General features: G+C 33.5%; 1 protein-coding gene across 1 annotated transcript; it reads left to right on the forward strand.

Moving 5' to 3' along the window:
• Positions 1-11,127: 11,127 nt before the first annotated feature.
• LOC137928904 (nephrin-like) lies at positions 11,128-97,980 on the forward strand. The gene is made up of 16 exons (XM_068771908.1): positions 11,128-11,209; positions 51,763-51,928; positions 66,188-66,384; positions 70,305-70,415; positions 71,133-71,339; positions 74,345-74,499; positions 75,072-75,216; positions 77,300-77,430; positions 78,896-79,055; positions 85,186-85,337; positions 86,694-86,913; positions 88,165-88,380; positions 89,708-89,845; positions 95,114-95,218; positions 95,590-95,744; positions 97,861-97,980. Exons 1-16 carry the CDS (start codon positions 11,128-11,130, stop codon positions 97,978-97,980), a joined length of 2,460 nt encoding a protein of 819 aa, XP_068628009.1.
• The last annotated feature ends 46,199 nt before the right edge of the window (positions 97,981-144,179 follow it).

Consider the following 144,179-nt stretch of genomic DNA (forward strand, 5'->3'; position numbering starts at 1 on the left):
CACGTCTCAAACCTCTTCCACTTGGCTACCACTGCTCGATACCGATAGATTAATCTACTGGTAGAATGTCTTGAGCACTTTCCGATTTTATCTGCAAATTGTGCTAAATATCCTCCTATGCGTTTGTCCTGTTTTATTGAAGAAATTTTTTCAAACGAATTTACTTAATTTTGTTATACCAGAGAAGTCGATTGAACGATTCATTAGGTCTCAAGCTAGATTTTAATTCGTAAAAAACAATGCAGAATAATGTTCTAGACGCAATTTCATTTTTCTACGACGCACAATAATTACAAATTCCTAAAATAATTAAGAGCTAAATTTAAAATTGGAATTTTTTGTTCCAAATTTCTAAATTTAAATTTGGAACAAAAATGTTTTTGAAAAAAAAACATTTAACTTTCTTTAGTAATTATACCTTGCCAGTATTACATATATAATTTTTTTAGCAAAACATTGAGTGGAAGCGCTGATATTTGTTACAGCGAATAGCACTATCTAGACAGGTTGTAGTAAAAGACTATGTGAAACTACCATATGACAGATTTATTGTTATCTAAATACAAGGACGATATGCAACGTAATTCTGTATTATACGCAATAGAGGCAATTGTTCCTTCAGAGGATTTGTTAGAGAATCAAAGCAATTTTCGCTCGTCAACGAGCGTCGCTGTGACTGACGTACCTATTTGTCTGGAGACTAAGCAACCGAATATACGAAGCGATTTTGCCGAACGAGAGCGGGCCTAGATCGGTGGCTTTCTGATATTTTCGCTGCTAAAAGTAATAATAAAAAAAATCTTCGTATCATTGTGCAATTTAATCTACAAATGGAAACGGTTCGGGGCTAATGTATTGTATGAGTTGGATACAATATTCAATTATCTTGGATTATGTTTTGTCACAAATCTTTTAAATTTAGAATATTGTATTATCTAGCGAACGTTGTGATTTTTTTTGTTTTTATCTTATTGGAATAAACAGAGATATTATTATATTGATTGCCAGTAATTCTCTTGTAGCGTCTACCTACTATCCAATATGTTATTATGTGTCTATTAGACGACACCATTTCATAATTTAGCAAGAAATTACAGTTTAATGGAATCAGGCGTTACCTCGCGGGAGTCCATCCTAAGTAAGAAAAGGACCAATAGTTAGCCACTTCCATACATGCAGTGGCAGTCGTGCAATAAAGTGCACCGCCCGCCAGCCCGCTGATAAATGTGTATGCGGCAAACAATGCGAATCACACAACCGCCACCGCCAACACTCGCCACTCTGTGTTTGGCACTAATCGGTGTAACATGACTCCTGAAGATACCCCGTGGAGGGGTGAAACACGTGTTGAGTAATTTGGCTAAATATTGGTCCTTTTCTTACTTAGAAATTACAGTTTTTACGACCGTAAATAATACTATATTATTTTTGTGCGGATAAGAAGAATGCCAAATCGCCATCTATGGCTAAATCTCTTTTATGTACTTGGATAGCGAAGTAGTATGTAACTAGTCATTCATTTTTAAATACATTGCAGCTTGAAAAACTACTGAATTAATAGGACATTACATTTTGCATATTCTTTGAGAATTGAATATTACGGTACCGGGAGTAACTGCGTTTCTATAAGCAGGTTTAATAGTTTTTTTTTTTTATTGGTAAATATTGTATGTACTTTGGTTGTACTAACAATACGCAATTTCTGCAGAAGCCTTGTCTATAATTAAAGTTGTTAGCGCGATAGATAAGGTTTCAGATTGGATTTTAAGTCTTCGAAATAATTACGTGAAGTTTTACCAATGCAAATTTACTTGTTATTCAACGTCTAGTCTTTGGTTTTTACAGCTTATGTTTAAAACTTGGAAAGCAGCAAAATTTACACTTTATCTCAACCTTTGGGTTGTTTTATTACTCCAAGGTATAATTGTCTTACTACATCCCTCGATGTCGTTTAATGTAGGGGAGCAATTGTAAAAACTACTTACGTTACAAATTTTCTTCAAATCATCTTTAAATCTTTAGAGGTGAAACAGATGCAGAAAGAGGTGATTTCATTCCACTCGTAAATATGCTAACACTTTGCGTCTTCTCCCTTTAATCTTACAAATAAGAATAGGTTAAAATCCATTTTCAAATATACTTTTTTTTTCTGATTCAGCTGACTTAATGGTTTTATATTCACTGATAGGTTGAACGATATACATTTGGTACATAAAGTATATATATATTTATCTTGAAAGTAAAAGAATTTTGAAAAAAGTTAATAGGTTTTATTTATGTTGGAATGCGCAAATACATGTATGTACTGCAAGTACATTAATGTTGTAAATTCGTTGCCACTGGGTTATAACTCCTGAAAATATCGGACAACTGGGATCTAAGCCAACTGCACCTGCCCACTCAGCTGATTAACGGACGGGGCTAAACATCAACCAGAGTGCCTTGCCAACCGAAAATTGGCAACCAATATTTAGTGGTGTCCTCGCCGGTGTAGGCAATGGCTTGTACGATCTTACAAAATATTCAAGGCATGTTTCATCAGCACATATGTCGACGTGTTCCTATCCATATGGTGTTATTACAACATGAATATACTGTCATAGCAACCAAAATTTTTAAAATTTTTTCAGGAATTTTTTTTTTGTAAATTCATAGCTATTTTAAAAAAAAATTAAGAACATACTCGTTTATACATACATAGACACACACAATGTATAATTATATTATATATATATATATATATATATATATATATATATATATATATATATATATATATAAATATAATGTTCGTAAAGTCAGAAAAATTGATGATCTAGCTCACTTCGCTCGCAACCTTATGATAAAAAAACAGGAGTTCCAGTTGTACCATAAACGTTGACGCTCTTCACCGTTATTAAAACTACGGTAGTGTTCTAAAGCGTCCTCAAAAAAGACCTTTGGGTTTTAGGCGGTAAAACTCGAGTGTAACGTTGTTCTCGCACTTTTTCGGTTATCCACGGTCCATCGAGAATAAGTGTATTCTGTTCATTACTAATTCTTCATTTATTCACTCTATTGACTTGTTCTGTATTATTTATTGGTCTTAATTATTTAAAGATATTCCTTAATAGTTATTTATATATATAACTTATATTGACGTTTTTATATTTGAATTTCTCTACGTCGCTATGCATCAACTGTGTTTATAAGTATAGATTTTCAAGTACATAAGAATAAGTTCTCCAGTACATCAGTTTAACAAATTATTCAATGAAAATACTGCGTACAAAATCGTTACGTATTTTTCAACTGGCGAATGTAAGTGTATATTTATCATTATAAGAGAAACACGCGTAGCTCGTGCACCCTATCCTAAACAAATGGGGTTGTCAACCGCAGGTGCGTAACACTACGTGAGTTCGCTTCAAGCTTTTCATACTGAGTATTTTCACCTAACTTAGTTAACCAACATTTAATATACGGAGGCATATTTGTAATACACTTCAAGCATATAATGTGTCAGAGAGGTAGCTTTTGCAACATTTTTTTTAAATAAAGTAGTTAATTTTATCGAAATCAATAACATAATTTTGGAAATCGAAACATACTTCCAATACAACACTTTTTCGGAGTCTTTTTATATTCGACTAACAGTGTAATAATGTCTTATAAGATCCTATTGCTCCCCAGTTGCGTGACAACCATGTATGTGACTAAGTTAGATTTACAAATGTTTTTATACAATCAAGTGATTTTATAACATCATCACCTTGAAATATAAACATATGTCGTAGAAATAAACTCAGTGGTGCATTTTTAAAAGAGTGACATTAAACATATCATAGCTTATATGATAACGTAAAACTTCCAACACGGTTCTAGAGAATCTCCTCATATTTTTCTAACAATTAAGACTGTTAAAAGTTCGAACGCTATGTCTCGCCAGTTTATTGCCATTTACATAGCTGACAAAATTTACAAATATTCCTCAACAATCATTTTTTAACAATCACAAGCCTTTTTTAATATGACAGTGATAACTTTGTGTTAATATCTTTAACGAATAACTTGTTAAATATTTGAGAAATTTATTGAAAACGCTTTCATTGAATTTAAACAAAGAAGTGTGTATAAATAAAAGACTAAATATAAACAGAATTAAGCTCATGCTCGGACAAAATGGAAACCAGTCCCTAGCATGAGAAACTGTTAAAGAAATGCGAATGTCAGAAAACTTCGACCTCTTTACGAGCTGAATTTGAATGTACAGTACTTATTTGAAGCAAACACATCTCAATAATAAGGATATTACTGCTGAGGTTCTATTTGAGGATATATAACGGTTTATAGGACACCATTGGGTTCCATCGACACGAACCGAAAAATTTTCGAATGTTAATGGTTTTAACGTAAGAAAAATCTTTCGTAAATCTTCTAAATAATATGTATTATAATTCTTTTATAAGAAAGGGACTAACATTTAGCCACTTCCGCACATGCAGTGGTGGTCGTGCAACAAAGTGGACCGCCTGCCAGCCCGCTGATAAAGGCGTATGCGGCAAACAATGCGAATTACACAACTGCCACCATCAAATCACTCAACACGTGTTTCCAAGAAGCATCTTCAGGAGTTATGTTACACCGATTAGTGCCAAACACAGAGTGCCGTGATTAGTGCTGTGGACGACTACCACTGCATGTGCGGATGGGCTAAATATTGGTCCTTTTCTTACTTAAGATGAACTTCCGCAAGGTAACGCCTGATTTTATTAAATACAAATGTTATAGTTTTATTTATAAATCTATTAGTTTTTGTATAAGTTTAATTTTCGTGTGATTTACTTTATTGTTGTATTGTCGTTACAGCACATAGACGCCCACTGCAAGGCATAGGTCTCGCCTGAAGATGGGGGGATATAACATATTTGTCATTGGCACGTGGATTGACGATCGCAATGTAGAAATATTGCACGCAGTGAAAGCTGTTGCCAATCCTCTGGAAATTAATTTGTGAGCAGTGGTAATACTGTATAATTAACGCACAGAAGGTAATTCATACAGAGTTATCAGACAGTAATGTAAAATTGTAATTTAAAACACCCCGTCATTAGGGAGGCAAATAAATTTGTTTTCCTATGTAGATAGGACTATCTATATCATTTGCCAAGCGCCTGTTTGTCATAAGTTGGAATATCACTTGCCTTAGCCTAAACTATATTTTGAAGGATCTTTTTTGTCTTTCAAACTCAGCATGTCTCCATTGGTGCCGAAATTGTTCATTACTCAAAGTTTTATTGTTCCACAAACACCGTATTTGCCTGATTTGACTTCGTGCTAATTCTATAAATTCTGTTTTGACACAATTGAGAAGAATTGAAAAGCAAAAAACGAATTGAAGAAGGTTATGCCGGAAAAAGACTATATCGGCTGTAAATTGGTAAAGGCTTTGGGAAAAGTGCGTTTTAACGGACGGGTATTGCTTTGAAAGGGGTGTTTACCTTTCTTTGTGATCACAGTATTATAAGATAATATCCCGAGAAAAGAATCCGCTACGAATTATCAGTCCTCTGTCGCTGGGCTACCACTACTCAACTGTCTCGCTATATAGAGATATCATATGATGGGCATAGTGTTAAATATTTGGAGGCAACTTAATATCGAACATTCGTATTAAATCAATAAATTTAATAAAAACATAGCTGTGTTTTTGACAGAAGGGACTAATGCATTTCAGCTTGTCCGGTCCCACACAGAGACAAGCACATTACTTAAGCACGCCTTTCCGAACAAATCGCTCAATATGTTAACTTTGTCTCATAATATTTTAATTAGTGTGTATTTATTATCACCTTCTTTTAATTATCTATGATGAAATTAAATGTTATATTTGTGCATATTCAGTTTAGTGTAGTTATTAATTTAGTATTTTAGTACATCTTGTCATACTCTTAATTTTATTTTTAATTCGAATTCTGTAATCGTGTTGTATGTAATGTGCAATAAACATTTTATATTTATGATGAATGTTATCCTGTTTTGTTTTTCTTCGTGATCCCAAAGATTGTGATTTGAAAAATAAAAACATTTACAAACAAGCAAACCGTTGTTAACGTAAACATAAATGTAATAAATTGAAATAATAAAAGAAAAATAAGTCAAGGGATTCCAATTACACCGCCCTCCATTGAGTTTAATGAAATCTCCGCAACGGCGTCTGACGACTGCACAGGTGTATTTTCGTTTAATAAACGTTGAGATGAAAAGGTCACCCTGTTATCAGGGGCTCGCGGACAAAAGACAGAAACCTTTTCGACCTTTTTCCTTGTCTTAAGATAAAAACAGAAAGTGGATTAAATGCACAGATAGCCGGCACCCATAAAGAGATTGAACTTAAAGATAATCTACACAAAAAGAAACGAGCCTCGGTGTTTCCTATCTTAAAAGAGTTTTAGCCCCGGCATCCCTTTATGCAGGTGCTCTAATTTTATTTCGGGTCGTGAAAGGTTATTGTTCGTGCTAACAACGCACTAAATCTTATTCTTCTCTTTATTGCTAAATTTAACTGGAATTGCATTTCAAACATTTCGTAAATTATAAATATAAGTAGATATATACACAAAAATATTAATTAACCTGTACTATAGGCCATCCGCTTCCGGCTTTTCGCTTCACCATGCACTTTAAACTAATTAAAACGTCAAAACTACAATGACCAATTAAAGGCATACTTTCAAACTCTAAGGCTTCTAAGGAACGTTTTGATTGGCCGCCCCTTACGGGCGTGACTAGGCCGGCGAACAATGATTTTTTACAACAATCTTAACGCAAACGGACTACAAATACTTCGTTAATACATAAATACATGTTATCAATAGAGATTAATGAGTTTATCAGATTAATTTCTAACACACTGTTCCGTAAGGTTCTGTACATGTCATTTGAAAAGCAGTCTGAGTATATTGTAATAGATAGGGATATTAGGACATAAACATAAGGTTTTGCTGGTCTTACTATTAAAGCCTTAGAAATAATAAATATTAAGAATAAACATTTTATATTAATCTATTTATCATAGTTATATCAGCCGTAAAACTTTCACCGTTGGACAAAGGCTATACCACATATTTATAATAACACCGGTCGGCTATTTAAAACCTGTAAAAGTAATCAAAATACTTATTTAAAGTCTGTCTTCCGCTCCTTTTTCAGTAACTTTTGATAACGTTAATTTGTAATGTGTAGTTAACGTCTTAAATAAAACTAAAACTTTAAATTGCATAACATTTCTTAGTAAAAACTGTTTTTCACTTGAAAAAAGTGTCATGGATAAATTTTAATAGCGTTTTAAAAGTAAGCGAAGTCATTTTTGCGAAATGCGCACAAAATCTCTTATTCCCTCCTGCAATTCCAATTCAATTATTTGTCTTTGAAATTCAGTTTACCGCATAGAACTTGCGATGCACTTTGGCATTTGCACGACTCGGTAATACTGAAATGGTATTATTCGTAAAGATTGTCATAAGTTCGTTCGTGTTTTAGTTCATAAAGCGAATTTAATTCTTGTTACGCAGCAGTTTCTGAAGTACTGAGAAATCCTTTATGGTATATGAACAACTTACAAATACTAAAATTATTTATTTACACTCTGCTCAGGTATTTGAGAATAAAATAATGATAGGAAACTTCTCAGCTTTCCATAGTATCGCCTTGTTCGTAACTGGTACTGTGTTTGTGGCTGACAACATGTAGAAGCGATTTAAGGAATTCTTCTTTCAATGCCCTGATCACCTTCATCAACCAGACTCTTCGTTTGCAATAATCCCATTAATGCTTTGTAAGGTCATTCCAGAAATGAGCTGGTGTTTACTCTTGACTAATCTAAATCATTCAGCCGATTATGAGAAATTTCGGTAATATCATCTCTCTTGCTCTTACTTCGATGGCTTCAAAAAGTATTATGAACTTATTGTTAGTTATTTTATTAACTAACTTATTCATTTTAGTTCTATTAGCTTTTGGTTCATTTGTTTACCGCGGAATAACAAGATTTATATTTTAAATACAAGTATAGTACTAAACGGTTATAGAAGACGAGACCACAGATGTTTAATATTGTTTCTCTTACGTTTTCTCTAATGTTATTTACAATTCTACCATGAAGTGATTACCTCGTAATTAATACGAGTATATGTTTCGTACTTTTACAATTCAGTAAATTTTATTGACTATTTTTTTCCTATCTTTATGAATTACTGGCAAAATAAAAATAATAAGCAATCATAGTATAATATTAAAAAAAAATACATAATGCTGCATTAAATGTAGTGACAGAACAGAAGTAAGGACATAGACTTAGAATCGTAGGTATTGGGTTTGATTCCCAGAATATAATTTTATATATTTCACACTTTGTGCATTCTTATATACTCGTATACGATTGTCACAGCTAACAGACAATTTTCCAGTAGATGATCAGCAGTATTCCCTGCGTACTATAATATACCACACTGCGATCGCCAACCCGCCGGCGATTATGGCGATTATGGATATCCATAAATATCTTGATGAAACCTATGCCTTGATGTTGGCCTCCATGGGCTGAAATATCGACAACGACGTAATGCTAACAAGTTCAAGTGAATAATAGTACAAAGTAAAGCGTGCCACTTTTTAATGAATTTTTAACGTATTCTCAGTGAAGTAAAAGCGTTGAAAGTTTAGAACGTTTTCAGGAAGATATTACCAGAGTAAAAATGCTAATGACCAATAGAAATGTAAGTTAAATGGTGAAATTAAGCTAATTATACTTACTTAAAAGATAACGAATGTCTTATTTTTTAATGTACTTGGTTATAAGTACAATTCTTTAAAGGGATGTATGTATAGATAGTTTTGTATTAATTAATGTATGAAACATACACAAAGAAAAAATTTAATCAAAATTCAGATAACTACAAAATAAAATTAATAATTATTTTCTATCTGTCCCTGTTAAGTTTATACTGCCCCAAGTTAATAGTGTGTCGCGTTCCAATGAAAAAAAAATATTTTCAAAAATTATACTCTACTATGACCAAATACTTTCTCCATTATTTTTTTACTTAATTTACTAAAAATACACATTTGCGAATATAGACGAATAAATAATAGACATTATGAGTTCAGAAAACAAAGTAAAAGTAATCATGTCATACTTAATTTGAAAAGTAATGTGTAATATTGAGATGGAATATCAATTAAATCTATCTATAATATGGTAAAACTCGATGAATTTATTAAAAAAAAAAAAACTTTTACTACAGTTAATAGTAAGTGTAAAAAAAAATCACATATCTAAAATAACAAGTGCAATTGTGCTACTCTAATATAATAAACATACAAACAAACTTTTCTCTGAAGGTTTTTACAATGACATTCTTTTTTTGTTAGATACACGTACAAGTAGGATCTGATAAAGCTAACGTAAATAACGTAGGTGAAGTTTAAAAAGCTCATTCGTAACTTATTAATCAAAGCCACTTCATTAAAATTCGTGACTATAACTTAGTTTCCGGAGGTCGATAGAAGAGTATAATTCAGGCCTGTAATTCACGATAAGCTATCAGGTTTTTAAGGCTTTGTTACGCGTGTAATTATAACGACGATCAAGATACTATGATAATTACAGTGAATTTGGATGCTATTTATAGGCCTGCTATAAAACCTGCTATAATTCATGGCTTTTGATTACATGGAAGATAGAGAATTAATTAATATTTTACTGTTTCCTTGATTATACAGGTCCATTGGTTACAGCTCAAAAAGCTTTAAAGTTAAATATAGTTAACTGGTCAACAAAGAACTTTAAAGCTTTGACGCCTATTTCCAAACGTATTGTATATATTGTTCACTATGGCTGTCTTTTTGGAATGCGACTGCCTAATAATTTTGACAGTAAAAAACCATAGTATTCCGAATTTTAAAAGCCTTTTTTTTACTGCATTATTGAATAGGGCGAACCAAATACTCATTGAAGAGAGTGAATAGTTTAGGGGTTCAAACCTTTATGTAGATACAATTACTAATATAGGGCCCTTAAATAACAATTATAGACTAATGGGTGAAGTTGGTTTTTATACAAGAATTATGAGGATTGATTAATACTGTTCCTTTTTAGCTTATATGTAGATATTTTCACGGATTTCCATCTAATATTGTTGAAGTATTATAAGTTATTTTATATGTATTATAAGTATATATATATATATATATATATATATATATATATATATATATATATATATATATATATATATATATATATGTAAGACATTATATTATTTAAACCGGTTTATCTTTATTTATTTATAAGATATTTTTATTAAACATATTTTTTAAGCTTTTGTTATATTTAGAATTTTTTTTAAGTATTAAATTTTTATGAATTGAAGAAGGTTTTCAAACTCAATTTTCTTCTTGATATTTGACATAATCAATATTCATTGACTAGGTTTTAAAAGGTTTTATAAAATATCATTCTCATATAACCAGCTAACCACTTGAAGGTCACCACGACCGCTCTTGCGCTGCCTGTAACCAGCGACTTCCCGCGAACTTAACAAAGTAATCAGTCCACTTGGTGGGGAATAGGGTGAATAGACATTCATACTGTGTCCGTTGCCTATTAAATATATATAAATGTAATAAGTAAATATGAATATTTTAATTTTAGAATGTAAGTTTTGGTAGGTTACGGACATTTATTACATGATTGATTTTGCTAGTTAACTAAAGACTTATGTATATTTATAATTATTCTGCATAATTTTTCTTAATTATCAACGAGATATAACCGATGATATAAACATTACTACATATGTATTTGTTGTAGTCCATATATAGAGGGTATTAATAATTTAAATCTAAATTATAATAAGAATGATTTATCTTTGTTGCCCTAAAATAAGTAATTATTTTATAACATTCCCAAAGTTATAATATTTAACAACCTCCTAGGCTTACTGCTGAAATATTAATTGAATTAATCTGACCCTAATTTTCTGTTGTTTCAGTTAAGTGGATCGCGAGCGCAAACCGCCTATGCGAACAAATAACTATGAGAAATTCCTAAACATCTGACGCAACTATTTTGATTAATACGTAGACATGATGGAGTGTTCGTTGCGTCCCAGTCCAACTCGAATACTATCTCTTTGGACACTTTTAATTGGCAGCTTTAATATCGCAGGTGAGTTACAATACTGACTACTTATTTTATTCATTTATTATAAGATTATTCGAGCAGTTGTAACCTAGCGATAGAGGACATAATTGACATGAGGATATAATCTTATATAATCGAACGTTGTGCATTAATTATATAGAATTCCTACTGCTCACAGACAAGTTTCAAGAAGATGGAGTGCAGCTTCCTCTGTGTATAATAATACCACATTGTATTCGCCAACCTGACTGCCTTTTAAGGGGGCCTATTCCTAGCACTGGGTGTCTATGGGCTGAAATAATGTCATCAAGTTTTATTTTATATAATCAATCGCTGTAGTAATCAAATTTATAAAATTTATTTAACATACGATCGACAACATAATCTCTTATTGATCTCAAGTCTACGACCTATTCGGATCATAAATGCTTCAGACCTGAGAAGAACAAGAGAAACCAACTCAGCAGGACCATACATATTTGAAAAAAATATTGTTTTAGCCTGTTAGAGGTAAATACATAACTCTCTAAGTATACTTTCTTTTATGAAGTCGTTTACAGTGTAGTATACAATAGTTTTTCTATTATTTTAAAATAGACCTCAGGAAGTATATACGACATATGAGTATATATGACCGAAAAGATAGTACGCCCTATCAAAAAATCATTTATTTTTGGATAGGGCGTTTTCGTGTTTCAGGGTTTCATAAATATTAACTAATAAAATGATAATGCATTAAAAATGTCGGTTTAATATTTATAAAAATTAGTTTACGTTAACTATCTGTTCATACAGACTTTATGCTGCCTAATGTTATCGGTATGTCGAATTCAAATATTAATAAATTATTAATTTAGTGTGCTATGGACTGATCACTTTGTCGACAAATAAGCTATACATTCACTCCTTTAATACTTTTACCCCTATAATTATTCATCCTTTATAATAATTCGTAATATTCTATTACGATAGTAAACTTTGAAATCGAATCGCACACCAACATATTTCACAGGTATTAAATAGGACTTCAAAAGATAAGGATCGGAAGTTGAAATCTTTGGTTAACAACCGAAAAATAGCGCCGAGGGCGGAATCGTAACATTATGACCTTACTTACGTGGGATTTACCACGCGATCGGCGGTAAAGCGAGAAAAACTTTGTGTACGTATGGAATAAACGAAAAAATATATCGGCGAACTGACAACGCCGGATAGCTTAGAATATCGTAGTTGCGTCGGTAGCTATGTACCGAATTTTATCGGCCGAGAGGGAACTTATCTGTAAATACTGGATTGCCTTTGAATTTTTTTTTTAATCTCGTACCCCTGTTTTGTTTGGGACAGGGACTTTATTTACAAATAATTTTTATCTTTAGTCTACACTCACTTTCATTCTTCTCAATTTATTTTATCCTTTCCTTTTATCCTTCACAATATCTTGCAATTTTTTTTTTGTTCTTTCATTCCTTCTTGCTTTCATCGCCTTCCTTTCCTCATCTTTTTTACTCTTAGGTGGCTAGGTACAATTTTATTTCTAATCTTTATTTTATTCTTACATTTCTATCATTATCTTTTGATATTACAGATTTGTTTAAATTAGACTTTTTTCTTTTACATGTGTTTTATATGTGCATTTTGGTTAAAGTTTTCCTATTTGGTTTTATAATTATTGCATTGCTTACCACCCTGCGAGCAAACGATAGAAATGATGGGCGAAGTCCTTTGAATTTTTTCGTTGTGTATTTCGAACCGAATATGATTAGTCACACTACTCAAATGTTACTTGGACGTCTTTTTTTTACATCCTCACCTGCAGAAGTAAGGACAGGCTATTTTCTTCTTACTGAAACGTTACAAATATTTTACTTATCTATCTCTAATTGTTCTAAGAAAATATTTGTGAAAGTGATGAAAAAAGCGAGTAAGTTATTTTTATGGCCCCCGTATTGGGGTCCTCACGTTCCCTGTCTTATTTTTGCGACAGGAATATACTTTTTAATGATTTGTTCACAAACTTTCCTATCTTCTCTCTCTCTCACACATACACACTTTCTCTCATCATTTACAAATTTTTCTCTTTTTTCCTTCACAATTTTTAACATTCTCACAGCATTTATTTACTTTACATTCACGAATTTCCTCCCATACTCTGCCACATTTCTTGAAATTTACATTTATAATTGACTATCTTTATTTTAATCTACGTTATCTAATTTACGTCAGTCCAAGTATTTCGGATGAAGATGATAAAATAATGAGATTATTTTATCACCGCGCAATCATCTACATCATTTACAAAAAATCATCAAGTTAACCGATAGATCGACTACAAGGTGCAGGCCCCCGCAAAGATCGTCAAGATGACTGATACTGCGTTGCACGCATCTACCGACTTCCCGCGACCTTGACTATATCGTCGGTCTATCTAATGCGTGGTCTGCTTACGCTGTGTCAACCAGCTTGTAGTCGCTACACGAGATAATTTTTGGTGCACGAGTGATGCCTAGCCCACTGAAAGAAAGAAACAAAAATAATACTATAATAATATAATATAATAAATAATAGATTTTAATTTTACACTGACTTATTTAAATCTGCAATAATCCTGAAAACGTGATTCATAAATGGAAGTGAATAAATTAAAAAAATTACGAGTTTTATTATAAGACTTCGTGGACTCTTTATGAAATTAAAAACTAAGGTATAAACGTGAAGAAGTCGGCGGTGTTTAGATGACAAACTTTATAAAACTACGAAGCGCTCCAAGTTTATTACACTATCCCATATTTTTATAAAATCAGCTCGCATCTGAGGCTGTATGGCCGGGAACAAGTTTAAGAGCATTTTTAAAGGAAAAGACAGGTTTATTACCGGTACGTCTTTCTTAGTCTGGAAAATTACAAACAACATATTCCAAGTTTTTTCATACTTGCTATTTTTATGCTCGTAAATGCGACTCGTTATAACAGCTAACAGTTAAATTAATATCACACTATCATGTCACGCTGTTATGTTCGTAAGAATAAATAAAATAATCTCCTTTCCCCGCCACACACTCATGCCCATTCACACACACATACTCAAATAGTCACAGATACGCTCTGGCTAATAATGCAATTACTCGTTTCATTTGTTGAACAATATGAAGTAAAAATAAATATAAAGATTGTAAATACACTTTACTATATATAATCAACCGTTCTGCAATATATACCTACGAACCTAGATCAACAGTTATTTAATAATCTAAATTATTTGCAACAAGAATGACTTTCAGCGTTGACAACGATATTATGATAATGTACATAGACTTGCAATTACGTTTTGATTAATGTAATAATATTGATGTCAATAAAGTTATGTAATTTAAAAAAGGTATGAAGGACAAAGATTTATATTTAAATATTTAAATCTTGTTGGCTTTGGTGTTTTATTTAAATATTACTGAGTTATTCATTTTATCATTGATTTTTTTTTCATTTGTAAAAAATATTCACTCAAAAATTACAGATAGTCTAAAAACATTTTTTTTTTATTTTTATTTATTCTTATTTCACGTCCACGGCCCACTGCTGACGAGTTTTCATTTTACAGACCAATAAAATTCTGTAACTGCCAAGGAAATATATGGTAACAAAACACTTCGCTGTTTTTACGCTTGGAAATTTAAAATGATTTTGAAGACATATTCGATCTAGATACAGTAAAGAAAATTTGTTTTGTTCAAAAAACCTGTAACGTACATGAATATATTTTGGTCTCAAAATTTTAGGCTCACATCAATCGACGACATATTTTCTTATTTCTTGATTTATAATAACTATACTACTAGTTATATTTATCAATATAATTTGCACAATTTATAGCTCCATTAATATTTAAAATCAAAGAAAATTCATTAGCTTTTATTAAGTTCTAAGGATAAAAGTTCGGCTAGTACATTTTGAGCTGACATTATCAAATTAAATTTACGGGAATATTTTACGTTAAATTTAAAAATTAACATAAAAACCAAGGTTTTCGGACCTTATTAATAACGAAAAAATGATCCGAAGTAAATTGAAATTTCAAATCATCATATAATATAAACACTACCTTGTAGAAATTAAATATAGAGTTTCTAAAACTTGATATAAATACACAAATGGCCGCTGGTGCCTTAAGGTTATAAAGTGGATATGACCTCCAACCACAAGTTGAACAGACGACCGTGTCATCATTAGACGATGGAAGCAGGCTGCTTACAACTGTTCTTTTTTTAAATCTATAGACGAGGCCTATATCTAATAGTGTAAGTATAATTTTGTATATTTATGTAAAAATATAATTCTTTCGATTTTTTTTGTAGCTATTGTATATAGTAAAAAAATTAACTTACTATAAAAAATACTACTTATGCCAGTTGAACACGAATACAATTTAAGAAATGAAAAGGAAAAAAAAGCAGACACAAACAAACAAACAAAAAAAAAGAACTCCGTTAATGTCAGTGCATCGCAACGTTAAATTATGGCGTAGTTAAATCTCGGCAAGAATGTTGCCCCCTTCAGATTGTCGGGAATGTGAGCCTTTGAGACGGCGGGTATGTCGGAGCTTTGATTATGTGGAAACGGGGAGTGCGCTTTTCATATTGAAAACAAGTGTTGGCGCTGGTTAAAACATTATTTTGCTACTCTGCGAAAATGCTCTTTCAAATATTATGAAAAGAGACGTTAATTTAAACGTAGAAAAGTTTTTTTTACATTTTAAACGTGTAACATAAACCATTGCAACATTTAAAACTAGTTCATAGTAAAATAAATTATCATAGTAAGAAATGGAATAAAAAAACAGACACATTTAACTGCCTTACATAAGCATGCTCAAGTTCGCATTATCTTATAAGATTACAAAGTGTAACTTCATAGGAAAAAACAAAACCGCCGCAATCTTCATGAAATTTGTGAACAAAGATCATGCCGATTTCCAACACTAAAAACCGATGAAAATGATTCCCGTGTGGGAACCTACCGCAAGCTTTATGTCGACTTAGTAAACAATTAGAATTAGCCTTGAAATGTCGATATCGTCGTATTTATATTGTCCTTGAAGGACGTCGATGTCATGTCTCTTTGTTCGAAATAAAACAAATACTTATAACGTCTTATAATGTTTTGAACGTGTACAAAATCGTAAATCTCATTTATTTCAAATTTACATTTTTTATTTGTGAATAAAAAAATGTAAATTAGAAGTACAGAATAATATGACATTAATATTTAAATGACCAGGCGCATAAAACCTGGTAACTGTTTTCTGATATATAAACTTTCGTAACGAAAAATGATAAAATAATAAAGAATTGTCAAAAGAAAAAATGACACAACAATGAATTCGATCCCACCCTTCTCCAACACTTATTATCCGAAGGTCATTCTGGCCTTGTTCGCACGTACGGCGTTTTTTTATTATTTCGTATTGTTCCTTTGATAATAAATCGACGCGGAGGGGTTGCGTGCGATGTATATGTATTTTGCATGAGAAAGAGCTACTTCGCATGGTGCCGGCGAAAAAGAGGTGCGTGATTTTTATCGGATATACGAGCTGGATTTATGTGTAGCGTGTTATTAGTTTTATTAGATAAATGCTTTGAACACCGACTTCGCAGAGCTGTTACGGATCTCTTAAGAAAACTGCGATACCCTTTTTTAATACTAGAAATTTTCACAAACGCATTTTACATCTAGGAAGTACATTTGAGCCGCTCTTATATGTTGTGCTATTTTGAATTTTGTAACACAAAATATGTTCTAAATTGGGTCCGTGAAATTTAATATATTAAGTATAATTAACTAAAAATTTACAATGGCTACGTGTATAAGATTGGGATTGGCTTTAGTGGACTGTATTTAATTAAAAGGTCTTGGTCCAGAGAAAGAATTAATTTATTAAGACTTAATTTCACAAGGAAGCGGAGACACGTGTGCTCGGTGGCGGCAGGGAGCAGAGAGAGAGCAAGCAAAGATAAAAATATTTTACAAATTCGCCAAACCATAGACAAGATCTTACCTAAAACATTTTTGGTTGGTACTATTGTCAACACTACGGCAGCTTTTACTGAACGTTAGCCTCTTTCATTAGGACCGGATGAAAGTGTTTTGGATCCTGCGACTTTTGGCGACATAAACAAGGTTATGTGCTTGTTGTTGGTGGTCTTCACAGGCTGCGCTTGGTAGTCTGTGCTTTCCAACCCAGAATCTTAAAACGCTGGTGGCCATTAGTTCTATGTTGTGTGTATTTTGAGTAATATCAAATTTTTAGAAATTACAATCAAATTGAGCTTCTCAGTAATAAAATTCATCAACTTAAAATAAAACTAGAAATGTTCCAAACTGCTGATTTGGGAAAAGAACTCAATATGGTTCCTTATAACTTTGTCAAATTTCCTCACGACAGTAGTGAGAATAATGCATTCCAAATCTAAATATTAGTTAATATTCATTTACGCTGATCTTTAAACTAATCTGTATATAAAGAAAGAAATTGATGTATTTACATTCACCATGTACCAAACTTTGAAGAATAAATGCGTAGCTCATTGACAGTCATTTAATGTATGGTTAACCCCATCCAAAAATCAATGTTCTCAGAAATAATAAATAATATATTGATATTATAGTAAAACAATGGTTTTTAAAATTCAATGTTCCATATGTAAAGTTAAACTGTTTGTCCTTGCAGATTTTGTAAGCCAGAAAATACTGGCGTAATGGTATTCCTATAGAAAACATAAACTAATGTAATATATTTTAGAATGATCACTTAATACTTGGTGATTAAAAATAGGTGTAAAAGGTATAACTTTTGGCTGAGAAATGCTCTATACATTCGCCAATTTAAAGCTCAATTTTAATATGTTATATTTTTTAATATTAGTATACAAATATGTATACAGATTAGTTGATACAGACAGTGTTCATTAAAATATAATATTTGTTAGGAAAAATATTTCCCAAGTGCCAAATCAAATGCCGGGTACTTTAACATCTATACTCTTATGTAGCAAAAGGGCTTAACTGAGAATTTTATTAAAAGTTTAATATGGTAAAAATCGTTCACCGCATAACGCTTTGTAGAATGAAACTTCAATCACGGGAAACTCATCAAAGGTGTTTGCTTAATGTACAAACATTGTAGCCAATTACATTTTCAGTGGCTCCAGTGTCTGTTAAATCGGTCCTCACGGACAACCGATTTCCAATTGCTTTGTGCCATTAAAAGGTTCGTTTTATTACGAGTATCGCCGCAAAACGTATTATTTGGTAATCGTCGAAAATCCCGAAATTGCTTTCGTGAATAAGATTATTTGCACAATCGATTCAAACGAATCGAAATTAACTAAAGGAGACACTTAGAGCGATTTTGATGCTAATCACATGTAATTAACAATTTATTCCGGTTCTTGTTAGTGATACATTATCTTTAATGTTAAATAATTATATAATCAAATCATTTATAATTTTAATTTTATTACTTAAATAACTATTATTACTAATTTACTATTATAATTATTATAATAATAATTTACTAATAATAATTTACTATTATACTTAATTTAAGTACATTAGTTTTTACAGACTTCTTACAAATGATATTTTTGTCTTTATTTATATCACTTACTGATTGTTCTTTCGGACGTTATTGGCCTGCTGCGTTCTAATAGAGAAAAACGTAGCATACTTCAGAGTGATCTCTTTTTTATTGAATAAATGTAAAAAAATAATTTTGATGTCTGTAAATATTGCCCTATGTCAATTGTTAAACCAAGATATTTTCCATCGCGTGAACTATCAAACGCGCGATGTTCAAATCGAGCTGTCAAACGGGCGAAGTTCATAGCGAACTGTCAAATGCGCAATGTCAAAAGTCAATATATTTTCTATAAAATTTTAAGTTTCTTTGCAATTATGTTATTTTACTTCCATAAAAACGTTCTTCAAATATACTATAAACTCCTGAAAAAAGATCATCAACAACAACCAAGGGAAATTGGGTTATTTTTTTAGATCATTTTATGTGGTTTTTTTCTTTTACTATTTATTCTGGCCTATTCATTTTGTATGAAAGGTTATTTTTAGATTAAAGAACTTTCTAGAATGATTTGGTGTTAGCAGATCGACATCATACGATGAGATAAACCGAATTAAAAAAAAAAATATTCTACTCTTATATTTGATCTTTACATTTTACAGTCGTTAGTAAATACAAAAATCTACACTCTCCATCTATTGTTTCGCTAACAATGCGTCCCAGAGTTCACGCGTTCGTTAAAATTGTTGCTAACACTTGTGAGGCCTGGTGTTTTGTTAAGAGTAATCTGTATAGCGATTTTTGATATTTGCTCCCTGAAATCATAAAACGAATATGCTCTTTTTATGAAATTTATTTTATTACTCATTTTTGACAGACAAAGACGGTTTGGCGACTTCCTCGTCCTCTTGGATCACATGGATCACATGGATGAAAATAATAAGTCACAGACCGAGCGGAAGCTCCCCAGGCCTCGTGAACCCACGAGATTTTTTTAAATTGGCAACAAAAATATTACTTTTATCAAGGCTCCCATTAATGAATTTATTTTCAATACAATCGATATATAAGAACAGAAATACCGCTCACTTAGTACCTTTGCAACATTGAGCTAACGAATTTCTTATGAAAAAGTTTTGCAAAAATCCTTGTATATTATAATTAAAAACAAATCGTACTACCAACAACGATAGAAATTTTATTATTGTTTAATATATTCTTAGGATCATTAACTGCGCCCACAAATATTTTATGTCACGAAAATGTAAGAAGAGCCCAATATGATAAAAGCTAGATTAAAAATGGGTATATATAAAAACATATTTTAGCTTAAAGCTTGAAAGCTTCCGTAAAAAGCTCACAATAAATTCAGAACGGTTTTTGTGACCACTTTTACAATACTACACTAGTAGAGCAAATCATACAGATCCGAGACGTGGTTACTTACAACGGGTCTAATAAGGAGGCTCAAAGTGACCTAAAGTGCAACGGAGAGGGCTAAGCTCGGAGTATTGCTGCGAGATCGAATCAGAAATGGGCTGATCCACAGAATAACAAAGATCACCGACATAGCGCGATAGAGTTGCTCGTCTGAAGTGGTAGTAGATAATATCGCACATCGCACATCGCACATCGTACATCGCACATCGCACATCGCACATCGCACATAGCACATCGCACATCGCACATCGCATATAGCACATAACACATCGCACATCGCGCATCGCGCATCGCGCGTCGCACAGCGCACATCGCACAAGGTTCTTGAATGGCAACCACTACATTAAGGTTGTGGGAAGTTGCTAAATAAGGCCGCGTAGGACCGGTCATCGTAACGATATTTAAAAGAGGCCAAAGCCTTACAGGGGACATCCCTTGGCTGAAAACAAGATGAGGAGCAATTCATTCCCAAACTTTATTATAATTTATAACACCTTCACACTATAACATAGGTTTTTAAAAGTTTTTGGTTTATAAACACCTTCAATTTATTATACAATATTTTAGAGACATTACATGTGAGTGTATTGTAATACTTACTGCACGCGGTTTCACACAAAAGAGTCACTAATCTTATGAAGTCTAGAGACACGTATAGCGTTCTTATTTTTATTTTTATGTACATAGACTATGTTTTTGATAAGATTTGGAAATAGCTGCCTGGGTCTTTTTTTCCTGATAAGTTGAACTCAGGAGCCTTTAAGTGTAGAGTGAATAATTCTTTTGGATGGGCGTGTACCACTTTCGCTTTCATTTACACTTTCCAATAGGCGAGATGGAATATAAACGCCTACTCCATTATAACTATATTAAAAAAAATTATCATAAATATATATTGACGATGTATCGACATAATTTTATCTTTACAAACTTTGTTCGATATTTTAGCAAGGAGTCCGGTGGCAGATTGATGTTGTGAAACTTAAATAAAAGCATTGAACGAAAGAATGAAAATAAGGATTTGATTTTATAATGAGTACGTCATTCTCGTATCTTCCGTCGAGTTGCACACACTTTTATCAACAAAGCCTTGTATTCTGCGCCACACGCTGCCGTAAACTTGGTTCAATTGAGCTGATTTCTCTGTGAATATTTCCTTTTGAAATTCACAAGTTCAGAGATTGTTATTGTAAATTCTCTTTTTGAGAAAGTCCTATAAAAATCCACTGAATTTAAGACGCGTGGCATTGGTGGCCAAGGGATATCCACAAAGCGACTGATCAGTTTTAGGGGAAAACTTTCCGAAGTAAATTCATCGAAACTCTGGCCATGTGGTGCAGTCGCATACGTCGGATGGGCTCGCATGTTGATCATGCCTCGGTAATCGCTGTTACCACTTCTGACATCGTCGCCAGACTTTGAGCATTTTCGAAAAATAGCTTTAGGCAAATAAATGGATTTTGGTGTTTCAGTTCAGCCTTTTCACCATTAACGGCAGTTATGATTATTTGTTCCAAAACATGGGATTATCAAGGCGAATACGCTCCAATGTCGTTTGATAAAAAAATTGTGTGAAACTAAGTCACATTTTTCAAATCAAACCTCAGTTCATTATCAAAAATCTAGTAAATAATAGGGCATGAAAATTAACGTCTTTCAACGGGCTATACCAACGGAGTGTCCATACCGAAAACAGAAGTGCCGAATTCTTGCACCTAGCAATGAATTAAATTTACACTCAGTCCACTATTTATCTTTCGTATACCGAACTGTGAGAAAAATACCTCTAAGGTGAACGCGCGATGATCATTTGACCACTACAACAGCGTGACTCAGAAATCTGCATGGTCAGTGATGCAAACGGCACTTCCTACCTCTCACACTATTTATTACTTTTGAAAATAATCGTATTTGTAATCGAAAATCTACCACCAGACACCCTGTATTATCAACCAAATAGCCTCAAACCTCATATGCAGATGGGAGTATCTAATTAAATATTGTTGTTTAGTTTTCTATTACAATTGCAACTTGGAGCTTTTCTTAAAAAAGTACATGCCTGTTATCACAGTACAGCACTTTGTTATTATTACAGTTCCTGTATTGAATTGTATTGGTTTGTTCATTAACAAAATGGATATTCTGTTTTTCACTTTGGAGGATATCGCTGTAACTAGCCAAATATTTGCTTTTAGGGTTGTTGTGTAATATTTCACTGTCTCATATTTAAGATCTCCTAAAAGTAAAGAGACATTCCAGATATATTTATTTGATTAACAGAAAAACGAATACGTCCAAGTAATTTTATGCTTACACGTGTTATGGTATATATGTTCACAACGTTTATACAGTATGTACTTTTTCATGTATCTTTTGTACATCTTTTACATTTTATTACAGTTTGTAGCTAGTTAGTAGACCATAGATGGGTTATTAGATGATCACTGAAAATCATCGTTGTGATGTGAATTCGCGGGCGCATGCACAAAAGTTGTTTTATATTTTTTGGGCTGTTTAAGTAACCTGTAATGATTATATTGTACAGTGAATAATGAATAAACTGTTTAAATTTCTTTATTTACATTATCATCATCGTTTTAGATACAGAAAGTCTACTGCTGAACATAGGCATCACCCATAGATTTTCAATAGGACCAATTAGAAGCAGGCTGTACACAGCGTTAAAAAAAGTTGAATAATGAAATTAAAAAAGGTAACTGTGTGTTACTTTCATGTTAGGTACAAAAAGCAATTATTTTAAATTCACAAACAATTTTAGATGATTTATGTCATGTTATAAAAGTGTGATAAGAAATTTAAAAATTGAATATCATCAGGTTTAGCCTTCTTTCACTTAATATTCTTCTAAATTTTTTGGATAAAAAGTATTACACCTCTATAATTAATTATATAATTTTTTTATTCATATGCAATGGTTTAAAAAAATGAATACAATTTATCTTATTTTTTGATCCTTCTAAACAATTAATTATGTGTATGCCTCTTTTATTTCTCTTAATTTTTCATGTTTTAGGCAGTGAGACCAGTTGCTAATTGCCACCTTCATGGCGTCATTTCTTTATCGTATTTGTGGCCTCCCGTTGCTTTTTCTAGTACGACAGTCGTCATTTTAATACACGCATGTACCAGAAATCACCTCTAATATATCCTAATTCTAATCTTGACACGCAAAAGTCGATATCTGTGACTTCGTTCTGATCTCTGTTTGTCTTTTAGTCCATTAGATTCACTCCTATAAGCTTCTCCTTAATTAACTATATTTATAAAGACACTGAGGGTGATACTTTTTCATAACTCAAGTCTTTGATAACTCCGATAGGCCGATAAACAAAACCTTAGAGAAGTATTGTGATTTACAGATTCACCTTGGAATATAGTAGCGTAGCCTATAACTTAGAGAGCCGTGACGTTGTCACTTAAGATGGATCTTCAAGTGACCAGAAACCAACGGGGATGTCTATGCCTGGGGCTTTGCTGTCAGATCGAATGAAAAAAATAAAGAGATCCGAAGATGAACTACTTCCCTACGTAGGTCAAAGAAGGCAGAGGCAGATAACCTATGCGATGGCTGTTGGAGCCAAAAGGTTCTTTAATGGCGATTACGAGGCGGTAGATGCGACATGGGCAGGCTCCAACTAGGTGACCGACGACAAAATGAATGTGAAACGGGAAATTGTTGAATGCGGGCGTGCTTAGGTCATTGTGACGATCTTTTGGGGAAAGCAATGCCTGGTAGAAGGAGTCCGGCTGACATGAATTAATTAAAAGCGCAACGAAAGACGTGTACTCATAATGTTGGCAAATAATTTAGTCTTAAAAAAAGGCTGATTACAGGCTGTTTGCAGTCTTATTGGAAATATACTGAAAAGATCTATATCATGCAGTGAACAAACTTCGGATGAAATGATGACGATGATACAAAAAAAGCACTATTATACCTCAAAATTATTCCTTAAATAAATACAAGCTCTTTAAGAATATATTCGTATAATCAAAATCATAAAGATCGCAGGTTATTTCCGCAGGGATCTGTTCTTGTTAGCAGTACCTTAAGTACCTTACGTTATATTAGAGCATTGTTTATTTTGCCAACGCTGCCGGTTAATACGTCCACGAGGGGTTTAAGAAAATATTATTTTTCCTTGCCATGAACCAATGGGTAACTTAGAGAATAAAGAGGAAAAATAATACTACAGGGACCAGGTTGAGAGGTTTACGTGAAATGAACGGGGCAATGAGATGTGCTTTGTCCCTCGTGACTTGACATTATGCGGCGGTCTCTTTGGTAGATTAAAATGTTATTTTAATTTCCTTTATCATTCTTCTGAAGATGAATATATACATTTATCACTCGGGTTTTCTCGCGAAAAGCTAGAAATGCTTAATTTGATACCAACTAGAATTATATTGAGTTCCCTTATATAGGTTTATTTAGACATAAAATTAGTTTTAAAGATATCAAATGTAACGCTTAACTAAATAAAGTCCACGAAAAACTCAGTAGGTTTCATTTTAGTGATGTTTCATAAACGTACTTGTTACTTTGTAACATTTTATTCTTAACCTGTAGTACCATTTAAAAATTCTTTAAGCTCTGGTAGAATTCACTAATTCTTATTTTTAATAAAATTGTTAAATCAATTTAATGAAAATTCGAATGTAGAGTCTATCGAGTCTTACAAGAAGGAGTATTGGTCACTTCATTATGCAAGTCCGCCGTAAACGCTCATGGCTCATGCTCTTTTTTACTCGGTCCCCACCTCACCGCGCTTTCCTAAGGCACGGTACAGTGGTGCTGGTACTACTATCGTAATCTGTATTGTCTCATAATATCCATACTTATATAGTTAATTGCAGTTGGAGTTGAAATTTTTTCGGGGGCGATTACATGCCGATACACGCGACCTATATATATACGTCAGGGTCTATACCTTCCACTAGCTAGCACTTGTTCATGATCAAGGAGTCACTGGATGCCGGTAGTGTAAGACAGTTCATTACGACGATATTTAGGGGAGCCTTATGTCCTGCAGTGGCCGTCTATCGGCGACATGATGCAGATTTTGCATAACTCGATAATAGGTACTGCTTTCTCTCTCTCTCTCTCTTTAAAATATTCTTACCCCTTCTTTTTTTCGGGACACGGATATACACCCTCCCACTTTCACCTTCCCACTCTCATCCTTTACAATTTATTTATTTATTTCATTTAACATCCTTCATATTTTTATCATTCAGCATAAATTTAACATACAGCATTCACTCATATTAAATTTACGCATCGCCTCCCATACATCGCCACACTTCCTATTACACGGTGTTGTTATGCTTAATTACGTCACCCATCACCCTGCAATAAACCCTCAAGAAAGTGTGACGGCTCTTCTCCTCTTGCAGAAAAGCGATGCTGCTACAAGCAATGCTACTATCCGTTTCCATTTCGCAAGTTATTCTAATCCCTCCATATATGGGCCAGCAAGTAATTGCCTGCAGCACGGTCTGTTCCACCAGTTCCCAGATACATGATGGACTCTCTTTGAGCTTAGACCAATGCAGTTACTCAGAGAATCCCCTTCCTCTATATTGTGAAGGATAGAAGCTATTGAATGACTTAGCAAAGTCACGTACCATAGAAAATCTTAGAGTGGCAAAAGGATGCTAATTGTTTGTAAATTTTGAATGTAATTTGGCACTTGATGTGAAAACAAAACTGGCTAGACGTAAGAAAGCATTAAATACAATCGTCGGTAATTAAGCAAAGCCTTATTATTATGCCAGCGCTCTCATTCCTTGATTGTACTGTTCTTGAGATTGATATGCTAATCATACAGTAAGTTATTATTCTGTCAGTCTGTATATACGAGCCGCGGTAATCACTTAATAGCAGCTTTCTACGGTCGATGACGTGCATTTAACGAAAGGGATTCCATTCGTGTCACGAATAACCCCAACAAAGCACCTTCACCGCTACCCTAGTATGCATTGAACGCTATGAAATAAGAACTTTTGAATTGCTTACTTTTGTTTTGGTAATTAAGTATATTAATGGAACGAAATTTGATTACAAAAGTTCCTTAATTAATTAACGTTAAGTGATTTTGATTTAGAAAAAAAATTAACTGTTCCGTCTACATATATTCGGTGATCCAGGTGCAACTGACGGCACTTCACGTAATTGCGACACAAATAGATAACGATTTACAAAGCCAAACCAAAATAAATATCTCGCACTTGTTTTCAATAGAGGGTAAAATAAAGTGGCATTTATTATATGTCTACAATATCTACTTAAATTTCTATTATTTTATTGGTGACTTCGAGGAAGAAAGTTAATTTTAAAATTAAATGAAGTTATGTATGACCACACATATGGTCACTGATATACTTCGAAGAATTTCCCGTCAGAAGTGACAGTGGGCGAGGCACGATGGTGCAGCTGGTGACCATTGAGGACGCTGCGTAGGTAGACTCCTCCTTAGGTGGACCTACTATATGGTTGAAGTCGCGGGAAGTCGCGGGAAGTCACGGGAAGTCTCAGGAAGTCGCGGAAAGCCGCGGGAAGTCACGGAAGTCGTAGAAAGTCGCGGGAAGTCATGGAAAGTCACGGGAAGTCGCGGGAAGTCGTTGGATGTGGGCAAAGCAAGACCGGCAAACGTATCATAAAAAATAGCGACTAAATTTTGAAAATGAAACCTGATCTTTACAGTTATGTTTATATAATTTTATTCACACTATTATCAGTTTAAAAAAATGGGCGTTGATTGCATAATGTTAAATAAGATTGTTATTTTCGTTTTAATTTAGTTTTAATATATTAAATATTCATATTATCAACTTAGGTCATGTAAACCGACCATTTGTCATGACGTCATTAGAGGAATGCCAATTCCAAAGAAACTGGAATTAATTTGGACTAAACGCGCCTTGATCCGGGATCTCTTTTACAGTGTCCTCACAGTCTCTAAGCTATTTTTGATCAACTTTCACTCAATTAAATTAATAAAAATAAATTAATTAAGGAAGTAAGGCGTAATAATACGCATATTACCACCGTACCATAAAATTGATATATTAAATTTGTCAAAGTAAATTCAATCTGCGAGTGAAACCTAATGGAACAACTAATAAACTACAACACACCGAACTTTATCTCCGGCTTTGTCGCCGAATAAGTAATTGGCAACTCAAAGTAATGCGGAACCCACTAATTTGCGTATGTTTCAAATAGTTCACTAAATTGTTTTCTGTACTGTGTCTTTAAATGAAACACTAAAGTTTCGAAATTGTTTTGCAATTATACTCTGTTATCGAAAAGTAAGGTGAAATTGTCATTTAAATGTCCCAGGCATTAATAACGCATGACAAATGTCCAGCGTATGCTTATTAAAAATCATAATCACTCAATTTCTTGGAAAAAAGAAGCTTTAAAAACTCGGCCTATATTGTTCTGCAACCACTCACCGTATTCACATGAATTAGTTTCGTGTGACTTCTGAATATATAGCAAACTCAAAAGGCGAATGCAGAGACGCCGTTTTATCATACTTATCGCGAACTCCATACAATCTGTACACAGTAAGAAAAGGACCAATATTTAGCCACTTCCGCACATGCAGTGGTAGTCGTGCAATAAAATGCACCGCCACACAGAGTGTGTTTGGCACTAATCGGTGTAACATAACTCCTGAAGATGCCCCGTGGAGGGGTGAAACACGTTTTGAGTAATTTGGTGGTGGCGGTTGTGTGACTCATATGTTTGCCGCATACGCATTTATCAGCGGGCTGGCGGGCGGTGCACTTCATTGCACGACTACCACTGCATGTGCGGAAGTGACTAAATATTGGTCCTTTTCTTACTTAGGATGGACTTCCGCGAGGTAACGCCTGATTCCATTAAAAATCTGTACACAATCTAATGTAAATTAAAAATTTTAATTTTTTAATAAGACGAGACCAATTAGCGAATTTTCACAGCAAAATTTTACATATTGTTATAACTGATAGGTATTCTTATTTTTTTATACTTTGTTGCAGTCAAATGAGAATGTAAAATTTAAAATGTGTGCTGTAAATGTCTAAATGTGACTACTGTATGATTTACATTTGTACGTGCCTTATATAACAAAACGAAAGAAGAACGCAAAATTTATTTCTCGTTTGAGTAAACGAGAAATAAATTTTGCGTTCATTTTAACGTCCACTATATCAAAGAACACTCTGACTTAGAGTCAGGGTAATGTATAGAGAGATTACCAAATTAAGTACTCTGTAACTTTATTTAAATTTTAATTTTGCAGCGTCTATTTCATGGAAATTACTTTCGTGCGTTAAGAAAGCAGGGGTACTTTGTCTATTGGCGTTGCAACCTAGTATACTTGTGAATGCAATCGATATTTTGGAACGATGTATTTTGTCACCTAACGTAGCTAGGCCGACGGACAATAATGAAATAAATTATTAACGCAAATGGACTAATCGAAAATATGGGCTATAATTTTAGTAGGAGACCAAGAATTAGAAAAAAAATTGGTTAAACTTAAACATAAATATATGATTGCTAACGACGATCTTTATACAAGTGTGCGAGAAAACAATTACTTCTATCTACCTCTTTATGTTATGGAATGTCGAGACGCACTGTACGCATCCATTTCTTTATTGAAAACGCTTTTTTCATTTGAACCTAGCCTTCTGCTTTGTTTTTGAGTTCAAAATACGAATAGAATAGTTTGCTTGTACGTTAATGTTTCTATGCGAAATTTCGAGATATACTTCAAGATAGAATATATTATAAAAAGTTAATAAAATCTACCAATAAATGCTTCATCAACATTAAATTCTAAATGTGATCGCGATCGAGATAGATCACCGTCTATAAATAAAATTACTATTGCTAAGTTATTTATTAAATTTAGGCCTGTGTTAACTAATGTAATAAATCTGATGTTTATCCATGGGTGTTGCAAAGTTCTCTAATTATTGTAAACATAAAGATAAACAAACCTCGATGTAATTTGTAAAAACTTGTTTTATTTAATACTAAAAAAAAATATTTATTTTATTATTATATATTTTTAATACATTTTTTTTGTTAAAGAAGAAGAATGCTCTTCATGAAACTATGATCGCAACGTTATAAATAATTGGTAGGACAGTAAAATTGACCTATGTGTCATATTTATTTAGACGTACTTTTAATTATGGTTAATTATTGCTGTTGATTTGTAGTAATATAGTTCTATAATAATTAGTGTTGTATCATTTTTAATATGCTAAGTGAATCAAAGAAGACATTTTTTTCTCTTTTTTTATTAGTAGATACGTATATACTAAATTTTTACTACTAGCTATTATGAAATCCTCGATTTAATGCAATATTTAATGCAATTTAGGCCTTCATTCACGTTTAAAAATTCATTATCCCCGATACACTTATCGATGGGCAGCTAGCTTATTAAATTTACCTGCAACGCAGCACAAAGCCTTTTAGTTATTCAGCGTTTTAATTACATAAATATATTAATTAACATTATAGGGCCAAGGCTACACGCTAGCTGCGACCGCGGCGCGATACAATCAACGTTTTAGGTATTCATTAAAATCGACCAAATTAGCTTTATGTTTTGTTTGTGATCGCTGTTAAGATCGTTGTACTACTATATATTGCTTTGCTACTTATGTCTGTAATTAGTGAAAAGAATATGTCTTACTACTTTTGAACATCGTCAATATCATCATTCCAGCGTAAGGACGTCCAATGCTAGACAAAAGCCTTCGTCGTATATTTCCGATAGAACTGATTAGAAGTGACCTACATCTAGAGTCATCCGTCGTCTACACCTGTGCACCTGTGTGCTATCTACTGCTATAACTTAACATCCCAGCGGCTATATCTTCTGTGTTAATATGCCACTATCTTGCGTTCTTGATAACGCCATCTTCTAGACAATGTCAGTCACTTTTGTTACTTAACGGATATGCTCATTCCTGATTCAGTCTTTAAAATATCAAGTCGATTACAGCTAGTTTTTAAATTTATTCTAAAATGGCGGATAGCACTTGTCAAACTGACTACTGACATATGTCGTGTGTTTTTTATCTGTTTATCAATTCTCAACAGAAATTGATGATCCAGCTTACTTTATCTACAGATATTATTTTAACGTAATGTAATAATCAAAGTACTCTGTTAAGTCCATCTTAAAAGGTTAGGTTCAATTTATTTATACTTATAATGAAATATATAATAAAGATTTTAAAGAAAGAGAGTCAATAGATATTTAAAAATCGTAATTACGTACTCTAGTATGTTGGTCCAACGTATATTTCATTTGACATGAAATATAATATTTCAGCTCTAACACTTTTGATGAAGGTACGAATAACAAGGATTATAATTGTCGTTTATATACCAGGAGCGTTTAGAACTTAAATCGTGCGCCTCGTTCAAATTTCATATGACTTTACTTTTAGGTCGGATTACTTTTTCCTGTATTTTAATGAACAATGCTGGCCCCTGAGATTTTTCTTTGCACCGCCGGTATAAAATGAATACGACAGAATGATTACGAAAAGAAAGGACTTTGGATGTTTTTGATTTCAATTTTGAACCCAGTGTTTTATGGGTTAAGGTTTAAAAAAAAATAGTTCATCGTCCAAAATAATTAAAAGCACTATTAAATCTTCTTTATTCTCTGTTTTTTTTTGTTCATATTCTTCTGCTTCTCTTGTATAATCGTGCTAAAGTATAGCTATATTATTTTTTTAATCTATTAATAACTTTTTTGATTAAAAATAAACTTTCAATCGTCTATAATTTCTATAGCACGATAGGTGAGTATTTTATTTCCAATTATTATTATAAACGGACTAAATTAAATTTCACGTAGTTAGTATTGCTAAATAGGAACATTCGGCAAGTAACAAAAGAACTCACACGATGGATCGAGGTCTCTGTGAAACCAGTACTTCAGACAAATTCTCTACATATTCTGTCCCGTTTAATGCTTAAAGTTGATGCGTAGGCAAGATTTGGAGTAAAGAGAAGTTCAAATATCGTGGAAAAGTGAAAATTTACTGTGACCCCGTATTCTTAATTATAAGGAACAGAGTACCATAAGTAAAGTAGGAAGTTTTTCTACAATTTTGCTCTATCTGAATGTATTTGCAAAAATAATGGAATTTTATTAAGTATAACCATAACTTATAAGCATTTTTCGAGGTTTCAACTGGAAATTTTACGCAAGAATTTATTGAAGAAACTTATTAATGACATTTTTATTCCCTTCATTATTTTAAAGCATTGCTTCCCCATAGTCTTTCTGCTCCCATAGGTTCCATTCTAGCAACCGCTGACATTAGGTCTTATTTTCTAGCAATGTACTCGTCTCATTACCATTTGAGTTACCACAGTTGGACCAAAATTTCTGATGTTACTCTAAATTCTAAGTCACCTAGTTGTCTTTCGGTTTCTCAGTGTGATGAGTACTAACTTCCTCTCAATTGCTGTGATAGTAAGTTTATTTATTAATGTTCTGGTGATCATTGAAGTTTCTGCTCAAGAGGAAGAACGCATTGGATGATTTTTAGATTTTTGTGGCTTTAGATTATAATTAACAATAATTTAAAATCATTTACGTCAATTAGTATAGAGTATACAAATTGTATATTGTTTTGTTAATTGTATGTTGTTTACAATTATACGAAAATACATGCGATATTTGTGAGTTTCAATTTAATCGTTGAAATTCGTAATGGCTTTTGTATTAGACGAGCAAATTAACTTTGGAGTGTGATAACCAGCGTAAGGGTACGCGAGGGATAACAAGTAATCGGTATATTGTCGGCCTATATTCAACCTTTGAAAGTATCATTTTATACTACTGTCTCTCGGAATTAGCAATTTTAATACTAATGCTTTGTACACTTTAAAATGTTTACTCAAATGATTAATATGAAATTATAGAAAGTCCAGTAATTATTAAGTTTGATGAGATATCCGACACCCTATCCTTAACTGCAATGTACTCTTAATGTTTGGAATAAAAACGACATAATAATAACGATCTCCATTTTTTATATTTTTCCAGACTTTACTAAGTCCGCAATAGTTGATAAGTAAGTAATACTTTTAATTAAAGCTATTAGTAGCAGGTTATCGCTTCGTGAAATATCAACATAAAACAAATTTATAAAAATAAACTAATATAAAATTTTTCTGGTAGATTATTTGTGCGGAAGTCATATCTTCGCATACAAAAGCATAAAAAAGTGAATCATATCGGCAAGTAATTATATTTAGGATCCCATTGGGTCTAACTCAGACACTGGAGTGTCGAATCAGTCTTTTTTTCTTAAAATTATACCGAAGTCATTGGTATCGGCCATCGAAAACACGATTTCATCAGAATTTATTTTTCTCTGAGGTCTATTGATTGAAGTAGCGTGTTTCGATTATCGACATCTACGCTTTAAGAATTACAGAGGAATAACTTTTCAGCATTTATTCTTTAGCCTTATACTGCAATATTCAAATTGCACCTGGTCAATCACGTAGACATTGACCGCATAACGTATTCACGTTTAGTTTCATCGAACGGACTAACTAATTTTTAATTATCCTACCAAAGCTAATTTGAAAGATCCTAAATATATAAATACTCGTAAACTGATGATCGTTCTTAACAAATCTAAATTCTTCAGCTATATAGAAAACAATAAACACTGTATAATAATTCTAAATAAAAATAGGATTGTTTTATTATTATTTCGATTTTATAAAATTAGTCAGACGGCAAGAGACAAACAGAATATTCATCTCCAAATATTTATTGGAATACTTAACAGGAATTTAATCAAAGCCAATGCGTCAATACGGGTAATATTAATAGTATATACTTGAAAAAGATATTACAGGAAAAAGGAATTCAAATATTGGAACCTTCACGAGGACTCCACGGAATAAATTATTAACGCTCGAATGGTAACTCGACGTCATGTTTGAAGCCGATTGGTTTATGTGAAAGTCTTTCTGTCAAATTTACATTCGCTTTTATGTTGACGATATTAATACCTTGTAACGTATGTAATCCTATTCGTTTTCGTTTCTGACATATTGTTAATAATGAGACTAAAAGTCGGTATTATATCGGTGACAGATACGAACAGCATTTGACATGTTTAAAAACAAAACATCTTACCTATCACCTTTATCACTTTATCCGACAGAAATCCATTGTTTGACATAATACTATTATCAATAAATACATTTAAAAAACTTATAAGTTAAACGGTTTTTTGATACCCATATTGTGGTGGTTTTGGAAAAATATGTACCTAGACCGCCATATTGGAACGGCGTCCATTTTGAATTTTAAATTTTGACATAATCATCGTGTTTTACTAGTATAGCCCTTTCATTTGATACCCATATTGAGGGGGTTAAGGAAAAATACGTAATCCGCCATTTTGTATCGGCAGCCATCTTAGATTAATAATGTTATTGATTTTATTATATTGTATTGGCATCTAAATTAAATGTGTGTACCAAATTTCAAATCAATCTGACAACGGGAAGGTGCTTAAATTACAATTTCTAATTTTGATCCAAATAAATTCCGTACGGGTCGAACTAAATAAAACCGTTTAAAAAGTAAGGTTCGTTTGTTTAAATAATGTAAATTCTATATTTATTAATCAATCTCATCCCCATCAAATAAAACGCACTTTTCCCAACGCATTTTCAGTTGAAGCAGTCGGAATATTATTTTTCTGGTAAAGCCTTCTTTGATTTTTATGTCCTCGAAATGGCTTTACCGCACTGGCCCTTTGAGTTTTCTGAGTATCCAGAAGCACGAAGCCAAATCAGGCGAATACGATGACTACAAAAATTGACCAATTTTGACCCCAATCGAGCCTTGACGTGTTTGAGACCCAAAATCTAACAAAACGGTTTGGGCTGATCCAAATTATATTCTAACTTTTGATAAACAGATGCGTGGTAGATGTTATAAATGGTTCTACTAGGAAAAAAATACCTGCATTCCTAATGCCCGGGGGTTTTGAATGAATGTTGACGACTCACTTATAAATTCGAATAGAACATGTTGGAAGTGGTTGTATCCGCATTTTAAAACGACCTCAACTAGGAAGCGCTTGTCGATCCTCGATCTACGTAGAAGTATTTAATACCGCGTTATGCACATCGGAATTAAATACCGATGTACAAAATAAGATTTTTAACATAACAACACTTAAAGATTACAACTAGATAATGATATAATTAGTACAAAAATGTTATGCATGAGTTTTGTCGGACTTGCACTTTTATCATGCATTTGCATTTTATCTGTAGAAGTTGTTGCTGCTAGCTAAAGCTTTTACAGCTTCATCTGTACTGAGTTCATGGAGCGAAAGGGTCCGTGAACTTAAAACAATCTTATCTATCGAAGAAATGGATGATTGTTGTGTGTGTGATGTGGTTTTAAGTAAAATTTTTGATAATTTCTGCTACATCTAGATCTAATATTTATTTTGCATACCGATGTATTACGAAAATTTACATAAATAAGAATTTAAATATTGTTATGACATTAATTTATTGAATGTAAAAGGTAAACCTTGGTGAGTCATATCAAATCGGGCTCGAACTGGGGAAAACCGCAAATATAAAGAATGTCAACGAATGATATTTTTTTTTCTTTTCTTTTCATCCATGTACATGTTGTTTATTACACCTAATGATGTCGAATACAATTTTGCTGTCTTTCCTGTAATTAATCGGTCTTTCCAATTTCACGTAAAGAATGAAGTTACGTTAAAATCTAAATTCAAACAGTTCTCAAAATCACACCTGTCAAATCGGTAACTAGACTAAAATTCCTTTAGGAATTATAAGCATTCAGTTAAGCCAAATATACACGCTCCGAAAGTTATGCTGTGAAGTTGCTGTTGAAACAAATGAAACCATCATTGAGGAACAGTATTGACTTCAATTGATGCCTGAAAAACTGTCACAATCTGAGCAAAAACACGAAAAATTGATTCTAGTGAATGACAACTCCCAGCCTCATGTTGACAAACCTGTTAAAACCTACTTTGAAATGCTTCAATGGAGAGTCCTACCTACATGACAATACTTCCTAGATATTGTGCCATTTGATCATTACCTGTTCCGTTCATTTGCACATGGTTTTGTTAATTAGCAGTTCATCTCATATAAATACATCGAAAAATTACTTTTTACTTTCCACATACTCGTATTTATTTCAAAGTAGATGACATGTCTCCAAACTGTATTTATTTAATTAATTTTTTTAATATTCTTTTTTTTTATACACGTTAGGTTAAATAAGGTCAATGGGCAGTGTTATCACACAAGACAATCTCTACAGACTCCCATAGTATGGAAAAGGTAGAAATACAAATAATGGGTAGTTGGCGTGTACAAAACATACAAAGGCAATCATACCTAAACATACATGCCTTTATATACATATATATTTACACTAAAGTTCACACAAACACAAACACACATACCATATATATATAAGTATATACATATTTTGGTTTGTTTGTGAAAGTAGGCACTCTTATAAACTATTTATATGAAAGATTTATGTGGTACACTACCATGCAGTGAAATTATAAATAGTAATATGACATAATTATAGTATAGTAATATAATATAATCGCTTTAATAAAGTCTCTATATTAAAAAGATAATATTAAAGATAGTGTGTATGGCTTCTAATAAAACAAAACTACCGCAAATATTATGACAATTTCGAAAAAAAAAAACATTATAAAAAATTAAAAGTACGAAGTAAAAGCCTTACGTGTGCAGCGTAGCCATATTCTTTTTGGCATGTCATTACTTACCAGATTATGATTAACAACAGACGACTCGTGCGCATCTTCATGCCCTTGCCCAAACGGACTACAGTCTGCTTCCGGTTACGCACCTTGGCTCAAGCTGCTTTGTGTTTCAATTAGCTTGCGACTACGCCTAATTGTTACCAGCTGCTACCTACTATCTGTATTTCTTCTTTCTGCTCATCTACTGCTGTGAACTGTGTCTGCTTTCTATTTATTGGTATTTCAATATACGGAGCTATACAAACTGTGAGTGGTCATTGCTAATTCCTAATAAGTTTCCGTCAAGATCTTTGTATAGACGTACATACTTGATTTACATGTAACTACTCTGGTACATCAACGTATGTTTGAAAAAGAACTTCGCCGACGTTTAGACATTTGCGAAGTTGAACTATTGGATCTACTTAGCGGAATAAAGCAGACGGCGCCACATGAGTGGAATACACGGCGTATTACTCCGCCCTTGTTATCAGATGGTACACGGTGTGCGTAAAAGGCGGAACAATTTCATTTATAACAATTATATTTTCTAACATTTTTTTTTAAATGAAATAAACTTTATTATATTTTAATTCAGTCGTTTTTTCAAAACCGAATTATCTTTAATAAAAGAAAATAGTAATATGTAGTTTCACCATATAGATGCCCACTGCAAAGTACAGGCCTCTCACATAGATATCTATAGGGGAATATAACATAATTGCCACGCTTGAGGTTGGCGAATGACAAATTGCAAAACAATGATCGTTATTACATTTTTTCCACAAACAAAATGTAATGACGGCCATTGTTTTGATAGTCAGAATTGACTTTAAATATAGTATAAAATACAAGATGTAAAACGCGTGGTGTTTTGAAATTTAATAGACATGGGACTATTTTAAAAGAACATTTATTAGTGTCATTGAAAGCATAGGGAAAGTGACCATAGATACAGGCAGGGAGGCCCCACATACCGCGAGAATTTCCAAGTTACAAACACATCATAGCGTCGTCTGTGTTTATTGTTATTGCTCTAAATGGCATCACAAAATACACAAAGCACCTCAGATTAACGTCTGTACTACACAGACGTTAATCGTTAAAATTTAAGTTAAGAATTTAAAACAGGCCTTAAAAGTAATTAAAAATTACGTAAATCATTAACTTCTTATTCGGGTGCTTATAAAAAATATTTTGAAATTTTTATATTTAGTATCGTATGATGAGGTTGTACTTTGGTTATTTGTTGTTGCCCTTTTTATCTTCTTGTCGTCTTTTCAACCCATAGATACCCACTGCAAGTCATAGGCCTCTCACAGATATCTATGGGGGGTATACCTAACTTCTACTCTACGACTACCTATATAATCAGGAGGCGGGTTGGCGATCGCAGTGTGGCATTATGGTACGCAGACGACGTTGCTATGCATTTTTTTTTTGGAAATTTGTTTGTGAGCAGTGGTAATATTATGTAATTAATACACAAAGTGTCAATTACATAAGATTGCTACCCAAGAATCTAACCTGCGAAGTGATTTCAAGTCTACCACTACTCAAGATTCCTTTTTTTAAATGTAATATGCCTTTTTGTTGAATATATATGTCTATATGTATAAATAAATAAAAAAAACATCTTTATTTTCGCGTGATTCTTAGAAGTTATTACAAAAAGAATTTCATTTTAATTTTTCTGTTGTAAATAATGTTTGTACTCTAACTTTCTCGCACGTCAGGCGAAAAGTACTTCAGACTGTATGGGCATCTTCAATACAGAAATCTTTTCAGTTCAGCTGAATAAAGATTATAATCAGACTCGACGGCAAAACTTTCGCCCTAAAGAATTGCAGTGTCGGTAGTTTCGTGATAAAAAGAATACAAAAAATAAATTGCGCTACGTGATTTTGTATTTTTAAACTCTTTTGCCGCGAATTCGTGACTTGTGCCACAGTTTTAACGTTTAATCTGTGACATTAACATGCTGCGTATTCTGCTCTATCATGAATATTTATATCGGTGCCGCATCAATGTGCTGCTGTATTTAGTGCTCGAGTATAGGCGTTTGCTTCTCATTATTATTCCTTATCCATCAGTATCATGCGACGATATTGATACGTGACGTCTTACGCATTATTTGGAGAGGATTACGCTTTCAACAAATGTTAAGCTTGTGTTATTGCCACTGGTGGAACAGGAAAACTCAGAGGGACGGTACTGGGCATAACCCAATACAGATTCCATATGTGCGTTTGTTAATATCATGTATATTATGAATTTTACTTTTTTAGATTTATTTGATTAGCAACTTATATGCCTTTTAAACAATAGTCAAAAAATATACATACTTATAAAAACTTTTAAAAGGTTAATTTAAGGTCCTTTAGCTACTAATTAATATAATAAATGTCCACTGCATGGTATAGGCCTCTCACAAAAAACGCCACGATGACACGACTTTCCACAACGTTAATTGTCTCGTCGATCTACCTAGGGGACCTATCCACGCCGCGTCTATCGGCGCATGGTCGCCATTCATTTTACACAGTATAAAATAAAATTAACAAACTAGAGTTTATTTCTAGTGGTAATCATATGTATATATTTATCCTATTTAAACGAACAGTGATTTCTGATTAAATCAAATATAAATCATTTTAAGTAAGAAATGAAAAAAATAAAATGTAAAATAGGAATATGAAGCGAAAAGCTTCATAAGCCTAGAACGAAGAAAAACGAACAACTCAACAAAGACAAATTATTAAAATGGAATTTCGTTCTAGTTAAATAAAGAGTCCGTAGTACGGAGGGTGATTCAGCAAAAATTGACGAGCGATTTAAGACCCCTGGGAGATGAGAAAAGTTAATAGATTACATTAATTAACCCGCTCACTGGACCGGGTGATTGTAGCTCTGTTCGGAAAAAAAGTTACAATACTCCCAATTTGATTTTTCCAAGCTACCTTACCTGATAGCGATGTCGGTTTACTTATTCTAGTTATCTTCGACTGAATCTATTCGTGAAACTATATTGACATTGATCAGATTATTTGGTTCTTCTTTCGAGATTCGCCCCAAAAGAAGAACCTAATAATTTTTTAAGAAAATTTTAATTTTCTATCAAGCGAAAGCTATCAAAAACGTGCCCGAGTTACTTTAACTAAAAAATAAGAATTTAGTAACTCTACTATAAATTATATGTAATACAAGGTAACAATTGAAATAAGTTTTCTTGTATATATACGGTATTTATATTGAATGGCAATATTTAAGAAAAAAAGCGGAAAAAACAAGAAAGTTTTTTTTTTATACAAGACATAAATTATAAATTCAATAGCATATTCTTTATAAAACAAAAAAGTATAACAACCTTCATCAGGTAAAATATTTTAAAACGATCTTAATGCTTGGGAATGAATTATTCTATATTAAAAACTCTTGTAAGAGAGATCACAAAAAAAAATCATGACCAAGTTTGTTGCAGACACTTCTCAGATAAGTAGTGTTGTTTTAAGTTGAAAGTTTTCAGAATAGAGGTGCTTTATTTGATCATAGTTTCTATCAAATTTAATTATTATTATGATAGTAAACAAATTCTTAATAATTAATAAATAGAAAAAATACTGTAAACTCTAGATGACATCCGTGTTTTTGTAACGCTATTTGTTCTATATCTCTTTTAAACAGATAGTTATACAAAAAGGTTGTGTGGGCTATTATTAACTTATAAACTAGAGATCATCAGAGAGATGTTTTTGAAGAAATATGTACTCCATTGTTTGCTTCGCAATACATTTTAATTATTTACTCGTAATATTTATGCACCATTATTTAATTTATTTTTATAAAAAATCGTGACAGACATGATAAATATAAGAAATAAAAATAAACTCGTAAAGTCTAAATTTTATCTCCAAAAATATAAAATAAAGTTAAACAAGATTTTCAATTTCATAGGGTAATCATCTATAAATTTCTAAAATATTATACCTACTACAAAACGTATTAACCACGAAAAAGCAGTGTATAACAATTGCTGATTATAAACACGCCATTGCTAGTATGTTACTAAGCTCATAGAAGCTACATTTTTTTTGTTATAGGATGATTTTTTTTAAGATCTAAGAGAGACGTGATCTTGCGCATGATTTTGAACATCAAAAGCCTTGTCTTGTCACTCTCTAGTGGAAAAATATATTATTGATGTTCGGAAATGATTATTAAATCCAATTTAATATATATTATTCTTAGAATGTATTATAAATTACTGTAGTTTATAAATACATTTTTGAAGTTTTTTTTTTGTGTGTTTTCTAGTGTTTTTTGAAATTATCTTCAAAAGTTTAGATTTTATAAAAATCTAACAAATATGGTTACTATACTATAGATAGACAGTGCAGGTTGTAAGTGCTAAGTTTTTGTATTTGTAAATATAGCACCCAAATCAAACATTTGAAAGACATATTTTATAAATGGAACTAGATTTATTTGAAATCAATTGTCGCACCTCAGAAATTTCAAAGAAAAAAAAAATGTTACCGCTGTTGTTGCTTAAGAAAGCAAGTCATTTATTCAGTGGCTTTCACTAAACAAATGATTCGCCTAAACAAGCAAATAAACAAAACGACGTCTTTAAAATCCTTTCATCGTTTAACTTGTTGAACTCAATCTCTACTTCAAACACATTTCCCTAAAGATTTTCTGTCATAATAAAAATTGTCCCCGCGTTGTATTTTTACAATTTTCTCTTTGCCTGCGACATTTTACGTTCCCCCGGCGTCCAATTGTTTCTACCCTGAATTATACTGGCCCCTGGCTTTTATTGTCATTTTTAATGAAAAGAACTCCTTTAGACTCCCTGCCAGTGGTAACTCACTTCAGTAATAATAGAAAAAGTGTAAAGGGTTGACATCTATATATATTTCTACATTATTACTTGAAAATGTTTACAAGGTGGAATTTTGGTTATTATACATTAAAACACGTAAGAATGTGAACACAAGACATTTGAAGTCCCACTTTTTTGTACTAAACCCGCAACTGGTAACATAGATAAATGTTGATTTTTATTCCGTTATGGGAACATCTAGCTGTATTGGGGATTGTTATGTAAAACTAGCGAAATTCAGAGAAGACGCCCAATTTCAGGACTAGAAACAATAACCACATTGTATAAGGTTGGTTTATCTTAAAGAATGCGCATAGGAGATCTCTTATGTGAATTGTACATTCACTAGTACAAAATATATTACTCTCATAGTATTTATGACTGTTAGTTACAAAATCTTCTCACTTCGTCTTTCATCTCGCCTTACAACCTCTTTTTATATTACATATTTCAACAACACTTTTTTCTGTTTGGAATACAAACTAGTCTTGTAAACTATGTTACAACTCCCTCTCTTTTTCCAGTTTTTTACTATATTAAAAAATTTTGTTTAGTAATTATTTAAAGTTTTTTTGGAAATTCCTTAAAATGATTAAAATATTCTGCCTGTGATTGGATACATGAAATTTGTGTCGAAATCAAAGAGTTTTCCTATATCTATAAAGTTTTAATTCTAAATGTACAAACTAGTATAAATATTGACACTATTTTAAATTTACCAAATGACGTTTGAACATTTATTTTCTTAATTTATTAATTCAGCACTTGTTTACAATATATGTATTTCGTCGAATTTAAAGCCGGAGGAATTCTCTACCAGTAAATCGTTTGAGATAAATTAATAAAGCTAGTTATTACAATTTATCATAATTCAACTTGAAAATAATACAAAACTAATCGTGACTTTCAATATGATTTTAAAAATGTAATCGTTCATAGTTTTTAACAAGATAAAAACTGTGCACTCATTATTATTTAATATAGCTTGTATCTTGGAATATTTATATATCTTTTCGTAAATATAGATGTTACGAAATCTAAATCTTAGTAAAAGATTATTTTATAATATATTAGTTATCAGAAAAAGAATGTTAAACATCACCATTAAGTTTACGTAATTGCGTCAAAATGAACTGAAACATTTGTCGCGTATGCCTCACACACGGATAACGTTATTCAAAGGAATATAGCAATTTGAAATGTTCACCCCTACGTCATCGATCTACAGTAACAATTCGAGCATTACGTGCTCCTCGCAAACATTCCCCGGGTTCCCCTTCCGTCACGTAGCATATGTGCCTGTTATAAGAAACAGATCGCAAATTGTTCCTTTCTATCTAAACTAGGCTTTTCACTAGTTCGTACCCGCGATGTCGCTCGTTTATTATTTCATATACTTTAGATATTAATAAAATTTTGCTTTAGATTGTTACATCTTTACTTCAATTTGGTGGTTTTAGTATTGCCTGCTTATTATAACCAAAAATCTTATATATGTGTATATATATATATATACATATATATATTTAAAAACATATATATATATATTTGTGTGTGTACCCAAATTTATATATGGTAGCGAATTCTTATAATGATAAAAGAAGTCTTTTATACGCAGTTTATAGCAAGCAACACAAAGTACTAATACAACACATAAAAATTTTATTGTCAGAAATATATTGGTGCTACAAAATTGTTACGGTAAATTATACGTAACAGACAACGTATAGTTTACGATAAAAAACATTAAGTAATCGTTACACGACGAACATAAACATAATTAAAATGTTAAACCAATATAAGCTATGAACAGACCTATTGATAATCCGGAGAAGAAACAACGTCACGGACATGGACAAACAACCAAGAATTGCAGCACATGCAAGCCCATCATTCCTATCGTTTGCTCGTAGGGTGGTGAGTGACACTGTTAATAGAAACAAAACAGTATAGATAAGTAGGAACCTAATAAACTGCACATAAAATAACTAGTCAATTAATAATAGGAAAAATAGAATAAGAAAAGTGTAGTAATGTATTAAGAAAGCACAACCCAAAGAAAACTGTGATAAAAAAATAGAATATGTAAATAATAAAACAACGAATAAAAAAAAAATGTACCTAGCCACCTAAGAGTAATAAGATGATGAAAGGAAGGCGATGAAAGCAAGAAGGAATGAAAGAACAAAAAGATATTGTGATGGAAATAAGGTAAGAATAAAAGAAATTGAGAAGTATGACAGTGAGTGAAGAATAAAGATGAATAATCTGAAAAACTTATATGTAAACAAAAACCCTGATCCCAACTAATTAAGGGTACAAGAGGCCTCCAATAGCGGGAGCCATTGAAAAAAAACAAGAATTGCTTCAAGAAGGCCTCGCACTAAGTGGACCTACGACATAGGTAACAAGAAGACGCTAAACGCGGGCAGCGCAAGACTGATCTAGCCTACACCTTTCAGAGGGCGTCTATCAGCTGATCTGGTTATGACGATGATGATAATGTGCAAATACACATATACTACATTCTTACCCAACAGCAGTAAATAATTAAAAGCAGTCTAATATGAAAATCTGTTTAATAGACCAATCACAATTCTTACTGTATCAAAATATCGACGTTAGCTCTTTTTAACTTTTCTCTTAGTATCTCATTGAATCCGACTCTCTAATCGTCTTTTAGATAAGAATTTACCTCACTGAATGTGTTTTATGAAAAGATAACGAAAGATGCACTGATTAGAAACGGGAGCACGCTATACACCGTTAGCAGCGCGAAATAGCACTTAAGCGAAGCTAAATAAAGTTGCTGATTTTCATAAATATAAGTAAGGATGACTAATATATATGATAAAGTTTAAGGAATTCTAAATGAAAAAGAAAAGTCTGGGAAATATGAACAGTAGATAAATAAAATATATTACATAGAGAAACAGGTTAGTAAGCGCGCATATATAAAAGTGATCTGGGAAATAAAAAAAATCTCCATGCTATGCACCCAGAATGTAATAATTCCGCCACCGACGTGGCAGAAAAGTACATATTGAACGTAGTGAACGTATGTTAGAAATATGCAGCACCTAGATGTAACAAATTAATATTTCAGAGTATGTAAATATTGAATTTAATCCGAGGTGAACTTAAAATTAAATGTAAAAGGTCTCTGCCACTTCGATTTATGTATGAAAGTGGTTTAAAAAAATAATTAAACAAAATTACGTACAAGTAACATTTAAAAAGATACAAGTGATTATTAATAATATGAAGAATAATACGAACACGTTACACACACACACACACACACACACACACACACACATCACTGCCCTGGCGGAGTACATAAAGGGCAAATTAAACGTTCATGGAGAGATACGCAAACATGTGGCCGCGCTAGGTACATCGTTTGCAAAGATCACCAGGGAAATTGGAAGCGTCGGAAAATCAAACGCCACCACATCCGTAGGAGAAGTGCAAACGTCACCGTCTCTATACAGATTGTATACGGACACGACTGTAAAAGAAACCGATGAAGAAAGCAAATCGGCAACACCGAAGAGCCGAAAAACGCGAAAAGTCAAAAGGACGGAACGCTCTTCACCCTTGGAGATCAGCCAGGCACCGAAACTGCGAAAAGCTAATACAACGGACTTAGCAGTTACGGTAAGGTCAGAGCTGAAGCCAAAGCCGCCACTTCCACACGATCACTCGGAGTGGAAAGAGGTAAAAAAGAAAAAGCAACCCAAGAAAAAAGTAGTAACGCGTCCGAGTGCTCTTATCATTCGCCCAAGCCAGAAGGATCAGTACGCCGAGATCCTTAAGCGGGTCAAAAAAGATGCTTCCGCGGATCATATAGGCAAATGTGTTGATAAAATTAGAAGGACGGCTACGGGCGATATGCTTCTTATCCTAGCGAAAAATCAAAAAGATAAAACGCAGGAGATAAGAAACACCATTTCCACAGTTCTTGGAAAAGATGCTACGGTAGTATGCAAAGTACCTGAACAGGAATTAGAGATTAAGGACCTAGACGAAACCACGACGGTGCCTGAAATCGTAGAAGCCCTACAGAAAATAACTGGCGGAGGAAGCCATATTTCTGAACGCTGCGTCAAGTCCCTTCGCAAAGCATACGGAGGAACACTTACGGCTTCTATTAGAGTAGCAGCAGAATTGGCCAGAACCTTAACAGAGCGGCAAAACATCAAGATAGGTTGGGTCAATTGTAGAATAAGAGCTACTCAAAGGCCTATAAAATGCTTCAGGTGCTGGCACTATGGTCACGTTGCAAACAAATGCAGCAACAAACATGACAGATCGAAGAGCTGCATCAAATGTGGGCAAATAGGCCACAAAGCCAAAGAGTGCGGTAAGGAAGCCCGATGTGTCCTCTGTGTTGACATTGGGAATTCCGAAGACTGTGCTCACATTGCAGGATGTGGTCATTGCCCTGTATTTAAAAAAGCACTTCAGATGTTAAGACAGCCTCAAAAATGATCAAGGTACTACAAATTAATCTTAATCATTGTGAGGTTGCCCAAGACCTACTCATGCAGACTGTACGGGAGCTAAAATTAGACATAGTACTAATTTCGGAACCCTATAAGCACATCAGTGGCCTAAACTGGATCACCGATAAGGAAGGAAAAGCTGTCATCTGGGCATGTGGCACTAAACCTCTCCAGGGTAATCAAAATAATTGTTCTGGATTTGTAAGAGCCAAATTTAATGGAATACATTTCTACAGTTGCTATGCACCACCTAGCCTAACACACGATGAGTTCGTCCGGTTCCTGGCCAAATTAGTGGAGGATGCCCGAATGTACTCCCCGGTAGCTATAGCTGGAGATTTTAACGCTTGGGCAGTGGACTGGGGTAGTAAAGCTACTAACACTAGAGGTTGCCAGCTTCTGGAAGCGATGTCACTGTTGGACGTCGCCTTACTTAATACAGGCGATAAACCCACGTTCACAAGAGGCGAGGCGAGCTCAATTGTGGATCTCACTTACGTCAGCAGTACACTGGCAAGAGGAAAAACAGTTGGGAGATCACGGATACTTACACCGCTAGCGACCACTGTGCCATATACTGGGAGGTATCATGTAAGCCAAATACAAATAGAGTACCACACACAAGAACTGGCTCAGTGGGTTGGAGGACTAGCATGTATGATCCCGGCCTGTTCAAGATAGCACTCGAGGATCGACCACTGCTTTCCAAAAGTGCCAGTGAAAAGGCGGCTGAAATCATAAGGAGGCTGACCGAGGCCTGCGATGCAACAATGCCAAGGCGACGCAACAACAACCGAACCCCACCGGTGTACTGGTGGAATGATAACATTGCTGAGCTTAGGAAAATATGTGTTAAGGCGCGTAGAACCTCCCAACGGGCTCGGAAAACACCACAATTCGAGCAGCTCTACGACAAATATAAGGAAGCGCGATTAAAATTAAATAAATCCATTAAAGAGAGCAAGAGAAACGCGTGGAAAATATTGTTGGAAGAGGTTGAAAAGAATCCATGGGGCAAGCCGTACCAGGTTGTAGTTAAACAACTGAGACATGAGAATACAACGCCCACTTGTCCTATTCTACTGGGAAGAATTGTCAGAGCTCTGTTCCCCACGCAACCAAAATCCTCCTTTCAACTAGGGATTGTGGATCCGAATGAAATCCCCCCTATTACCGAGAAGGAGCTAATGGTAGCATGCGGTAGGGTTGGAAACAACAAAGCTCCGGGACCGGATGGGATCCCCAACGTAGCTCTTAAGCAAGCTATTGTAGCAACACCAGGAGTCTTCTTGGAGGCCTACAATAGCTGCTTACTGGAAGGGACCTTTCCTACCGCGTGGAAACGACAGAGACTGGTACTTCTCCCTAAAGGTAAGAAGCCACCAGACGAGCCATCGTCATACCGGCCCCTCTGTATGCTGGATACTGCGGGGAAAATACTAGAACGTATTATCCACAGCAGGATCGAAGCAGCAGTTGAACCCCACCTAGCTAACTCACAGTATGGGTTCAGAAAAGGCCGGTCTACGCTGGACGCTATAGAGCAAGTAGTCAATATAGAAAAACTAGCAGTGTCTGGGAAAAGATGGAAGAGAGGCTCGATAAAATACTGCCTGGTTGCCACCTTGGACATTAAAAACGCCTTTAACTCAGCAAAATGGGAGGTCATCATGGGGGCACTTAGCTCACTGAATGTACCTCTATACCTACGTAAAATAGTCGCTAGTTACTTCTCTGATAGGGTCCTCATATACACTACGGAAATCGGGACGGAGGAGTACAAAGTCACCGGAGGCGTCCCACAGGGGTCAGTACTAGGGCCACTTTTGTGGAACGCTATGTACGATGGACTCCTAAAGAAACATCTACCCAGCGAAACTAAACTCGTCGCATTCGCTGATGATCTAGCAGTCGTTATAGTAGCGAAACACGTGGAGGAAGTGAAGTGGGCATTTGAAAGATCCTTCCAAGTAATCACCCTGTGGATGAGGTCAGTCGGACTAGAACTGGCTGAGCAGAAGACGGAAGCAGTGCTCATTACTGGCAGGAGAGTTGCGGAGACCATCACACTCAATGTCGGCAGCTGTGAAATCGCAACTCAACCAGCTATACGGTACCTAGGAGTAATGATCGACCATAGGCTAAACTTTAAAGATCAGGCTGAGAGAGCAGCAGCGAAAGCGTCTCTGGTGACAGCTAAACTCTGCCGACTCATGCCTAATGTCGGAGGTCCCAAACAAAACAGAAGGAAGTTATTAGCGTCGGTGACTACGTCAGTGCTTATGTACGGAGTACCCATATGGTCCGACACACTGAGCAAACAGGAGTCCCGACGGAAAATCGCCTCTGTTTATAGAGTCAGCACTCTACGGGTAGCTAGCGCCTTTCGTACAGTATCGGAGGATGCAGCATGCGTGATAGCAGGTATGGTTCCTGTTGCGCTTCTTGCAGACGAAAGAACTGATCTGTACCGTAGCAAAAAAAGCAAATCAGACCCAACTTCAGCTGAACTTAGAATTCGGGGAAGACTGAAAAGCTTGCAACAGTGGCAATCGTCCTGGGATAAGTCGACGAAAGGAAAATGGACGCGTAAGCTTATACCAAACCTAGAGTCATGGGTGAACCGAGATCATGGAGAGTTGAACTACTACCTGACTCAGATGATATCCGGCCATGGCTGTTACCGAGCGTATCTCCATAGGTTCAAATACGAAGATTCCCCTGACTGTCCTAATTGTGTCGGAATGATTGAAGATGCAGAGCATGTCTTTTTCGTCTGCCCCCGATTTAACGAAGCCAGGAGGTCTTGGGAAGAAGGTGTAGGATGCAAAATCTATCCTGAAACTCTGATAGCTACAATGCTATCCTCGCCTTCGGCCTGGGAACTTACGAGCGCGTACTGTACGACGGTGCTAAAGGAGTTGCGTAAAATAGAGCAAGAGCGGAGGAAGTTGGCCTGAACAGCCACTCTATCAGAGAAAGCTGCGGCTAAATCCCCCCCGCGAAGTAATGCCTAACGGCCATGCCGTGGGGACCAGGGATACCGAAGAGAGAGGATTGTTTTTAGTCGGTATTGATCTAGATCGAGTCCGACATACGGGGCACCAACATCAGGCCCTATGATACGTAAAGGTATTTTTAAACCTCTATAAAAAAAAAAAAAAAAAAAAAAAAAAAAAAAAAAAAAAAAAAAAAAAAAAAAAAAAAACACACACACATATATATATATATATATATATTATTACTCTATTTAATGTACGCCGTGTATCTCACATTTGAGATCTTCAACACCAATCATACCAACACTTTCTAGGTAACTATTCCTCCTAAATTTCCTTGATTAAATTTAATAATAAATAGGATGGAAAAAAGTATAATAACGTACGTTAATTAGAGAGAAAATATCATGAAGTCATATGTGCAGAAGCAATAAGGTGGATATCTGCATTTTCAATGCAAAGTTCAATATGCATTATATACACTAAACATACCATAACTAGTATATAGTAAGGGTATGTTTAATGTTAAAGTAAATATATAAAAGAAACAAATTAATAATATTCCAATGTGAATATCCTTAAAGAAAATATAGCTTTAATATCGACTATAAATAATTTCTTTTCTCCAATAACCATATCGCGAACAGCTAAGTTTGCTAAATAAGCAACATACATCGAGTACGCGATGGCTTTGCCAAGCAATATGTCTTTTCAGTAGTGCTACTATCGTCAGCTCAAAACAATTGTCTATCTCGCGTCACGTACAGGGTGGAACAGTTGTTTCCAATGTTTGCCCGTAAAACTTGCTCGTACGTTTCACTAACATAAGAAAATTCTGTTCCGTGTCTCACGAGTTATTTTATGTGACTTGCGAAATATTTTTCAGAACAGAAATAAAACTTTAATTTTATCACGTAAAGTATATCAACGATATATATCGTGATATAATTTATGAGATACACGATACATGATATAAAATTTATAATAACTAGTTTATTATAGATACTTAACTATTTACGGTATTTCACGTTTACGAAAGCTACAGTAAAGCAAATATTTATTTCATATCTATTAATATTCGGTCAACAAAAACTATGAAGCGGTAAAAATAGGAAGGCGTATTCAATGATAAACTTGACAAAATGAACATTGCTATTAAAAATAATCGATATAATCATTCTCATATCAACCGATAGACGCCTACTGTAAGGTATAGGACCTCATAAAAGTAACCATGGTGACCGATTTTGTGCTGCCCGCATCGAGCCTGAAATATATTTACTCCGGCACGGCTTCGAGTGCCGGTCTGGCGTTGAAATCAGGGAGGAGACAATAGCCTCCCTGATAGGCGAAACAGAAACTAGGAAAGAATTCCTCGCTTGTTGAAGAAATTAGTTAAAAACGATATACAAAAAAATAAAAATCCTAATATACAATAAGAAATGTGATAAAATGTGATAAAATAAAACTCAAATGTGATATATAATGTATTATAGAAAATAAGTAAAAATGTAAAATAAAAATGTAAAGTGAAAAATGTAATAAGAAAAGAGGAAAGAAAGATAGATGAACAGAGCAAAAGGGTAAGAAAGTAGAAATGTAGCATGAAAGATAGATCATAGACCGAAAGAGAAAGTAAAATATGAAAGAAGAGAGAGGAAATAAAAAATCATGTGAAAAATTAAATTGCAAATAAAGTGGCCCCCAATAGCAGGGATTATAAAAAAAATATGTTTCAAAATTAAAAAAAAAAATCAGTCACTTTACACAAAACACTACACACCTACACGGGTATAATCCCTCTTCTTGCAAACGTATTCTATATAACTAGATGTTCACGGACCTCTGTTTCCATGCTCTGAATATATCCGAAGCTGCACAAAGACAAAATAGCTAGCAGCGTAACATTAAACACATCACATACATATTTGAGCTTTTTCTTGTTATCAGCTGAAGGACGCCCTATGTAATGCATAACCTTTTCCAAAAAATTCCATCTAGTTATAGTATTAAATTTATTTTTGTGACATAGATGAAAATAAATAAATAACTTGTCAGCATTAATATGGAAAGACGGTGTTAGATATTTTTTTAAGGTTTATGTAATATAAAGTTCATATGAGGAGAGGCTTATCCTGTATGGATAAGAAAGCTTCGTATCACGTTTTCAGCGATATATTTCTCAATTCTAATCAAGTATCTTACAGATCAGACTTCGCTTTAATAAACACGTAATTCCTTCAAAGACTCGTCAGCGTTAAGAAAACTCCTTTGATATATTGGATCGTTATTCGCGCCATCTCCTTTGTCGAAGACTTGGATTGTTAATCGGGCCATTTGTCACGATCATGCTTGGCATTCACTTCGAAGGTACGATTCAAATTTTGTGAACAATTTTCTACGGAAATCGAAATGACTGTCGGCTATTCGTCCACGGCTCAAACTATGTGTAAAGCCTTCTCATTATGTATTTTGAAAATTCAATTATACCTTCGAAGGAGAAAATATTTAAATGAAATTACAAGTCATTTTCATCCTCTTGAAACATTTTTGAAATCCTTGTATACGAATACACAAAAACGAGAATGAAAATTGACTTTATAAATTGAAACTAATTTCATTTACAATAATTAAGTAAACATAATAGCTACTGTACATGTTTTTAATAATCCATCATCTGAATTGAAGAAATATTACATTAGTTAATGATACAGTTTGCTCATTACAATATAGCGAACAATGAGTCATCGAAAAATAAATCTTTTTTCATCATTTAAAAAAGAAACATTAAGTTTGTGAGCTTCAAAAATATCTCAAACTGTGTATCAGATACAGAAGTACTAACGTTACCTACGGTTTTTTTTTTAATTTAGACCAAATCAGAAATAAGGACATCCGTACACTAACGAAAGTAGCCGAGATAGCTTAACGGAAAGACAAATTTAAGTGACAGTGAGAAAGTCGCATAGCGCGCAGAACAGATGATCGCTGGAGTCTTAAGATTATGGAGTGGATATCCAGCACCTGCAATCACCCCGTAAAATGATCACCCTGAATATGGATGAGACAGACGGTTTTGTTAAGATATTAGGAAGACGCTGCATGTGAATCGTTTCCAATTAGTTCTATTGGAAGTTGAGGACAGGTGAAAGTCTTTTTACAGCTGTGAAGATCCTACGACTAAAATTATGAATAAAAAAATAATTTATTTATAAATTGATTTACTTTAAATTGTCATTATATACAAATGTACTTATTTTTATTAATAATCTATTTATACTAAACGTTTATATTCAACAGGTCTTCGGCAAGGTTCATGGAGCGCGAGAGCGGAGTCCCTCGATGCGGTCAATTTATCTGCGGTCTCCGGAGGTGACGCGACACTTCCCTGTGACACCCGGTCACCGCAGCCCCCGGACGCTTTGCTCCTAGTCGTTTGGTATAAAGATGACGTACCAATCTATAGGTAAGTCATTTTAATGTCTAAATGAGTCCGGCGTTCGGAAGACTGCGCGCAGATTCCGAATGCCGGATGGGCAAAAAGATAGAGGAAAGGAATATTTCGGCCATCATGCAAGACGAAGGGGAGAGAGAATGCTTCCTCAGCTACTGCAGGAAGGTGGTAATAAATGCAATAAATAAAAATAAAACGAACACTAAAATATAGAAATAAAAGGAATTATACATGTTAAATATTTGAACAATAAATAATGTTGCAAAATAAAATAGTAAGGAAACCTAGAATGTAGTGGTTGAGGATGAATGTATGGCTAATGGAATGAAAGAGAAAGACTGGGAAAATTGTAGAATGAAAGAAACAGTACGACAGATAAGATGATATATGAAAGAGAAGAATGATAATAATAAAAAAAAATAAAAAAAAATGAATAAATGACTAGAATTAAAAAGTCCCTGTCCCACACGAGGTAGGGGAACGAGAGGTCCCCAACTGCGAGGACCATTAAAGAAAAAAAAATGTCTAAATGATAGAATTGTTGTGAACAGACCTTAAGTTAAGTGTTAAGAAAATCAAAATCTTTCGTAACACATCCTCACTCTCTTTGAGGCTCAACGTGTTACCGATATGTCTTAACTAAACTAATAAGGTTTACTATTAGTCAAGTAATTCTTTTTTTCGACGGATGAACGCTCCATTATTAACTATGTCGTCGGTCCAGCCACGTCACGTCTACTGACTTGTAGTAACCACTCGAGAACCGTCTCCAAATCGACTCCAATGGCCATCGGTTTCACGAGCGATGTATCTAGCAAGCGCACTGCAACTTGCGACTTGCAACGAGCAATTCTTCGATATCGGTTACCATGGTATTTTCTGAGTGATTTGCTTATTATGGCTCCGTGTATGCGGCCACGTCTTGGATTAGTATATCGTCACTGGCAACACAAAACGTACATATTAAAAATTAAACATACATATAATTAAACATACATATTAAAAATTGTAAAGTAATATATGATATTTATAAGTATATTTATGTCTGTGATTATAATGGATGTATATCGGCTGATATGTTGATGACGATGATAGGTTGAATATAACAACTCAACAATTTAGTTTTTCTTGGAATCATTCACTGAAAATGCTAATGTTAGAAAATTCAAATATACATAGTGGTTGGATATAAGTGTAAAAGCTCCAACGAAGTAAATGTTCAGGTCATTTGCCATCTCACCTATTCAAAACGCATTCAGTTAAAAAAAAACGAAATGATAACATAGTATCACAAATGGTTTTAAAAATTCCTGTTATTTCATATTAAAATGAATTATTGTTTACTATCTGTTCCTGTAGCCTATGTACTGTTCACCATCATATTAGGTGATAGACTTCTATTGCAAGGCGTATGTCTCCCCCGAAAATCGCCACCATGACCGCTCTTGGGGCTCCGGCGACTTTCCGCGACCTTGAATATATCACATTTAGTAGGGAGCCTTCCTCCGCCGCGTCTACCGGGTGGTGGTCACCACCCGCAAAAGCCTTTCTTGCACCCCGCCCACAACGAATTCGAATTTCTTTATAAAAAACAAATGAATGTAACATATATCAGAGTTCGCTGATAACTTGTGGACACATAGGGTAATAAAATGGACGGTACCAAGAGGTACCAGGGCGAGAGGCAGACCTAATGCCAGATGGACTGACGAGATCGTGGCTACGGCAGATCACGGGTAGCTCCAAGCAGCCAAAGATAGAGAAAAATAGACAGCCTTGGGGGAGGCTTTTACCCTGAGGGCGTCCTTACAAACAGTATAAAATTATCGAAACTATTATTTAAAATTACTAATTTTAAGTTATTTATATGGAATGAAATAAAGTTTTATAATTATTATATCAGAGTTGTTACTTTATTCAGGACGATTGGAAATAGGTTTAAAAGCTTTTTGCTGACAAATGAGCTGTATCAACCCTTTTAAGCGCACTTAAAACAAACCGTAACACAACACCACATATTTACGACTATTTTAACTTTTATTTTATGTACGATAATTTTATCATAAATATGTTACAAAGTCGAGTACGTGGTCAGAGCACGTAAAGTTGTAATTAGCAAGTTTATTGTAGCAAGTTGATAGTGTCCTATTAAATTTGAGCCGATTGCTCGGACACAAGCAGGCAATATTGTATCGAACTATATATTTTATTTTATGTGTCTATACATACACACATACCACAATTACCGATTCTGCTTATAGAAAAGTATACTGACGAGTTAAAAAATAGTGTGAAATTATGAGTAATTGTTATATACAAATACATTTGACTTTATTTATTATTTTTTATTATCTGAAGGCTTCCTTGGGGCTAACTAAAATTTCAATTTGGAATAACTCCCCGGTTCGTCTATTTTTGACATCAAAGCCGCAAGCTCTATTATAATAATTAGCAGTATCGAGTTAAACAAAACGGACAATTTTGTCATTTACATTTACCTGTAGATTTTAATAGCTAAATAAATAAAGTTGAGGCTTTTCATGGTCATCATTTTGACCGTATAATGCTTAATAACCAATGCATATTAAAATAAATTTTCAAGTAGGCTTTTACATGGGCTTTTGAATCGTCGATTATTTTAACATTATAAATAGTAAACTACCACCGGCAGGAAACGCTGATCTGTTGAGTAGAGATATCCAGAAGCTCAACAGTTGCTCTTTTAAATGAAATTCATCAATTTTTAAAGTCTTCATTATTATATTAATCATTTACATGACATTTGAATGAAGTAAAACCTCATGAATGACATTACAAGATTTTTCGAATATATATACATATTTTATTAATCTTAACTTTAGATTAAAAACTAAGAAACGGATTGTATAAGATATCATATAGATCTTTATTATATATGGGTACATTCAAACCAATGAAGAATTTGTAAACTTTAGCTCGTATTTTTATTTCTTGTATTTAAAATATCTGACAAAATTTTTTAAATAAGTTTATAATGTAAAATCTAAATAACTGTAATTGTGTTTTGATTCTTCCTCTGTATAGTCCAGGCAGACTGGTTATTATTTTGATCGTGTGTATAAGCAATAATGAGATGACTGCTGGGGTCGAAAGATTCACGAGTAGTAAACACGAGCCGGTAACTCTCTACTAGATGGAGCGACGGCATAGCTAAGGTAGTGGAAAGTGGCTAGATGCGAGCAGCGCAAGAGCATTCATCGTTATGATCTACGCCTTGTAGTGGACATCTATCGACTGAAAATAAGAACGGTAGCAATTTTCTACTCCTTTTTAGTACTTTTATTTTTGATATTTCTGACACCTTGTCAACATTGATTCGTTACAGCACATAGACGCCCACAGCAATATCTACGCCTCCCCTATGATCCCCTCAAAAATATCTATGACAGGATGTACCTTAATCGCCACACTTGGCAGGCCAGTTGCCGATAGTAATGTCGTATTACAGCACATAGGGACGCTGCTGCGCATTCTCTTTAAACTTGTTTGTGGACATTAATAGTTAAATTAAATTTAAGTTCTTCTTTTTAATCTTTATTGACTGGTCAATACTAATGACTTTTGATATTATTGATATATAACTAAACTGTCACGTTAAAACATTGCAATATGAGCTAATAAGTAATGTTAAAAACGTTTAGAATTAACCATTAAGAAGATTAGGTAGAAATCGTCATCGAGTGAAATTTGTATTTGAATAAAGTTTGTAGAATACGCCGCAGTATTCCGTTAGCATCATTTGTGAACGCAATTTCATTAGTACTGTTTATGTATTCCGCTTTAATGTCTGTACCGCCCGGGTAAATATTTGAATCTTGGCTGACGCCGAAGCTTCATAACTTTCCACCCTTGTAACTGTTTTGAAATATTCATTAACGACTGACTTTTAACGAAGTTTTATTTCTTCCAAAGCCGAGAGTAATGGATAAAGAATATGGCGTATACTTTTAAAAAATATTAATTAATCTTACTCTCGTTTCATTTATTCATTTATATAATAAGTTCTTCATATTAACGTTTATTCGTAAAGTTTAGGTCTTATTTTTAATGGCATGTATGTCTATAATTTATAAAATGAAAATAAGTATATATCAAAATGTACATGACCTATTTTTTATATTTACGACATACCAAAAAAAAAAAAAACCATTTCATAGAAACAAGCACACCTGTAATGTCATTCTACAACGTAAAGCTACGAGAATTGCAAAAGCAGTCTGTTCAAAAAACAACTCACACCAAACTCATACAGGTTATTTTTTATGTCACGAACGTCCTCTGTGTGCCATATTACCACACTGCGATCGCTAACTCGCCTGCCAAGTGTGGGCTATTGTTTATCCCCCCATAGATATATTAGGGGGAGACCTATACCTTGCAGTGGGTCTCTATGGACTGTAACGACGACTTTCACGATATCCCTGATATAGCTATAGAACGATTCATTATTAAGTTTTTATATCACGTAAAAATCAATTTTTAAACGATTTATGAAAAAAAAATTGTTAAATATTCTTTTTAAATCTATTACAAGAGAACATATTACGTAATAACTCATTGATATTACACGTTAGTCACACCTTATAACGATAAGGTGGGAATTTATAATCAGTTTCCAGATAATTTTTACAATGGCCATCGCTATTGGGGTTCCTCGTACCCATATCTTTGGGAAGGACATGCGCGCTCTTCTTTCATTCTTCTTATAATCTTTCGTACTACATCTTTCTCTCCGCAATTCTTCTGCCTTTCTCTTTCATTTGATATCATTCATTCCTCACCTCACTCCTCAATTTTACATTAACAGTCTTAATTTTATTTTAAACATTTTGTGCTATATACTTTTCATTTTTTTATTTAGTTTTATTTGCTATTTTATTGTTATATTTATTCTGACAATTATAACTTAAAAGTCTTCGAGACTAGAGCGAATGGGTTCCATTTGGTCATCGCTTAAGATCAGACGAGAAAGAGGTTAAATGCTTCTCCTATAAAGGATAAGGATAAAATAAAGGATACAGGAAAAAGAATGAAAAATCAGTGCTGCGATACAATAAATAGCAATAAAACTCAAGCGATTAAAACAGCTGGTTTAAAAGGCTGTAGTCAGAAAGAGCCATGATTCTCAGCAGTTACGAGAGATGGTTTATTAAATAAAATACTCATTTAAAAGTGATAAAATTTTTACGAACTTTAATATTAGGCAAATATGTTTTTAATGAAGTAATATCGATTTTTCAATTAGTAGCTCCGTGTCCCGACTATTTTTAATTAGTTTCCTGGCAGACACATTTTTTTTCTTTTTTTAATAACGGACTTTTAATGAGATTAGTACGACGTTTGACTGTTGGTAATGGAATCGCTATGCTTTTGTTATTATTTTATCTAAGGTTTCATAACAAAAACCTCTTGTCTTAATTATTTTTGACTTTAAAAAACTGTAAATTCACCTATTTAATCTTTACTATATGTTATACAATGATATAATATTATCTGCATTATAACGTAAATTTTTCAGTCGTCTGTTCTTTTTAAAAGATCGCATTCGTTTTGAAGCGACTTCAAGGAATCGATGACAATTTCTTTGATTACTATTCTAAACTCTACTTTATACAGGGCAGCATTAAAAGAGAATCCTATTATTAATTTGACATAATCAAACCAGGAGGTAGGTGATCGCCTCTATTGACTACTTTATTTACAACCGATTTGTTGAAGTTATCTTCTTATCTGCAGATAGTGTGGCAAAATAGCTTATAACGCATTGTTTCCATATTTTAAAGACCCTGCCTTAATCTTTAGCTAGTCTGTGATGGCTCATCCGTGAGTAATATTTACGATAGTATAATTAATGAATTTTCGTATTAAATATAAATTTTAAGCCTGTCATTAAATACAACGTGAAATTTTAGCTTCGACTTAAAAATATATACTGGTATAAATAACTTTGTAACAAGATATGAAATGTTTTCAACTTTGCGCGGAGTTTAGAAGAAAAGTTACTATCTCACACAAACCGTTGATGTAAGTAAAGTTAAAATGCCACCACAGTTTAATGTTGCCAGTAAAATAGAATTTCACTTCGAGAATTTTCGTTTAAAAATGTTACCGCAAATTATTAACTTTCTGATATTTTAGAAACTAACCCACGAGCCGGTGTTGCGGGTTTTTTCTAACATTTTTTTTAGTTTAGATTTACATTTATTAAAATTTCTGTTGAATATTCATTTAATTTCTACTTTACCACTTTGTTGTGAGTTTAGGTGACTGTATCCTTTGAAACTATTTGTAAATTTTTAATTAAAATTTACTGAACTAATAAATGTTGCATTAAGGTTAGAAAATCCGTAACGCAAACAACGCAACCCTTCCTTACCTACAGTAATAGTAAGAATATTGCAAAACCTACGCATTACAGTCGCTGAATCGTTATACTCTTATATAGAAACTTACACATACATAATACTCTCGCAAACACGCGCCATCTGCCACTGGCAATTCCACAAAAAATGTCTGAATATGCCAAAAATATTCGAATAAAAACGAACAAAGTAAAAGCTTATTTCCTTATTGAAGGCACCCGTATGGATGTAATCATCATCCTGTCCGCCGATAGACGCCTACTGCAATTTTCCCCCAAAAATCACCAAAATAGCTGGTCTTGCGTTACCCGCATCCAAAGACTTTCCTCGAACTTGACCATATCATTAGTCCAACTAGTGCGAGGTCTATTCACGAATTTATCGGTTTGTAGTCGCCACTCGAGATCTTTTCGGCCCCAGTCGCATGTCTAACTGCCATTTCACGCGATTAATTCTTCGAGCTATATATACATATCTGACCTAAAAACTAATATAGGAAAATTAAAAAATAAAGAGGATTTAGAAAAGTCGTGGGCCCATTGTTTCACACGACGATTTTAGAGGTTGTAACAATATACAGATTGTTAACGCAATTTTTATTAAAAATAAATAATCAATTACTAATTGACGCTTAGTTTAATTATTGGTACTATAAAATCTTTCAATATTACCTCTTGTACATACTTCGATTGAAAGACAAAAACTTATTTTATGAATACAAAAATATTCAAACTAAATATATAATTCAAAATACTATACTCATTTTTTTTAACACGTACTAGAGAAGTCGAGTGCAAATATCACGCGGTCGGTTTATCTTGTGATATCAACCCAAGATTCATGACCGAATCACGTCCCAGCTATGTGTGCATATTTTATAAAACGTTCAGACACTGATTTGTTATGTATAAGCGCTCCCTTGCGAACGACAAATTAAATGTAGGGTGAACGATGTTTTGTAATACATACGGATTGAATTTACGGAGGGTTTATGACCTTGGAAATGAAGGGTTGTGGAAAGAGACACACACACACTTTGTCTTGTGTTGCAAAAATGTATTTTAAATTGAAAATCCTTTACACCATTCCTTCATTTATAAGTTTACATTAAGTCAGTGTAAATGTATAATCATTAACACTGACTATTTATGTACGTAATGAGAAGAATAGACGAAATTGATCGAAACAAAACTAATTGAGCTCTTTTATAATGGCAAATTTTTGAGTTATAGCTGCGAGGGTTTTTAACGTGTAATCTGTGGAAATTCTTTTAAATCTTTAACTCCGTTAAATACTTCCTTCAGTTATCGGGAAATTTGACTAATATTTCCAGCTAATCAACTATTTTGTCTTTACTCGTGTACAATGATCACTTGCAAAAGCAATAAAAATAATTTTAGTAATATCAACCTTACATAGTCTACAACAAACTCAATTAAATATAAAATCGATTATAATGTTCGATTAAATAAACCGTGAAATTTGGCAACTCATGTGAACATAATACAGCAATATCAATTCACTGCTCGGGCTTATAAAAGAATATTGGAATTTTATAAAATACATTCGAGATATTAAATATAAATATTCGATTACTCGTTTTAAAAATATTAATAAATTTGATTGAAATTGAGACTGTGCGATGAAGATAAAATTATCATAATTTTGCCAGGAATTTCAATGCGAAAAGCATTTCAAATAAATTTTGTCGGTATTGCCTTACCTCGATAGGATATTTACAGAATTTATAATACAAAAGGTATTCGAAGTTGATTTGAAATAATTTAACCCAGCGACTGTTTGTGTTATTCTTTACATTATGTACATTTTTATTTTGTTTATTACATCATATCTAGATCAATACAGTCTAAATACTAGGGCATTGTTTTTTCCATAAAGTGACATCGCGTTGAAATTTACTGAATTTTTGACCTATATGTTAACTCCAAGGCAACTTGGTGGCCAGATGCTGCGCAGCCGTTTATGTTTTTAAACACTGGCCCATTGAAAACAATTTAAGAATAATTTTAACGTACCGTTGAAGGTTCATGGTCCAAAATGTTTGTGAATAATCGCCCATAACATAATCTAAGTAATTTTTTTCAAGTAATTTGTAAATATTATTTTGTAGATAATGGACAAAAAAGATGAATTAGAATGAATTAAAAACATATTACAAAATTAGTAAACAATTCCTAATTACATAATTCGTAGATTTTTGTAATTTTTATTATATTCAGAAACACCATCATACATTGTACACAGTGCCCTGAAATAATACTATTATTGTAAACAAAGAAAGGTTGTTCAGCGCAACCTAAGTATGCACCCTACATACAAAAGATGTTCACTTATTTAATTATCTATTTATCTAGGTAGACCTTCAGTACATATAAGTTAAACGATCAATAAAAGTTACCGTATAAATAAGTTAAAAATCACTCTAAAAGTACTTACTCATCCTTGAATTCTAATTTCATATTGCTAAGGGTTCAAAACCCTTTCCACAGAATACTTTCTGCATGGAGCTGACTATATGAGACTGACTGCGCCATCAGTTGCCATTTTCAGCTGTTTAGAGCGGTGCAAAATGGAATAGTTCTTTACAGAAAAAAATGATTAAGAAACCTTAACAATGTAAAACGTTGTAAAAAAGAGGCATCGCCAGAAGGAAAAGGATACAGAATAAATATTTTAGCATACCTAATACTTTAAAGGGAATTATGTTAGAATATCCCGTTATGAACGAAACTTTCTTTGAAGTATTAAGAGGCGAGTAGCATACAAATTACTAACTAACTTTCGTAATACCGGTAAACGTCTGAAATGTTTAATAACTAAGAAAACGTGATATACATATGGTGTATAGGAAATTAATCGGTTTTGTTAAGTTAGATGATATAAAATCGATAAAGTAAAAGAGTAAGTTAGAAGGTACAGGAATATTATTAGGTAGTATGGTTGTATTTGCATAGTTTCTGGTTTAATGTATATGTTCTTTCTTTGTTATATAATGGCATTTTTCATCGTCATTATTTAAAGGGGACGTTTACTACTAGACATGTGCCTCTCACATATATTCCCAGTAAGATCGGTTGTAAAAACCCATTCAACGTCTTCCGATATTCGTAACAGGTTCATCTTTCCACTCTGGGGTATCTACGCCATGCTTAACCCCTTAGCCTACACGATTTTTGCCAATTTCGAGAGATACAATTAACAAGAAAATCGATCGCGCCGTACCATTCAACTGTTCACCCATGTACCTGAACTGACGCAAAATATGTTTATTTTACATGAAATATTTCAGTTCAACAAAAGAAATTGTTAAACAATAAACTTTATTTAAGTACAAACAGTAATTTTAAAACATCTAGGGTGCAATTTCAATTGATCAATCAACAAAAATAATTTAATTTAGTAAAAAGAAGATGATGAATTAATAGCAAATTATAAATGAACACTTAGTTAATTAAACCTTTGGCCTATACCCACAAGTCAGAATCGTGGCTTTCATTTATTGCACAAATTGTTCACCACAAGTCTGACTCGTTTTTATAGGTCAAAGGGCTAAGGCCCCAGGGGACGTCTGTCCTACGCACTAAGTGCTGACTACCACTTTAACTCGCCACTTTGCTGGGCTATGGCGATAACTTTCTTTTTCTACGGAGCTCTTCTTTTTTGATTCCATTTCATAGAAATATCCCAAAAATAGCCCTCTCCATGGCTCTTTGAGCGACTTTGAGCTTTCTAATGTAACCTGAAGTGAGAGACCACATTTCAGTGACGTAAATTATCACTCGTCGTAGAACTATTACCGCTATAATAAAATGCACGTGTTAATTACATAAAAATATTCGCTTAGTAGTTTACTATTGACAGAAGGATATTTATAGTTGCATTCGGGGTCAATGCACGGCCATTTTCATAGGTCATCTCTTACTACTATCGAAGGGCTGCAGAGGTACATTCAGAATCAATTCTGTGACGACTTACACGAAGTCATCTAGCTTTATGGACCATTGTGGGTGACATCTAGATTTGATCCATGAATTCAGTTTCTCCATAGTGAGGTCATTCAAAATTATTTTAAAATTTGTAAGTGAACGTTACTCAACATTAAAGATGTTTAATAGGGTAAACTGCAGTGTATTACAATTCTGAAGTGGGGTAGTGTGTAATTTATTCACAAACATAAAAAATAAGGCTCGAAAATAAACATGATTCCTATATAGCCTGACTGAATGATCGTTAGGAAAAATCCGGTGTTTGTGATCAGAGCGCTCTTAAAAATTAATATATCTATTTTATCTGTTATTTACTCATTATTTTATATCCTGATGATATAAAAGAAAGAGTGAAAAAAAAATTACCTGATTAAAATAATAAGCGTATAGAGAACGATGTTACGTCTATTCTAAAAGAAGATTCAGTATTCGTAACATGTCAATATCTTTTAAAAAACGTTCACAAATTGTATAGATTGTAAAATATTACAAAAGTGCCCTTATTATGATATAGGGTGGACCAAAAATTTTTGCAAATAGCATGTGTCAACGATTTTTCCAAAGTTTACGTAGTCGATTACAGGAGTGCCAACGGCGAGACGGAGCACATCTCGACGATGTAATTTTTAAAAAATAAATTTTTATAAACGATAATTACGGTATATAAATCATAAACAAAATAGCATTTGTACTTTCATTTCTAAAAATGTTTCAAACGTGCAAAAATTTATGGCCAACTCTGTACAAAATGTACTTTGAATGTGAATCCATGTAATTTCATTGTCATAAATTTGATAAAATTAATTTAATTTGATTATTCCATGAACTTAGTGAACGTAGACTTTAAGCATCAATTTCAACTCTTAGCCCCTATACAGTACCCGAACACGATATAATCAGCTATGTTACCGACGTACAAAGAACTTTGGTACGAAGCCGTCTTAAGTCCGCTTAGTTATGAAATATTTATGAGTCGAAACGTTTTCATTTCAAAGCATAGCAGGAGCTACTTTCACGCGAATTTCCAAGGTAACTTCTGAAGGAAATAAATGGTTCACGATAATTATGTTTCGAGCGAGTGAAACGACATTTAGAAGGAACGAATTGTTGCGTCGCTTTTACTTACGAACGATTATTTCGTATTAGGGGGCCCTGTTGGTGTGATCGCGGAATATTTAACTATTGCCCCGCTATTATCTCAATACGCAAACGTTTACGTAGGGAATTTTCGCGGAAGTTGAATTAACATGTTTCTGTAATAATTCTAAATTACTCAAATTAAAACGGTAATAAATAGCAAGAAATGATATGATAAACAGTACAATACCAAAATGTTATGTTAAATGTTGTCAAATATAATATATATATATATATATATATATATATATATAATACATTTGCATATATATAAATTGTATGCAAATGCAATAAACAAAACTGCAGTAATTGAGGAAGGACAAAAGGATATTAAAGCGGAAAAGAAAAATAGACTGAATTATGGAATGAAGAACCGAATGATAGAGATTGTGAAGAATGGAAGAAGAGTATGAAAATAATAAAAAGGAAGTGGAAAATTTAATAAAGAAAGTAAATCTCTGTTCCCAACAAAATAGGAGGTGGAACCAAAGAACCCCAAGAGCGGGGACCATATGAACATAAAAATTATTCAAATTAAACTTATACGTTTGTGAATACGCAGTAAAGGTAATATTAAAAAGACTTTATTGTTTTCATATTTGCTAAATATCTAATACCTGTTGTGAGCGATTAATGCGAGTTTATATTACAGTAATAAAAATTGTATAAACGAGTATAATGACGTAGTTGTTTAAATTAGCCATCGCCTGACGGGAGATTTTAAATGCGATACTGCAAAACAATATGAATTTGTAGAAATATAATTTTTGTCGAACCCTTTGCTCCGATACATAGTATATAATAATGAACAACATCTAAAAATATTTTTTCGAATAACGAACAATTGATCTTTGTTGTATTATGTAATGTTATATAACATCAAGAACGAATCCGAAATAAAGAGTTCAACAAATAAAGTAAGGACAACGAAGTACCTTAAAAGTTTGTTCGTGTGTAGTGGCAGCGAGCGGGACACATCACTCAAGCGACCATTAGGACCAAAAGGTTGCTGACGCTACGTTGGTTTACCACTAGGGAACCGATGATATAGTCAAGATCGCAGGATGTCGTTGAATACGGACCACACAAGGCCTCAGCCTGCAGCAAGCGTCTATTTACTGAATGATTTTATATTATATTATATATATATTATATAGCTGATCCCGCAAACGTTGTTTTGCAAAAAAAAAATGATATTTTAATTTACAAATAAAAAATAAGGGTTGATCGTAGAGGGGTGAAAACTTATGGTTGTATGTATTCTTATATGCTGTATCATAAAAAAATAAAAACAAAAAATTTCGTTAAAAAAATTAAAAAAATTTTTTGAGTGTGAACAACATTTATCACTTAGGGGTATAGAAAATAGATGGTAGCCGATTCTCAGACCTACTGAATACGCATATTAAATTTGGTAAAAATCAGTCAAGCCGTTTCAGAGGAGTTCAAGTTCGAACACCGTGACACGAGAATTTTATATATTAGATTATATTAGATTATATTGTATTATATTGTCTTATATTATATTATATTATATTATATTATATTATATTATATTATATTATATTATATTATATTATATTATATTATATTATATTATATTATATTATATTATATTATATTATATTATATTATATTATATTATATTACATCATGTTACATTTAATTATACATACTGTAAGCGCTATAAAAATGTAATAGCGGGAAGTTCGTGCAAGGATTTTACCTGAAGCGGCTGTACCTTATTGCTAATGATATCTAGTCACGATTTGTATGAAATATAATTTCATTTTCAAACATTATTTTCCTTTTAACATTCTAACTGTCTGCGCAATAGGAATCAACAAGTTCAGAGACTCTTTTATTATTTTACGTCTCATTTAAATTGTCAGTAGTCAATATGTTCTCAAATTACTTTTTTTTTATAAAGTACGCCTTTCACATAGTGTCGTCTCGGTGCATATTTGGTTATAGTTCACTTAGACAATATATTATCTGTTAAGATATTTATTAAAGTATTACAACTGTAGAAAAGTAAGTGTATAAAGTTTTAGTCACGTCGATTTTTCGTAGAACCCGTTATGGCCTATGACATCGCAAACTTACACCAGTATCAACTAGATATCATAATCATTATCATTACCACTACACTTATTAGTTAATTTTATTAACACGATATAACTTTTAAGCTTAACGAATAAGATGTGTAAGTTAATGTTAAAAATCTGTTTTTTCTTATCAATAAACTTAGATAAAATCTATTGTTTTATCTATCGTATTGAATTCCACTGACAATGATACATTTTTATGAGTAATAAAAGTAAGGTATTGTGCATAAATTTAAATAAATGCTAGTATAAGATTATAAAGTAAGAAGCGGTAAGGTATACCTGATGATATAGCATTTATTGTCGTTGTAGAACTCTAGAGCAGGTGATGACCTGGATTCTGTTCATTATACTAAGATAACACCAAACACTTTAGTTATAATTATAAATGAAACGGCTTTAATTGTCAACCGCTTGTTTATTTGACATTATTCTATGCTTGTGCATCGAACAATGGACTTCACTTTTTACTAAATCACTGGATCTATCTATAAATATTGACGATCATATTTTTATATGTATATCTCTAGTATATGATTTCTAATATAATGGAAATCTTTTGAAATAATCAATAAGAATTGAATGTGCAAGTTGGTTTAACCAATTTTTTCTTCTCAGTTACGACGGCCGAGTGAAGGGACCTTCGGCACATTGGGCAGATGACTCACTCGCGGGTCGCGCTCGGTGGCACGCCACGCCACACTCCGCGTTACGAATACGCGACGTTTTACCCACCGATCGCGCCCTCTATCGATGTAGGGTGGATTTCAAAGTCTCACCTACACGTAATTATAAATTCGTCCTTCACGTAATAGGTAAGTGCTCTAAAGATAATTTTACTGTATTTATATACACTATGCTCGGAATTTCTCTACAAGGTCGAACCAGGAATGAAAACATCTGTGGACAAATAAAAGTAACCGGCCTGAATCAGAGTATCAGCTACTTGATGCGGCAGTAGGAAAGTTATAAATCATGCAAAACGGATGGTCTTGAGCTTCTGAAGGAGACTGTGGATCGGGAAACGTACTACTATCGATGATTATGGAAAAATAAATATATTCAAAACATAAATAAAAATTGTGTACTAAAACTGTAAATAAATAAATAAAATAAATATATGCTGTGATATAAGAACCAAATGTAATCAGAAATGTAGATGAGTAAATGAATGAAATATTTCGTAAAGGACACGAGGAAAGAGAAGTAATTTGTGAGGAAAGAAAGGAGAAAAAGACAGACAAAATTTGAAAAGAGTCCTTAAATCCGAAATATAACGTCCCTGTCCCACACATGGTGGGCAGATGACCATATTGAGGCTTGATTTCGAGATTCAGATGGGCTAGAAGGTCGAAGAGAAAAATGTCGTCTTACATTTTTGAGGTTCTGCTGAGAAGTGTTGCCGGAGATCAATACTCAGAACAAGAGCAAGGATTAAAATAATAATAACTAAAAGCAGTACTTTTCATCTATGACTGAGCTAGAAAAATTTAAGTCTATTTAAAATGTAACAAGGTGAATTAACAATAAACGATGCTTTGATGACTCCGTACTACATTATAATTATATAAAAATTAGTGAACAATAACATCGACACATTCATGAAATAATAATGAATTTACACCACGAAGAATCTATTGTATGCTATTCACGTAATTGACCAATTAAAACAAACAACGTATTGTAGTGGATAACACAAAAATTCAAGTTATTATTTCGTGGAAACTTATTATGTAAAAGACTAAAAATTGTAACTCTGAATTAACTGTAGCTATTAAATTTATTATTTTGATAAAATAAATAGTAGATCAATGATTTTTTTCTTACTTTTCTATGTAATTCTCTGTACAGTATAAAGATCTTGAAACTATATGAATTAATACATCACGGGAAGAATCCTGGAAGAACTCAATTGTATACGAATTACAATGATATTAAGCTCATTCTTGAAATGATATGACAAGAGCCTGTAATAAACTCAGATGGATTTTTTTGTGATCACTTTCACAATAATCTTTTATTAATCATTTAGAACTCCTTATTACTAACACCAATAATAACCTAACCCTTCCGCGGTAATACGATTTTATTATATTATAAGTTTTTCAGTCGTTTTATAGGGAAGAGTATTTTAGAAAAATGACCACGCTCACAAAAGGGTTTTAAAGAGCCTAGTTCAAGGCATAAAGGTGTTAATTTCATATATAATGCTACCCTTATGTATCGTATGTATATAACCTTATATATTCGCATTCAAAATTATATCGACAATTCTTTGTTACAGTTCATATTTCACGAAAATTCACATTTGAATATTTGATAATATGATCACCAAGAAACGAATTCAAAATGTGCATATAGCTTGAATATTAACATGTGTTAATTTACTATTATTATTTAATTTTAATCAAAAAATAATTTGATTGAAGCGTATTACGTTTAAATAATTCTTATCGCATATAAGCGACGACCAAAAAAGTAAAATAGCAGCTCTAAATTTAAATTACTGCTTTTGCAAACTCCACTTTGGCAATAAGCCAAATTAAAATTTGTTGTTAGTATGGCTTTCTTTTATACTTAATATTTCGTGTTGGCTTTTACAATATTGAAGTTTATTTTGAGGACCTACCTACATATTCAATTATAAATAAATAATTAATACGTATTATTTAGATGTAATACCAAAGATATCTCGCGTCGGCTCCAAGTCTTCGTTGACAACTGTCTTCGACGTATTCTCGGTATATATTGGCCTGAGAAAGTCTCCAACGCGATCTGCGTTCTGGAAACGCTGCAGTGAGATGCCGATCGACCAGCAGATCAAACGCTGCAACTGGAACTGGATACCCTACCACACACTTCGAAGGGACCATGATCACATACCGAGGCAAGTCCTAGAATGGAATCCTCAAGGAAAGCGAAGACGCGGCTGCCCAAAGCAAACCTGGGACGATTACTGCAGAAGTGAAGACAGTTGGAATGACGTGGAGCGAAGTAAAGCGCGAGGCTCAAGACCGCTCTGGATGGCTCTCGATTACGTCTAATGTGGACGCTCTCTGCCCCGTCTTGGGGACATAGAAATAAATGATGACTTAATTGTAATAAACTTTTAAGTTAAAAGTCTCAGAAACCAATCACCAATACATCTGAAACATAATTAATAGTTGCTATATTACCGACATTCTTCTATCAATCTATTACAATAAAATAGTTTATTTATTCAGATGTATATAAAATAATGTTTTTATTTTTTTATTCCGTGAGAAAGTGCGCTGCTGGAAGTTACTGGCCTGTAACATTTCATTAGAAACTTGTATATTGATCAATTGTTTTGTTACTTAAATGTGAAGAAATATACAAATTTTTAAATTTTAATAAATTTTTAAGATTGATATCGACTGATAGATGTCGCTGTTATACGAACTGCCAATTGATCAATATCAATAGTAACTATATTTTCTAATTTTGTTGTGTGACTGTACAATTTTCTATCTTTTACCATGCGAAGCTTTTGCTATAATCGAAACCTTAAAATGATTAAAATAATCCGTAAAGACTCTATAGTATTCTTTAAACCGCTCACTCCTTCGTATCTCAAATCAAGATTTCAATTTCTTGACGATGCACATGATAGATCTTTGAGATTTTCAGAGAATCTGAAATTAAAAATGCCAACGCATTCTTCTTCGTTTATGGTCAAATTTATTACCTTACACGCCACGCCGCTATTGCCTCACAGACCATTCGATTGTGGAATGAGTTGCCTCTGAATATTAGACGTGCTCAGTCAGTGCCTATTTTTAAAAAAATGGTTAAGTAATATTTACTAGACCAATGATTACTTATCTGTTAATTTATTTTTATTTTCTTTCTCTTTTTTAATCTTTCTGAGGCAGTTTTGTTTGATATTTCTATTTATTATAGTATTAATTAAATATATAATAACATAATTATTATAAGTATATATGCTATATAACTATATATGTATGTATGTTTATATATATGAATGTATTGTAAACCTTAACTATCCGTTATTTATCCTTCTCTTGTTTCCTTACTTTGATTGTCTGGAACGAATTGCCTTGTGAGATAAGACCGCCCATTGTACTTTTTTCTTTACTATTATGCGACTAAGTATATATTTTCTAGCGTGTACATTAGTTTTATATTAAATTAAAGTTGTTCTTAAGTTACCGTAATTATTTGTTTAAAGAAGCATCGACAGTTTTCTTCAAGCGTTAAGTTACATAAAATTTTATTGGATCATCTCATTTATAAGACCTCCCTCCAGAATCTGCTTTATATATGATAGACGAGTAAATAAAGCTATTATAACAGAATTGAGTTCTTTATTCATAGTTTCTATCTAGTAGTGTATATATATATATATATATATATATATATATATATATATACATACATAAATACATAAACACCTCAAGATTTAAAATCCATAATATTTGACTCAAAGTAATTTCCAAGTGATATCTTCTTTGCTTTCAACGCCATAAATAATCGTATAAATACAAAGGCCCTCATTTATCGTAGTCTTTAGTTAATCCAATGTAATGCGTGTATGTTACACAATTAAGTCCTCACAAAGTACGCCCATTTCCTCATTTCTGCTAAAGTATTTCACCTTTGATCGTGTAGTTACTTTACTTATCAAATATATATTTCATAACTTGTCATAATTATATCATCTTAGAGTATTTAATAAGGTTATTTGTTTCAGAACTACCTGAAAAACCGAAGATATTTGATGAGAAAGAAAAAGATTTATTAGGTGTAGCTGGTCCGTACATAGAAGACACAAGCTTAAAGCTTACCTGTGTTGTAAGTGGAGGTAAAACTAGTAGATACATGATATGAAACCTCTTTACCTAATAATTAAAAAAAAATATTTCCATAACATCGGAGTTACAATAAAATTTACTGCTTAACAAAATGTCCTAAATTAAGCAATAACTATTACTTATTTTGTCACATGTAAACAATAAATATGAAAAAAACACTCGGATCGGTGTGTAGTATTAGATATTATGCGAAATGGAACCGAACACGCACCACACCACACCCGCTGGATACGCAAACAACACTGTAAGCGCTAGCTACACAGCACCAGCGACCACTTCACCTGCGACACTCTGCACAAGACATCTCGTCACCCACCATACCACAGCAACCGATCTTATGGGGCGGCCGCCCGCTCCCTAACCACGAATATCGTGGGTGTACCGAGGTTGGATTCGGATCCATCCTTGGCTCGCGTGTTATCCACGCACGCGAGCCGTACTCGGGTAGAGCGGTTTACTACGTGCGAACGTCATCGTACAACTGGAATGCGTTCCGAACCTTCCGCTCCGTGAAGCTGTAAAAGCTCTCAGGTCACCATCAACAGAAACCAAGCAAGCAATATTGAATTTGTTATTAAGCTCTATGACAATGCTAAATACATGCCAAAAGTTCAGAATTCAAATAAACTTTTTTTTAGAAAAAAATGGTATGTGGAATATGGAATATGTTGTTAAAATGTATGTAACAAATTTAATTGTATTCACAGGTAAGCCAATGCCACGTCTTCGGTGGTGGAGGGACGATAAAGTAATCGCTACATTAGCTCCTGTGGAGGACGGATCACGGCTGAGCCTGCTCGAACTAAAGATACCAAAATTAAAGCGGGAGTATTTTGAAGCCGTGTATACTTGTACTGCAGATAATACAGCCCTCGTGCCTCCTTTAAGAGCGAGTGTACAGATACAGTTATATCGTAAGTACTTCATAAAATGTTTTTGTGACGCACGTCTCGCGTCTGAAGCGCTTCTAACCCTTCCCTTTCATATCTCGCAAAATTCCGGCAACGTAATTTTGTTTTACGTCTATGAAACACGCACGATACTCCTCGCATAGACATCGTCACTCATAAGGCGTTGTTAAAATTAAAACACACGAGTGATGTAAACATCAACTAATTTTACTGAACAATAACTCATGCGAAACATGGCTCAATTCCGACAAGGATAAAGGCGAAAGGTCATTGAAAATACGTAAACCGTTAATAATGCTTCATAATTTCTATTTACTCTTAAAAAAATGAGCGTTTACGTATGTGTAAAAGAAATTTAAATTGATGTTATTCAATAAATAAATATCTCTCTATATTTGTGAATTTTTGATGCATTAAACATATTTTTAGCAACAACCGTTAATTTACCATATGTCATACAGTTTTAATATAGTATTTTTAACCAAAATTTCCTTAGTTAACTATAGTAGTTTGAACGAATGTTTCGTTTATGCGAAATGATATAATTTCAAGTGTCGTGTAAGACGACAGACAGATTAATAAAATAGTACTTTTTATTAAATATCTATAAGTAACTTTTTGAAAAATCCTCTTTATTTTTTTTTGGAAAAGAGGTTCAGCGGATAAATATGCGCAAATTTCGTTAAAATCTCTAAAGATGGCACCTTAATTTAACCCATACACGTCTACTAAAAAGCATAGTCCTCCCTCAAACATAAGTATGGGGGGATATATCATTATTGTCGCGTTGCTGCCCATCCCCTGTGAACGGATTTTTGAGCAGTGGCAATTTATATAATAAACGCTACAAATTGTAAATTACAAAGGGTTGCATCCCGGAATCGAACCCGCGATATACGATAGAAGTCTGTCATTTACCGCTAAACTATCACTGCCCGACTAAAAAGTACAAAACAGATGCATATTGATTAAAAAGTGTAGGAGAAATTCCATTGTTAAGAATACATATATGTGTTTACTTTAGGACATCTTTAACGATTGTACTTTTAAAAATTATCGTACATAGTGTGCTAAGTGGCAGTGGGAGGGGTACATTGCTCGTGTAACTAATGGCCGTTGGAGCTGAAAGACCAAAGACCACGTAGCGTGGGTAGGCCCTGGTAAAGGAGGACATAGGTAAGGTCCCATGAAGGAACTGGATGCCGGCAGCCGGGGCTGACCTTTGGGGGAAGCCTATGCATTGCAGTGGGCGTCCATCGGCTGAAAAGAATGGATTATGTATCACAATAACAGTTTCTCTAATATTCTTACCGAAACAAACAATCACGCCACACACAGCCATTAGTTGATCGTCAAGGCTTTTCATCACTTACTCAGACACTGCTCCCGATTTAAATCCAAAAGACGTAACCACGTGACCTTATGTGAAAACCTTAATATACCTCCGTTCAACTTACCGGACCTCAGGAAAAAATCTACCGCAGAATCTTTTGATGAATTGGCACGGCACATTGTCCTAATTCTCAAGGCATTTAACAGTCTATAGCGCTTGGGCATCGACTTAAAATAAAATAATGTACCAACTAATATATAATTGAGTAAAACTTACAAATTTTATTGTTAATATGTATAAATTTTAGCTGTATTTACCAAATGAGAAAATTGTGTAAGAAAAATTATAAAAATTATAAAACGCTGTCGTGCCTCGCAGCTGGGAGAAGAAAGATCCGTATCAAATAGCGGCAACCCTCTCCTAACTGTCTGCGTTTAGTAATAGGGAAAAATATTGTAAAATAAACACTAGCGATACAGATGTGAATTAATGATAAAAAAAAGTTGATCGCTAGTTCGGCTCCGGCCCGTATGTTGTTTACGTCTTGAAACCTTGGCAGATATCTTGCTTGTGTATATTATAAAAGTGCACCTCAATACATTCCGTCAACTTCAGTCTTGTAGTTTAATTTATTATATGATAATTAGAGAAAACAACTTAATAGATATTTTACAATAACGTGAATGATATATGAATTGGTAAAAGTTTTAATATAAAAATCGCATAGTAGCTCAAACTCGGTTGCTGCAAAATGAAATCCAGGAAAATCCCAGCGATTAACCTAGATCAAACGGCATGCTTGTCCGCGCCGCAGATTATCTCAGATATGACGTCGGATTACGGAATTCTTTTGTGTCCTTTTTACCGACACGCCAGAGCGCGATCATTAGTTTTTATTTGTGCGGCTTCATTGTCCTACCGTAACACCATCGCTTTGCTAGAAAAACAGGAAATTATTCTCCATTATCATAATAATATTATTTTAGCTGGTAATGCACGCTACGCCCGACCCCATGGTTAAACTTTCAAAAAGTTTTATGCCAGCTACGTTTTCGTCGTTATACACTTTTATTTCAGCTGCTAATGGAATATAATTAGCTTATTTTTAAATAGAATTTTAATTTTCGACGTTGGTGTATTTCATTCCTGTTACTTTATTACGGAGTAACATCAATTAAAACGGTTATAACTTTTTTTCTTCACGCTAATTATATTCAACTATAACTGTATAGATTTTAAATGTTATTTAATTATGGTTTTTACAGTTCAGATCTGAATTTAAATTTTAAAAAATAATAAGAACAGAAAGAATTTTCTCTGTCCATGGATATTTTTTATGAATTTAGTGGAGTTTTTATCTTTTCATTTAACACATTGAGTATCTAAATATTCACTTTAAATTAAATGTTTTTCGTTTGTTTTACTTAGTTAAATTGACGCCTCCAAGACTTTGCTTGTTCATTTTAATATCATAAGTTAAAGAAGATGCATAATAAAAAAATATTTTTATTATTTAATTAAGACATGTACATGATTGTACATGAATCCAACGGAAACACCTTCCCTTGCACCGTTTATTAATTTGTTAAAAAAGCCATATATAAAAGCAATCTGTCACCAGACATCTTTTATAGTTATGTTTTTCTTTATTAATCAATTATATTTTTCTATACAGTGCGGCCTCTTCTAGTAGAAATTTTGGCAAGAGAACAGCCTTTGTCAGTTGGCCAAGAAGCGGAACTTGCGTGCAGAGCTGTGGGGGCTCGACCTCCTGCAATAATAACTTGGTGGCTTGATGATAAGGAAATTGTCGTTACTGAACCTCAAAAGGTAAAAATAAAGATAAGAAAAATTGTGCGACTAAGTATCGAATTAAATTTATTACAAGATAACAAAGTATCTACGGCTTGTAGAAATAGACTGAACCTTTGTGTATTTAATTCGTAAACTTCTAAAAATGTTTCAATTAGTTTACCTATTTTTATATTAATGTAATACACTGATATAGAGATCCATTACCTTATCTATGTATCATTTTATAAGTTAATATGGCATGCATAAACGCTCCTGCTGAAGTTTCAATATAACAGATCTGGGAATTAAAATTATGAATATATTGTTTATTAAAATAGTATTTGTTATAGAATAAAAAAAATTAGGATATTTTTTAAATATTTAACCAAAAAATTTTTCATGCAAAAAGGCATCAAATAAATCATAATTTTATTTATTTATTTATAGACCAATGAAGTTTTATGTCGTAAAATAAAATTTAATACAAGAATTTGGTTTGTTGTATTAATATCACTGTAATTTTAGTATAGAGTTATAACAATACATATATAATTATTTACACCTCGAAACCAATTGTAAGTATAAGCTAAAACAATGACTGTCCGCAGAACTCAGACGATTCAAATGAGACAGTGTCATTTCTGCGATGGACCCCGCGGATGGAACACGACGGGCACATTCTTACCTGTCGAGCATCTCATGCGAAACTGGAACACGCTACTATTGAGACCACCATGTCACTCAACCTGCATTGTAAGATTTTTCTTTTCTCACACAAATAGAAACACAGGTTTTCACCGACGTACTTTAACTCTTATTGTTTCTTTAATGAATGCTCGTTGTGTACGTTTGCTTTGTTTGGAAGGTAGCATTTTTGTTTAAACGTTTTATTTAGTTTCTAATAAAACGACACGATCGTCTTTTAAAACGTTTTCGTAAGAAATTCGCCGTCGAGACAGACTTTGTGTAACTATATGTTGCTCTGTCGCATTTTAATGAAAAACATATATTTGTGTTACGCGTTTCAGATCTATCAATTACTTTATAAACAAAATGTGAATTAAATATATTTACTAAATAATAATTTTGTAGTAATTAATTTTTTTTCAAAATTTATGAGTTACATTATTGTCGCATTTGATCATTGTACAAAGTATTATGAACGTTATGTAAAAAAAATTAATAAAAATGTTTACGCCATTTTATTGATTATTTATGATACCATTGATTATTGGTTAGGCCATAACTTAATTGACTGCAAATTAAATACACATTTACCTGTTAATAGCTTTTACAATCATACTGTATAATGCATTTTTTAATAATTGTATTGTGTATTCAATAATCTTAGCTTTATTTCATACCAAGCTTACAATTGTATACATAAGAAAGTTATATATATATATATATATATATATATATAAATAACAAATAATATATAGCTTTGAAAATGTTTGTACATAAATTTTAAATAAAAACGTTTTGGGTTTATATTCAAATAGCATCATTGTGAAACTTCGTTCGAGATCCTTTTGAACTACTCGGTAGTCAGTAAGCGACGTCTAAGGAATAAATTGTAAGATATAGTTCATTTAACTTTATTCTAAATACGTAACTATTTAATATATCATAACGTAAATATAAAAAAATGTTTCTAACCAACTTAGTTGCTCAAACTTGTTCAATCAATATAACATTAATAAGGGTACCTTTTCGAAGTACAGAGTTTGGTGTTGATTGGCCTATTTCTTGGCATTGCACAGGCCTAGCGATACCAGTGTAGACTCTATAATAGATTGTAAAGTGTCTGGAAATTATGATAAATTATTACCACATCTTAACATTATATCAAGGACAGTCAGAAGACTGAAATAACACTTTAACGATATAACGACAAACAATATACTGAATAACCTTTTTGATGAAAAAAATTACAATGTTTCAATTTTTCTCACGTTTATGTGTCTTGTAAATATCGGTGTTTTTTTATTTATTTAATCTGTAGAGTACAGACATTAGTGTCCGTGCTTTAGTTTTTACAATAGTTAATAGTTGTTTTTTTGCTGGCGTTTTAAGTTATTCCAGTTTATTCAAAAATTATATCCTTACCTAAAACTGTTTTAAACTGTGTTAAATTTTTGCTTAAATTTCATTTTTTTATAATTATTTTGTGGTGTCCTGTCTGTTCGTTATTTTTCATAACGCCCCAATAATGTCTTGTTTTTACTTTACAGTTACATTACTATAAATTTATTTCATTCTTTTTTCAAATTAGATATTTAATTAAATACATTTTTATTATTATAACGAAAGATGTGTCTACTAAGCTATACAAAATATTTTTGGTATTATTTATGTTAACAAAAATAATATTAAGAAAAAAAGAGGTGAAGGAATGGACAAACGTACTTACCTATAAGCTCTCGTTACAAAACCTACAATACATTTCAATTAAAGACTGTCTTCATAAGATGGTGTTGACGATAGGTAATGATAAAAGGCTATAGGGTCAATTTATTTAGAAATAAACAAAATATAGAGTCAAAATGGTTATTCCAGCTGTCTAAAATATCTCTGATCTAATTCCTTTCGATATTATGTTCGGATACTAATCAGATTAATTTTTTTATTTTTTATTTAGTTTGTTATCCTTTTGAGGACATTTAACAATTATTGTGTGGACTAAACGTAAATCTTAATCATCAATCAAAAATAAAGTGGCCGCTCTCTTTTGATACTCTAATAGATGGATGTATGTATTCAATGGACTATTTAAAAATATAACTACCTCTGGATTGATGTGAATAAAAATAAATAATATTTATTTATGATACAGATGTTCCGATAGTAGTTTTGCAACTGGGTTCGAAACTTAATCCCAACGACATCGAGGAAGGTGACGACGTGTACTTCGAGTGTGTCGTGCGAGCCAACCCACCAGCTTATAAAGTAGTTTGGGAGCATAACGTGAGTAAAATAGCTTAGGACGTGAGTTTCATGCATGTAGAACAAATAAAGTTCGCCGACTACCGCTCCAGTTTATAGTTACTTTAAACTGCATACAATGATGAGATTTTTGTATATCTATACATGAAATATGTTCACGTACACTTTTAAGTGGTGAGTGGTGAATAGGAGGCTTGGAATTTGCTTATATAATTAAAACTTTTTGCATTAATTATGTAGGATTACCACTGCTCATAAACAAGTTTCCAGGCGATAGGCAGCAGCGTCCTCTGCGTATCTTAACAAAAGAAATCAAGTGTGGCGATTATGGTATACCGTATATTTCCCCGTAGATATCTTTTTGCTTCCTATGACTTGTAATGAGCGTCAATGGGCTAAAATAAAAAAAAAGCTTAGTGCTTTAAGCAGAAATGATTGCGTTGTAGCAATAACCATTATTCAAAGTAAGTTTCACATCATAGCACAGAGACTTTGATTTCGCAAACGAGAGCTTGACATTATTTCGTATATACCTACATTACTTTTAGATAATATATATATATATATATATATATATATATATATATATATATATATATATATATATATATATATATATATACACTTTATACATACCTATATTTACAACAGTTATTTTGACTGCTTTTAGACAATCGGTATATAAAATGGCGAAATAATAATTAATGTATATAGATATTAGAAAGAATATAAAATCATAGAAGTTACATTATCATATACCTAATTGTTTTTCTAGTTTAAATTAAAAATCATTCAAAATTACTGTCTTGAGTTAATATTCAAATATATTTGCATTGAGAAAATCGACGAGGAACTAATAATTGTTACTTTGATTTATTTTACTAGATTAAATTATTAAATTGCTCAAGAAAAAATCTAGCACCAAGTTTAATAAAATAGTTAATTTTAATTATTTTATGCTTCTGTTTCTATTATCTATAAAAGTCTAATATACACAAATTTTATAAATTTTATTCTCTATCTCTCTCATCGCACTCTTAGTGATCTTCGGCAGAGGTTCTTTATTATTAATTATACTAATTAATAATACAGGAATAGTAATAGGTAAAAAAAAAGTTTTTGACGGCTAGGCGATATGTTTTTTAAAAAGGTACATTATAACTTCCTGTTCGCCTTTGTACACGCAAGCGGTCCACCTCTGACTTATGCATTACACATTAAAGACATTTATTTATCCATTACTTTAACACTTTTACTTCTTTTAAAAAAGCTTCTACTAACCTTTGTTGTTATTAACTACGCTTAATGAACAATGCCATTTTTTTTTTAATTAAGCCCGTATTAACGATGGAACCGAAAGAAGTTGACGCGACAAAAGAATTTCATAGAGTTACGAAGATTCTGCACTTTCTAAATTGACTTTTAAATAGAAGGCTTTATGCGAGCTCGTTAAAAGGGGCCATTAAAAATAATCTTTCGCTTCCAGGGTCAAGTAATGACGCACAATCAGCGCGCCGGCGTCATAGCGGGCTCAGCGCATTTGGCTTTGCAAGGAGTGTCGAGGGAACAGGCAGGCCGGTACGTGTGTACTGCCTCCAACGTTGAGGGAGACGGGAGATCGCCGCCCGTGAATCTCCTAGTTATATGCAAGTATTAATTCATTCTATTACGTTGTAACGTTCACGTGAGAACGTTTTGTATTACGAATCACTATGGCTGAAATTATTTTGACAGTTAAATTACTATTGCACGTTCGAATTCTGACATCAGCAATGGGATAGTCGCTACCATCGTATTCGGTTTTGATTTTCGTCGCAATTGAAGAACGAACAAATATATCTACGAGTGGTTTTTCATTGCCACACACTAAACTCTTATAAATTCATTGAAAATTCATACATCATCGTACCCTTTATCAATTACTAATCTACTGCATACGTTACCGTTTACATAATTTTATATTTAGAAGCCGTTAGCATCGCGCTTAATTCTTAAGATTTACTTGAGATTTATCGAGATTTAATTATAAATGAGACAAGTAGTCAAACCGGCGTAGCTCAGCGAATTGACAAGTTTAAGTGGTGATGAAAAGATCACATAGTGCGCAGAAAAGATGGCCTCCGTGTACTTAAGATTCTAAAGTGGAAACAACAGACCGGAAAGGTTTTTATCACAGCTTAGGACGTCCATCTCGCTGTGGACAGATGACCTTGTTAACTTTATTAGAAGAAACTGGATGCAGGCGGCTTTTAACCGGTCTTATAAAATGAGATGAATGATAATATGTATGAGAGGCCACGACGAAGTCCCACGGTTGAAATGACAATGATGAATTCCAACATCGATCTAAACATAAACATGTGAGCCTTATACAGAATGATTGGCTATAGCCGGAAAAACTTAAAGCGCTTAATGTTTAGTCCATTTATTAGCAAACAACTTTAAAGCCGTTTGAACATTTTTAAACACTCTGAAATATGTTACGTTAATTTATTCTTGTAATTAGAATACGACAGTCCAATAACTTCTGGCATTACAAAGTCTGCAGACAATTCAAATTTTGTTAATAAATTTTCTAACCACATTATCATTAAATTATTTATTATTTATAAAATCATTGATTTTAGGATTGAGTTCACATTTGATCGACATTAAATGAACTAAATATTCATTCCTTTAAAGCTTTTACAACTATATATATTAATCGTATATATCCAGGATATGGCAAGATACTTTTTATGGGTAAACCCTATTTCGGGGTTTGTAAAATATTGCATTATTAAACTAACAACCACAAATTGAAACGTTTCTAACATGCACTCTGAATGTTATTTGTTTTTTAAACGATAGGAGGCTCATTTGAATGCCAAAAGGTTTAAAAATAATTATTTCGTAACACAGAATTGATTTTGTTGTATCTGAACCAATCCAATGAATATTTTAATAATAATTGACAGCAAAGAATAAAAAAATCATTATTCACACATATTTTTATAGCTATTACACCTATAAATAATCACTCGGGATCTACCAAGAAGGTCTGAATAGAAATTACTAAAGCCCTTTTAGAAAACGATTTCCCTCCGGAGCTTTCGTGGCTTATTGTTCACGTGACGTAAATGTAACAATTTCATCGCAGTTATTGCAATACGTGCAATGATTGATTTTGGCCTCAAAATAGTTTCCGCAATGCTAAAACAGGTATTGTATCGATCATCCAGCGAAGCGATGTACGTTAGATGTGAATTCAATTTTCGCTATTGATGGCCCATGCCACCGGTGCAATCTTCTATGCCAATTGGGGACGACGATTTTGGAACACTTATATATATATTCATATATATATATATATGACAAAGTCCAAAATTTTCCATTGTTATTATATAATATTAATTTATATTTATAACATGTTTTAAGTTGTTTGTGCTTTAATATTTGTAAATAGTGGTTGTAAAACCAAAATAAAAAAGCCTTTTACATTCATATTTTTACATTGGAGAGTTGTTAGTAATTTCATAAAAAAAGGTTTTTTGTGCGGTATATTAAAATTTTAAGAAAATTGAAACATAATGAGAAAAACTATCAAGTGGTAATATCGATGTTTATAAGCATCTAGAAAAACAACAATCGTCGCTTAAACTGACCACCGAACTCATGGTAACAAAAAAGTCAAATTTTTAGGAATTTATGGTAGTATCTTGTAGTGATGAAAGTAATTTTGAACAAGTTTATTACAAGAAACTTCGCATATTGCCAAAGAATACGCAAACATGAAGAATATTGGTTATATATTATATAGATTCTTAGTTACTTTGTTTTCTCAGTGAAACTTTTTTATGCGTTCCATATTCACCATCTGAAAAATATTTTTTTAATTCTATTGCGGAAACAATTTTTATAGATCTCACTCGTGAAATCGTTTATGCTTTTTTATGCGGTTCACCGCACAAAAACAGGTTTAAGTATTGGTTCTTATTCGGTGAAGGCTTCCGCCATCATCTTCCGTGACTTCCTATCGCTACACTTACCTAGTTTGTCCTTTCTCCCATGGGTAGATTATGTCAAACTCTCAAAATCTATGTATTCTGTCTACCTTTCTGTTTCCTGATGGTCCCTTTTATATTATTTCTCGTGTGGTCCTCCGATTGTCTTCAAAACGTAATATGTGTTGACTATAGTTTTTAAATATAGGTGCGTGAGCGTAAGTTGAATTTTGGCAGAGCATTCAAATATTTTATCATCACGATTTTGTTAATATATATTGGTTTTCATTTCAATTATATTTATATCAAATTTTCAGTTAAAATGTTAACCTGTACAATATAATTTGCAGTAATAATATAAAAACATATGTTATTAATGAATTGAATATTTATTGGTTATTAAGTGATTTCAATAATTTAAATTTCACTATCTTAAATCCGTTTTCTTTAGTTCTTTAGCACTACGCCTTTTACAGCCTTCACACGACAGAAGCGACAGGGATTGAAATATTTTTTTAAAGATCATTTTTTACAAAGTATACGTAATATAATAATATATATAAATAACCATAATATAGAACGATTTAAAATTATTTGTTCTGTGTTGGTTTACATTTACGTCAGAACAATGAAAGTAAAATATAATAAATTTAATAGACTACAAATGTAACATGTTTTTAGGCTTAATAAATTTTATTCGTCGAGCAAACAAAACGGAAAACTTAAATGGTTTAAATGCTTCACCTCAACTTCCTTATTCTATTAGAGCCTTGTTTTGCTCGAGAATCTCTTGAGCTTTGCCTTCCATTTTTAAAAGTTTTCATTAACAAAAATTTTACACGGTGCACAATATAAGGATATTTTTTTAACAAAAATAATTAGGAAGACGAATTTTTTGCTGGAATATGTTCATGATTTTTTTTCTTGTTGTTTATTCCATTACTAAGTTATTATTTTATTATATATATGTTTTGTCACAGCAATATATAATTAAAAAAAAATATAATTTTTTTAAGTTAAATTTTTTTTAAGTTTAAATGGCCATATTTTTAAAGTAAAGTTGCTGAAAATCTCTAAATAGGAAATAAAATAAGATCGAATAAAATTTTTTAAGAGTTTTAAAGTCACATTTATTATTTTTTTTATTAAGAATTACAAACTAAATCTGTTCTATGTCATAGAAATAGCACTATTGCGGTTGCGAGAAAAGACAAAAATAATTATTATTTGAATAACACGTAATCAGAATTAGCGCTGCGCTCTTCTTATATCCTTTAAATTAAGTAAACAAGTAATAATAATTATGCGAAGAATTCAATAAAAAAGTCGGTTTTTTTTTTGTTAAAGGTTAGCAACAAAATTATAATGTAACATATAAATAGCGCTATTCTGGTTTCGCAAAAAGATAAAAATAATTATTATTTGAATAACTTAAAATCAGGATAGTGCTTGGCTCTTCTGGAATACTTTACACATTAAAAATAATTACTCGAAAAAATAATAAAAAAGGTTGAAACTTTTTTTTAAATTTTTTCCTCAAAAGTTCCAAGGTTGTTTATTCTTATGGTTATATATTTCTGTACATTTGAATTAAACAGTGACTTTTATTTGTAAAAAAGGCATGTTGTAGTATTCTAAAACACTGCACGAAAGTTCGGAGGGTTTTTTTTAAATTATATTAACTATTTCATTTTAAAATTACACTGCATTTCCTACGACATTTGTAACCAAGAGTAGGTATTTTCTATAAGAGCGCACGTCACAACACCATAAATAAGAGCAAACGTTGTTAGAGCTCAATTTATTTCAACTAAGACGCCTCATTGAACACGATCCTATAGCCTTAGGTACTTTGTAAACAACAAATGTACTACGGTAAAAAGTTCTTGAAAACGTGAAGCTTTGTATTGCCAATTGAATTTCTCCAACTTCAATGTACGATAAGTTTTATCCCTAAACTTAACAAGTGACTTCGGAGCAGCTGTAATAATGGGCTCCTTTATAATTCCCACTGCTGGGCACAGGTCTGCTTGTAGAGAACAAAGGAGATAATCTAGCTTGCGACGTCCCTGAAGTTTAAAGGACTTGATAAAAGACTTTTCACTTGAATGCGAGTTATTTCAATTTATTTTTCTGCAACTGAATGCCTCTTATTTAGCTTTTGAAATTTATATTACAGTGGTATTTGCAGTAAGGATCTAATCAAATTAGTAACGCTGGACAGTAGATGGTACTTTTTTATCCATTTATTTGGTTTATACACAGCTTTGAGTGTACACATAATAGAAGAACAGAATATGTAAAATAAAATAAAAAACCTGTGATTTAACAAATGCTAAAAGTACATCAAGTCTTAGTAAGGTAATATATTAAATTTTGATCAATGTTCATGACTATATGAACGAAACACGCCCACATATTTTTGATAAAATGGCAACCAAAAAAATCATAACTGCAAATCTCGTACTCTTTGTGAAATATTAAAATTTTCAATATTTAATCGTACGACGGACATTGGCCTCTTCAGGTTTCTTATAGAACTGATTGAAAGCGATCTGTAATTAGCGTCTGTCTACAACGTTCTTCGTTGTGCTTGTCGCTTTGTGTCGAGTGAAGACTCGAGAACCTTAGGACACCAGCAGCCTCTCAATCTGCTATGTTCGTTCGTTAAGGGATCTCTTTATTCGAGGTGAATGACCTCTCTTTACCTCGCTTCGTTAGGGCGATTGTACAGAACGAGCAGTCACGAAGAGCTGGTATAATCTTCTACGAAAAAGTCATGTTGCAGAAGAAGGCTGTGATGAAAGAAAGAGAAAGAACATCTGAGCTCCTTATCCGCAGTCGGAGACCTGGACGTCGTAGGACATTATACTGCACCCTTCTCCAATCACCATAAAATAACCTTGGCAACGAATTCGGGGTGATCCGCTGCAAGCATGTCCTGGCCTTGCGGTGGCATGCGAGCTAAATCTTGTGTATTTATGAAGGGTAGAGGACTGCGGCTCTATTCTTAGGAGTAGAGGCACTAGGCCGCCACCGTTAAAGCTATGGTAGTAGGCGAAGTCGTTCACGTAGTTTTAACAAAAGGCGTCCAAGAAGACCGTAGGGTTTTAGTCGGTAGAGGTCTGTCATAACTCTTTTGTTGCCCCCACAGGGAAGGATTATCCTAATATACCCTGAATAACCTTTAATACTCCTAAATAACCCTGTCTATAGTCCGTTAAACTATTGTAAACTTCTTAATGAGGTTCGAAGTGAGAGATGACTTTCTGTGCCGTAAGTCATCACTGGTAACACACATTCATCAGTGTGAAAATCAGGGAGGAATCAATAGCCTCCCTGATAAGAGAAAAAAAAAACCAAAGAAGAGTTTCTCCTACTCTGTAGAAAAATAATAAGTATAGTAATAGATAGAAATAAAAGCTAATAAAAATGTAAACATCAAAAATCAAAAAAAAAATAATGTAAAACCATGTGATATTGTAATAATCTTATATAGAAATAAAATAATAAAAATGTAAATAAGTAATGAGGGATGTATGAAAGGCGTTACAGAGCAAAAGGGAAAGACAGAAGAATGAAAAGAACGAAAGATCGTACGATGTATGAAAGACGATAATGAAAATTTAAAAATATATGTAAAAAAATTAAATAATGTTGAATAGTCCCTGTCCCACACAAGATAGGGGGTACGAGAGTCTCCCAATAGCGGGGGCCATAAAAAAAAACACTTTCATTATCACAGAGCTACGTTATAAAAGTATCACAATTTAAAATTAATATTTTTCTGCAGATAAGCCGGTGTGTAGGACGCCTAAAACAACCATCGTAGGGGTAGCAATTAACGAAGCCGCTTCAGTGACATGTGAAGTTGATGCCTTTCCTGCTCCTAAGAATTTTCAATGGACACTCAATAACACTTTGGGAACTGTTGAAGTCGAAGCGGTGAGAGTTTTTTTTTAATATTTATTCTAAGATATGTATGTATGTATGTACATACTCTATGAATATCTGTTTATACCGGAAAAATTAATACAAAGAAACCTATTAGAGTCCAACCTAAGCAACACGGTTTTTTTATAAAATATTATGAAACTATGTAATTGTAGCAAGGAAACACCAAAATTGTTCAGGTCGGTCATCCTACAATTAGCCTTTCTTGTTTTTGTTGACATTAATTTATCGGAATACTTATCTCGGCGATAATATATTTATTCACAGTTTTGATGTGAAGTTTTTAGTTTTTCTTTTATGGTCCCCGTTATTTGGTACCTTTCGTATATTCCCTTGTCAAAGGTAGATAGATTTTTCACCGACTTTTTTATTTTCATTCTCATCTTTTATCCCTCACATTATCTTCTAGATATCTTTCTTTTATTCGTCACATTTTCTACTATTTCTTTTCACACTTTACTTTTTTTACGTCACCTTCCATACTTCTTCTCCTTTACCTCAAAAGTACTACGTTTAATTTTTTTTTTACTAAATTACTTTTGTTTGTCATAATATTTTACATTACAATTTTTTGATTTATATATTTTCTTTTTGGTTTATTAAATTCTACATTACATACTATGGCAATTTGTTTTCTAATTCTAGTATTACCCGACTAGAATTTGTTGGTTTTAATTACTTTACTCGTTATCTTTTTACAATACTCCAAGAAGTTTTGGCACCGTTTTTCTTCCTCTAACCGCAATATTTTCCTAATCTACTCTCTGATGTTCTTATTTGGTTTAGCATCTTGAGAGTGCTGTGGAAGGCATTCCCTTTGATTCACATAAACGTATATTTTATTTTTCAGTTCATTGCAATAGTTGTGTGTGATTTTTGGTCTACTATGAATACTGACATCTCTCTTATATTGAGCATCTTGTTTGTTACCATATAGTATAATATCGTAGTATAATATATATATATATATATATATTATAATATCGCAATATGATGTTTTTAATAGTAAATTTGTTTCTTAAATTTATTCTGTGTTCTTTTTAATCCATATATATATTCACCAAAAAATCAAATCAAATAAAACCGCTACAATATAAGCATCTTTATTATATTCAATTAATATGCTTTTAATATTTTAAATGAACGTTGGCAAGAAGTAAAATGTGTTCAGATGTAAAACTTCCAGAAGAATAGACTTAAAAATCAATGTTATAATTCTCAAACGCAGCGAAATTAATTTGATTCCAACTGCGAATTCAGTATGTGCCTTTATTAATTTACCTCTAAAAGAAATTAACGATCGGATTACGGAAATCGTTTTAATTATAGTTGTGTCTGTTCCAAAAGGGAAAATTTACAGTTAACGGCGACGGGCGCTCTGTTCTATTGTACACGCCGAGCTCGGACACGGACTACGGTTCTCTTGCTTGCAGAGCAACTAACCTCGCCGGACAACAAATTGAACCTTGCAGATATACACTTCTACCCGCTGTCCGGCCCGATCCACCCACTAATTGCTCTTCATTAAACTTGACTGATGACTCAGCGGAACTCCGATGTGTTGCCGGTAATTATTGTTGCAATAAGTTTCGATATTCATTTATAAATCTGATCTTAGCCTTAGTAATTACTTATTTTATACTAGACAATGTCAATGACCTCAAATAATTAAGTAACTAGCTTACACGGCCAGACAATATTTTACTTCTTTTTAAAGTAAAGATGAAATTAAAATTTAAGAATGGGGAGAAGGTGAATTAAATAATCGTTAAAATGTGATAAAGGATTGAAAACACCATCGTCGAGCAATTGAAGCTTTACTGAGAAAAAGAAGTTCTAGAAAGAAGAATAAGGAGAACTTTCTAGATAGATGAGACTCTTAAGAAAAAGAACATATTTCACATTTCGTAGTTCTCAAACTGGTATCTGCTATCTGCAAATGGATAAACATTGAAAGGTCGAAAAAATGTTATATTTTAAAAGTTAATGATAAACACTTTTAACGACAAAAGTTAACCGTATGTTTGTCAGTTACTAATTCTTCTCCATATTTAGCTACGAATCTGGACTTGGCCCCCCAAAAAAGCTAATATATACCTTATAAATGTTTTCGATATACAATGTAGGAGGAAAAAATTAAAAATTCCGTGGACTAATATGAAAAGTCGATTATAGGCGATATCAAAATTAAAAACTAGGTTTACTACGAATAACCTATGCTGAAAGGTAATAGAACGCATGGCACTTATAAAACGTCTGTAATATGGCGGATTTGATGATGAAACCAAATCTGCTATTCAGTCAACATCAAAATTTATGCTCCAGGTTATCAAAGATGGAAACAGTTGACGCAACATAATATAGATAAAGATTATTCAGTGTTCCTTGGTTGCTCTTCTTCATCTTTTCAGCTGATAGAGGCACATTGAAGGCATTGGTTTCCCCCAAAGATCGCCATGAATACCGGTCATGTGCTGTCTCCATCCTGCACCTTGCCCCCGACATTAACTATGTTTTTGATTCACCTAGCGGGGGGTCTATTCTTGTAGTTGCCACTTGATAACCTTTCGGTTCAAACAGCCTGATTTCACAACTCTCAGCAATCAGAAAAACAACAGGAGAATAGTTGACCGTATTGTGCTTTGATACCTATTACTGTTTTTATGTCATTTTTTTATTAAACTAGTTAAAACGATAAATATCAAAAAAATATTAACTTGATATGACGATATATTTATATGTCATTGTACTTAAAATAGAATGTATTAATAAGACAGTTGGCAAAGAAAGAGTTCGCCTAAGTGTGCCTCTGTTTTAGGTTATGATGGTGGCCTTCAAACTACGTACGTAGTTGAAGCGTGGGAAACAGATGCAATAGTTGCCAATATGTCTTCTGAGGTTCCAGTGTGGAAGCTTCACGGACTTGGCTCCGGTAAAGCATTGACGCTCGTTTTTTATGCAAATAATGCTCGTGGAAGATCTGAAATTACAACGTTGCGGGTTCATACGCTGTCAAGACTAGCTTTACAAACTGGTAAGTGCTAAGAAAATTTCAATATATTTCTTATAATGTGACAGCACTTTTTGATTTAGCAATATTGAAATTTTTTTTTCGTATTTTAATACTGTATTTACTTGGGTAACAACATACATAATGGTCTTCGAAATATACACACAACGTTAAAAATGTAGAAGTTAAAATTAAACATGACGAAACAAAATACTAATTAAATAACTAAAATACACTGTCTTTCTATAACTATAAAAGTGAAAAGAAACAAAATATAAAATTATGACTCTTTCTAAGTAGTCCTCCTCCTTCGCTCTATCGTTCACCACCACCATAGTGTTCACGCTAATCACTTTGGGTTCAACTTTCCCTTCATTTCTTTTTACATGTAATATTAGCAATAAAAGTTAGTTGTTCCTTCCTCTAGCCTTTATAGAAACTTTAAATACGGTTTTACAACATAATTTCATGTAATGTCTCTAAATTATCATGTTATTAAAAAGTTTAGCATTCATCACCAAATGCTTTTAATAGAAAAGCTCAGGATCGACTTATGCTATGGCTGTATTAAGGATACTGTGAAATTTACCACAAAAAAGACTCGTCTGAGTTTCTTGTGGTCTCTTTAGATCAAAACGCGTTCGGAAGCATCGTATCTTTAATTTTATGGATACCATTATAAATGCATAGACTGATTCTAGTTTTAATCTAATTGAGGTTTTTTGGTATTCTTATAATGACGCATCCAAGTGGTCAGTGTTCATAAACCTTGGTAGGTAATCCTTTTTCTTCTCTTGTTCTCTCTCTCTCTTGTTCAGTCAGTGGACGCCCACTACGAGGCGCTATCTGCATCCAGCGACTATCCGCGATCTTAACTATGTCGTTGTTTTACACAGTGAAAGCTCTACCCACGCTCTACCGACACATAGTCGCCACTCGAGAACGTTTCCGCCCCAACTGCAATCGGTTGCAAGAGCAATGTACAATATGTGTATAATCTAATATATATAATTCTCGTGTCACGGTGTTCGAACTTGAACTCCTCTGAAACGGCTTGACCGATTTTTACCAAATTTTCTATGTGTATTTAGTAGGTCTGAGAATCGGCTACTATCTAATTTTCAAGTGATAAGGGTTGTTCACCCTTAAATATTTTTTTTTTGGATAAAATTTTTTGTTTTTATTTTTTTATGATACAACATACAAAAATACATACAACTCTAAATTTTCACCCCTCTACGATCAACCCCTATTTTTAAATTGAAAATTCAAAATATTTTTTTTTGCAAAACAACGTTTGCGGGATCAGCTAGTCTAATATAAAAATCAACGATATATTTATTATGTTTAGAAGCAAATACAAGCAGCAGTCGAGTAGATAGCAGTTGGGCGCTGGGCATCGTTGCAGGTATATTCGGAACACTAATCGCAGTGGCAATTATTGCATTAATAGCGAGAAGAAAACACCATCGACCCTTGCAGTACGAAGGTAACGTATCAATTTTTATATACAAGTTAAATCATATACTATTTCTTACACGCTGCATAAATATCGATATTAATATTCATCAAACATATACAGGATGTTTGTAAATAATCATGTAAATTTGTCATGAAAAAGCTATACCTATGTGCAATTACCTTTAATAACGATCAATCTGAATTATGATTTTTTTAATTGCAATGCAACAGGTTAATCACTTCTGGCTGTAAAAAGTCTGTAGGTACAGCTAGCTACATATTTATTAATTTTAATACATAGTAACCTGAATTTAAAAAATCATTTTTCTTAATATAATTGTGTTATATTATTCCTGAAATTGATTTTTATGAGTTATACAATTACCTTTTTAAAGATTTTACACCTGTAACCAAACAACCTGTATATAGATAACATTAAAGAAATACATTAACATTATCCATTTGACTGGACTTATCGTGTTTCCTTTGATTATTGACAATTTACGCGCTATTTAACGGTGGCTCATGTCATCGAAAGATTCGGTACAAAGTGCGGAAAATAATCGGATTCGCCGATCAAAGGACACTTTATTTTGCTCGAGGACGGGGAATTACCGAATAAATACGGCTAGAGGAATTTCCGTTTCCAGATCATTCCTTTTCTTATTTAATAGTGTTGATATCAAACACGTTGATACGCAACAGAAAGCTTAATTACAGTACGATTTATATTTTCAATAAAACAAAATAATTAAAATTATATTGTTATTATGATTTAGTAAAACTAAAACAAAGAGAAATTTATATACATATTTAAAATCGTAAAAATACTTACAATATTAAAGATAGTTATTTGATTATATATATGGTTAGAAAAGGTTGTCTGGCAGAGATCGCATTGAGCCATAAAACCGCCTCTTATACCAAATGAATTCTTTCTTTTTCTATTCTTTTATTTATTGACTTTGGTGTACAAAAAGTGTAAATAAATAATAAATGGTTAATGAAATTGACGTCAAACACTTTGTTGCGCAGTAGGAACTTTAAATTACAATACAATTATTATTTTATTGAAAACAAAAATACTTTATGAGCGTAAGCATTTATTATTGTAATATTGATGTCAAACACATTGATACGTAACCGGATTTTTAAAATACAGTACTATTTTCGTTTTAATGAAAATAGTTTTTGTTTTAATTGGCTTTTGCTTCACTAACAACAAAGCAAATTTTGCATCGAAAGCTTATTTTACTATATTTATTCACAATCAGTATGATTTATTAACCCATTCCGTATATTTGTTATATTAATCAACATAACGTATTCTATATATAAGCATAACAGTTACCAACCACCTATCAATATATGAGGCGTATGGAATCAAAATTAGCTAAATCCACTTAGTGTCAAATCTCACTTTGCCATGGCAACCTTAGCGTAACTAAGCTAGTGAACAGTTCCTTCAATCATTCAACGTGTAAACTAGCTATATCCGTCACAAATTCTATTCAAAAACTCATCTAAGTATCAAAATCATCTACATCCGTGTAAGATGCTTTGTTTTGTAAAAATCCGTCGAAGTATATTTAGCTGCTTTTGATTCTACACACCTCATATGTTATGCTAATTTATTTAATGCAAATGTGCATTTGTCTTAATCGATGCATATCTGCTACGGATATGAGAAATAATCAAAATATTTATTTTATTACATTTTAAAGTACAACCATTTTTAATTTACACTGCACCCTATCTCTGGTAACTTTTTTAAGAAAGGAAAAAATTTTATTATCAATATGTATTAATTACTTGAATTAGAAATAAGCGATGATGTGTTCGATCACCAGATAGTATTTAATTAATTTAAGATTCAGTCGAAATATGCTTAAACAATGTGATGCAATTGAAGCGTTAGTCGAAAAAAACAAAACAGAAATTGTGAGCGCAGAAATGTTCTAACACTACCTCTGAATAGAATCAAAGGAACGACCCTTAATGTGAAGCAGTTACATAACTCAGAAAAATGTTTCTACGTTATTGTACAGATGCAGCATCAATTCAACTTTGAGCGCATACTGCGGAACCATTTCCTAGTGTAATTCCTTATTGTGGAATCCTATTGCTGGAACATATATCTCTCCGCGTCGCGTGTTTCAAGCCCGCAGCTAAGAATATAAATGTGCTAAGAAGGATTTTTATTGCTCTGTTATTGTTACGTCCTTGTTTTAATTTTTTAAAAGCAACCACTTTGTAGCACTCAACGTCAAATGACTAGACTTTTTTTATTTCAAGTATACTATCGAATATGTCCCACATTTTTTCATTAAATTCTACATAAGCGTTTCTGAATCCGTACATCACAGATATTATCACTCTTCTGAAAAACCTGGTAAAAAATGTTAGGTTAGAAACATCAAGAAATCTATTTAGGGCAAGGTGCCTGCAGAAAAATGATCAAGATGAGTACTCTATCCCTAAGGTTTTTGTTCCTACAGATTGAAAACTAACATATATATAACATTCACTTGTAAATTAATGATATTGTTTCTAACTTAAGTAAAAATTTTCGCAATTTTGTACTTCAAACTTCTAGACAGCATAGTGTTAATTTTGTTGGGTTACTTCTTATATGCCTATGGATTTACTAATAAACAATATATATTACAATCATGTGCACCAACTCATCTCTACAAAATGTATACATGGTGTATTATATTTTTATAGAATAAAAGATATAATTTTTTATATATATTAAGAAAGCCCGTTTCATAAGCTTTGAAATGATACCATAATCTCAACGATCTGCGCATTTTTTCAATTTAATCGAATTCGAATCAAAAAGTAACAAAAATTTTATTTGCAAAAAAAAAAAACAAAGGATAATTGAAATTAAGTAAAAACAAAATGTTATAAAAATTTTATTAAATCAGTAATTACTGTTGTGGTGTGGTTTTAATAAGGTGAAGAAAACGCTTATTTTATTTTTAAAACTGTGATGTATTTAAAATGAATTCTTCCCAAACATCTACACATATTTGCGTAATAGTCGTAACTAACGGTGACTCTTGTTCGTTCCACATAAATGTGGCTTTTGTAGCACGAGAACGCTCGAAATTAATTGCTTCCAAAACGGTCATCCGTTCAACAGTTGATTGACCGGGTCACAGCTTAACCCGGACAATTGTTGTCTACGATTGTCCTATAATATAATACTCGAATAGAATAAATTTAACCACTTATGACTACTTCTATCATAATTAATGATTTTATGACGTAATTCTTAGGTTAAATTTAGTTTTTTTTTCTTAAATTTCAAATTTTATTTTTTACTTCCCTCTTTGAGGAAACAAATGTAAGTTACGGAATAAATAAATAGTTATTTTACAACTGAAGTAATATTTTGATTGCAAAATTTTTCCAAATCGAAAATGTTATTCGATTGACAACCGCTATCATCACAGACAGCTCTTGTTATCAAAAATAACAAAATCTTTCTATTTTCCAAAAGATTGTTTTACGTTTTGGAATAGAAGAAAAACATATGACATTTACTTTAGATTAGTACTGTTTATCGATTATAACAAATCGTCTAAACATATCTTAACGTGAATTGTTTTTTAATTACGAATTATTCGCAAAACTAGCTTTCAGGTTTCTATCGGAAAAATTATTTCATATAGAATTTATATTAAGTACATGAAATAATTTATCGAGGTATTACTTTCAGTTCAGACTGGATATATTCATAGTAGACTTTTTTTTTACAAATATGGTGAATCATTTTACGGAAATTATATTTAAAAAAGCTTAATTTGATTCCGAATTTTATTGAACGTGTTTAGAAAATTGGAAGCAATATCTAACACAACTTAACCTTTTAAGACTTTAAAAATATTGAAAGTTTTGAAATCTAGTTATAATAGTATATTAAGGAAAAATATTGAATATATTTATCATTTTATTTGTCCAAGTAGTCCCTAGAATATGCGAATACAAAGCGAAATAAATCATATTCCTGATAGTGAATTTTCCTGATGAATGAAGACAGATTCTCGATCGTGTCCGGAATTTTCTAGCGCATAGATCGAGACGACTAAGGTTTTCACTGCATTTGAAATGTGATTTATGTCCCCGCATTCCCACTGAAATTGCATATGTTTCCTCACTTAGACATCGACATTTTTATTAAGTTTCGTACAATGCTAGTCAGGGAGAAGTAGTTACTTCTATGTTTCCACGTTCTTAAACATTATCTGAAAACATTTTTATTCGCTTCCAGGATTGAAATAAACACAATTATACGCTAAACCCGTTTCGTTTAGCGTATAATTGTGCTACTATCATTACATTTAAACAATTTTTCGTATTTTAGTTTTTAAGCAGGATTTTTTTTGTAATTAAAACTTTTCTGAAATTGTTTTCAAACTTTTCATATTGGTTTTATTGTTTTTATTAATACAATTTGTTGCGAAAGTAATATAATATATCCTCTCTTTATTAGTAATAATATGTTAAGTATAGTATCCGTTATATGTTTATTTCCATAATTAAGTATTTTGTATCTGTAATATTTTACTGTCACGTCGTTTACTTACCTACATATCTTTTATCTTCGCAGTATTCTAGGTAGACTGCTAGGGAATGTCTTCAAAACGTTATTTCAGACATTGCATGAAATATTAAAAAAATTATTTTAGTCAGCCATAATTATCAAGGTAAATAAATAGTACTGTTAATTATGAAGATCTTGTCGCTGATAGCCCGGAGAGCCTACAGTTAGATCGGAAATGAGTTTACGTAACTAAAAGGTTGTGAACTTAACAAAAACTGTACATGTGTGACACTCAAACGAGAGTGCTATGAGTGTGTAAACAAATAAGATGAAACACGATGACATAGTTCACGGAGTGCTATATTACTTTAAATATTAAATAAGTAATCATTACTACAGTTATAGGTTGATATTTATGAGTGAAAACTCTCCGTTAAAAATATTATTTACTTATCTTTTAAAATAAGGTGGATAGACAGATTAATCATTTAAGCTAAGTTACCGCAAAAAATAAAGAATAATAACTTGAGTGTTATATCTATCATTCGATAGCATCTTTGTCTCCAGAGGTAGATATTCGGTATCGAGGGCCGAGCGGTGTGGGGTAAAACATCTATCATATTCACCCGTGCCGTTATTCTTTCCTGTTAAAAAATGACTCATATTTCAAGATGTGTTTGAACTGCGCATTTATTTCGCTGCAATCGCAGATGCACGGAAATAATAAATCGTCCCTTTCAGCCCCAATGCAAGCCGTGAAAGCGTATAAAAGTTCAATACAGGGCGTCAACCATTCACCGATGCAGCCCGACGACAAGAATCCGGATGTCGTGCCGCTGGGTAAAGGTAATACTTTTTTACTATATCGTAAATTAGAGATATTTATTGTGCTAAATATTTTCTTCTGTTTTTAACAAAATTAGAATAATATTGTAATTCTTATTTAATATAAATAAAATTAATTAATGCTAATACACACTGTCTAAAATATTATTACGTAAAGGGTGTATTTGAAAGGAGTTATACGCAAAATATAAATTTCTAACTTTATTCCATTGCCGTTTATAAATAAGGCTAATAAAAAGAAATAAGCATAACTTTAAAGATTTCATTTAAAAATCCTTTGTTCCGATGAGTTCGGACTCAGTGGGAAGCACATTGCGGCTATAGGAATTAAAAAGAGACGATTAAAATGGACGAAACAATCCCCCATTCAGATTTCAACTGCACGCGCGACGCGGAGCGGCCACCTGAACCGCCCCCCTATGGGGCCGTGGTGTCCCCTCCCGTGGGGTCATCTAAGAGTTCTCATAGTTTGCACGACCGCTCCAACACGCCTCACACACCTAACACGCCAGCCTCTGATATCCAGGTGAATATCTATTGTCTTGTTCATGTTAGAATAAAATTTAAGTAATATTTTTATCACAACCGAGGCATTTCTACTTAAATTATAGACTATAGTTTTTCTAAAAGTCTATACGCGAGATTAAAGTTGTTAATACAAATAGTTAATATAACTATTTAATTATGTACGATTTGTTCATTTATATTTGTTGAATATCCTTTTGTTTCTAGCCTTTAATTTTCAATGTGACTATTCCAAAATACTGGCACAAAATTTCCAGGTAAAAAAGATGTGAAATAATTTGTAAAAAATAATGATGTCGTTATTTAAATAAAAAAGAACATGTTAAATTTTGACACCAAATTGAGCGTCGACCTCACATTATATATAACATTGTAGTATGAGTGTTTTGGTAAAGTTCAAAATACAGCTTTAGTAATATTAGATAGTATTTTAATTAAGTTTTTTTTTTTTAAATTAGGATGGAGTTAAATACGTAAAGCGAAGTCTGAGTTAAAGACGAATGTCCTAGCTAATAAATCTTACGCCAGTGGTTTGGTAGAGAATAAAGTGTATAAAGTAATATAAGATTAAAATTTGGATGTTAAAAGCGATCTAAAAATATCCCATCTAAAGATAAAAAACAGAGTCACCCTAACATGTGTAAAAATAAAATGTGTAATACAGTTCTCTACAACCGTTTTGACTTTACAGCCAAGGATTGTTGCTTACAACTTTAATTAGGGACTTCATTTTCAGATACGTGCACGTTTTATATGTTCTAACCTCACTAACGACTAACAAGCTTAACAATGCCACTGTTTAGAACTAAATTTTCTGCTGTAGAATAAAGCAAAATTCTTGTAAATTATTCGATAATTTTGTATTGTTATTACTTGTAAAAATTCAATATATCTCTTATAAAATTAGTCAAATTGCTTTAGATTTAGATTTACAATTTAGCACTATTTTTTTGTTTTGATAAAATAATAATGATAGTTATAAGTTCAATAAATATATAAAATCATTCAACATATAGAAAACCTAATAATTAAATTCATTCGTGTTCATGATATTTATACTTTTATTTTAAACGAACATTTTTTGTTGTTGTAATAATTGGACTTAGAAATAGGTTAATAAAATTGTAAACTTGTCGAAAAAAAATGTGATTCAGTGTTATAGTGAATTTTTTAATATATATTATATTTTAATCACACATAATCCGAGTTTTTATAGACTGACCTCTAATCAAATTATATTTAAAATTAATGGATTTTAAATCGGAGATAAGAGCCTGTACTAGCATTCTCATGAAATCTACAACGTAATACCATCATTTTAGCTGCAAGACGTCTGTTGGTGGACATAGGCCTTTCCCATACGTTTCCAATAAGAACTGTTGTAAGCAGTCTACATACAATGTTTTCTGATAGTCAAAAAAGTCGTCGCCGTCGTCGTTTCATTTATAGATGCCCACTGCAAGACATAGGCCTTCTGGAAAGATATATACCATAATCGCTCAACCTGGCAGGCGGGTTGGCGATGCCAATGTGGTATTATGGTACGCAGATGACGCTGCTGCGTATTCTCTGAAAACTTGGTTGAGAGCAGTGGCAGTCATAATAAAAACACAGTAAGATTAGTATCCCGGGATTCGATTCCCGTAAATCTCACCTCTGCTCAAAAAAAAAGTACAAAATCGGAAAGTAATGTGAGTAAACGTATTAAATAATTGTAAATTTATCGTCTAACCTCAATTTTTTTTTATTTAATGGAATCAGGCGTTACCTCGCGGAAGTCCATCCTAAGTAAGAAAAGGACCAATATTTAGCGACTTCCGCACATGCAGTGGTAGTCGTGCAATAAAGCGCGGCCCGCTAGCCCGCTGATCAATGCGTATGCGGCTAACAATGCGAATCACACAACCGCCACCGCCAAATCACTCAACACGCGTTTCACCCCTCCACGGGGCATCTTCAGGAGTTATGTTACACCGATTAGTGCCAAACACAGAGTATGTGTATACGCATTTATCAGCGGGCTCGCGGGCGGTGCATTTTATTGCACGACTACCACTGCATGTGCGGAAGTGGCTTAATATTGGTCCTTTTCTTACTCAATTTTTTTTTTGGTGCAGAGTATTGGAACGTTGGCGGAAGACCGTCGGAGCGTCACGAGCGGAACTTTGTCGCGGCGGAGAGAAGTGGTCACAACAAGAACGCCGCTCCTCGCTAACGCACGAGAAAGCTGCGTTTAGATAGAACATACTATCATAGGTAATTTTGTATTAAACTAATTATTTATTAATTTACAATAAAGAATAATAATGATCAATACTAAATTATTTTTAACTGATTTAAATAATTTAAAACAGTGTGTCTTTTGTTTTGTTATAGTTGAATATATTTTCTATGTTAATTTTAATAAACGACTAACATGTTGTTAACAACAAAAAAAAAGTTTTTAAAAGTCATCACCTATGAATGGTAAATATTCGGTCATTTGTGTTAAAAAGCGAAAATTAAGCACAACGAATAACTTAAAAAATAACTCACAAAGACACAGTCACGCAATTGGAATTTTTTCTTATTTCGATGTGGCTTTACGAATTGTATAATTATCACAATGGATATTTTTAGAGGAATCCTAATTAATTTTTAGTGCATTCCGGGTTCGTTCGTAAATGTCAAATGTCAAACCTAGGTTCTGTATACGACGCAGGTCAAATTGAAAATGGAACGTAAAAAAAGAATTGCTGGAATACGGTTTCAATGCTTATTAAACATGTATAAATTGAGGTAATTGACACAATTCAACATTTTTCTTTTAAGTAATTTACCAATCGCATAGCTGGTAATATAATGTAAATGAAAACTATTTAAAAGAAGTTCAAATTTCAGTTTATGAGATATAAAATGTGTTTATATTTCATTACTTTATGAATACCTTAGTTAAACATCGAATGTAAAATAAAGACTGTCTCAGCTATCAACTTTCTTTAACAACAACCTAGTTATTTAAGTGTGTAAATAATAAAATGTAAAATAATTTTATTTTCAAGTAAATAAAATATATTTAGCACTGTTTGTAATATAAATAATAAATTTATTGATAAAATTAATACGGGTGTAAATCTAACGCCATCTTGATAATTAGGAAAATTTTGGCATAATTTAAATGTTGACTGTCTATATCTCTGATTGTTTAACTCAAAATTATTATAATCTTTAATTAAACATGGTGTTACTAAATTATATTTTATTTTAAAAAAGTTAAGAATAGTTGTTCTGTAAACTTCTTGAAATATAATTACGAACTAGTTTCAATAGTAATACAGACAATAAAACATGTAATAGAGAATATAAATAGTACGATTTTAAGTGTTAAGTTTCTTCATAATTATTTAATAATATCATATAACTTCTACTGTATTTGTACGGACACGAAACTTAAAGTGAAAAAGCATATGTCCCTTAGTTCTGTAAATGTGAAATTTCTAAAATCAGATATATGATTTTTACCGACATGTTTTAAGTACGTGTTATTACATGTTATGTAAAATAGACATAAATTCACTGTGATGCTATAAAATTTATTACTTGTAATGTTAACTTTATATTATATCACTAATTATACATTTGTACATAATGATAACATAATAAATGTTGTCGTCTTTAACATATAAATACGCGAAGTCACTAGAGAACTATGAAACTATTTATGGTTTGGACTGTAAAATATATATAGGTAATATATGTTATTAAATATTTATTTACGAAATGAATCGACTAACTAGCTAGCAACAATATATAAATATTAATAATGATTTTGTATTTTTTAACTCATTGTTATTGATTTTTTTATTTGTTTCATTTAAATTTGTCTCTCACCGATTTTCCGAAGACTTCTTGACATATCGTATTAAATAAGATATGTGTAAAGTTTCTTGATAAAAATAAATTTGCTTATTAGTAAATAAACAATTTGTTTTGTATTGGTTTACCTTTGACTATTAATACTTATCAAAATCAAAATATTATTTATACAAATAGGTTGTTATAAGTACTTCGAATCGATAATCAATATAAAATATTGGTAATGCCAGTACTACAGGAAACTACCACCGGTTTGGAAGGCGGTAATGTTGAGAAGAGCCGGCGAGAAACTCAACAATTGCTTTTTTTAAATACAGTTCAACATCGTCAACAATATTTCATTTCGAACATTGTAAGTAAGAAAAAGAGTTTTCAAATTTAATATTAATTACTTTATAATATAATTATTATGATTTACTACTTGCAAACTTTGAAATGATAGCAGTAGCATGTCGCATTTAAAAATAAATATAATTTTTCAGTGGGATCACTTTATACAAGATCATAACAAATTGTGTAAAAGCTTAAAGCATTTTGCTGAAAAATAACTTCCCATTAACCCTTACAGAGCTTTAACACATGTAATCGACTAGTTTGTATAGTTCCATTGAAATTATTTCACCCGTTCGTCTCATGTTGGAGACATCAATCATTCGAATGGACTGACGCCAACAAGAGATGTAATCCAACGTATGTTAAATAAAAGTTTTGAATTTGGATTAGGTGATTTTAAGAAAACTATTTTTATGATATTTGATTTATATTCTTTTTGTTAGTACGACACATAATCTCTACTGCTAATAAATGGATAAATATGTTAAACATTTGTCAAGAAAGTTCGAAAGCATCTTCAGAAACTTCGACCAACGCAGAGTCGATCGCTCGAATGATTGGACGAAAGGGGACTTCGGCTTGAGCTAGCATTCACATAGTCTTAAGTTTGATCGTTTGATAATAGATCGAAGTATCAGGAGCACTTATTATAGTAATATTACTAACACTTTCACAGCATTAGCAGTAGATGAAGTAGCGCAAGAAATTTCAGCAATCATTACAACGTTAATAGGAGAAAGCCTGCTATATGAAGGTATACCTAAGACTTTCAGCTTAAGAGTTATGATCTTTTAAAACAGGTGTTATTTAAGTGGAACCTTAATTTGTGATTTGTAAAGACATTTTCTTAATATCAGAATTAAAAACAATAATAACTCGTGGAACATTATACGGAATGTGCACGATATAGTTATAGTAGCAGATAGTGTTAAGCTTAAAAAAAATTGTAACTCAAATTTTTCTTATCGTGGAATATAACCTATCTTTTTATCTACTAATATATTATAAATCATCTATTTAGACTTTTTTAAGGTAATATTTTTGTGTTTGATCAATAGACGTAATAAATTTTGTTTTCACTGTTTTCATGAAAATTCTTATATGTTTCCTGCCATAAAGAAGTGTTCTTTTGTCTTATCATGAAAGAATGAAGAACATGAAAGAAAAATTTTATTTGGTAAAATCATTATTTCATTTTTCGCTATTAAGCTGAAACTTGGTTTAATCAAATAGATAACATCAAAATGCCGGTGACACTAAACACAGATTTTTTCAGTGAATAAACTATTTAGTTTCTTAATATATAGAATGACGTCGAATTTCAACTGACGAATGTATAGGACGATACGTTTCTAGACTCTTAACGAATAATTAATATGCAATTTATTTATTATTTTAAAATAATAAACACAAAACACATGTGGGGTTATAAAGTAAGAACAAGGATAAGAAGTAATAATAAACAATTATTGTTGTTCTATTGTTGTACATATACACTCCTTGCTATGTATTCAACTCTTTCAACATTAAATCTTTAAACAGATGAATATATACATAGAGCTATAGCTAATTTTCTGTCATTAAATGTATGGTATATCTTACTCAAAAAATTATGGTTTAAAAGAATGATGTAACGTTGTGAATCATCCTGTATATTTTATACCGATACGACTTTAAGCTAAGGTCCATCCGGTGTAACAGTATCACGGCAGCCGGTTTTGCACGAATTAGCAAACGATTGAAGTGTAGTCGCAAACACGGCGTCTATGTACGTGTATGTGCATAGGTAATCGATGCGCCTTTCCCTTCAATTTAGCGGAGCCCGACTAGTGCCGGATCGAGAGGTATATTTAATCATCGTTTGAACGATCAATTGAAAAGAGCGAACCGAATTCATGGTTCGATAAAGTAGAATTTCATAGTAACATGCATACGTTCACATATTAGAAGGCGAAGGTAACATTCGGCTTGTTCTATTTAAAATTCTTCACAATTATTTAATAATATCATATAACTTCTACTGTATTTGTATGGACACGAAACTTAAAGTGAAAGAGCATTTGTCCCTTAGTTCTGTAAATGTGAAATTTTTAAAATCGGATATATGATTTTTACCAACATGTTTAAGTACTAAAGACAAGTTATCAAGTTAGCAAAGTTAGCAATGTATTCATACAATTATGTACAGCCAATTAAAAAATGCATCTTCAATTAAAATGCATGTCTGAGATCGCGTTGTAAAAAAAAAATATTGCGCGAGCAAGAAGGGGCCTTAATATTCTGGAAGGTTCTGGAATGGGGACTACGGAATGGCAAGCTTATCGTAGGACATTCACCCGTAAGTGGCACGACATTATTAAGATTGAAGGCATGCAGGCCGAGTTTAACTGGTCTGATTGTAAATGAATGTGATACGCCTATGTCTAGCAGAGGAAGTCTTACGGCTGAAATTATGATGATGAAACAAAAACCTGATTCTTCTTTTGATGACCTGTTCTGCGCTACTCGCATCCAGTTACTTCCCGTAACTTTTACTGTGTCGTCGATCCTCCTAGAGAGAAGCCTACCCCGCGTCTACCGGCTTGAGTTCGCCAACTCGAGAACCTTCAGTATTGAAAACCTGATTTTTAAAAAGTAATTATTAAGGGTGGACAAATACGAATAAGTTTTGTTGTTGGATATAAATAATGACGCACTGATACAAAAAAGTTAAAGTTGTCACTTGAAAGACTTTGTAATGCTATTATTCGAATTTAAAAGAACTTCAAAACTGTGTATCAGAGGTTTGTTGTAATGACTAATATATATATTGTTTGTGACGTCAGAGTTGCTGACAACATTCTATATTTAAAAATGTAATTATGACTAGTTCATCAATTTGCAAGTAAGCTGAAAAATTGTTTAAGATAAAGCTTCTTAGCTTTCTATGATTCACTATGCGGTTGGTCTAGGGAGGCTTCTTCCAATGCGATCACTGTCTCCAAGCGGCCTCAACTCCCTACAAAACTAAATTTTAATTAATCTTACAAATACTGCTAAAGACTCCTTGCCCACGGCTAAGCGGTCGATAGCCGTGTGTCGTCGATTCAGTCGTTACGCAAACGCGATTCTGTCGCGCTTCTGTCTGTATGCTAACTCATGTAAAAATAATTATTTATAATTAATGATATATTCTATTCAGTAGAAGCCACTGAAGCCACTGAAGGTAACATTGTAGAAGGTTTTCATTAAAAGACCGTGGAGAGAAAAAAATAGAAAACATGTGGGCTCAATATTCGCAGCAAAAGAGAGAGAAGTTCTTTCATATAGCCATGACAGCGGGCAAGGCCCAGGGGTAGCAAATAGGAGTGTCATAACTCTTCCGCGCGCACACAAAAAAACACAGACACATAATAACAATTGTAAAATCGAGTTAAATGTTTTTTTTAATTAAGAATGTTCGTACATATTTTAAGTTTCGAATCAAAAAGAGAAATTTTAAGAGTAAATGAGAGTATATACTATGTACACTTCTGCTCAAAATTTTACTTAATTTATCAATTTGTAAACAAAAATCTTTATAATTCTTAATCATACAACTGCTGTACGATGTCTTTTGCTTAAAATAGGCCGCCACCCATATTGATTTCAAGAGGAAAAAAACTACAAATAATTTTATTATTATCATTACAAAAACTAATTATAGTTCTGCTATTCAAATAAATTATGAATGAGTTGCGAAACTTAGGTAGATAGAAAAGAAGATAGCGATAAAAATAAAACAAAAAAAAAACCTGAACCTTGTATACAATGGTAATAAAGTGAATTCTCGTGAGATTCATTTGAGTAATTGATACATACGCCCCGTCAGTTCAAACGACGTACCATTACGAGACCGTTTACCGTGCACTCGTAATCAGAAGAAAATGGCCGGCAGTTGACGGCTAGCTGTTGTTACGCGGCATTACTATAGAACAGGCATTGAATAAAGAATTGCAGAGAGAACATTTCATGCGGTAACATTGTCCTTAACGTTATATTGTTTCTTACCTTCTTTTTTACTCCGTCTATACCTTCCAAGGTTAATAAACTGTTCAATATAGGTTACACACTATTTAAAATCAATGATTTCAGAAATCATAACTAACGTAACGATAATATAGTAAAAAAATAATTAAGTTCTGTTTATAATTTTTAAATGAATTGTTTACTGCAAACTTTGTAGTGCTAGAATTTATTGCCTTGTCGCATTCCAATAGGAACAAATAATTAATGCAACATATTTTAAAATGATCAATTTATAAACTTTCCTCTTTTCCATGTCTCTCATCTCCATCCAAAGGTTGTCTAGTAGAGATCGCCACAAGCGATAAAACCGCCTCTTGTACCTCAATATAAATTGTTTCATTTTTCTAGTTGTTAACTATGGTGTACAAAAATGTGTTAATAAAACAAAATAAGGGATGTTCGAAAATAGTTGTATAAGTTTTAACGTTGACAATAGGTCATTTGTCTAATATATAATCATCCTGTATATTTCATATTAAAAATATATGCTCTTTGTTAAAAAATATTCAGGGATTACGCAGAAACCAGTATCCATGAACACACTTCAGACTTTTTTTTTAAATTCTGATCGACCAAAATTATAAACGTTAAACAACGTGGAGAGTTTTTAATGAAAATATTAAATGATTTTTTATATTTACTCAAATAATACTCATTGAATAAGACTATATTTTACAAAATTATGCCGTGGCTTGTTTTATTCCGTTGTTCCGAGGTACCTTGGAACCGTAGTCCTACCCGCGATTCATCACCGTCATCACCATTTCAGCCGTAGACCGTCAACTGCTGGGAATAGGCCTTTGCCAACGATTTTTAATAGAACCAGCTAGCAGCGACTTGTATCCTGGGTCTAACGACAACCTTAACAAGGTCATTTATCCAATATGAATGCTGCAAACCATTTGAAATATCGGATACAAGAAAAATTAAAACCTACCGAGTTATAATTCGCTAAAAATCAGTTTTATTTCATACTAACTGACTAAGCGGACGTTGTTATATCTTAGCTATGAATATACAAATCTAATATAAATAAATTAAAAAAACAGATATATGTGTTTATTGCGAACCTTTTTGATTGATTATTATACATTATTTATTTTAGTTTCTGGTGCATAATTAAGCAAAGTTAATGTGTTTCTTACACGAAAACAGGCGAGATTTACATACAAACATACGTGTAATGGGCCATATAAAAACATTGACCACTGCCGCAAAGACGTTTATTAATAATGCAAGACGCATTAAAAAAAAACTTTTTTCAGACATTCTACAGAGCTTTAGGAAACTGAATGAAGCGATGAAATTGGTAAAATCATTCTGAAACTATAACGTGGTCAAGAGAAATAGAAAATTAAATAATATATATATGTAAGACAAAATGTAATAATGAGCAGTAGACATCAGGAATATCTATAGTGTTTGGTTAACAATTAATGGTACATTTTGAATTGCGGCGTTATGTAAAGTTGTGATTTTTGGGTGGTTTTTTTTTAATATAAATAATTAAAACATAACATTTCGCATAGATTTATTAAAAATAAAAAAACACGTATATGTTTCAGTTGAATAAATTAAAAGATAAATAATTTCACGCCTAGCAAGTTACGAAAGCGTTCTAGCATTGTTTTAATAATAACATGTAACAAAATGAAAACACATCGAATCGACTTGTCGCGGAGGTAATAACCGACCACAAATCCATTGAATTCTCCAATGAAAGTGCCATTCCAAGCTTTTTCGTATTGTTCATAGCAGACAAAAGGCTTCCTTCTCTTGTTTTTGTTACCCATAAAGCATTGTACCCACTGTCGCCATATCGACATTCGCGTCCAGAAATAAACGCAACGACAACATTTTTTATAACGAAAAAGCTTGACTGCAGTTTAAAATGGATTTATAGCTTATATTTTTTTCTACAAACAATTATTAAAACATTTTTGATATATATACATGTAATAAGAACTTATATGGGTTACCTTTTAGTTCAAGCTGCATTGTTCTCCACTCTTTACTTTTATAATTACGAGTATATTAACATAAATTCAGAATATTTATCCGACTGGTAGAGTTTCATAAAAGGAATAGAGTAGTGTACATTGTCAAGCAGAGATTGTGGGCCAGTTGCAGGTTCTCGAGGTTGTTTTCTGACAACCGTCTGATGATGATGATGTCAATCGACTTCATCACCAGCCAAAGTAATTCGAACTATTCTTATATGTTTCGCCAATATTACAACTTTTACAACAAATGGAAAGGTAGAGTTCACCTTTTTGATTTAAACAATAAATGATTTAAAGAAATTCACCAAGTCTTTCGCATAATACTTACCGTACAATGGTATTAATATAATATAGAAAGACACTACCATAGACTAAATTATTTTACTTACTAACATTGATATTTAATCCCTTACATTATTCATTATAGATTTATGTTGATAACATAAATCAGGCAAAATTTAAAAATTGCTGAAATTTATTTTATCCTTGAAAGGATTTCAATGTTGTAATTATTCTGGATAGTTTTTTTTTTTTAATTAATTATTTGGTCTACAAATGGGCATATATGCCAATCGTATTAATTAACTTACATAATAAAAAAATGTTATTTCTAAAATGTAGCGATCACAGGCTGCATTAATAAATTTGTGAACCTATGCATAAGTTAAATAAAAAAACTATTATTTATGTAGAATTTTACCTACATTAAATAAGAAGCCAGAAAAAAGTGGCCAGAGAACCAGAGAATATATTAAATTTTGATTTTATTGAGTTATTGTATGAAAAATATCCATATAGACTTTAATTTTTATATCTTAACCGTCTACCAAATCAAGAGCTTGCTTGTGAGAAGAAAGGAATTCACCCGACCAGGTATGACTAACATGCGGGCCGCATGCCCTTTAGACATGTTCATGCGTTCATCATCAATATATCATCATAAAATTTATTATAAGAAAATAAAAATACATACTAAACCAAAATAATCTGTTTGTGACGAATTACTTGCACAGCGACTTGTCCTTGCGACGCGTCTGCGCGATTTTTTTTTGTTGAATGATGAAAACTACTTTTTTAAATCTTTAGTACAAATAAAGTAAATTAAAAAGGTTGCTCACCCCTGCACTAGAGCACAATAATTTTATACGGGTACATCATAACACATATAATGCAACTAATAATACAATATTAACAAAAGTATTGTTTAAAATTCATAAACAAGTTGAAAGGTAAGCAGTTATGTGCTTTCCAGATTCATTTTCTTTTAAGCCGCACCGTACAATAATAGTAACAGACCATCTTGTTTTTCAGCATCTTTTTATTCAAAAGCAACAATGGCCAGCATTGATGACGTTCTCCTTTGTCTCTTGTGCCAAGAAATCTTGTCATCTGGATAGAGATATTATCTCAATATTCGTCATTTGTATGAGAACAGTACAATCGAATAGACGAGGCATGAGACATTCCAGTATGAAATTATGTTTGAGTGGTATATGTCCGGTGTGTTGACAAACTCATTTATATTACAATACATATATTGAATTCTAAATAAAATACAATACAAATAGTGCCAATATTTGCTTTATTTTTGCATTGTCACATGCCAACGCCCAACTCGATGATTTTTTTGATGTGGGTTGTCAGGAACATTGCTGAATACACAACCTGGTGTTGGATTAAATTTGAATGTAGAACTAGATTACAGATGTTTTTTTTTCCCCTAAGGTAAATCCTGTATGGGACACCCATCCGATGCGGGGGCAACGAAAGGGCTATTTCGGACTCCTTCCGGCTAAAACCCCACCGTCATCTTCAAAGGCTTCTATTAAAACTACGGGAACGCCTTCGTATACTACCGTAGTTTCAATTTATAAAACTACGGGAATACTACCATATGCCTTCGCATACTACCGTAGTTTCAATGACGGTCCTCTAGTGCCTCATCTCCTTGGAATAGAGCTGCAATCCCCCAGTCGTTATCATAAATCACGAGTCCGTCACCAAGGCCATGTTATAGGGGTGTTATGGAGGGTGGAGAAGGGTTTAACCTCCTCCGACGTCCAGGTCTCCGACTGCGGATAGGGAGCTCAGATGTTCTAGTCCAGCTGTTATACCCAATGTTTAAAAGTAAAATCGCGTTAATTATCCTAGAAATAATGTATAAGCTACAACTTACTTTTTTGTTTATTTTAATAACTTGCTAGTTAAGAATTTGGAGAATTATTTAATGTATGACATTATCGCCTAGTAGTTTATAGACGACAGTGTTGAATTCCTAATAAAACATCTTTAACAAGAAGAACTTAATAAATAATAATAGGAGTATATTCATAAGTCACTAATTTTTTAATTAATAGTTCAGTAACCTCACGTGAAAGTTTCAACAGCCAGTTTGTTATTATATACTTATTTATATGCTTTTAATATATGATATGATAGCGGCTTTGATCCCGAAGTCAAAAACTGAATTACACTAACGGAGTGTACTAATATACTGCACCATAATATAAAAAAAAATACAAAATATGTAAATTCTAATCATTGTGTATTGTGCCAACTTGTCAAGCAACAAAATTCAAACCTTTGCTTTTGAATACGCAACGATTCTTAGCCCTAAATTATAAAGAAATAAAACCTATTTGTTTTTTATTGTATAGCATCTTCCTTTCTCTGACAGTTTGCAAATCTCAAGGAAAAGGAACTTTGGTGCTACCTTTCATTCCATTAGCCATACATTCATCCTCAACCACTACGTTCTAGGTTTCCTTACTATTTTATTTTGCAACATTATTTATTGTTCAAATATTTAACACGTATTATTCCTTTTATTTCTATATTTTAGTGTTCGTTTTATTTTTACTTATTGAATTTATTACTACCTTCCTGCAGTAGCTGAGGAAGCATTCTCTCTCCCATCCTATTTTTCATTTATTTATTTACACTTCATTGTACACCATAGGTATCTATAAAAATTGCTAAAAAAAAACAATTTTTAAAGAGGTTCTAGAGGCGGTCTCTACATGACAATCTTCGGTTGGAGATCAGAGACATGAAGGAGAGAGCATTTTAGGGTTTACATATATTCAAATATATGCAGCCTAGATTCAGGGTTAAAATTTTAATGAAATATTGACCACTGAAGCTGTGGTATAATTGCGTGAAGTAGGACCAAAGGAAGACTAAGTAACTAAACCTGGTGTTAAGTAAACGATATCCGTTACAATTGAAGGAAGATTTTGTTAGAAGAAAACTGCCTAATGCCAACATTTATTAATTTAAATTATGTATTAATTTATCAATCAAACAATTATTATAAATTTTGAAATGTGAAATGAATCCCAGTCAATTTTAGTACACAATATTTATTTAAATAAAAAGCACACGTTTACCGCTTACTACGTTTCATATTTGACTTTCTATAAATATAAAACAGTGAAACGAATCAGAAGAAATTGTCTATTTTCATAAATTTAACATGAAAGTTACAAGTGTGGGTATATTTCTGATATTAATATGTTTCCTTTATTAAAACTGACTAGAGTTTAATGTTACGAAATCTGTCATAATCTTTCGTAATCTAACCTCAAATGTTGTGTTTAATAATAGAAATAGATTGTTTATTTAGTTCTATTGTACCCAAGGAATAACACGACCGCAAGACAAAACAAATTGTTAGTATTTTCCGATACGGACTTAAAAGCCGTACGCTAAAGAACCCTCGAGGTTCTTACAGTTCGATGGCTCTCAAAACCACGGAGTTTTCTGCTGAAAATGTAGACCAAATTTCTGTTATTAAAATATTGAAAAGTCGTGTGCCGCTGATTTATGTGTCATATGCGTTCGAAAATGGACAATTTAGTCTCATATTTCATCTTCATTCCATGTGTGAAACAGTAAAATAAAATTACTGTATTGTGTCATTATTGCTTATATTGTCATCCACTTGCTATGTCCAGGATTTCTCCTCGAGATCGTGGTTTACCAAGATTACATCACGAGAAATGATGAGATTCGTAGACAAACGAAAGTAACAGAGATAGTTCGGTGAATTGCCAAGTTGAAATGACAGTAGGCAGGCCCCATAGTGCGCAGAGAAATATGACCGCAGAGGTATGCCCCTGTTCCAAGATTCTAGAGTGGAGACAACGAACTAGCGCTAATAAAGATATATACAACCAAACTTGTTGAAGACGACGGAAGGCAGGCTGCTTTCAACTGGTCCTATAGGAGTATTTTTTAAAATTAATTTATTCAACATTGGAACTTTTAGCAGAATTCTAAGTGATCGTGAATTTATTATTTATTTATTTTATTTTTGATTCTACTTCGCAAGGCATGAAGAAAAAGGAGGAAGAAACTTCACTACAATATATCTTTCAATAAAGTTAATCGATACAGATTTATAAATATAAATTTGCTCAGATATAGCCTTAATGAAATCAAAATAATCAAGCGACACTATTTTCAAAGATTTTGTCATTTAAGTATTCGTTTATTTTATAATAAGCCTTTTCCGTCAATCTACTTTAAATATGCGTATTAAATTTTGTAAATGGTAGACCGATTTTTTTTTTACGAATTTTATTTAAAAAAATCTGATTCCGTTTATAACAAATGAACTAAAGACTTTTTGCAATCGAAACTTTGGCCTCGTTTATATGGACTACTTGTGCAGTTCATAAGAATAATAGGAGTACAATCTAAAAGAATTTCTAAAAAAATTGCCCTGACCTTTATGAACATCCTTTAAGACAAAATGAAACCACGAGAGTATAATATACCCTAACGACATCTGGAAGCATTACTAGGATATATTTTGAAATATTAGTGGTCGTGTGGCGTGGGAATGCTGCCCACAAGGTGGCCAGAGGACATAGTTATGGTCGCGGAAAGTCGCTGGATGTAGGCGAAAAACCGGTAATCGTAGCAATTTGAAAGGTACCTTGCTGTGTACACTTGTGGCCTGATATAATGATAATGCTTCTGAAACACATTCTTAGCAATGACTAGGGTTTTCGTCATGATCACCGATACATATATACATATATATATATATATATATATATATATATATATATATATATATATATATATATATATACACATGTATCTAGTCTTTTATTGATAAAAGTTACTTAAACTTCCGAAAGGTTTTCGAGTGGCGAACATGAGCCGATAGACGTGGCGTGAGTACGCCCCCACTGGATGGACCAAGGACATAGGTAAGGTGACTGGATGCAGGCAGCGCAGGACCTGTCGTCGTGTCGATCTTTGAGAGAGGTGTCTGCCTTGCATATGGGGTGCATCAGCTGATAAAGGAGAAGAAGAATCATAAATTAAGTTTTACATATTGTAACGATTGAAGGAACTTTTTTAGCCTTTGTGGAGAGAAAAAAAATTGCTTAGATATCATGTTGTATCATATTAATTTATTATTCCTTATATTTGAATTCGTCGTCGAATTACTAAAATTTTTATTCTAAACTGTTTTTTATGTATCCGTTAAATAAAATATTTTCTTATTTAAGCCATAAAATGACAAGTTAAAGTTTAGTAAATATGTTAATAATTTAAAATCAAATTAAGTGTCGCGACTTTAACTTTATATATGTATAAAGATATTTTTATTCTTTACATTACGTAATTGTATAAAAATCAAATAGTGGACTACAGTTTTTCACTTTCATGAATGTTGGAATAGAGTTGGAAAACTTCCAAAATTCCTTCCAATGTTTACTAAGACAAATGAAATGGACTTGATGGGAAATATACCAAACGTTTAAAATTTAACTTATGTAAATCCGAGAAAATTTGTTGTCCGCAAAACTATATTGCGTGACATTTTGATTAAAAATCTTAACAAGATATAAGCAACTATATATGCACTATATGTACATACGGTTTTAATGCAAATTTTATTGCTCAAGAAAACTATTTTAAAAATTTGATACATTTTACTAGTGCTTTAATTGTAATATTAGAGGTACCGGAAAGTAATGTCAAAATTTCTTAAGTTAAATTCACAAGACTACATTTTTAGCAAGTTTGTATTTCTACTATTGCCATCTAGTATACAAATTTTCAATACCCGAGCGGTAAAAATCAATCAATTTTTGTCGGCAGAAACGACATTACTTTCCGGCTTTGTTGTATCAGCTCGTGAGCGTCTACGAGCTGATACAACAAAGACGACGTTCTACGTAAGGGATTTAATATCAAAATATGTATTCACAAAATGTACTACTTCAAGTTACGGTAGATTAGTTGTAACATCTTAACAAGGTTGTCCAAAGTTTTTTTAAGAAGTCGCTTTTAAAAATGAATCATTTTAACCCATAGACGCCCTCTACGTGGCATACATCTTCCCCAAAGATATCTAAGGGAGATTTACCATATATCATATATCGCCACGCTTGGCAGGCGGGTTGACGATCGCAGTGTGTTATTATGGTATGCAGAAGATACTGCAGCCCATTCTACGAAAACTTTTTTGTGTGCAGTGCCAATAGTTAATGTATAAAGCGTTATATAATATAAGATTACATCTCGGGAATCGACCTCGCGATCTGCGATGGCAAGTCATAGTCCGCTACCACTGGGCAACCACCGCTCAATCGATCAAACACAAATTAATACTTAACAATAGATATAAAAAAATATGTAAATTTGGCACACAAAAATAAAACTAATTATAATTACCTACCAAGTATAAAATACTGAAAACCTTTTGCTACATATTTATTACCATAAATATAAGAAACTTTCATTTCTACACACATACACACGCGTGCACAAGCATACACACAAACCACGTTCATGTTAATTGAATTATTTTTTATCGTAAATTTATCATTTTATTACGCTTTTAATTTTCATATATTTTTTCAAGGTAATACCCCGCTTTACGCGACCCCGTTATACGCGGTTTCACTATAACGCGAATTGCAAATTTCGCGCTCAAATGCCTCGAGTTACGCGAAAGAGTGCGTATAAATATAATGTAGTCATCAACTTCTTTATGGTGTCTTGACCGTCTGGCAAACAATTAAAAACAGTGTTGGGTGTTATGAACGTATTTTACAAGAACGTAAACAAAACGTTACCCAAAAGACAATAGATGTATTTTTCCGTAAAAAAATAAGAGTATGTATTGCATAAAGTGTTCCTAGAATTAAAGTGATTGATTAAAATGATTTGTATTTTTTGTAATAATTTTTGACTATGTTAATCATAAACCTCGTTATACGCGAATTTCAATTAACGCGATTTTTTTTGAACGTATCCCTCGCGTAAAGCCGGGTATTACTGTACTTAAATGTTCCTTTGCGACGGTGGACATTGCTTATGTTATTTTTACTACTGTGTTGGCAGCAATCAACCGCATTTATGTTCAAGTATATCTTTAAACTTTACAATAAAAAATGAATCATATTGATTATAAAGATATGAAAGCACAGTGAGCAATGTTAAAATGTTATCAAAATAATTTATTGTCTAATATGATGTTTTAGTATGACCAAAATAGTACAACACAAGATTAAAAATGGAAGATTAAATTGCATTCAAATGAATGCTCCGTCACTGGAACTTCAATTCGAAAATTTTATTACGCAAGCCTTATTTTTCTATTTCATATTTTAATTAAAAGACGTGGAAGGTTAAATCAAAAGCTCCGTTGCGTTTACGAAGGCACGAATGTCTGCCTTTCTCTATAGGTTCTAATTTACCTATTTTATATTTAATTTCATTGAATGTACAGAGCGTAGGCTTAAATATTTTCAAAGTTCCCTCTTAACAGGGAACAAAACGTTCCATCTGTAGAGATAGAAATGTTAGGTTGCATTTTTATTTCAGGTGTTTTTAGCTCAACGTTCACCGCGACGAGATAAAAAAAGCAAAAAAGAAAAACTGCCATTTCTCGAATGATTTTCCCGTAATCTTTCAAGAAACGTTTGTTTTTTGGTGCTCTCTTTGAAAGGTCTATTTTCATCAATGGCTTTATAAAGACACTTTTAAAACAAATTAAACTTTTCATTTTAAATAGCTTGATGGTTTATAAAACTAGGAAGAAAATTAAGAAAATTAAAAACGGGATTTTATTTTTAATAATTCATGTCGTGGTTGCTAGCTAAAGATCATCTTTCATATTTTTTATTCCGAGAATTTCTTCATCAAGAAACTAATTAAACAGGCCTTATAATTCAACGGCTTGGTATTTAATACAGCCTCGGAAAAAATTCCACACAACATCCATGTTGGACGGTAGTATAAGTCCAACCGTAAGGTTTACGTCGACCTAGTTAATATGGTCGTCCGACTGCTCCTATAGAAAATCTATGGGTGACACCCTATATCTAATAGTTGACTTTCAACGGCTGCAATGATGAAAATGATTAAGCAAAATATAATATGGCACTTATAAGATTGAAATAAGAAATTATTTTAAAAATAGTCGAAGACCAACACGCTCAACTGATTTCATTTCTAGGGCCACATGTTTTGCGTCATATTTAACGTGTCTTATAGTCTAACAAAAACAAACAAAATAATTTCCCGCATAACACTACACTAAATTAGATTTATTCAATTGGTGCAGAGAACTATCTAGTAATCCTAAAATAGAGCGAGCAAATACGGCAACAAACGAAATTGACTAACCGCTAGTGTGAGTAGCGTCGTCTGATCTCCCCTGAGACACTTCAATCACTTCCTACTCGGTCCGAGACAAAATTCATACGTTTATTGAATACAGAAACCTGTTACGATTTCTACTCTATTCGGTGTACTTACTATTTTTTTGAAAATAATGCATTAACAAGTAAATTATATTTAGAATATCTTTAGTAACTTATATTGGAGTAAGAACATTATAAAATATTTTATTGAGATATCACTTTTTAGCAATTCATCGTGTGGGTAGCGTTATGGGAAGTAGGGCCACATACGATGGTCAGGATTGAGAATCCATATTGTAAGTTAAAGGATATCTCCTTGCAATGTACTAGCGTTCAACTTCACTGAACTATAAATTACTACCAATACTGCTTTAGAAGCTCTGAAATGAATCGATTCACTTTACAATACTTCAGTATTTTCCACTTGATAATACTTCAGTATCCGAGGTCTAAATCCTTCGGCATTTGAGGACGAGATGGGAAAGATGATCCAAGAAAGCAGCATCGCCTCCCTCGTGGACGACTAAAAATGTCACTCTATATTTCTAGAACTCTCCAAAGAAATAGTAGTTCAATACAATAAAAAAGAATAAATCTCAAAAATAAATCAAAAAGGGTCAAGTAACATTCCAAGCCAGAGATAAAAATAAAGCAATATAAGTTTAGTCAATAGCAAAAGATAATAAGCTAGATATATTTGCATAAAAATAAAACTAGAAACAATTCAGTCAAAACTGTGGTGTGGGAACAAAGATTAGGGAAGAAAGGTGATGCACGGGAGACTATAAGAATGGGAGAAACATGGAGATTGTAAAGAACAGAAAGAAATTGGAATAAGAGATATATGAAAAATGTGATGAAAAAATATATAAGAATGCAATAAAAAAAACTTTAGCTGATTATTAACGTTCCTAATCCACATATGGAAGGGGAGAAAGATAATTCCCTAAAAAGGGGAGGCGGCGCAACCGGTTCTATTATAAATCTATGGCAGTGTTCAGCGGTTGACGTCCTATGTGTGAAATGATCTTGATAATACCTTAGTTAAATATAGATTATATGCTATATACGTGTGCTTCCCAACGTGGGGCACACGCCACACAGTTGAGCATTTTGATTGTTAAGGGGGTAATTCTGAGATGGACTCGATACGAGTTTAACCCTTTCACTTTATATATATATGTTCATAAATAAATGTATATACATATATATAAATGTATATATATATATATATATATATATATATATATATATATATATATATATATATATAATATGTGTGTGTGCGTGTGTGCGTGTGCGCGTGTTTGTGTGTGTGTGTGTGTCTGTGTGGGTGTGTGGGTGTTACATAAGGGATCGTAAGAGTTTTATAACAGTTAAGGTGGGGCGTAGCACATAAAAGATATACAAATATACTGCTACATATCATTACATCGTATATACGATATTATAACATTAAAATATAAATACATTATTTTAATTAAACGAGCTCCACTTTCTAACAGTTTTTTTAAAACAACTTTTTAGACTGGATGAATGAAATAACAATTTCATATGAGGCGAATATTTAGTTAAAACATATTTTAGTTGATGATATTATAAGGTTAGAAGTATGTATTCATTTGACTGTACTTTATCCGCATTTTTGTAGAAGGAAGGTGTTCCTTGCGGTGGTATATTGCCTTAATACAATCCATTATTTGCTCTGCGCTCGGTGTTTATAAACAGGCGTGGGGCTCGGAACTCCCGAGTTAGTAATAAAAAGCGCCCCAATTTCAATAATTGCTTAGGGTACAAATGATATTGTACATGTAAATTTACAACATAAAAACCAATTCAGGAATTTATACGCTCGATTAAAGTTATACAAAAATGTGCTAGAATTTTTTTTTGTAACGCAATTATTTAGATGTTTTTCGATCGAAAAGATATTCGCAATATTTTAATAAAATCAAACTGATGACTTCTAGATGTAAAAAAGGAGGTCTACTGCAAGGCGTATATATAGGCTTTCTCCAAAAATATCTAGGGGTGAAAATACCATAATCATCACACTTCACAAGCGGGGGTAACGATCTCAGGGTGGTTTTATGGCACGCAAAGGCCGCTGCTGCCTATACCTCTCCTATATTTAATTCACAACATAGGAATTATATAAGGTTGTATCTCGGTAATCGAACCTTCGACTTATGATCCCAAGCCCCAGTCCTCTACCGCTGAGCTACTATTGCTCTCTTTGTACATTTACATGTCCGTTGTTTGTGATCCGGTCAGAAACTTAAGAATTCCTTTTTTGAAATGAAATTTAATATTTAATCTGTACATTATAATATCTACCATGGAACATGAACTATGAAAATCATAATCATCATAAGTTATTACTTAACAATAAACATTAAAAATATATACAAATTTGACAGACAAAAATGGAACTTATTAATATTATCCTACATGTTAAAAAAATTTTTAAAGTATTTACTGCATGGTAATAATCAAAAATATATCACAAGTATCAGCCCTCAACCGCTAAACTACCACTGATAATATTAATAATATATATATGATAAAATAAAATCAGTTTTATATATTTCGGTAAATTTAATATATATATTTAGGTTATAATTCAGTAAGAAAGAACAGTTTACAAAATAGTTTACTTCAGTGTAACCAAAATCAAAGAAGCTAGTATAGTTTACAATTTCATATTTTACGATCTTTTAAAGGAATTTCTACAAAAACATTCTCTATTGCAAGCAAGATTATAATTTTGGAGTTTCAATTGCATAAGTTACCTCAATTTGCTGTTTCGCACTATCGCCCGCCCGCAGAGAATCGGTGCTCCCATTAATGTCTTCTGAATTTGAGCCTTCACCTAAAACGATATAGCTTCGTGTATGTTTAGTTTTAAGAGGATTTTTTAATTAACACATATTCAATAAAAACACTATAACGTACCGACAGCATGTTTTAATTACATTATTGTTATTCGAATACTTGAAGCTATATCTAAGAAAAACAGTAATTACGTAATATCAAATAAGAAAGTTTATATGTATGTCAAAAAGTTGTTTAAATCGAGTGTTATGTTTTGACAATTTAAACTTATACAATTATTGTTCATTCAGGATAATGAATTAAAGACGATATGTTGACACTGATCTTAACTACGGGTCTTATAATTTAAAAAGAAAGCCGTGTTCACATTTTCTCAATTCAAGTAAAGTCAATATTGACATGTGCGTGATTGAGCCGTGTAAAAAAATTAATCACTATTTTCTTAAAACGAATAGACTTCAGCCTAGTATATCAGGTTAACTTTAAGAATTATTGTCACAAAAAGATTTTTTTATGTAAAATATAATATTTATGATTCAGCTCTGAACAGCTGCTTAATCTTTACACTACCCAAGTTAGATCCTGCATGATACTGCAGTCACCTCTTGGACGGTGCAGCCAAATATCATCTGGAAACTTTGGACTCAGTTGACCGAAGAGCCCATCGGTTAATTAACAATAAAAAGCTCTCAAAAAGGAGACTACACCTTGAGCATCGTCGTCGAGTTGCCAGCTTATCGATTTTTATAGGATACACTTTGGTGAGTCCTCGAAGTCTCTTTTAGAACTGATTGAGCCATCTTCATTCCTTTATCGGAGTACTAGGCGAAGGCAAAAGTTTCATTCGTACGTTGTTGACGTGCCCAAAAGTCGAACTAAACTGTTTGACAGCTCGTTTATGGTGAGAGTCGCCAAGATTTGGAACGACATGCCTGGGTCTATTTTTCCTTATAAGTTGGACTCTGGAGTCTTTAAGAGTAGAGTGAACAGGTTTCTTTTTGATAGGCGTGTACGACCTTCGTCTTAATCTACACTTTCCATCAAGTGAGATGGAAGAGAAATGCCTATTCCATTACAACTGTATAAAAAAATGAAGAATTACAAGGTTCCGAATTGATGCAAATAAAGCGAGTATACCGTTCGCTTTCGCAGTTGCAACTGAGAACTTTGTCAAATTAGTCCATGTTTTATGACCGCCGAAAGTTAGTTCTACAGCATCAACAGTTACACCGTTGTTTTAGGATGCTCTGAATGTAGCTAAGAACAGATAAAGCGAAATTTTACATTTAAATTTGGACTACTATTTTTCATCTGTTTTTTTGAAAAATTAAAAAAAAAGTAAAGTACAAAGAGGAATTAATTTTGTTGACATTTTAGCCACAAGTTGTCCACTGCTGGACATAATTTGCAATTAAATGATAAGAATTATGATTAGTATAAGATAATAAAAAATGTTTTCCACAGATTATACGTGCTAAAAGTGAGTTAAAATATAATGAAAAGAATGAAACACAATAAATGAATGAAACAACATAAGTTAAAAAAATGGAAAATTTATTCAGGGAATAATATATATATATATATACATATGTACCCTTTCAGTGGTAATACTACTGTACTAAGATAAGGTACAACGAGGTAAGGCTAGGTAGGGTCTTGAAACAAAACTAACGCAATCTTGAGGCAAAAGACAGCCTGCATCACGTGGTAGACAGTTCGGAGCTAGGAAAAGTTACTTTTGTGCCTTATCACTCCACAGAGTATCCATCCAATCGAAAGGAGATCTCGGTGGTCTTACGGTAAAAAAAAAAAACAGTAATTTTCCAAGCTCAGGTTCTCGAGGATGTCTTTGGCATAAGTTATTAAAACAAGATTTACAAACCTCTGTAAATGGTGACATGTATATGCGTATGTGTGTCTCAAATACATGCAGTATTTTCAATAAATATTGAAATTTACATTACAAATCGAAAAAATGTACGAGTTGTTAATTTTGTAATAACAAATAGCTCACTTGAAAACATCGCAAACGGGCGTAGGCAGGACGCGCGTTAATCGTAATTGGATCCCATAACACCGGCAGCTAAGCCTCCGCGACATATTGGTGCATTAGGGCCCGATGTAGATCAGTGGTGGCCGTACAAGGGATTTGTAAAATTTATTCGCCCGCCCCAACTGCCTCTTTGTTATCCTGACAATGAACAAAATACTGGAAATGGCTTACCTTTGAATTAATATAACTTCAGTGTGCTCTATAAACATTTAGTTTTCATTTTCTTCTTTTTTTCAGCTGATAAACGCCCACCACAACGTATAGGCCTCCCACCAAAATCGCCACCAGAACAGGTCTTACTCTGCCCGTATTCAGTGACTTCTTGTCACTTTGACTATGCTGTCGGATCGTATAGTGGGGGCATACCCACGCCGCGTCTACAGGCCTATGATCGCCACTCACGAACCTTTTGGTCCCAACAACCAACGGTTGCACAAGCGATGTGGCCTGCCCGCTGCCAGACTTCAGACAAGCGATTCTTTCAGCTACTCACACTACAGATACTGCCGTCATCTATTTATCATGTCATAAATTTCATAAATAGAAACTTTTAAAAAACTCTATTACGTTTGCTTTAACAATTGTTGCTTATTACAGTGTGAGTGATAATAAAGAGTCTGGTATTACGTTATCAGAGTATCTAATAGACTCAGGCATTACCTTGCGGAAGTCCATCCTAAGTAAGGGACTAATAATAGGTTGTCAAATATCTCCCTTCCGCCTTTTTGTCTTTTGAATTTCGCGGCTATGTACAAAGCGCTACAGAGCTCGTATCTGGCAATACTATACATAATTTAAAAGGTCTTGACATAACCTACAAAACGACGCTATGCATGATTAGTTTGGATATTGCGTTCAACAGTTATAGACGTGTAAACATGGAGTTCACTAACGCCGAAATTCGCGCTATTTCAAAGTTTTCCTTCGTTAAAGGCAAATCCGCTAGAGAAACGTTCCGTGAGATTAATGGTGTTTTGGGGGATGGTACTCTATCACTTCGAACTGCGGAGGAATGGTTTCGACGATTCAGAGCCGGCGAAAACGACACCATGGATAAGCCAGCCGGCGAAAGACCTGTGACGACAAATACCGATCAAATCATGGACTACATCGAGTTAGACCGGCATGTGGCATCTCGTGACATCGCCCAGGAGATGGGAGTTAGTCACCAAACCATTTTAAACCATCTGCAGAAAGCTGGATACAATAAAAAGCTTGATGTTTGGGTGCCGCATGATTTGACGCAAAAAAACCTTCTGGACCGAATCAACGCCTGCGATATGCTGCTGAAACGGAACGAACTCGACCCATTCTTGAAGCGGATGGTGACTGGCGACGAAAAATGGATCACATACGACAATATCAAGCGAAAACGGTCGTGGTCGAAGGCCGGTGAATCGTCCCAAACAGTGGCCAAGCCGGGATTGACGGCCAGGAAGGTTTTGCTGTGTGTTTGGTGGGATTGGAAGGGAATCATCCACTATGAGCTGCTTCCATATGGCCAGACGCTTAATTCTACCATCTACTGCGAACAACTGGACCGCTTGAAGCAGGCGATCGACCAGAAGCGTCCAGAATTGGCCAACAGGAAGGGTGTAGTGTTCCACCAGGACAACGCCAGACCACACACTTCATTGATGACTCGTCAGAAGCTACGGGAGCTCGGATGGAAGGTTTTATCACATCCATCATATAGCCCGGACATAGCGCCAAGTGATTACCACCTGTTCCTGTCCATGGCGAACGCCCTTGGTGGTGTAAAGTTGAACTTAAAAGAGGTTTGTGAAAAGTGGCTGTCCGAGTTCTTCGCAAATAAGGAGGGGGTTTCTACGAGGGAGGTATTATGATGTTGCCGTCTAGATGGAAACAGATTATCGAACAAAACGGCGCATATTTGAACTAAATCCGATCACTGTAACACTTTTTATAAAGCATTGAATAAAGAGCAAAAAAGCGGAAGGGAGATATTTGACAACCGTTATATAGCTACTTCCGCTATTCAGCAGTAGTCGTGCAATGAAGTGCACCGCCCGCCCGCCCGGTGATAAATGCGCGTGCGGCAAACAATGCGAAACAAACTACCACCGTTAAATCACTTAACATGTGTTTCACCCCTCCACGGGGCATCTTCGGGAGTAATGTTACACCGACCAGTGCCAAACACCGGGTGACCATTTGTTTAGAGCTATCAGAGTTTTTCACTAGAGCATGGCATGGCATCTTTTTGGCTGCACTCGAAAAGATCCGCGTCACCAAATGTTGGACAAACCTGGTTGTGTGTTTGTAATGAACTCCAGTGTTGGTCATCGAATTGCGTCGTTGTCTGATCTTGGTGGTATCTATGTGAACATTGCAATACCCGTGGCTGGAACAAAGACTGCGGCATCACCCAAAACTCGGCACGCGGCAGCAGCTAAGTGGCGAATGTTCTAAGTCAGTATTAAAACAACTAAGTTAGGTGTCATATAGTACTTCATTTTTTTCTGTATCGTTTCACTGTTGTTTTGACGTATGTTTATCACATGAACACACTTCCCTTAAAACTTGTTGAAATTAACATTTTTAGAATTTTTTTCTGTATAAACACTAAAAAACCGTCAGATGGATATATTATTTTAAAATAGCAATCTTTTTTTTACTTTTTTATTACTAAAGTATTATTGTATTACTATATCTGTATTGCATTGTCATATATTTTATTTTTAGACAACTATTTATTTGTATATGCTCATTAGGTAAATTTTTACGTTACAATATACTATATTTATATACTAATCAATGTCTACAGGTGATTTTAATAGCGACAGTGAAGATTTTTTCTCTGTAACTAGTGATGCTAGCTTCTCAAGTATTCCTTCACTCTCTGAGTCCCTTTCTGATCAGTTCATTGGTGTTTATGGGTGCTTTAGTCCACATTGATGTGTAAAACATTCCGGCTCATTACTCCAATATGCTGGCCTCTTTCAACTGTTCACATCCACATGCCATCTTTATTTTAGACCGCAACCTTCGCCAACAAATGCTGGTGTACATCTATTTCTGTAAATAAAACTACGTTATACCAAGTTTCTAACCGGTGTTTATTACAACCCTTGCCTCTGCATCGACTACTTTTCATAACTGGAAATCATCCTTCAAAATCTAGTTCCTTTGTACCATCAGACTTTAATCATGGGTGACTTCAATACCTTCCTCGTCATAAATGTCTCCAGTTCTTTTTCTTTCAATTCAAATATTGAATCCTGTAATCTTTTTATCCTCACAGTCATCCGTCACTCTTTTTTTTCCTGTACTCCTTCTCTCCTAGATCTTATTTTTTTTTACGTAGATCATTTGAGTAAGCATGGCCAAATTTCAATTTCTCTGCATCGCATTACTTTTAACCAAAAGTATTGTGCGGTCACTTTTTGTGATATAAGTATTTATCAGGAAATTACCTCTTCCATACAATAAAATTCCACGTAACTCCCTTGTGGCTCATACGCCGCGACGTACGTGTTTCGGGGAATTTGATATTGTGGGCGAGATGAAAAAAGATTCGAATCGTCGTCCCGTGTTGCCGGAAGGTTTGGTTCGGGCGCGCTGGGATAAGATTAATCTAATGACGGTTCCAATTTATTCTTTATTACGTTTAAAATTTAACAAAATTTAGATTTACCTTTATAACGAAAAAGCACAACTAATACATTTGCATTTTAATCTACGCTTGAGAAATTAGTTTTTGGAGTTTTTAAGACCGTATAAATATCTACCAGTTTTCAAATAGCAAGTAAAGCCTTTACATTTTATATACTACAGTAACATTTAGACACATATATCCGCCTGTTGGCGAGCGTGTGGACTGTATAAACGTAATGAAAATGATGGTGGTAATTTAATTATAATTTTACAAAACTAGGTAACAGTAAAATAACACGTAACATTAGACTGACAGAACAAACGAACATACAAAAACTGTGAAAGCGACACAAGCTATTAATTTAAACAGTATAAAAAGGTTACAAAAATATAAAATAAGGTTCTAAATGACCTAATACATATATATATATATATATATGCTACGGTCGCTGTTATATTTCATATATTTTTTATGTTCATTGATAAATATACAGTTACTCATGTTTGTGACTTAATTGCAGAAGGAAATCGTTAAAAAATGTTTAAAACAAGGAAGAAACCAGTTCGCAATAAACTAAAAATTAAGGATGGTATCAAAATTTTTGCTCTGTTTCAATCTAATAAAAATCTGTTATAAATACATATTTCGTAATTATTTGTGGTTATAGTCTTGTTATATATTGTTATGGTGAAATTTAGAAAATAAAACACTCAAACAATATAGGAATAGCCACACATACAAGACTATGATGCTAGTTAAAATTAGGTAAAGTTCGCGGTACACGGACCGAGTCGAGTTGGCAGTCGAGTGCAGTCAGGTATGGAGCTGGCTTTATTATCGACCGTTAAACAAGCGTTACTCGACGTCTGGCCTTTAAAATGGCATTCTACTTACAATGTTCACTTTTGTACACTGCAAATACAAAATAACTTATTTTTAAACATAAACGTTTTATTTAAAATTATTTTTAAATCTATATGAATTATACTTAACGACAAATTCGAAATTTAAATATCTTTAATCAATAAAAGAATTATTTGTAAACAGCGCGTTATACGGGGTTATATAAGTTATATGTGATTGCTCATTCATTGCGTTTTTCTCTATCTGATCAACCGTGTTATACGGAGAAATAATAATAAGATATTAAATCAAGAAGTGAATCACCTCTGGTTTTGTTACATGTGAAGTTAATCTTGTGAGACTGTTGCATCACATTACCAACTGGATCTTATTTATATTTTTCTGATCGTTCTGAAATATGTTTTTAACTATTGGTTTTCTATTTTACTGCAATAGGTCAATTACTTTTAACAAAACTAAATACCGCAGTCGTAGCTTGCATTAAAAATAAAGAAATGACTGTAATACCTTTCTCTAGTGTTTATAAAATTAGTGAATCTTTTGCGAGCTTCGTCAGTTATACCAATCCAATCTCTTGAAATATCTCTCAATTATAAACAAAATATTTTTTATAAATTATTTTATAGTGCGGAGGATTAAGTGAAAGTAATACTTGAGAATAAATTGCTGTTTTACGATATTAAAAATATTGTCAAAGTTAACACTAAAAAAACCGTCTGATTTGTAAGCTTTTCTCAGATAGGGACACATTTGGAAATTAATTTTAAGTTGAATGATATTATAAGGGAGTTGAATCTGATTCTAGTTTCAATCGAATTGGACACTTCTGTCATTTTTCTTAAGGACAGAAAAGGTGACTATAAATGATCCTATACAGATAATAATAATAATTTTTGAACCGCTATTTATTTGTATAGTAAGTTCACTATTGAAATCCTCCGCTGAAGTTTACATTACAGGAAAATCCAAATATAATCGAGAAGAAAGTTAATTTATTGACAATGTTATCGTTCTTTCACGTATAATGTGTGTATTTACGATATTAATTTATTTTTATTGAACTGTAACAGACTAATAAGTTTTTACAATACAAAATCTGCAGAACAAGGTAGTATTCTAAATATTGATAAATATCAACATTAATAACCATTATATTTGGAATAAATTTATACCAGAAATTGTATATTATAATGTACAATAGTAAATGTTGTGATATTAACGTAATAAATATAGTGTTACGTTAAATAATGGTTCCAAATTAGTGCCCAAGGTAATAGATACGAAACAATTCCCATTTGTCACTGTTTGATTGTAAACGCTTTGTGAAGGTATTCAATAGGACCGTTAAATTTGGTACAACGGACTTACAAATATTATTGCTGAATAATTATTACTATTTGTAAACAGTTTAGGTTTCAAGTTTATGTTACAGACGAGTGGTAAGCTATTCAAGAAGGTTTCATAACATAAATACGTAAATGTGTAATGAAATATTGATCAACATGATATTTTATTTGTCTGCAAGCGGTACGTTAGTAAGTTCTCTATTGGCGTGCACGAGCTGGTAGAGACGGCTTTGGTAGACCCCCCCCCCCGCTAGATGGATCGACGAAATAGTTGACTATTGATATGACCTTGAGGTCGCAGGAAATCGCTACATACGGCAGACCAATGATCCTGGTGATCTTTGATAGGGAACTAAACCTTGCTGTAGGCGTTTACCGCCTTACATGATGATAATGACGTTTAGAATTCTAAAGAAAATATACAAAAATATAGACATAATTTAAATAAATACAAATTACAATTAATATTATACCAAATCAGTTTGCGACATCTTAATATATGCTTTTAAAGATAATAGCACCAATTTATATAGTTTGTACAGCAATCAGAATCCCATATAAAAATACAATCTAGGGTTATAAAGACAATATAAGGTTTATGGTTACCAAAAAAAAAAAAAAATGCTATATACATCATTTTTTTTAATACTTCAGAAGTCTCCAATAGAATCCAATAGAAATTTTATTCGGTTCCAATGACCTAATAGAATGACAAAAAAATTAAAAAACCCTCAAGTTAAAATAAAATAATATCTTTAACACTCTACTGTACTCTAATACAATAATACGATACTACGCAATCATCACCACAATCGTTATTTCATTCACAGCTGGACATAGGCCTCACATTTTTAATAAAAGCAAAAAGGAAGCAGCTTGCGTTCAATATCTTTCGACGACCTCAACAAAGTCATTTGCCTAACTAAAAAGTGGATTCTAGTTCTACATTATGCTTGCCAGCGCGCAGTCCCATTCCAGAAGTTTTAAACTACAGAAGATAATCGATCTGCGCGCCATTTGGATTGACCACTGTCACTTAAACTTAACTTGTTAACTTGTCAAAATATGAATACATAATTGTAAAAGAAAATGTAACGAGGGATAAAAAAATTATGTAATATTGTTAAAAATAAATGTGACTAAGGATGATTAGTCGTTGCATAAAAGGTATAAAAATAAAAGCAATGGGAATAAAAGAAAATGTAAAGAAAGGATAAAATACCAAAAAATTATGACGAAAAAAAACTATAGTTAGAAACTCAGTGAAATCAATGTCCCTTCCTCAAAATAATGACAGGGGAACGAGAGGTTTCCAAAAACGACAGCCATTTAAAAAAAAAAGAAAACTTGTCAATCTTCTGAACTACGTCCGTTACTTTTTTATTTGTCTAACGATTTAATTATTCCTTATTATATCTCATACAGCAATCAAGAATAGCACCCTCCAAGGCTCGCTAAGCAATTACTTAGTTTACCAGTGTGACCGGAAGTGAGTGATTACGTTTCCGCAAGTCATCACTGGACAACACATACACACACACTATACAATAACTAAAATAAAAACCGAATACCGTGTACAAAAGTCAGAATCAATCAAAAATCCGTTTAAAATATACAATTTTTAATAAACAGAATTACAAAATACATTACAGTGTAACTACAGGTATGAATCAATATGGATATATCAATTTCAGAGAAAATAAAACCTTTTGTTAGAAATTGCTATGATTTCCGTAATAATTCTAAAATTATATTAATACATTCGTTTCCATTACGAACAAAGACCGTACATTCAAATTACTTATAATTGAAATAAAAAACCTTTTCGTAAAAGCTACAACACTATTTTACATTACAGTGAAATAATTATAAGGATAAATAAAAACAAACGAACCGTTTAATTTCAAAACATGAACGTAGTTCTTGATTGTACAAAAGAGAGAATACAAACCATTATTACGATCAGATAACAGGCATTTGCAGAATCCTGACGATTTGATTATATTTTTATTTTAAATAAAAATGCGCTATTGTAAGAAACTAATGCAAGATTGTTGATTTACTAACAATTATAAAACTTTTTAATTTAAGCTCCTTCTGTAACTAACATCTATGAGGCTAGTTGAATTGCTAAAAAATCTTGTTACCGTGGGACTGCCTTAATTGTTAATAGAAAAGTAAATAGTCTTATATTTTAAACAAATAAGTTAATAAAATCGTTTTATGTATCACGTATTATTTAAATTTTATTTAGGAGAAGGGCAAATATTTAGCCACTTCCGCACATGCAATGGTAGTCGTGCAACAAATTGCACCGCCCACCAGCCCGCTGATAAATGCGTATGCGGCAAACAATGCGTATCGCCACCGCCAAATTACTAGAGTCAACGACAAAGGACTCTGTGTTTGGCACTAGGCGGAAGTGGCTAAATATTGGTCCTTTTCTTACTTAGGATGGACTTCCGCAAGGTAACGCCTGATTCCATTACATAAATATTATTTGTTAATTAGCTTCGATTGAAGGTGGTTGTTGGCCGAAGGTGTCCTCGGTACTGAGTTCACGCACTCTTCCGCTCCGTGAACTCAGTACCAACGAAGCTGTAGAAGCCTTATGGCTAATAGTACTAACATCATCAGAGAAAAAGCAAAAAAGCAAAGGTGGACTCACTAGGTGAACCGAAGACATAGTAAAGGTCGCAGAAAGAGGCTGCCAAGAGGTAATTAAAATGCTTTAAATAAAAATAAAACGATATAGATGATTCAGATATTGCAAGAAATTATATTGTAAAGAAAGCACCAAAATAATAAAAATCGTAAAAGAATTAATTAATTTGTAAAATTAATATGGGTTATAAATAAAATGGTCCGAAATTGTAATAAATAATAAATAAAATAAAATTGTAAACTAGAATTAGCATGTAGTGGCTGAGGATGGATGTAAGGATAACAGAATGGAAGTGAAAGACTGGGAAAACTGTAGAAAGAATGAAGAAGAAAGATAGATAATAAGAAATATGAAAGAAGAGAATGAAAATAAACAGAAGTGTGTGAAAATATTAATAAAAAATTAAAATTCCCTGTCCCACACAAGATAGGGGATCGAGAGGTCCCCAATAACGGGGACCATTTAAAAAAAAAGGTCGCAGAAAGTCGCTGGATACGGGTAGAAGAGGACCGGTAAGCGTGGCGATTTTTGGGGGAGGACTGTGCCTTGTTGTGGGTGTCCATCGGCTAAGAAAATTAAGAAGAGAATTGTAGTAATTTTAGAAAAGGTAGTTGTATTTTCGTTAAATGGCAACACTACTCGATCCCATCAGTCTTTTGTAGCAACTTCCAGTAAAAGGATTAAGAGTGGTGGAATTGAAACAGCATTTTGATTATTGATTTGGGAGCTTAGTCACTCGTTCGATATCTACCGAAGTGATAAGTTGTCTAGTGGAAACTATGCTATAAGAGTATCAAGAGTGGAATAAAAGTATTTACTGCGCCGTGTATTGGAGTTTTTCTGATAGGATCTTGATTACTGGTGCTAAAATAGCATTAAATGTTTTTTCTGCGGAACTTTTTTTTTTAAAAAGGGGAGCTGGTGGACTCCTTCGAAAGTCTTAGCTCGGGTTGCTACGTTCTACTGTATTTCCGAATTAAAAGACCGCGGAGCTCCAAGATCTGAGCTGATCATATCACCTCGAGATTGGACCTCAGTTTAGGCTGTCACTTTATACCCCTTAAGCATTTCGACTCCAAGGCACTTGAGAGGTACAATTCAACTGTACGGTGCCCGTTAGTGATTCATTTATTCTTATGTCTCCAAGATGGAGCAGACGGCATCCACAGTACGTTGCCATCTCGAGCAGTCTTGAGCCTCGCGCTTTACTTCGCTCCACGTCATTCCAATTGCCCTCACTTCTGCAGTGATCGTCCGCCGCCAAGTTTGCTTTAGACGGCCAGGTCTTCGCTTTTCTTGAGGATTCCATTCTAGGGCTTGCCTCGGTATGTAATCAGGGTCCCTTCGGAGCGTGCGGCCCATTCAGTTCCACTTGCAGCGTTTGATCTGCTGGTCGATCGGCATCTCACCGCAGCGTTTTCAGAGGTCTACGTTGGAGACTTCAGGTCAGTATATACCGAGAATACGTCGAAGACAGTTGTTAACAAAGACTTGGAGCCAACCCGATATAAAACCAAGCATGCCTGCAGGCTCCAAGGTGGCAGCCCCACCAACAGGCTAGGGTATAGTGGGCTAATCACTCGCTTACCCGAAACTAAACGATAAAAAAAACTGAAACAGTACATAACTGGACGTTAGTGATTACCCCTGTTAAACCATTGCGCAAAGCAATCGATTACTAGCGCCATCTATTGGTCCTGTTCAAAGTAATAATGTTTTGCCATACGTTTACACAAATTTGAACATGTGATGTATAATGTATAACCGCGACAATTCATCATTGATTTGTTAAATACACTCATTAGATCACATACTATAACATCTATTTTATTTTACTAAATTGTTATTTGAAAAATTAGCATTTTAGCATTCAAGTAAGGCTTTTATCGTTTTAATGACAAATAACATTTAGAGTGCATGTCAGAAACATTTTAATTCGTGGTTATTAGTTTATTAATCCAATAATTTTTTATGACTTTAAAAAGTCATAAAAAATCCCTGACTTATTATTATTAATGAAGTCAGGGATTTTTTATGTCAGGGATTTAATTATGGTGCTACTATATTATGAATATTGCGTTAGTGAGTGGTGTAGTGTAAAGGATGACCGTTATACTGTAAAAGAATTTATAAGTTTTTATTTAACAAACTTCCTAAACTGATTAACGTGGTAACTCAGAGACATTACGCGGGAGTGTATTACAACACAGTGTTTCCACAAAATAATTACTTTATGAACCCTAGAGAAAGGTAAAACAAGCTCATCTTTATTTCTAGTGCTTAGCATATGTGCATGTTTATAAATATCACATAACTATTGACTGAAAGGCAAAAAGTAGCTTACAGAGTTTTAGTTAGTTATTACAAGCAATATTTCAAATATATCGCTGGCAGGAATAGCAAATGCACTTTTAGAGAGTGATTTCTTTTTAAACAGTTAATTTAATATAATTTTTTTTGTAAACTCAAATAGAATCATTGCTGAGACGTTTGTAGCTATTAATTTTCTATTTATTTTATGTACCTAGCCTGTTTGATACACTTGTTAGCTCTAAACATAGATATAGGGAAGATATAGGGATATAGGGAAGATAACGTATCATCGTCATTTCAGCTCTAGAGCGTCCACTGCTGAGAACATAGTTCATCCACCAAATATTTGTTGATTTAAATTAAAAAAAATATCGAATTTTAACACAATTTTGCTACAGATAGCATACGACGTTGACTAAGGTAGATTCAATCGCTTAAAAAAATGACTTTCCAAATCGCTCTTAAATCAGAATCATCAAAGAAAATTACCACGTGAGCAAAAATAGACATGCTATTGAGAGAAGAAGGAAAAGAAAAATGACATGAAAATTCTTAATAAACATTATTTATAATAATATGTGCATAGAACAAGACAATCTGTGTAATCTCAACGTTATATTTATAATATTCTTTACGTTATAACTTTAATTAAGTCGCTGGTAATTATTCTTTAGCTTCTGAAATAAATAGCTCAATTTAAAGCGAGATAATTGGATGGAACTTGATATTTCACTTTGATTAATAACGTTGTTAATCATCCGAGCATTAAGATTTATATAGAAATAAAAAGGATATAGAATAATTATGAAGGAAGTCATTAAAAATAAGAAGACATCGTCACTGTGATCGATAGCGCTGAGGCATGTTTTGGAAATTTTTCACAGGACTTTTGAAGTTTTCTTTTAGTATATTTGCTTGGTATTTGAAAAAGCTTTTATGTATGTTTATAAAAATAATATAAGTTCTTGGGTATATGAATATATTGATTTGTTATCGAAAAATGACATTTAGATTAAAATCGATCTTATAGTAAATATATGGAAAAAGTCCATTTCGAACTGTAGCCGCCCTTAGACTGAAGTAATGTTGACGACGAAAAAGTTCTTGGAATACAAAATGTTCTAATCATAAAATCATTTTTAAGCCAAATAGAAAGGAGACTTGTTCAATAATTTTGATATGTTTTACTAGATCTTTAGCAATATAAAATACGAGACTAGATTTGTTGAGAACGAGTTGCTTAAAACTTTCTCTTTTAGGAATTACTGACACGTTCAGCATATTTTGAACTGTCTATTTTTGTCTTCGTTAGTTTGATGGAATCGACATCGCTTAACGGATTAGCAAGTTAAAGTCGCAATGGACAGGCCATAAAGCGCGCAGAATAGATGCCACTGGGGCCATAAGATGCGATAATCGCGGTCTGGGACGTCCACCCACAAGGTAAACAGGCAGCTTTGTTTAGGTCGTCAGAAGACGTTGGATGCAGGCCATTTTGCACTCGCTCGCAGGTAGTCGACGCGGACGGACGTGCGCTCCCATAGTGCAGTCCCCGGCAGCCCATGCTGCCCGCCAAAGTTACCGACGAGTAGTTGTGTGTGGTTCAGTGTTCGACGCGACAGCCCGCCGGGCGGTCGTGTCTAGTGCAAGTGCGCGCAGCCGACGGTGCGCTCAGAGCGCCCGAGTGTGTGAGTGTGCACGTGCCACGCTGAGGTGGAAAACGCCGCTGGGTTCCAGTGGGGTAAGTACACCAATTATTTCGTCTCCCTTGGGAGACCAATTCGACGCCCTTACCTCCCGTTGGTGGCTGCCGCGCAAGCGAGCAGGCTACCGAGGGAGGAAAGACTCTCTCTCCCTGCCGCTAGGCGGGGAGTAACCAACTGACGCGACCATCCAACAGCACCAAGATGGAGGAACTAGGGAGGCACCTAGTCCTCTTCCTTCAGGAATCTCACCCCAAGCTATGGGAAGGCTTCATAGCGAAGCATAAACGCTTCCTAGGAAGCGAAACCGACGACGGCACAGCAGTGCCGGATAAAAACCCAAAGGCCACACACAGGCCAGAGACCCGTCCGACCCCACAGGGCCGGCCCTCCACCTCCTACGGGAGATCCAAAACGACCTCAGAGTCAGAGTCCAGCGGCTCCGACATGGAGGTCGAACAACACGCTAACTCGACAGGTGACGAGGGCTTCACCCTCGTTACTAAAAAGCGCAAACGTGCGCTCAAGAAAAGCGAAACCGAGGACACCTCGGTCCTCCCATCCCCAGGCGCATCGCCGCCTAAGAAAGTGGCCCAGACGGAGCGCAAGGCTCCGCAAGAAATCGAACCACAGGCACCCAGGGGTCCCAAACCCCCTCCGCCCATTATCCTTCAGGAGAAGGGCAAATGGGATGAGCTATCCAAATGGATAGCCAGAAATAAAATTTCTTGCCTTAAGGCAAAAAATACCCAGCAGGGTATCATTATCAACATAGGTACGGTAGACGACTACCGTAAACTTACAAAGCACCTCAGGGCACAGAACATAGGGTTTCACACCTATGCTCTCCCGGAGGACAAACAGCTAAGGGTTGTCATCAGAGGCATCCCTCTTGAGGTTGACGCAGGCCTGGCCTTCGAAGACCTTAAGGCACAAGGCATTCCGGCGAGGAGTGTTTACAGGATGTCCAACTCTAGGACAAAACAACCCATCCCCTTGTTGATGGCTTCAATTGAGCTCTCCCCGGAGGGCAAAAAAGTGTACAACGTAAAAACGTTGTGCCAGCTCAGCGGCATTAAAATAGAAACCCCGCATAGGAAAGGACAGATAGGGCAGTGCCACAACTGCCAACTATACGGGCATTCGGCGCGTAACTGTTACGCCCGCCCCCGATGCGTTAAATGTGATGGAGATCACAGCACAATTAAGTGCGATAGACCGGCCAACTCGGCCGACCCACCAACCTGCTGCCTGTGTAAGGCTGAAGGACATCCCGCGAACTATCGCGGATGCTCCAAAGCTCCGCGCAGGCACCGCGGGGGTGCAAAGCGCAATCAGCGCTACCAGCACCGCCCCCGCCCGGAACCACGCGGTACCACAACCGCCACCCAGCCACCGCCAGCGCCGCTGCGCCCGGCACCGGCTCCACTAGTCTCGGCATGGGCCAAACCCCTGCCGGGAACCCAGTCAGCTCGAGCTGCGGCGGCCGCAAGGCCGCAACCACCAGCACCAGCAGCAAGAAAACCCACCCCCAGGGCAGGTATGACAGATTTAGGTGCGGGACTAGAGTCCCTTACGGGATTTTTGGACCGTATTGATATCGATAGCGTCCTAGCGCTATCAAATGACCTCCACGCCGCTAGCGGGTGGAAAGAAAGGATGGAGGTGGCGATCAGACACGCCGCAACAATCAGGGCTCTCAAAGCAGAGCACTAAACACAAGAACTAACCACAATGGGTAGTACAAATACACAAAGGACTAAACCTAAAACACTTACTGTCGCGTACTTTAACGCGGCCGGACTCCAGTCTCAGAGGGACGAGATCGGCTTGTTTCTTAGGGAGCACGATGTAGACATCATGCTCATTCAAGAAACATTTCTTAAACCAGCAACTCGCGACCCCAAGATAGCCAATTATGAAATAGTTAGACAGGACAGGCTGACCGGACCATTAGGCGGCACCCTGATCTATTACAAAAGAAAACTCCACTGTGTGCCTATCACACCCCCCCCTTTAGACAACTTAGAAGCCACCATCTGCAAGGTGGCAATGACGGGCCATCAGTCCCTAGTAATTGTGTCTGCATACCAACAATGCAAGAAACCAATATTAGAATCGGACCTGGAATCCATTATGAATCTAGGTCCAGCAGTGCTTCTGGCAGGTGACCTCAACAGTAAACACACCTCCTGGAACGCATCAGGCCAAAATCAGAACGGTAAGGTGCTCTTCAAGCTAGCGGGGACACTTAACTATGACATAGTTGCTCCAAATAAGCCGACGAGGTACTCACCTTCAGTCACCCATCGGCCGTCAACATTAGACATAGCGCTGCTTAAAAACATAACATTAGAAGTAGCAGCTATAAAGGTGGTACAAGATCTTACATCTGACCACCGACCAGTAGTCATGAAGCTGGGCCGGTCCGGCGGTGAGGTCCCTCTGACCAAAACCGTCGTCAACTGGCGTAGCCTCGGGGTCAAACTCGAAGCCACGAAATCCCAGTACCTGGATGAGATTCCAGACGTAATTGATACGCCCGACATAGCATGCCGAGCGATCAAATCCTTAACAGCTCACCTCTCATCAGCAATCGAAGAAGCCACAAGGGTGATACCCGAATCGGAACACCGACTCGGGGCTCTCCCAGGCTCCATTCGGAGGCTGATTAGGGAAAAGAATGCCGTTATGAGGCAGCATGACAAACATCCTTCTCAGGTTAACAAACAGAGACTGCGCCGCCTACAAAGGCAAGTGAAAGCCCGCGTCTCAGACTTTAGACACGATAGGTGGGATGCGCTGCTTCAGGACCTGGAACCGTCGCAGTACGCTTTCTGGCGGCTGGCCAGAAGCCTGAAGATGGACAACTGCGCAACCATCCTTCCCTTAGTTAGGACAAACAATGCCGATCTCGCCTTCGAGGACTCAGAAAAGGCCGAATGTTTAGCCGACAGTCTAGAAAACCAGTGCACACCATCTACGCACTATACCGACCCTATTCACTTACATCTGGTAAACACAGAAGTAAGTAGGAGAACCGCACTCCCCCCAGAGGGAGATGCATTACCGGAAGTGACAGAAAAGGAAGTCGCCGAGATCATAACAGATCTCAAACCTAATAAGGCACCCGGGCCGGACGGCATCACCAATAGGGTGCTCCGAGCCTTGCCCGGACAGCTACTAACTCTGCTTGCAGGTATTTTCAATGTCCTGCTAGCCAGCTGCACCTTCCCCGACGAGTGGAAAGAAGCGGTCGTCATCGGCATCCCCAAGCCAGCCAAGCCCCGAGAGCTGCCAAGCAGCTACCGCCCCATCAGCCTCCTCTGCACCATGGGAAAAGTGTACGAGAGAATAATCCTATCAAGAATGAAGAAATTCGCATTCGATCAAAACCTCATCCCGGACGAACAGTTCGGGTTCAGACCGAAGCATTCATGTGTACACCAAGTACACAGACTGACAGAACACATACTGTCAGGTCAAGGAAGATCAAAAAAGCCCGTCCTCACCGGCGCACTTTTCTTCGATGTCGAGAAAGCGTTCGACAAAGTCTGGCACGAGGGCTTAATATATAAGCTCTATCAACTCAAGGTGCCCGACAGGCTTGTGCTCACCATACAAGCCTTCTTGAAGAACCGCACGTTCAGATATCGTGTGGAAGGAGCCCGGTCCTCCAAAAGACCGCTCCTGGCAGGAGTACCACAAGGCTCCTGCCTCTCACCGCTCCTATTCTCGCTGTACACCAGCGACATACCAAAAGACCCCCAGGTCGGACTAGCTATGTTCGCCGACGACACGGCCCTGTTCTACACAGACAAGCATCAGGGCCGAATCACGATCAGACTCCAAACCGCGGCCAACCGCCTAGGCGAATGGTTCCGGAAGTGGAGAATCAACATCAATCCGGACAAAAGCGAAGCCGTCCTCTTCGGCCGGAAATTCGAAAGAAAGCCGATGCGCAGACTCAAGCCAGTACCTGAGAGAAGGAAACTAGGCAACATCACCCTCTTCGACCGTCCAATCCCATGGAAAGCATCGGTCAAGTATCTAGGAGTCACCCTAGACTCCCGACTAAACTTCTCACCTCACATCAAAACCGTGAGGAACAAAGCAGCCTTCGTATTGGGTAAACTCCACCCTCTACTCTGTGCCTCCAGCAAACTCTCGCTGAAGCACAAAATTCACATTTATAAAGCCTGCGTAAGACCTATACTGTCCTACGCAAGCGTAGTCTTCGCTCATGTCAGCGAGCTGAAATTGAATCGCCTGCAGGTAATTCAAAACCGCTTCATCCGGAAAGCAACCGGTGCGGCACCATACCAGAGGGACGTCGACCTCCACAGCGACTTAGACCTCCCCACAATCAGAGAATACTTTGGAGAGGCGTCAAGGAGATACTTCCATGACGCCATACATCATCCGAACAGTCTGGTGGTCCAAGCGGCCAACTACATACCAGACACACACGCAACGACAACAAAGCGTAGGCCACGCCACGCAGTGCCGGACGAGGACGCTCCGACCCCCAAAGGCATTAAAAAACGCCCCCTGAAAACATCAGAGGGGGCCACCACCAAGTAGACCACATTCAAGATGGCCAGGACACGCCCGACGAAGAGGGCGCACCGAATAGCTACTGCCAAGAGACAGTAGCGAGAAGAAAACATCGAAGAAGAAAACGAAGACAACATCATCATCATCAACACAGAAGACATGAAGACGAAAACTCCGATAAAGCCGACGCCGACTCCAACACCAACATCGAAGGAGGAAAGCCACAGCAACTCTAGCTAGTCTCTTGCAGCGCACACACGCGCCGAGAGTCAGCAGTAGGATAGTATATAAATATTAGCTCGCGGGTCTTCGACCCGCGAGCCCTGAGTCCGACGAAGTTGTGAAAGCCCGCAAGGCTAACAACATCATCATCACCAGAAACCAGTCAGCAGGCCATTTTAAGACGATCCTTTTGAAAATATACGCTATATCACGTCTGCTATTTATAGCAGTAAACGTGCTATTTCTAACAATAAAGATGATAATAAATTAATTGATTTATTTATTCATATTTATACAATGTCTTGTCTGTTTCTAGTACAATATAAACTTACACGGATTCATTTCTCTAAGCGCATTCGGAAGTATAAAATTAATTGGCTTGACATTTATATCCATAATACATTATGTCACTGTCAGCGACAGTAGTTCACTGTGATGAGATTATTAACTGTCAGGTCTAGGCAGACGACATCCAATTTACTTAACATATTGACCCGTAACCTTCTTGATGTAATATTCAACGTGACTCGGTGTAGCTGGAACATGGCGACGTATTACTTGACACCTTTATAAGCATAAATTTGAACTATATTAAAGTTTAATAAATGTATCATTTCATTTATATATATAAGTTACATATTTTTTTATTAATCACTGGCTTTTGACAGATTTTTTGATGTTTAAAATTACTGGCCTGTCACATTCCAAAAAAAATAAAAAAATAACGTGATTTATTTTTTTATGTCGTGAAAAGTGGATGGATACGAGTCAAGATCATTGAAGAAGGCCTGGTGCTTTGTAGTGAACATCTATCACCTGATTTGAAGATGATAATGAACATATTTAAGAATAATCACCCTACTCATTGATTAAAATTAAATTTAAATTCACGAGTTGTTTAGTTGGTCGATACGTTTGTATACTACCGGATGTAGTTGTTAAACGAAAGTAAAATTTACCAGCACGTGAACTATCTAAAAGAACATTCGAAACTTTTCAAATCTTTGAATTTTATTTTGAGAAATTTTTCAAATTTCGAACGGGTCGCGTGCACTATGACTATTACTTCCCACACGACGATTAGAGAAATCGTTAGTCGGACATCTGTTCTCCGTACAATAACCTCCGACTTAAGTTACTTCTATTCGGAATAACCAATAAGGCAATTGTAATACGAAAAACTAGTTTTATTAGCAATCTTTCTACAACATTATGCTATTTATTATAATTATTTTTTTTTACTACACATATATACAACATTTTGATATCTATCATAAAAAGGGATTGACAGGATAAAAGAGAATATTATATGAAAGTTTTTGGGTAATCGTAAATGACTATATAGTCGAAAATAAGTATAATTCATAATAATATTTATATATATTTAAAACACGGCTCTTACGTAACAGATATAAATTAAATAAAACCTTTAAAGACCATTATAGCAATTTAGACAATTTTACCCTTGATAGAGACATTGCTAATAAAATTTGTTTTCTTTTCTCACAGCAGAACTGTTAGCATCCTTCGGAGCAAATTTACAAATATACAAGCTATAAAAGGGTGAATGTATAGTTCATTTACTGTATATCAATGTACCGTTTCCGAAATGATAACGTAATGATAATATGGAAAGTAAAAACATAGTATTAGGGGTAAAATTAAATATTGTTTACTATCTGCACATTGCATGCAGTATGCATGCATGCATACATACTGCATATATACTGCGTGCAGATAGAAAACAATAGTACAAACATATGCATGTTTATATGTTTGCATATGTACGTACTACCTGTCGTTTTACAATACATATTTTAAAGTGATTACTTAGTACAGTGAAATTGGAAAAAGGGATGAAAGTTTTGAAACTTTTTGCTAATAAACGAGCTATACATTCAACCATTTAAAGCTTTTTCACTGATATAAAAACCTAAAAGCCTAAGATAATACATGAAAATATTTTTTCTTTGAGAGTGTTTATAAAATTTGTTTACTTCTTGAATACCAAAAATGTTCACTTGCCCAAGTCATCATTCACCGATATATAAAAATAAAACTATGTTACGTTTTCGATAAAAAAAAACCCGTTGTGTTCATATTAATGCTTTGGCACGAGCTCAGCAATATAAATCGGGTAATAGTATATGTAACGACTTGATATTTTGAAGCTATTTTATGGCACTATTCAATGTTCGAGCGATACAAGCCAGGTGCGCGGCCACAAACGCCACGATTACAACAAAAATCCGTTGTTTTTTGCGGCTACAGCGGTTTAACTATAGATTTATTTAACTGACAACGACGAAACATGTGCCGCGATATAAATTGCACCGCATTTCAAAGCTACGCGACGCGGATATATTGCAAGATTTAAAATAAAAAACTGCGCTTTTCGCTGCACGCACTTCACTGGTTTTAAAATCAGTTGCCATTCGTTTCTTTTTACGACACATCACATATGTCATCGATATTTTAAAATTGTATATGATTTATACAATAAAAACATACAATACACTAAAAATAATAAATCTTAAAACATTTATTTATTAGGTAATATAATAAGCATAAACCACAAAAGTGTATTTTCACAAAATAATCCAAAAAAATACGTACAACCAATCGAAAAAAATCGTTTTGAACATTTCATTAAAGTACTATACGTACATTTAGTGTAAGTTAATATGGCAGTTGATAGGTGTGCGAAGATATAGCCGCTAGGCCTTGAGGTTCAGGAAGGGAGATCACGAATCGGTAAGTACAACGCGGGGCGTCAGCTCACAAGGTAGACAGACGATCTTTTTAAGGTTTTTTTTTCTAATGGCCCCTTTTTCGAGGCTCATTCCCACTTTAAATCTATGACAGAGACCAGCTCGAAATAGTTTTTCAGAATTTTTTTAGCGTTCTATTCTGTCCTCCTTCACGAGGTTTTTGTGTATCTTCTTTCATTCATTACATTTTCTTGTTATGGTTGATGAAAACTGGATTTAGAATGCTATCAATCAGTCTTTTTAAAAATCTATATCGGCGGCTTATGTCCAGCTGTGAACGTTTTACACCTGAAACAATAATTCTGGTTACGTGCAATATTAAAAATCTTTATTATTCTTAATATTATTCGATTGTCTTATTAAAATATTTGGATGGAATTTATTCGTTTATATTTTTACTATATTTCTATTTATGTCTCCAATGAATTAAAAGTTACAAAAAAATAATAATAAAAATAACGTTCACAAAAGTAAGTAGAAAAGAAAAAGAAATTAAAAAAAAATAAAAATCTTCCGTTTTAAATTTCAATGGTAACTTCATTTTTGCAAAAATAAAATACTAACAATTTTGAACCACTAACGGCTCTAAACACAGTTTTTGAAACCTAATACTGAAAAAAAGATAATCAGAAAAAGTCTAAACTCTTTTACAAACTTTCTATTTATATTGTTACACATAATTTTAAAAGGTATATTTTTATGATTTTAGTTAAAAATTATAATAACAATATTTTTATTAGTAGAATAAAAATATTTTGTTTTTAATCAACATCTAAGTTTACGGGCTGGCTGCCAATTTCCACATGAAGTTACAAAATTAACTGATTTTTTAAACAGAAAAACCGGCAAAAGTACTTTATCTAAATACCGTAGATTATATCCCACAATTATTTCTTGACTTCTAAAGATCTGAAAGTAAATATCTAAGTAGTATTCTATCTTTGGTTTGTAATAAAGTCTCACGGCTAATAGGAACATATCTTTAGCCTAAAGAAATCTCTTTTATATCATAGGGATCAATTCACCGACACGCCGAGAAGCTGGCTTTGAGGCTTTAGGGAATGAAAGGATTTACACATTCTTTAGTCCGGGCTTAGGTGTAGATGTCATAAATTTTGCTTAAATTAAAAAAAAAACCTCTGAAGGTAACATATAACCGAAAATAGACTATACAGACTTGTGTAGTTCATTTCAAAAATTAATTTATGATAATACAATATAACACTTATTAAATCTAGGAAGTAGCGCTTGAATTTTTTTGCCCCTCATTCAATTACTATTTTGGGTGAACAAGGTTATGCTTTTCAACATATTTTTTTCCGTTTATAAGTCGCATAAGTCCGGTGATGTGCAGAATACTGTAGCTATCTATGGATGGATGAAGCACCAGCTCGATGCCTTGGACTCCATACAGAGATAAGCCAAGAAGCTGATTGGTAACGATGGAACTTTGTGAGTGAGCACCAAGCTTTAAAGCTTGAGCATCGGCGTAAAGTTACTAGTTTATCGGTATTCTTAAGAATGTATTTATTAGAATGGGAAGCGAAATCATACCAAATAGTTCCTATATCTCCTCTCTTCCGTACGACAGCAATATGCATGGATTCACGACACTACATGATTGTAATATTTCTTTTATAATGCGAACAGCCAAGAGGTGAAATCTCCAGCGTCATTTTTTCCAGCCAATTATAGTTAAGGAGTCTTCGAGATAAGAGTGAATATGTTTCTTTCTAGGCAATCCTTTTTCATCGTAGACCGCATCATCGCTTAACATCATTCGAGACAGAGGTCAAATATTTCTCCTATAAAGGATAGAAAACAAAAGCTGTGGACTTCTGACTGAAATGATTGAGTGGACATTAACTTGTTTACGAAAAGTGTTTATGGAGATCTATCAATCGCAATGCTGCAATGAGAATACATCACCCCACATCTCGAGATGATTGACGCACTTTAAAGCAAAATTTTAAATTTCGAAACCTCTGAAAGATCTGTTATAATGACTGTCCATCATTTAAGGACAAATGAAATATTTTTCTAGCTCCCGTAAACACAATCTAAAATTTAAAAAAAATGTAATAATCCCGTAAATATAATATAATAATAATTTAATTAATGTCATAATAATAATTAAAATTCATCATAATTTATCTAGCTCCCGTAAACACCGTAAACATAATCTATAATTTAAAAAAATATCATAATAATCCCGTTAACACAATCTAAAATTAAAAAAAATAAAACAACTCTCATCTAATTTTACAACCCGATGTTGTGTAGTATTCCTCTGTGGCCCCTTTTAATTACTGTTTGTCCCTCCATGTATCATAAATTCTAATGTACTATATAGAATATAGAAGTAAGGTCTATGTAGCTACGCTAAAAGTCGGTTTTAATATTAAAATGACCGCGAGCTTAAAACCTTTTTGTGTGTTTCATATACTAAAACAATAGCATATATAAAATAAACGATATTGTAACATGTCGAATAATTTAACTTTTTGTTACAGAAACATCAAATGAAACAATACAACAGTAAAACCAAAACTCTCGTTAAAAAAGTAAATAAAGAACTCGATTAAAAAAAAAAAATTCATTAAATAACTTTCCCGGTAGATTTTTTGCTATTAGAAATCATTGACCTGTCGCATGACAATCATTATTAATACCATCACCATTTCAGCCATAGCATGTCCACTACTGAGCATAGATCACTCCATAGATATCCAATAGGACGAGATAAATGGTCAGCATCCATCGTCCCATAGCAGGTTGAAGCGACAAATAGCTCCTTGTATCGCCGTTATTTATACCGACTTACAAAACGGCCAAATGCTGTGTAAAATTTCTAAGGTTCTCTTAATCAATGTGACAATGCATATTATTATTTCTATTACTATAATTTTTCTTTAACTTTTTTTTTCCTTTACGTACAGGAAGAAATGTTTTCTTTTCCTGTCCCTAAAGAAAAATTGAAATAGATAAAAGAACAAATACTTCTTATATAAATGTATTTTTCTTCTTAACAATTATTGTCAATAATAACTTCAACCATATCGTTCCATTTTCAAAATAGGTTTATGCAATTTTAGAACAATTGAATCATATTTACAAAGAGGTCAATAATAATTAAACAAATCATTGATATATATATTTATGTGCTATTAAACTTCGTTATGTATTAAATATAAAGCTATTAAAAAGTTATTTGCCAAGGATTATTGGAACGGGACAAAAAAGAACTGTGCGTCAATGAGCAAAAACTAACTACGGAAGCACGACGGGCGAGTTTCGAAACTAATTTCGCTTGGCACATAGAAGCGATTCAAATAAATCACAATTACGTATAAGTTCATCTTTTCATTATATCAAAGCAGGAGTTTAAACTTCACTGTAAAAAGGTTTAATTTGTTTGTATCCAATAGATGAATTTTTCTCCTATTTAGAACATTTACATTTGTAAGTTTATATTTTGGATAATTCTGTTAAAATCACTGGTTCCTTGTTCCCATCTATATATGTGTATACATGTTGATTAAAAACAGGCGTAAAGCATTGAATTGGTAAATATATAGCAAGATAAGAGCAATCGTAGCTCTGCTGTAAAGGACTGAGAGTTGCGATCGTAGTTCGCGGATTCGATTCCCGGAAATCAATATAGATGCGAACAGATAGTAATGCATGTAAACAATAGATAAAGTAAAGACATTTCCAAGTCACTAAAATTTGATTAGTTAAATGTACTATTAATTTATTCAATTAACAGTATTTTTACAGTCCATCAAAATAGTTAACAAGTAGTTAAAAATACTATTAATAACATTTCAACAAAAAAAGCTATAAAGCTCTTACATATATATCCAATCACCTTGTATAAAATAATCGCTCTGAAATAGGTGATATTAATTATTTTTTTCTATTGGAATGCGACAGGGCAATAACTTGTGATAGTACAAAAACTACAAGAACACATAGTAAATGATAATTACTTTTAATATATAGTTAGAAACCATTGATTCTTATATAGGGTGTTCCGTACATTAACTGACTGAAAATAAGCTACATACATTTACCACGTTAAAACTTTAATACCTATCTCCAATCAGTCTGTATAATATCATAAATTGAGCTGATATCTAATCAATTAATTATCTTAATTTGATTTGCCACCCGTATCTAGTATGGTTTCATTTTATGTCTCTATCCTAATGTAACTTGCTAAAGTAGGTCAACGTTTTTGGGTTTACTTTTAATCTTCCAGAACGCAAACGGCCAATGCAATATTGCCCGTACAGGCGTCGTAAATTCTCAAGGTTCAACGGAGGCGAAAGACGTTAAGAAAACGTATATGTGGCAAATACATTTTTTCAAATAAATTTTAAGTACGTTTATTAACAGATGGTATTGGGTGCGCTAAATAGGCCGCGGGGTCATTGAACTTCTGGAGTGGAGACCACGATTCAGTAAACATAGGACGTCGACAAATAATATGAAAAGATAATAATGTTTAAGCGCAGAATGAAAGGCGCTGGAAACGCTAGTCTTATTGAAAATTTACTTAAAATCTACTTA

This window comes from Battus philenor, unplaced genomic scaffold, assembly GCF_028537555.1.
Source record: "Battus philenor isolate CCGP_79_NKW_IND1 unplaced genomic scaffold, ilBatPhil1.0.hap1 SCAF_4, whole genome shotgun sequence".
Classification (NCBI taxonomy): domain Eukaryota; kingdom Metazoa; phylum Arthropoda; class Insecta; order Lepidoptera; family Papilionidae; genus Battus; species Battus philenor.

Bases quoted from the DNA above. Each gene is read 5' to 3' on its own strand.
- LOC137928904 (XM_068771908.1), top strand. From the start codon at position 11,128: ATGATGGAGTGTTCGTTGCGTCCCAGTCCAACTCGAATACTATCTCTT. The intron at 11,210-51,762 runs GTGAGTTACAAT...TATATTCAACAG, and splicing joins TGGCAGCTTTAATATCGCAG to GTCTTCGGCAAGGTTCATGG. The intron at 85,338-86,693 runs GTGAGAGTTTTT...CTGTTCCAAAAG, and splicing joins GAACTGTTGAAGTCGAAGCG to GGAAAATTTACAGTTAACGG.